Source organism: Neopsephotus bourkii, unplaced genomic scaffold (genome assembly GCF_033783945.1).
Source record: "Neopsephotus bourkii isolate Nb327-2 ecotype Australia unplaced genomic scaffold, CSIRO-AGI_Nbou_v1 NB_1388, whole genome shotgun sequence".
NCBI classification, from domain to species: Eukaryota; Metazoa; Chordata; class Aves; order Psittaciformes; family Psittacidae; genus Neopsephotus; species Neopsephotus bourkii.
In genome coordinates, this window is record NW_026901866.1 from 2,139,033 (window position 1) to 2,283,211 (window position 144,179).

Consider the following 144,179-nt stretch of genomic DNA (forward strand, 5'->3'; position numbering starts at 1 on the left):
CTTTGCCCAGGGGGGTTGTGGAGTCTCCCACATTGGAGATATTCAAGGCCCGCCTGGACAAGTTCCTGTGTGATGTACTCTAGGTTACCCTGCTCTTGCAGGGGGGTTGCACCAGATGATCTCTTGAGGTCCCTTCCAACCCTTGGGATTCTGTGATTCTTCAAACTACCACATATCTCATGTGATAAAGGTGGCTTCCAGAGTGATGGAGATATAAAACCCACAGAAGGTAGGTTTATGTAGTCACCTTCCCTGTGGAGTAGTGCTTATCTTCATCAGAGCATGGCTACAGTGAGGGAAGGCTGGCTAGCCAAAGCTTTTTTTCACTGGGCAGAAAAATATATCCCCTGTACTGCAACTGGACAGATGAATTCTAGGAGTAGGTACCTCTCCCTGTGAGTTACCAATTCAAACTGCACCTGAATTAACAGGGCCTATGGCTGACTAACAACCTATGGGAAGTGGATCGAGGTTCTACTTCTAGAGTGAATTCACATTGCAGCTGGAGCTCAGTAGCTTAGCTGTCAATAATCCCAGGAAAATGAAGCAAAGGAGATCCTCCTAGAGGACTGGAGCACACTTGCAAGGGTACCTGAAGAAAATATTATACCAGCAGTGTTTTACTTCATTCGCATATAGAAGTGAGGGTTTCTTATCAGTGCCAGCAAAACTGGCAATGCAACACTTAGCTTTGCTAATATACAAGCACTACACAAAAACTTGTGTGTTTGCCTGGGAAACATTTTGTGCCACAATCCATAATCTTTGGCTGATCTCTCTCATGTGGTTTTATGATCAGCTCTGATAGTCTTTGTTATGGACACATGGCAGAAAACATGAATGCATAAAAGGACAAACAGAAAAGTAGGAATACACCCATCATATGGGATTTATAGATGGGAGAAAATGTTGCTGTTATTCAATCTATTTCATATAGTATGTATTTGTAGTCTAGAAAAAGTATATAAACATAGTTATTTGCATTTGAAAGAGACAACTGTATGTTGATTTATGGTTTAAAAAGTCTTTTGAGAGGCATGTATCAAATTGAATGCTTCGATTCTCTTTCAATCAATTCAGTGCTATGCTTGCATTGTAATAAGCACCAGAGCAGAGCTCCTGAAGTCATTATACAAGGTGTTGCAATTATTCGACTTGTGAAGAGATGCGCTAAGAACCAAGCTTTGCTGTTGTAGCTGAATGTACAAACAGTCCGAGTTCATTTCATGGTGTAAATTAAACAACTCAGTTAAGTCCACCAGAAAAATTATTTGAGCTGACTTGTGTAATTTTACTCTCCAAATGAAGTAGGAGTAAATCCCTTTGTTATTTGTTAAAACTAATTTTTCAGTATAATTTCAAAACCTCTGAAGATGTCTATGTAGAGGGAAGATATTATGAATTTACTTGGGGGAGGGAGGAAAAAAGGGGGGAGGATGGTTTCAGTTACAGGAAACACTATTGAGAATTGTATTCTCATCAGATCATTACTACTAAGTCCAAATCAAAACACAGCAACTACAGAAAGAATCCAGAGCAATTCTTAAGGGAAGCTACAAGCCTCTTTGGCACTTAATTTTCATCCAGGTTAACTTTCATCCATTTATTTTCATAATACATGTGTAATACAATGATTTGGAGCAGTAAATACTAATTAAATTGCATGGCCATGCTGAGGTGCTACCAAGCAATTTTGTTTAAAAGCATTATGTGTACGATCTACCCCTTAGATTGCCAAAACCAGGAACGTGCATGTGCATAAGATGGGAAGGCTGAGGTAAGACTTGGGACTGATAGCTCTGAGGCTTATGGGGATTTTTCTGGTTTCACAGGATGAAGATTGCTCCTCCATTGCCAAACCAAGACAGCCAACCTCTGCAGTTACTAAAAGGAGGTGGGGTAAGTTCAGTGTAACATTTTAAAATGTAAAATTTGGTCCTGCTTGGTTTTCAGAAGGGGAAAAATATGGGCACATAAAGCTACAAAGTTTATAATGAGAATTTCAAACTACTTTATTTAAAAAAGTGCCTAATTCTGAGAAACAAAGGCACTCTCTTGATTATACCCAAAATAGCCATCTAAATATTCCAAAACCTTCAAATTTAAGTAAGAAAGTCAGCGAAGAACCTTTCAAACTATGAATTCTTCAAGTGATTGAGTGTATGCAACCATTTGCAAGATTTGTCTCTACTTCCTGAAAGACAGATGTGCCAGTTTTCCACAGGTGAAGGCCACAGTGCTCATTTTCTTCCTGAGAACAAGGACAGCAATTGAAACTCACTCAGCCTTGTGCTGCTTTTGCTTACCTGAAGGGGAAGGTAAAGCCCAATTAAGAACTGCCAGTCCTGAGGCATGGAAGCTGGCTTTGCCATTGGCACAGCCCTGTCAGCCAGCCCTGCCTGAGGTTTATTGACAGAGTAGGTACAAAAGTTCCAAAACTCCCTGGTCTGCCATGCAGCCACCTAAAATGTTTATTAGCAACATGAACACTGCATGGCTGGGGGTTGGAACTTAAGGTTCTTTCCAACCCAAACCATTCTGTGATTATATGATTCTACAGTATAATTTTATTTGAAAGACCCGCTGAGCCAGGCTTAATGAGCACAAGCCTGCAAGGAACCTCTGAGGATGTGAAGGGCATAGGGACCAGCTATAAATTGAGTAAGCATGCCAAAGAGCCAGTTCATTTTTAACAGTGTTTGCCTTTAGATCAATCATGGAGACTTCTTGTACAACCTTCTACATTCCTAATTCTCCAAGAGGTATTCAGGGGAAAGGGCCTTGTAACAAAAACCAGCATGCCATAACTTAGGTTGGGTCAGAAGGAAAGAAGGATGATGAGTACGCTGTTAGAGTGGTAAATGTGAGATTTTAATGGTAATGGAGAGCTTTAGGACTACAAATATGACAAAACCAGAAAGCTAGTTTAGAAAAGAGAAGAATGTTTGAAGTGCTAAAATTGTGTTTATTAGTTTAAGAAAAAAAAACCCAAACCTGAACTGACCAGTGCACGCTCACAAGATTCAGCTATAAAGCTGGGCAAAAATAAAACCTATCTCAGGGCCAGTGTAAAACCTCAAATTAAGTTTTTGATCACTGCCACCAAAGTAATTTCTGTTATCTTTACGAAGTTTACCAAAATAGCAGAATCTGCAAGCTGTGATTTAGGAATGCTCCTGGTTAAGATCTGGGCAAAAAGCTGTCAGCAGATTTTTCAGAAGCTGGCTGTCAGCTGCAAGGTTAAAACTCTTTGCACAGGAAGCACACTTTTCTTGGGGATGGATTATTTCAAGCTCCTTGAACACACTACCACAGGAAGCAATAAACACCTTAAATGTCATTTTTCTTTTCCAAATGCACTTTCACCTTGTTTTTACTAACAAATATATAGGGAATTAGCATAACAAAGTGCATTTGACACAATGAGTCCTTGCTGACTAAAGCATGGGAGAGTGCTCACATGCAACTATAATTAACACCACAATAAATGCATTTATTGACTTGGTAAGATTAGAAGCTTGTAGTAGTAGTGTGGAGTAGCTTACAATACTCAGCTGAAAAAATTAAAACACATTATTACTTTTTAATACCATGGACTAGATTATGCATATTTTTACGGTGATAATTTTACAGAATAGCTCAACTGCACCTCTTGTATAGGCATGCTGGGGAAAGAAGTATTGCCTTTAGAGCAAAATTAACATTCACCATTAAAGAACAGTGCAGAAAAAAACACTGCTGAAAAGTTTACAGTAAGCCAGTAATTCTCCCAGTTTGTTAATAAAATCACAAGTATGTCTTCTCACTTTCTCAGTATGTTAGGCTTCATTTTGCAGATGTATTATTGCTTCATCAATAGCAGTGCTGCTTCCAAAGAGGACATTTCTAGAGGCATATATCTACATCTGTAAAGATATTTAGTTCCCTTCTCCCAATTCCCATATGTGCTCTTCAGAGCTATTATTTTATCGTGAGATTTTTCAAACTATTTAACTGCTCCTACTTCATGCAGTTGTTAAAAACTGTATTTTAAATATGTGCTTATAATAAAGTTATGAGCTGTTGTGTGAGTATCACTTGGTTTCTTCCAAACTGTAACAGTCAAAGTAGTTACAATAAAAAGTGCAGAAAAAAATGGTTAAAAATTTAAAACTGTAAAGTTTTACAGTTGAAACAGATTTTGTAGGCAAGTAATTTTCTCTTAACCATAAAAGCTAAATTTTACTCTATCAATCAGAAACTTGTATGTCAAGTATATCTTTGGACCATCAAGAAATGACTGCACAAACCTACGTACAAGTATAATAGCTTTGGTAAAATAAAAGGGTAAGAACTTGTAGTAGTTCTCTTGCACTAAGGCTGTTTGTCTGTAGTCCTAAAAGGCGGTTTTGTCCTTTACAATTCTGTTAAAGAAAGATAGTCTGGCTTTCAAGAAGAAAACATCTCCTAAAGACAGACTTGACCTTTTCTTCAAGCTTTTGCTTTGTTTACTGTAACAGAAACTATAGATAAGAACTTGAAAACGCTGTGCTTTTCAGCCAGTTCTGTCATACACCATAGCTCACACTGCATTTAGAATGTAATAATGTGAAACCAACCCCCACCAAAAACATAGCAGGTTTTAAGGTTTATTTCGTAAATGTTGATATACACCATATTAATTACAGATATTTTTTAAAAGTTCTCATATTAATGAAATGGGGTTAAGTTTTAATATAATGACAAAATTATAGTTATGAAGATATCTGAACGTTGTAATAATTCTCTGTTGTCACTTCGCCATCCAGGTAAGGGTGTTTCAGTCTTATTTCTGGCCAAGTTGGGACAGCTAAACATGAAGAGACAGAAAACCATTAGGCTGCTAATCTTATTCTTTTAGTCAAACCAATACTCAGTTCATAGAGTAAGTACTTCTGTCCTATGAGCTTTATTTTTATTTGCCTCTTACAGCCAAAAGTATGCTGGTAATAGAATATTTAATGCATACCCTCACAGGAAAGGACCTAAGCTTCAAATACTAAGATTTTAATAAATCTGGGAAGTAAAGGTACAGTATACACAGTGAAGTCAACAAAAGAGTTAATTAAGCTGACTGAAGAGTTATAAGCTGGTAAGTACCATATTTCTCATTCAAGTGCAACAATAATTAATTTACTTTTTAACATGTAATTTTGATTATCAATTTATTCTTATCTTAGTAGGAAAACCACAGATGCTGACAGCTACTGAAGGGCTGCCATTTGCTGACCACTGTGCACAGTTTTTATTTTGCATTTGTATTGGAATAAGGCATAGAGACGTAATGGTGATTATATGTTCTTAAACAGAGGAATGATTTTTTAGTATAGGTATTGACAACATCAAGCTCCACTAGGTCAGTATTTATAAATAGCCAAATGTGGGATGAAGGTTTAAACACCACAGTTAAACGGCAGTTTTTGAGTTGTAAAAGTCTCTAGAACCGCCTGTAAAGCCACACTATTTGTGAAAATATCAAGAATGAGGTCATTTTTTAATTAATATTTACATACAATTAATTATTATGAACTTGTTTACCTTCATTACCCTAACTCACATTGACAATACAGGCCTTCAAAAGTTAATTGAAAATACTGACTCTAAACCGCCATTCCAATCAAATGAAAACAGATAACAAGAACATGTAATCTTTCCCAAATTAGTTTGTGTGGGTCTTACCTACATTTATTTATTTATTTATTTAAATCCATGGAGAAATCTAAATAGGTCAATGCACAGCTACAGAGGCAATAAATATTACAGAAGTTATCAAAGGTACCTACCTGTTTTATAAACTGTGTAGCATTAAAAAGTTCACTGCAGCCATACAGGATGTGTTTGCCTTGTTTACCCTAAAAAAAGACAAGACAAAGAAATCAAGTGTTTAACAGAGTAGCAGAAGTGACAAACTATTGGCATATCAAAAAAATCCCAAGCCCCATCTTGATGATGTTGAAGTCTTACACTTTTGGCTGAAAAATGAACAGTTGCTCCACCAGAGGAAAACAACTCTGTAGTTAAAGCGGAAAATGAGCAACTAGAGGCAGAAAGAAAGTGGGGAAAAATGGGGCATTTCGCACTTTTAAACTCACTAGAATGCCAAGTTCTCTGATGTATCTATGAATGACCTGGGTAAGCTAACATCCCTACCTGAGCAATCCCAACCCCTACAATAACTTGTCACTGTGCTAAGCATAATAATAACGACATATTTACTGATTTTGTTGTATTAGAACCTGAAAACTTCAATCTGTAATTGATTTCCATATGATGATGATGATGATAAAATCAGCACACTTTTTTGGTAAATGAATTCTGAAACAAAGTGTTGTGTTGATTTCAACTGGATGCATAACAAACCTAGTGTGCAGTTTAACAGTATTGACTTGATAGTAAGGTTACCAAAAGTCTATGTTAGCATTTTGGAAATGAAAGTTAGTTTAAGTAATACACAGTTTCAGACTAAGTTTATTTCCAGTGTTGGGCTAGTAATACCATGGTTCCTCAAAGTTCAAGCATAGGCTTAAGAAACCTGTTTCACTGTTAAATTATTTTGCATTTTCCCATATTTAGGTAAAAATTACTTAATAGTTTGCTTTTACTTATCTTATGAACTGTGCTGCTTCAGCAGAGTACCAGAAGCAGATTTGAACAGTCCTTAGCTGGCAGTCACACACTAACTGGGGAGATGGTAATCCTGGTTCAAGTCCTCATCTTTATTAATTTTAAGTCTTTTGTTGTAATAAGCTATTCTCATCTCTGAGCAGGATCTTGAGCTTGTGTCTTCCCACATTTCAAGCCAGCTTTTTCTTAATCTTGATGCCTGAATAGGTCTGGTTTTGATCTAAGCTGGTATTTTGACAGATTCCACTTTCAGTAGTATGACTGAATAGTATTTGTTTCTGCCTAGTACCAAGAAAAGAATTAAAGTATACAAATAAGCAGAGCACTGGAACAGGCTGATCAGGGGGGTCGTGGAGTCTCCCCCTTTGGAGACATTCAAAACCCACCTGGATGTGTTCCTGTGTAACCTGCTCTGTGTGGCAGAGGGGTTGGACTATGGTCTTCAGAGGCCCCTTCGTGCCCTAATGATTCTGTGAAATGGGACTGTTTTGTCTTCCAGGCAGCTCTAAAATATATTCCAGTCTGTTGTATATATTCTTCTAAAAGTGAGATTTTAAAATGTGTATGCTTTTATTTAAAGTTAATTTTTTAGTCCATTCAAACAAAGAGCTCAATCTCCAAATAACTATTGGAGCCAAGTCAAAAGTCCTCAACACCTAAAAAAAACTCCAAAACCCAGCTCAACACTCTTCAGTCCAGCATTTTTTCATCACCAAGAATCTATGCTGGATTTAAATTTCTTGTGATACAACATTTAGCACAGATTGGAACAGATTATCAAGCAGTACCCTTCCAACTACATACAAATGGACATTAAAGGACATGCTAAATTCTCCTGTACAAAACCATATACTGGTCTTCCCCTGAGGGTCCCTGTGGCTTTCAATTTTGATGATGCATTGTCAGCATGTTAATCCGAAATTGGCCAGTATCTTTAAGGCATGATCTGTCTTGCTGACATAAATATTTGCTTTCTGATGATGTGCAACAGTCTGTTGCAGCACAGAACTGTAAATAATTGGATTTGAGGGTTTCTCTTAATTCTCCTACAAAAACACCCAGCATGTCAAAGTTGAATGAATGTTGCTTCCTGTTTTAGAAAGATTTAAAATACCTTCTCTGTGCTTTCAGAGGCAAACTGGCAAAACAGATAGTGTTTAGAAAAATAAAGCAGTGAATAAAATCGTTGTGGTATCTGCTCGCAAGAAAAAAAAAAAGCTCTGTTCTTCCACTCAGACACCTTGCAAGATACCTTCTGATTTTTCCTTTTCATTCTGGAGGAAGACTGATTGAATATTAGAATAACTAGTAAGCCATGTCTGTTGAAACAACAGATGCTGGAAGTGTACCTCACAGAAAACTCAACTGTTACTGAATAAGCCTGTAAGAGTCACGTGGGAGAGGCAGACAAGTCTCTGGGGGGGGGGTGGGCAAGGTAGAATTAAGGCTTTTGATAACTTTTCTGTTTTTTTTTTCTCAAGAACAAATGGCTCAGTGGAATCAAGGTGGGGGATTCTTTCCCCCCTGGGTCATCTCTCACTGACCAAGTATGCACTCTAGTTGGAGAAACATACAGAACTCTTCAGCTGTGACAACAGATGATGAAGAAACCACTGTCCATGGGTTCCAGAAGAAGAAAAACCACATCCAGCTTCTGGCTCTGTAAGATCTAACATTACAATTCCTGTACTTTTTAGTTCCTTCTGTCCTCTCCATTTGTTTACCAAATAACCTCCTGTTTGCCCTCTTGTTCCTCAGAAACTTCAGCTTCCTGCCTCTTTGTATTAAGTTCCTCACTGAATGCTATAATTAGTTATCAGTAAGAGTGGTAAGTGCTAAGCTGAGCCTAGATTATTTCTTTAACTTACATTCTTCTTCATTCCTTTTTCCTATCCAGACCAGCTCTGGTCAAAACAGCTGCCTGTTAGAGGGAGTGAAACAACTTGGTACGCATGTTCTGACCTCCAAGTTCTTCAAGATTTACCTCGACACAAAAGTCTCCTGTGCTTGTTTTGTGGAAGAAGTGGTTTTCAGTGACTAATGCCCCATATTTATTTCATTATATATATGTTTTTAATCCTGGGAAGTACTCAAATTCCACCTCCAAGCTTCAAGAACTGTAATGATGTAGTTACTTTTGTCCATCCACTGACTAGGCTGCTAGGCTGGCCAGCTGGAACCAGAGACATTAAGTCTGTTATACTGGCATTATAGTTATGGTTTTTTTTCATTTTGCATATAACAACTCTTATGAATTCTGCAGAATCAAATGATGAAACTCTGAAAGGGGGATAAATAATAAATGCTTAGATATTAATGCCATTCTGATCTCTGCTTTGACAGACATCGTATTTGCATTATGTTGTCCTCAGAAACAACAGACATTATGTTCAAGTAAGACTATTGTAAAATAAGATACTGTAATCTGTAGGCTTTGTTTTGAACCGACTTCATACTGCTAAATAGCATATGAAAAAGCACTATCGTATCTCATTTGCAAGATTTAAGAAAACCAGAGAATTCTGTGTAGTTCCTTACTTTCAAGGCTGTGATACACTACAGCTGCTTTATTTAACAACAGCAAATGAAAACTAGTTAAACAGCACTCTCACACAATATGATCAGCCAAACTGACAGCATCTGATGCATCAGTACAGAAGACAGGTTAATTCAGACAGCTACATCTGTTACTTCAGTTAGCTACATCAGTTTTCAACCACATTAGTGCATATGAAGACAAAATAAAGCAGAATGCAGCTTTCAATTCAAAAGTGCAACATGAGCAAAAATACCGGAAACAGTAACTCTTTATTGATCTGAATTAAAGATCCACATTTTTCTACTGATTTCTTCTATGCTTTTTTCCCAGGCTCTGTATATATTAATGATGTTAAGGCTACTTTCATAGACTCAATCTTCTAAATACTAAATGTCAAAGAGAACCTGCTAAAACTGGTTTCTATCAGCAAGTTATAAACAACAAAAGTGCACATACCTTTATGTAGTCAATAAGATTTTGGTATTCAATATAGTTGCCTCCTCCGACTACAAACACTATCGCCTAAAAGGCAACACACACATTATCAGAGTTTGCATTCAAATTCTTAACATTTCAGTAGTAAAATACATACCAAATCATAACAGATACAATAAAAGTAATCCTAATAACACTGCAGTTTTGGGAGGATGCAGAATAGCAAGTTGAGAGCTTTTAGCATGTTACTATCTTCTACTAAGAGATATTTGAAGCCTATGCAGTTCCAACATGTTACTTTTTTTTGTGCGGAGCTGTCTCCAATGTCCATAGGAACAGTGGAAATGTTTCCATGGATGGGTAAGAATAATTTGGGACACAAATAAAATACTTCCACTGTAAAGAAATACATTATTTCCTTATTCCCTCCCCATTACTACTGGTAATAATCTACAACATTACAGGTAAAGGCCATCAGTATCTTCTGGGCTGTGTTTAGAAGGAAACAATCAATTAACAGAAAAAGGAGTTTTAATAATTTTTAATATTTTAATAATATCATTTTTGTTAACATTCACTGTCCAAAACTGTTTGATTACAGTATATGAATTTTATAGAGATTTTGCTACTATTGATGTTTTTGCTATGATCATCTGTTAGCCAATAGGTATGATACCACACAGTATTTCTTTTGTTCAGTATAATTAGGAGAAATCTAAGACATTCGTATATTGCCAAGGTAAGATTTTGCTTATGAAACTTGGCAGTAAGACCAGGTAAGTGAGATGTTTACTATTTGCAGATAATTATGTTGAAAAATATTGAAAGTTACTGGCATTTATATAAAATGACAAGATTTGCTGTTGTTCTGCTTTTTTCCTTTAATTGCAGAGACTCTTTAAAACACTCAAAGCAGTAGTCGACACTGCTGTTTAAGGCTGGACAAAGGATTAAATCTGAAGAGCATTGTAAAGATCTGGTATTTAAGTGAGGGGATTTGAACTGCTGAGTACCCAATTATTATTATTAGTCCAAAGGGGTTTTGCAAACAAGATCTCTTGTGTTTTCTTTTTAAAATTTTATTTTTTTATTTTGATCATCAAAAATTACTGGCACTTGAGAATTTTAGTATATTTTACACATGAACATTGAAAAATAATTTTTATGTGACTTACCTCCTGGAATGGATTTTTGTTTCTTGGAACTGTGCTATAAAAAGAAATACAAACAAACTGCACTTTATATTTTGTTAAGACATTACTATAAATATGCAAAATAAGTATCATGTAAACATATTTCTGAAGTACGATATGTAAAGATGTAAAACAGAACAATAACTGACCTACATTCATTCTCCAAGTATGTTACGAAAAATCATTCATTCTACAGGACTGAACACATGGGTAAATAGGAGTTCTACTGCATCAGTTTTAAGGTTGCTGTTTGAATCATAAGCTTCATGACAACACTTCAGACCTTAAAAACTCCAACTCTAGTGCTGCTAGCTAGGAGCAAATATAATGAATAAAAAATTTCAGCAGTGTTAGCACAGTTCCTGACACTTACAAATCCTGCCTACTGGAATCTTAACTAGGTGAGGCCAGTTAGTTTGCTGTGCCTGCGTATGTATACTTACTGTTGCAGGTACGTGTTCTCGTGTCACAGCAACATTAGGAATAAAAAGATTTAAGGAGGAAGAGGTAAGTTACAGTTTGGGTGGTATAGGCTCTTCCTCTCCATCTGAATGCAGTCTTAGACACAGGCACGTAGCAAGGCAAGGGGGAGAAACCTGTTTTCCTGCATCACCTTGAACCTTCAGGAGGAAGGGAAAAGGCAAAGAGAAAGCTCTGAAAGCTCTGAAGGGTCAGTCTGCTCTCCTGCCCGTTGCTCACACATTGCCACCACCTTCCTGTCCTGTACTTGCCTGCAGCCGCAGGTAGTCAAATATCATGCTATGTTCTAACACAGATTAAACGCAGTGCATTTTTTCCCTTCAGCTTACATTTTCCCTTATTTTAAGAAGTTTACTTTGAGTGATGAACAATAACTGCCTCAACGCAGACTTCAGTGTATCAGAAAAAGTTGGGTTTTTCTTTTTAAGAGGGAATAGTTATCTCTAACATGTTGTTTTGATCTGTCATGAATACTACAGACTGTGAATAAGCAGAACTGTTACCCCACTTCCCTTGTTGTTTAATACGATATGACAAATTCACATGTGCTTTGTGCCATCCTTTCCTTTCTGGGAGCAAGGGCTGTTTATACTTGACATAGGCTTTACACACACAGGATACAGACATAGTGTTTTGCTAAGATTGAATTACAGTAATACAGTTCCTACTCTATTTAAAAAATAATGGGTAGAAATACCAGTATTAAAACAGTAGGCTAGAAAAAAATAGTAGTTATTTTAAACTAGTAACATTCTGTCAAGCCAGCTAAACTATGTTTTTGTTTTATATCCAACTCTTGCTTCATATGCCCATGAATGGAAAATGTGCACATGCCTATCCAAGGGCAATTGAAGTCAATTCTTAATGATTTTTTAAATGTAATTAATAAACTATTATTATACTAAAATAATATATTCAAATAAAATTTTTATCTGTTTAAAAACCCACAAAATTTTGAAGAGTAGTACAACTATAAAGAATTCTAACATCTATTACTGCTAAATTTTAGCATACATTGCTGTGACTGAACTGATGTACATGTCAGCAGCATGGTCAGTCACTGGAACAATGGATTTTTTTTCTCTGCATTGTTATAATAGTTTATCTGGTTGCACCAAGTTCCTGTGGTGAACTACTTCAACACCAACTGTCTTGTCTCAGAATTAATGATTAACATTAATTACATGTAGTCAGCAAGGAAAATGAAAGCGGTACAAGGGTACAAGGAAAGAAGCAAAACTCATAATAAACTCACTTGTCACTGCCTCTCAGCATCTTGGGGTCAAAGTACCGGTAGTCATCTGTCTCCTATCAAAAAGTACATTTTTATCTCAAAAGACTGAAATTTTGGCTTATGACTTTCTGCTTCTACCTATTACACTGAGCACCATTCAAGCCAACGTCATTTTCCATTTAGCAGTCACATCATTAAAAAATTAATTGTCATGTCCACTAATATTCATAGCGCAGCATAAACAACAGGGAGAGAGATATGAAGCGTGCTATTAAGCTTTTTGTTTCTGGTCTATCTAAAACTGACTGTTACGTACTTTCCAAAAAACACATTGGTTTCATAATAAATCCCAACAGAAAGGCAGCATGCAGAAACTAAAATTAAGGTGTTACCAGCTTTAGAGGCACATCACATGGTTATAAATGCTAAAATTTTCCAGGTTACGGAGATCTGCTATTGATTTAATCTTCTAACACAAAACACTTCTATGGCAATGAATGCTAAATACAAGGCACACCAAAACCTGCTACTGTTACGTAAGTTACCCTTTTCATTTCATGATTTATGACTCCTATTAAACTAAAATTAAGCTCTTGAAGAAAAACGAGTTCCACAAGAATTTGAAAAGTCTATCTAAACTATATAAAAAAAAAATCTTCTTTACAGAAAACACTGAGGCACTTCCAATATTTTTATTGGCAACAAGCAGGATTTTTGCCAGTTATTATGGACGAAAAACAAAACTTCTTAGTAACTGCTTTTGACAACTACTTGGCTTTCTTTTATTTCTATACTACATTTTCATCCAGGTACTCTGAAGTTCAGTTTGTGGATAAACTGCATACAGGACTGCAGTTGATTTCATCTGCATGTTTACATGCACAATCTCTTGTGTTTTACTGATTCTATAGAGCAGAAATTATTCTCCTTGATTAGCAGACAGACCATCTGGGGAATTTATTAGAACTATATAAAGCATAACTATCTTTAATACTACAAAACAGTTTACACGTGGTATTTATATGCATAGAAAATAAATCTACTTGCTATTAACGCTATTTACAAAATTACATAAAATAAGTCTCTTATCCTGAAGTTTGGCTTTTAATAAAGTTTACATCTAATTACACACTGAATCTCTGTAAAATACTTTTGTATGCTCCAGTGGTAATGTCAACTGCATTTGTAAAGTCTGCCTGCATTCATGATTTTGGCATCCTTGTACATAAAGGTGGCATAGCAACTCTGAAGCAATGAGAAAGCTGGGACTGGATAAATATTGCTAGACTAAAATTGAGAGGTTTTTGAGGAACCTTCAACTCACTCAGATAAAGAGTTGCAGCTTCCTTGCTTGTCAAAATGAATTCAAATTAATGCCAGAACTAAAATCAGAGTTTTAAAAAACCCCACAGTATTACAAACATTTCCTCCTGAATGTATTACTGCTCTGTTTTTCTGTTGTGGGCTTGTGTAAGTAGACGTACTAAATATGGTAAAGTAATAGAAATGTGATAAGCTAGTTTTGGGGTTTTCCATCATTGTTTAAATACACCATTCCTGCTGAAATCATTTCTGCGGATGCAGGGAAAATAACCCTACTAGATTTTATATGATTTAAGAAGTAGTTAGTGTGCCAATAAAAACAACTGTATAGCAGTTTCCTTACAACTGAATTTGTGATTTCCCCAAGCAATTCAAGAATAAAATTCATGCTGTTGAAATGATAAACTTAATTTTTAAGATTTCAAATTAAAATGGTAAAAGACCCATGGAACTATCCTTTACTTTCAGCCTGTATCTGTTTTTCTGCAGAAGTTGACATGACTAGTTTCCATTAAGGAAATCCCCCTCTTCTAGACTTTTTCATTGTAATACATGAAAAGTAGTCAGTCATATAGTAAGCATCCTAAGCCTAAAAGATACCATAGTCATTGAAAAGGATGATATTAACCAAAATACAGTTCTATTCTTACATATCACAAATAAGATTTATCTACCTCTTAAAGTCAATAAAAATGCGTATACTGTATTGATGGAGGCTAAACCCCTTTTATAGCAAATTCCCAAAATATTATATGTTTTATTATCAAAACCTGTCCTTTCTCAAGAGTCAAACCATCTCACTTAGAAGAACCTCCATAATTCTACACCAAGTGGTGGTCAATGTCCTATCCATGGTTTAAAATTTATGTGTACTTGACAATATGATTGTTTCTGTGCTAGGAAGATTCAAGGTTTTAATCAATCTCTAGTGGTACCAAAACAAAGCAACTATGTTATTAGATTTATGTACAGAACATTCCTTTATGAAAATACAGTCCCCAAACAATTGCTTAAAAACCTGCTTCAAGTAACAGACATTACTACTAACACCTCCCTTCCCCTGCCTCCAAGTATACAGATTGCTTTAAGATCATCCATGAATGTTTTTAACCATTTCAAGAAGTGTAACTACAGTTAAACACTCTAGACAAATTAAAACAAAATTACAGGATGGTATTATTGCCCATGAGAACTCTTCTATCTGTTCCTGCTTCTGAAAAACTCAGACAACACAGGTGTAGACTCATTTTGTGGTAGCTGTCCTTGTGAGAGAAAAGAAGCAGCAGGGACAACTAACACAAAAAGTGACTGACAGACAACCCTACAGAGCATATAATTCTGAATAGATTTAATATTTCAACTGACAATAATATTTGTGAATGTTTGTGGTTCAAGTTGCACATTTGTTGCAACACACTTTGTTGCATTTTATATTTAGAAAAACTATTTACATTCACCATAACACTTCTTTGACTTCTCAATAATCTATTCTAATTTTGCTTTGCAACTTCTATCTGTACATAGGTTTCACACACTGTGGTCAGTAAGATTCAGTGAACTATAGAGGAAGTTTTTTTCTGTGTTGTAAAAAAGAAAAAAAAGAAAGTAAAATGTTAAGCTTTTTTTCCTTTATCTTTGTATTTTGCCTGCAAAGCAATAGTTTTTTATTGTGGGGAACAGAAAAGGATGGCAAACATCAGAAGATGAACAAAGGCCAAACTAGTGTATTATTTCTACACATTGACCTTTTCCAGATACAACTTCACTTCTGTTGATAGTACAGCAAATCTGAACATACTCCATAATGACTCTCTGGTTTGCTTCTGTTAGTGGAAACTTACTAAAAAAAGTTGCTGTTAGTTTTCCTGGAGGTTAGGAGAATCATTCTTTCAGGCTTGCCTGTTCTCTTACAAACTGAAAAGTAGGACTCCCTGTTTTGGAACATGAATTTCAATCTCAGACATGGCAATGCAATATGAAGCTGCTGTGTGACAGACTGGCTCAATCTCCACTTCTTCAAGTGAGAAGACCATTTTCTCCAAATTATCAAAGTGATCTTGGTTGGTTTGTACCTGACAATAGCAGGTGAGTAAAAAAACCCAACCAAACAACCCATATGACTTATAAACTTTTCCAAAACAAGTGTTAAATTTGTAGCCTGAGGAAGCTGGTGTTGATTTCGAGTTATTTTTCAACTACTTGTAAGTTATCTGTAATTTCAGCCTTCTGTATTAAGTGTTCTGAGTGACCTCTACTGGTTGATCATATAAAATTAACCTTGTACATCTTTTCCAATCTTGCAAATAAGGACAACATCCTGCTACCACTGAAAACAGTGTCAATTTCTTGGTTCATTAAAAGAAGGTAAATTTTCTGATAAAAATCTAAGATTTATTATCTGTGAATCACAGTTTAAGAAAAGACGGGATTACTTGCATGTTGAAAATTTTCATATTCATCTCTTTACATATACTTAAGAACTGAAGGTGAAAGTCGACTCAGAGGAATGTTTTAAATCTACTAACTAGTGTGACGTATTACTTTTGTATCCATCTAATGCTGATGTCACTAAACCAGGAAGACTGCGATGTGACAAACATATCAAAGCTTTCAAATTACTTTTAACAGGTGACTGTTTCAGAACAATTTTGTGCACAGGATGGTTGTATATAAGAGTTCTGAAGGAACAAAATAAACAGAAAGAAAAACCAAACTGCTTTGACTATCTATCCTGTATAAAAATATTTATTTTTAGCTATAAATACTAGTAAATGTCTTGATCACATAGCTAACACTTAAGTGCTTCAAAAGTTTGTAATTTATGTAAGTCTGAGTAAATTTTCATAGAAATAAGAGGAAAAGAGGACTTTTCTGACACAAAACTAACTCTGCCTGCAAACATAAAGCCTGAAATATTTTCCTCTAAATAGCAAAGCTTTAAAGATGTGTGAAATAGAACTGTCTCTGACTTACCTCTCTGTAACTAGCTTCCTTCTGAAATTACACTCTTAAAAAAAAAAAAAATCACCTTGATGCAACGAAAATTTCATCCCACAGTTTTAACTTCTAGAAATTTAGGAGCAACAGAAATTCAACACAAGTTTAATGGAAGCTCAAAACAGATGAAAACCTCAAAACCATTAGGTCCAATGAGACACAATAAATCGTCATTGTTTAAAAATTATTTTTATGCAAAAAATCCTATGAAATAGTTGTGAAAATGGTTCTATTCTTGAGATGCAGCATGACTAGGTTTAACTTCATTATCAGGGGAAAAAAACAGCCATGGCATATTACATGACAGCCTCAAGATTTCATTTGTTCCACCTCCTTCCATGTGAAGAGTTATACTCACAGGGTTTGATTTCATCTCCATAAGGTTGTCCAATATACGTGTGACTGGTAAATTCTGTAAAACATAGTGTGAGATTAATGGAACACTGAAATACTTACCAAGAATTATTCACAGGCAAATTATTATTTCTATTTACATTAGTTTACACAGCATTTGAAATACTACTTTAAACTGGTTTCCTTTTATTTTTGTAAAGGCTGAGCATTTTTATCATCACTTGAACTACCTTTCTGTACCGAAAGTGCAAACATCTGAGGAGCATCCAGCTAGGGGAGGAACAGAAAATGCAAAAGAAGTGTGAAGGTAGTTGTATTTAAGTATCGCTAATATATGAATTCTTAAAAAGTTTTTTGCAGTTTAAAAGGACTGTAAAGCTGAAGATGAGAATTAAGGGCGTGATTCTAAAAAAGAACGATGTCAGAGAAATGAGTAAAAGAAGCAATCCTGACAACAAATGTTTGGATGAACTGGAAAGGAATAAACTGAGCTGAGATTCAAGATGACTTTTCCTTATTTAAGATGGTTAATGTTAGCTTGGACAAAAGATCTAAAGTATTCAACAGTCAAACCACTTTAGTTAGAATAAACTGAGGAAGAGTTTACATAGCAACGGAACTGGAAATGTGTCTTGTTGACACAATATATCGAAAAGAACATTCCAAAGAATGATCTACAAATAATACTGAAAAACACTTCATAAAAAATCCAATGTAAATCCCCAAATGACTGAATAAGAAATAAGAAGATAACTTTAATAGAAATACCACAGTCCTACATCAGGCTTAAAAATATGAGGAAGAACAGCATTTTATTTGGCTACCCCAAAACACCTGGAGAAGGAATTAAAAGCCAGGAAAAAGATATCCTAAAAACATTGTCATTGTAGCTTCTTTCTCACTCAGAACCCAAAACGAAACCATTCTGTCAAGTATAATACTAACTTTCTTAAAACCACACATGCTAAAAGAAATAACAAAGTGTTTAATATAAGCAGAATAGGAGGTCTCATTTACAGTAGAAATATTATCTATTGCTACAAGTAACATTTTATGAACTAGAATTAATTTTTAGAATTAAACTTGGCTAGGGATATTAAGGATAACAGGAAGGGATTCTACAGGTACATAGCAAATAAAAACCAGACTAGGGAGAACGTAGGCCCCCTGAGAAAGCTCTCGGGTGAACTAACTACTATTTGGAGAAGGCTGAGGTTCTGAATGACTTCTTTGCCTCGGTCTTCACTGGCAAAGGCTCTGAACGCACCACCCAAGTCTTGGAAGGCAGACGCAGGGACTGTGAGAATGAAGACCTTGGGCCCACTGTAGGAGAGGAAGGGGTTCGAGACCATCTTAAAAATCTGAACGTGCACGAGTCCATGGAACCTGATGAAATCCATCCACGGGTCCTGATGAAATCCATCCGCAGGTCCTGAAGGAGCTGGCAAATGAAGTTGCTAAGCCACTGGCCATCATATTTGAAAAACCATGGCAGTCAGGTGAAGTTCCCAATGACTGGAAAAAGGGAAATATAACCCCCATTTTCAGGAAGGGGAAAATGGATGACCCAGGGAATTACAGACCAGTCAGTCTCACCTCTCTGCCTGGCAAAATCCTGAAGCAGATTCTCCTGGAATGCATGCTAAGGCACATGAAAAACAACAAGGTGCTTGGTGACAGCCAGCATGGCTTCACTAAAGGGAAATCCTGCCTGACCAATTTGGTGGCCTTCTATGATGGGGCTACAAAACTGATGGACAGCGGTAGAGCAGCTGATGTCATCTACCTGGACTTGTGCAAAGCGTTTGACACTGTCCCACACGATATCCTTGTCTCTGAATTGGAGAGACATCAATTTGATGAATGGACCACTTGGTGGATAAAGAACTGGCTGGATGGCCGCACACAGAGCTGTGGTCAATGGCTCAGTGTCCGGCTGGAGACCAGTAACGAGTGGTGTCCCTCAGGGATCGGTGTTGGGACCGGTCTTGTTTAACATCTTCGTCGCTGACATGGACAGTGGGATTGAGTGCGCCCTCAGCAAGTTTGCCGATGACACCAAGCTGTGTGGTTCGGTTGATACGCTGGAGGGAAGGAATGCCATCCAGAGGGACCTTGACACGCTTGTGAGGTGGGCTGATGCCAACCTCATGAAGTTTAACCATGCCAACTGGAAGGTCCTACACCTGGGTCAGAGCAATCCCAGGCACAGCTGCAGGCTGGGCACAGAAGAGATTCAGAGCAGCCCTGCAGAGAAGGACTTGGTGGTGCTGGTCGATGAGAAAATGAGCATGAGCCGGCAGTGTGAGCTTGCAGCCCAGAAAGCCAACCGTATCCTGGGCTGCATCAAAAGCAGCGTGACCAGCAGGTCGAAGGAGGTGATCCTGCCCCTCTACTCTGCTCTCATGAGACCTCACGTGGAATATTGTGTGCAGTTCTGGTGTCCTCAACATAAAAAAGACATGGATCTGTTGGAAGAAGTCCAGAGGAGGGCCACGAGGATTATCAGGGGACTGGAGCACCTCCCGTATGAAGATAGGCTGAGAAAGTTGGGGCTGTTCAGCCTAGAGAACGTGGAGACCTCGTAGCAGCCTTCCAGTATCTGAAGGGGGCATATAGGGATGCTGGGGAGGGACTCTTCATTAGGGACTGTAGTGATAGGACACGGGGTAACAGGTTCAAACTTAAACAGGGGAAGTTTAGATTGGATATAAGGAGGAAATTCTTTCCTGTTAGGATGGTGAAGCACTGGAATGGGTTGCCCAGGGAAGTTGTGAATGCTCCATCCCTGGCAGCACTCAAGACCAGCCTGGTTGAAGCCTTGGGTGATATGGTTTAGTGTGAGGTGTCCCTGCTCATGGCAGGGGGGTTGGAACTTGATGATCTTAAGCTCTTTTCCAACCTTAACTATTCTACAATTCTATGAACTAGCCTAGTTTGAATATTCACAGATGCTCTTTTTATGATGCTGAAATGAGTCTTAATCACACATACTGGAATCTAATTTCTTATGAATGGAGGTATTTAAAGAAAATCTGAACATTACTCATTACCTGTCTAAAAACTGGAAGCTACAAAGTGACAGATCTACCCACCAGCAGAGGTTTATGTTTGGTTTTCTCTTACTACCCAAATAGTATTATTAATATGACAGAGGCACTAAAAGTTGTTTTTCTAAATGTTCACAATGCTCATGTAATAGGCTTTCTTTTTTGTTTCAACTTACTTGTTGCTTCAGTACCAAGTTCTTCACTCCTTCCATTACAAACTGTGATCCTGTATTCATAACACGTGAAAGCAGACTGAAAAACAAAGGTTATGTGTAAGATCTTCTATTTTACATTTTCATTCTTAAGCTTTATGCTGACATCAAATTCCCTTTGAAGCTGATGGGACTGAAGGATCAACTAATTAATTTTGTCATGAAATATATTCTTTAAACCACATAGCAACCCAGCTTATGGGAATACACCTATAAACTAGCAGTTAGATCCTCACCTATCAACAGAAGTCTTGAGTTCTAGTCTTTAATCCATTGAGCAGTTTATTTTACAACTTCAGTAATGCAAGGATTTAAGTGCTCCTTTCAAGTGGGTATCCTAATCAATTAACAGAGATTCTCAGTGTCTCCAACCAACCAACCAGCATTTTTTACAAGCGAGACAGCACTGGAATTCTCTCTAAACATACTGCTCACAGTTTCTTTGTGACAGTGAAAAGGGCACTCCTGAAAGTGAAGTTGGTAATGAAGAACCAAATCCTCTCAAGGATGGGAAGACACTGACAAGTGCACTCCTGAAAGTAAAGTTGGTAATGAAGAACCAAATCCTCTCAAGAATTGAAAAACCTAACTCCCATATCCTGTATGGGGTATATGCACCCTTAACAGAGTTACTATCTTTTCATGTCTTGAAATACATAACTATACCTTTCAACAAACAGACACCCAGTCCAGGACATCCTAATGAAAAAGCAGTGTGTTCTTACACCCCTGACATTCTTCAAGCCCTGGAGAGAAACAGCTCTGAATACACAGGACTGTCCTTATCTTCTGCCACTGACTAAATAAGGCTCAAGATGACGGCTGTCATAGATCCATTTCCTGGTGCCAAATTCTTCTTCTATGAGAGGACATTTAATGTACAGGTGCAGATATCATTATATTAAGTTACTTTGTGGATTTAGTCACAGATACTTTTACTTTCCTGTGTGTAAGTCCTATGCACTGCTAAGGAGAGATGAGTAATTGTTTGTAACGTAAAACTTGTTACAAATAGTGAAACGTTTTATTCTGGGCCTTGTATAACAGTACTCACACTTTCAGTACTACTAAAGTAAGCTAAAAGAACCTAAAGGCTTACAGAAAATGAATCAAAAGCATACCCCAAAGGTTTAGGCGTAGTGTTTCCATAGCTGGTTGGAGCTGAAGCCATCTTAGTGAAAGCCCTGTGAAAACAAGGACAGAAATCAAATGCTTATGTCATACCACATACTGCTGTAGAATGCTCCACTCTGGTCATCCAGAAGTGAAAAAACTTCTACTTCTTAAACTCTTTCAGGAAGTAACTATTTATTACATGCATCTCTCTTGCCTAGAAATGCAACAGTTAAGGAACTGAAAAGAATTTGATTTTGTACTTAAAAGACAGAATGTTTATTTTGATACCACGTAAAACTAGAATAACTGATAGGCAGTAGGGCCCTTTGGTACGAACCAATAAGGTCTGGAGTCTGAACTAGCACAGCTTTTAACTTATTTCAGTAAGTTGTTTCTGTCTTGGATCCCTAAGTACACTACTATCTGTCATTTTAAAGACAGTTCTGGCATTACTGAAGTTTAGTTTCGAAATATGATTTGCATGTATTACCATAACAATGACAGCAAGAAATCATGCCAAAATTAACAGAATCATATAATAGTCAGGGTTGGGAAGGATATTAAGATCATCTAATTCCAACCCCCCTGCCATGGGCAGGGACACCTTGCACAAGCCATGTCACCCAAGTTAATATTTAAGGATAATTTAAGATGTATGAGAAGTAACAAATAATTCTTTGGTAACAACTATGAGTTCTGTGAAATATACCCAGTTATAGCCTCACATAGGAGAAAAAAGAAATGACTTACTTCCACTGTTTTATGTAGCTCAAAGGAGCAAGATTACAACCTGCATCCGTCAATGCTTTTTTATACTGCTCCAAATCAATCTGAAAGTATGAAGCGGAGAATTACAAGAGGCTGAAACTACTCTAAGCTCTCTTTATGTGGAAAGGCAAGATACCCTTACTAAATATTAAATAAGTAGCATAAAGTTATAGCATTAACCAAAGCTAGACAGTAACTATGAGTCTTACTCCCATATCCTACCAAGTAAGAAAACAAAACTTAAAATGCAATTTGCTATGAGCACCTCTCATTAACTTTACAGTATTTGTGCACTTTCAGATATGGGAAACTTTTTATCCACTACATAGTATCTCTACTGTATAATAAAAATCTTTCTTGAAATTAATCATCATAAGTTCAAAAGAAATATTAAGAAATTGTTTCCTGAATTACTCAGATACTGGCACAAGAAGCATTTCTCACTCATCTGCTAGTCAACTGACCCCATTATTCTTGAATATACAAGGGTAGAGTGAAATGAGTCATATTAACATTTTATCTACTTCTATTGAGCAGTGGAGCAGAATAATAGAAAGCATGCCAAGGTGTGCCTTGCAGTACCTCTGAACTAAACATTTAAAAAGATAATCTTCCATCCTACTAATCATCCATATCCTTTGAAACCGTGGCTAAAGCTTTGTGAGCAGATTCCCTGATAATACTGCAAGACTTATTTGAAGTTTTAGAATCTCCTGGGCATTTCATACTCTGCTTCCAGAAAAGGAGAAATACCTACTTATGCTGAAATGATACAAAAAAATCCTGCGTGGTAGAACTTGGTGCTGGAAGCTGTAAAGAACACACATACCTCTGAAGGTGCCTGAGCTGAGCTTATGTAATAGATCAAAAATAATCGCATTTTGTCTTCTGGAGTTCCAGCTGCAATGAAAAAGAGATAAATGTAAAAAAAGCTACAGTTGTAACTAAGCTGCTGTGTCAGATGCTCTTCAGCAATGACATATAGGCACAGTCAGACTTTTAGTTATGATAGTAATTGCTGTCTATAAACATGCCTTTGTTCAGTGTCTTAAAGTGGCAGAAAGGCATTTAGCAATTTTACTGTAAAACGGGTTAGACCGGCTCCCTGTTCCTGAAAGTCTACTTGAACTTCCCCATTTGCTTGTGGCAAATATTATCCTTCAAATAACATACTAAGTTATGTAGTGGGCATTATGTCTTACTTATGCAGGGACTGCAAGCATTAGCAGGAAGCAGATCCATGACAGAGAAGACTAAAGAAAAATCATAGAAGTAAAAGCCGCAGCACACTATTTTTTAACTCTACAATTTGTTTATGCAGCTCTGTGGTCGACTGTACTGAAACACATCAGGCCTGCAAAAGCACTTATGTGAACTTCTGGTCAGGAAAAAATGTCTGACCATCCAGCCTGCCTTTAGCAGGGTTTTCACTGCCTCAATTTTCTTTTGCACACTACTCATTACAGAAGAACACCGCTACAAATTCTTGGGAAGCATTATCAATAGCAGTCAAACTTCTTCTCTGCCAGATCAAAATGCTGATGTGACCATCCCTGTATTACTTAACTCTAACCTACTAACAGCAGATTTTGAACACCATCCACTTTTTTCTAGGCAAGAATCACTATTAATAAAGAATCACTATTAGTGATTTCACATGAAGTACAACTTCTCAAAACAACATTTCAAATTTGTAATTCAATTCTTCATTAAAAAAGCTTGATAACTTTAAACATAATATTTTATGAAAATTAACTTGCTTGTACTTGTGGGCAAGAAAAGATTTTATTATTTTTTTTCCGCTTTTTGCTTTGTCCCTGTTGTCCTGTGTCCCATCTGTCCATCGTCGCCCCCCCACCCTCCCCACGAATGTGGATCATGTCAGCAGGGGTTCATCTAATCTAATCTGCAACTTTTGTTTCTATGTGAGCATGTATTTAGTTTGGCAGAAGTTAACAGCAAGTGCTGTCAAAATGATCATTTTATGACTCGGTACATTTCTTTCCTTGGAAATGATTTTTATTAACATTTACGAAATACCAGGAAGCCAGAAGATCAAGAACTGAAAAAACAGCTAATTGCTTGTTTCAGTACTTCGATGATCACTAAATTTCAGTTTCAATTGGAATACCCTGGACCTATTTACCCGATCTACAAAACTAGCAGATTTGTGCTCACAGGAGTGTAAGTGATACTTTGTCTTACTAGAAGATCACAAATTAAAAAAAAAAAAAAAACACAAAAAAATCTGTGATTGTATTGTGTACACTTTACTAAAACTAAGGAAAACCACTTTGTTTGGCAAAAGTACTTTACTCTTGACATACTACTGATACAAATTATAGCTGTGATAAGACCCAGGTCAGTTGCCTGTAAAATGTTCACTGTTTCTTTTCTAGGCTATGGTCTGTGACAGCATAGAGAAGGGGGAGTGCTGAATGTTCCGAAGAAAACTCAGCTTGGTAAACGTAGAACAGAACAATCTTATTTTCCACTCAAAAAACCAGTAGGCATCCTTTAGGGCTACTAGAGCAAAGTAAAACCACTGCCTCCCATTTTATCACTACTCCAGGATATAATAATATCCACTGAACTGGGAAGCAGCTAATAGCCCTAAGCAGTAGATTAGTATGACATAATAAGAAATGGGACACTGAAGCCTGAAGCTCTTAAGTGGTCAAGTCTAAGTGCTTTTGAGAAGACCTCTACAGATATCATTGTCCACAAGACAAGTATTCCCACAGATAATGCAAACAAGTAGTTTGCCACTGAAAGCATTGGAAGACTTGGCCTGTTACACTTTCATAATGTTTTCAGCTGCTATTTCTCAGTGATTCACACAACAGGAAGCTGGCCAGTTTTACAAGACCGCATGTCCAGAAATAACCTCTGTGATTTACCCTAAATCCTTGCTATATAAACTTACCTGACATCTAGACAATGCTTATGAAATGCTAATGTGAAACTGTGAACACTTGAATACTTAGCTTCTGAAGGAAAACTTTAGCTTGGAAATCTAATCTTTCTCTTATGTAAAACCCAGGAACTTTGCTAACAGGAATGTCGATGTGATACATGAGGCTTGAAAAACAATTTGCTTTACGTTCTGATCTAAAAACACACAGAAAATGAGGATTCAGGTAAAAAGTAATTGATCCAGTACGAAATGCTAGCAAGCATAATAATTCATATCTAAGTTAATGCAATTATAAAAGCTGAAATGGAAAACAGTAAATGAATGGTTGATTCTGAACATGCAAAAGTACTAGTCTGTACTGATGCTTAATGAAGTACATATTAGTTTCATATTAACAATGAATGTCTGCACTCAATTACAGACTGATGCCTGACATTAGATTTCCTGACAGTCTGTTAGTTCCTAAACTTGATCCAATATAAGATCTGTAAGAATTTAGCTTAGGCTTCTGTTAACCATGTACTTCTACTGCCTTTTGATTCTGTAGCACAGACACTAGTAAAACATTTTTTTTAAAGTCGTATTTTTTCCATAAATATGAATCATTGTACAAACTCCAAGCAGACATTATGTCCAGTATGTAGCTGCAAGACTACAAACACAAGCATGCAGTAAAAAAAAATCTTCTTAAAAGAGTATACTAGAAAAAGAGCAGGAACCCTGGGACTCTCGATGCTTGATGTTTGCCAGTACATTTACCAGTATGCAGACAGGCCAGTGGTCATAACTTAAGTTTTACAATCTTACTCTGCAGATTATTTTGTTTCAACCAACTTGTATCGGATCATACTGAAATCCATTAGAGGGTTGTGAAAGGCTGAGATGATAGTTGATGCTATGATACTATGAAAAGCTGAAAACCCATTCTGGTCTCAGCCTTTTACAGAGAGACCCCTAGTAACTCCTGCTGACAGAGAACCTGAGTATCTATCACCCAGCGTGCAAAACCTTGTTATGTATAAGCTCTATATGGAACAGAAGCCTGGATGCATTGCTCTTAAACAGTGGAAACAGATAAGACACAGCTAGGTCAATGCATGCAAAACTTGTGTCTCTCAGTAAACTGGCCAATGTATGTCTTGCTTCCCTTCTCTGCACCTTCTCCCATCCATTGTTTTGCTCACAGAAACAAGCACTACCTACATTTACAACCCCTTGATCCAACCAATTGTATGAAATACCCTGTTTTCATTCTGTTTATGAGGTATGTATGCATTATAAAACGTGCAGCATGATTTTAAAGAATCAGTATTGTTTGGACCACACAATTCCATGCTATACTGATAAATACTAGAGAAGCACAAAAGTAAAAAATATTTTGGCCTTCAGAAATAAAGAGTTAAGAAGGGATTTTAGAGGAGCTGCACAAGTGGCCAGTATTTTGGTTATTGCTTGATTGTAATACTAAACTCTCTAGACTGTTACTATTATCAGCAAAAGCCATTTTCTTTACAAGTCTTGCACAGGTTGCACATAAGCTCTTTACCAATCCTGAAGTCCCAGCAGGGATAGAGATTATGGTGTATCTTTACAAATTTTATATCAAGTTCAGGTTTAAAGTACTCACCATCTGGGTCAGAAATGATGTCCAGAAGAGATTTATCCAGAGTGGATTTGCTCATTATCTTTTCCTCATATTCAAAATACACATCCAGCTTTCGACTCTGTTCAAGAGTAAATGTTAGGGTTAACAGAGTAACGCTGTGAAAGAATATTTATTTCCTCTTTAAAAAGTTTTAGTTATTAAGCTGTTTTTCAAAATCACTTTTAAAATAAATTATCAGTAAAAGTGCATTATAATATGCTTTTATTACCTCTCAGAAAATTGATGCTTATATAATTTTCACGTTAAAAGTGAAAATGGAAGTTAAGCAAGGTAATTCTGACATGTAAAATTTAAACTGGAAGAGGAGCTTTGTTTTCAACTATGATTTTGCCATGGCTGAAAACTACATGCCATCATACATAGTGTTATGCTGTAAAAGGAAAAAATAATGGCCAAGTGAATATATTATATCACATATTGTGCTGAACATTAAGTCTCTCAGTCAACAAAGCAATTACTCAATGCAGTTAAATGTAGAAAATTCCTAATTACATTAAGGCATCATCCCAGAGAACAGTTGGCAGCTTGGCCTGGTACCGAAGTAACTACTTCAGATCAAATTCATTATTTTGATAATACTGGAAAAGCAGTTTCTCATTCTACAATGACATATATAGATCAAGTTGAGAAAACCTTATTTTAGGGAGGATGGCACAGGGACTGCACAAAATTAATGAGGCAAAAGCTTTACAGAAGACATCACATGGCCATGCAACTAATGACTGCATTGCAATGTATCTGCGCAAACAGCCCAGCTTGGCACTTCTCAACCATTGTATCATGCAGTTACAATCTAAAGATAGAAAAATGCATTCCAAAACTTAATCCATTACATCACACATCATTATGAGCATTTGAACATCAAAATGTAGCATCTTTTAAAACCTTCATATCCAGTAATTAACTAAATTCTGGTGTTTGGACACATTCATCTATGTATTGGCTCAAAGAGACCAGCAGAGTGGATCTCCATCTCATTGCCTTGTTAGTATTTCAGATCCACATGCTCTTTGGGAGATTAAAATGATATTGCCAGAGTGAGGCAAGAGTCACTGGTGCTTTTCTTGGGTTAAGAGATTCAAGGCACCTAACCCACTGCAGTGGTTGTTGTAATGTCAGCACCACCAAAACTTCAGAAGTCTGTTTTTCACATGGTTTTGAATTCTACTGAAACTATTCTTGAGATCACAAATAAAGAAATGGAATTTTAAAAAACAGTATTTCACCACCCCCTAAAAAAGGGAAAAACCAAAGAAGAAAAGACAGAAAGGTACTTCTCTAGTCTAAGAATTTTAGGGTATTTCACCTTCTGCGTACTGTAAGTTCATAAAAAAAGAGCTGGAGATGAGAATACAAAACAACAGGAGGTAAGTCACAAAAATATTTTAATATTGAAAGCCTCTGGCAATCAGCTTATGGTGCAGATAGCTATGTAACACTCCTCTATTTCTCATTCACCACCTACTGAACTAATTAAGAAAAGCAGTTAGTTGCAGAAGAGCAATTTGATTTAAGGTTTTTCTGGAAGCTTGTCATTACAACTTATAAAATTAATTACCACGAAGAGTTATCAAAAAATGACCACTCACTAAAAACAGAGCTAGAGCTTCTTTCAAGCTGCATTTACCTTGAGCTCATGTTAGAGCAGTCGTCACGGTCAAATTTTGATAGTTATGCTACTGTAAAACCTTGGATTACTCCTGTATTTAGCCAAAGTTAAAGTGATTATCAGAGGCTATGTTACACTAATTTAACATTTTACTAGATCTGAAGTACCGGCCTTTTTCCAAGTCTGTACGTCAGATGCAGTTTGGCATCCGGCACATCAGATGTGTTCTGTGACTTCAATTCTACATCATCTTGGAGACATGGAGATGTGCATTATAGTTTCCTTAACTCTCTCTAAAGCGATAAAATAATTGCAAAAAAAACTACTACAGGTTTTCTAGCCTTTCCATTACATTCACTTGCTTTTTGTATTTTAACTACATTTGTATCTCCATACATGAAGATAAGTTCCATGCTTTTAAGTTTGAAGTATTTTTCCCAGACAAAAGGCATCCAACAACCAAAGGACTCTCTTGAATTGTGGAAACTCAATCCTATTAAAATAAATATATTATTGTTGAATTTGGCAGTGCCAATATTATCTTAGCTGGTGATCTGTGTAAGACAAATTTATTCAGAAGGCACGTAAAAACACAGAACACAAAAATTTTCATTAATTCACTATATTTATTTACAGATCGACTTTGAAATAAAACTATGTAATTCAAACATGAAGTACTTTTAATTGTAAGAACAGATTTACAATTGCTGACTTACTTGGAGCAGAAACTAGGTAAAATTCTTCTCAACCATGTGCAGTTTTATGACTGTTTGATCATGACTGCTGAACAAAACGGACCAACTGCAGCAAAGAAAACTCACTGGTTGCATGTATTTGCTATACTTTGAGCCTAAACTGTAACATTAATGGTACATGTACACTTACTCTCTTAAAAAATATTGGACAACTACTTTTGAAATGTGAATCAGTACTCTTTGGAGGGGACCAAACTGAAAATCCTAAAACTTCAGGTCCTTTATTTCTATCCACAAGAGGTACATCAGAGGTAAGCAGCAACATAAAAATCTCAAGACTCTCTTTTCAATGCGACAAAAGCATGAACAAAAGAGATGGATCAATATGGTGAGTCCATTCAGCTGCTTCGTTGTGAGATAACCAACAAAGGTTACTATCAAAGATATTAAGTAATTTTTCTTATACTAGCTTCCTAGTATTATATGGCCATCTAATCAAATTTCATACAGATTACTGAATAGCCACATCAATGAGACAGTTACTTCCTGAAGAGCCAACTTGTCTAAGAAGCGCTGATAAGAAGCAGATGATCCATTTAATTTAAGTAAGTGCAATGGCAAACTCAAAAGACATGCCAAGAGGAAAAGCTCGCGAATAGGAGCTAAACAATCATGTAGATTCAATTATAAAAAAGACAGCAAAGAAGAGTTTCTTATGGATGCCAAACTGACAAGCAAGGTGAAGAAAAATAGTAATAAAACCCAGTAATAAAACCAAGATGCATTCACATTTACGGATATTCCCTTTCTGCGTCCTGCTCTTAATTTTCTACCATGACACCTTGCTCCACACCAACTTCATTCAGGAGATCTTTCTGCCAATTTAGAGACTGGACCTGTACTGCAGCTAAAGTGCTACACTTCAGCTTGCTTTGTCTTTTTTAGTTTGGGTTTTGTTTGTTTGGGTTTTTTTTAAATACATTTGACAAAGCTTTCCACTAAGCATCTTTAGAAACAGGCTATTCATAAGCCAAAATTTATTTTAGGGAAAATTACTGAAGCGCATGGGAATCTCTACCTGTCACTGTAGTCCAAAATGAATACAAAATTCCTTCTTTTTTAAGCAGAGAATTGGAAGCAGGACCCATTGAAATCTCTTGGAGGGTCATTTTTGTAAGGACTTCCAGGAGGCTCTCCTGTCCTCTTTACAGTACCAAATTCTTCCTTTTGGAGAGAGAGAGAGAACATGAAGAAGAAAAGAAATTTTCTAAGAAATTACTGGAATTTCTCAAAAAATACTGACAGAAAACAACCAGAACTAACAGCCCCCAGAATGAGTGAGGCTGGTCAGGTAATTACAGTGTGCTTCTAGCAAGAGGAAGAGAAACCCTGGGAGAAGACTGGAAGTGGCAGCTATAGACAGTTCCCTTCAACTGAACTGCACAGAGTAATGCCAGAAGGGTCCTGTAACAGAACTCAGAAAAAACTGTTGTTTACTGTAAAGTTACTCAATTATCAGTTCTGAACTACAGAAAACCAGCCTGGACCACTGTGACATACATATTTCACAAACACACACTGTTTCTGTTTACATGGTAAGACAAAAATGTAAGCTCAAATTTTAAACAGAGTAGTTACAATGGTAGAATTCATTTACAAAATATGAACTTGATAATTTGAAAGTCTCCTGGCAGTGATAGTAATGGAGTCAAAGTATCAGGCCTTGAGATCAAGGAAATGCAGATATACATGATAAGAAAATTATGTAAGAATAAAAAAACCCAAACAAATGTAAGTTAGAGGTCGCGATTTAACATATTTCAGTAACCCTTGTATTCATACTAGAATGACATGCAAGGATAAGCATTACTGAAACTCCAGAGCAGCTAGAAAGATGCCTGCATTTCTAGTGCTCAATCTGTTAGCTGTTGGATACAGTCCTTCAGTCACCATCTTCTCCAGAGAAAAAAAAAAAAAAAAATCAATGCAAAACAAGGATGCATTTGTTCTAAGCACTGACAATAAATACTTGATGGTTCACTTTGTGAAAAAAGTGATGCATTCTTTCCACTATTTCACTAAACAGTAAGATATGCCAGAAAACTGCCAGGACTCTTAAGTATGTGATTAAGTTCTATTTTCCTCTTGCTGTGTCTTAGAAAATGATCCAACAGAATGTGGAAAGCAGCTGTAAGCTGAACACGAAAATATGACAAGAGAAAATAAATTCCGCTAATATACCTAAAGCAGGTCTCATAGTATTCTTTGCACTTTTTCATATATATGTAGGGAAGAAAAACGCTCAAATACTTGACGTAGTAAAAAAACCACAATGGACAATGCGAACAGCCTATTTTAAAGTATATGTGCTTCCAGATTATTTTAAAAGTGAAAATACAGTAACTTGAAAAAGAGAATTGTGCCTCACTAGCTCCTCATAAGCTGGACACTTGCCAAAAGAATTCTCTCTTATCATAACCTGGTTTAATTATTGAACTGTATATAAATCCTACCAACCACAGCCTCAAGGTGACATCATAATTTCTGTAAAAAGTACCAGCTAAGAAACTGAACTTTTTGAGAGTACTTTTGAGGAATCCATGAGGTAGCATTATCATCCTGCATGTTAAAATTCCACAGCTTGAGATAGAAAGATACTTTTTGTAACACTGGAGAGTGAAAAGAGGGGAGAAAACAGACAAGACATAGCAGTTGCAATAAAATTTTTATCATCACTATACTGAATAAACTGCATGCCTATTTGTTCATAATGTTCTTTGACAAGTTAGACAATAAGAAGGTAAAGAGCCTGAGCACTCTGCAGTACCAGAATTAAAAATCATGTATGCAGAAATGGATCACCACTCTGGGAACTCTCCAGAGGCTCCCTGTCAGAGGAGAAAGCCTAAGGGCTAGTACAGAGCTATAGTAGAGGCAAGCAGTGTAATTCCTTCAACCTCCAGGTAACAGAAGAGTGTGGCGCTGTCACTTAACAGGGAATGACCAAGTGCATATGGCTCCAGTCCACTGTTAAGAGGACACTGGCGATTAAAACTGGTATTACTGCCATTCCACATCTTATTCTGACACCTGGCTTCTATCCAAAAAGTAATATATAAAATACTACTGGTGTAGGCCTATCATTAGTGTCTCAGTAGCTTCCTTAGAAAAGTGAATTTACAGACAAGGCATCAAAATATCAACAGTGTCAACTTAGTTTTTTTTTTTAATGGTACTGATGTACTGCTTTTAAATTGCCAGATACGAAAACTGACATGCTTAATATTGCAAAAGCACATTAACTACGCCCTGCAGTATTGAGCCAAACATAGACACACTTATATCTCCTTCCCAATTTTATAGATATGTAAAACTAATTTATTAAAATTCAGAATGAATCCTTTTTTCACTTACAGTAGTTAGCTTAAAAAAAATCAGTAGCAGTAATAACTGAGGACACATCTTAGCCACTTCACAAATGGTAAAGTTAGCTTTGAAACACATCATCTTCCATGAGTTATAGAAAGCTTGGGGTAAAATTTTCTAACTTGATTTTCAATGAGTCCTGGCACTTTTATTGTTTTCAGAAACAGAATTCCAGTGTTTCTGAAAGTCTCATCTGTAATTTCTGTTCTCATAATGTTTGAAAACAGATCCATCTTCCAAGTTATCCTAGTAGTAACCATGGTCTTTACTTGATAGTGAAACCGTCTGCAAGTTCTCTGATACAAGAGCAGCAGACTTAAATAGAGGACAAGCATCCTTCTGAAGTGCTTAAACTATGCACAAGACATCTAACAGACCCTGCTGCAAAGATCAGTTTAGTAACTTGCACCATTATTGCCACACCTGTGGGTATCATTTTCATTGGTGAACAGGAAACAGTACTCTTCTGATAAACACATACAGAACAGAAAATTGCTTAGACTGAAGTTGTAACTTGCCATGACACATCTCTAAAGTAAACAAAACACTTCCATCAAACTTATTTTAGGAAGACTTTAACCCACAATAAAGTTGTGGCCATCATAAAAAATGAGAGTATACTAGTAAATTCTGGTAATAAAAAAATTCATATGTTTATTTCACTTTCCATATTGAGGCATTCAAAATTCATTCCCCCTCAGCCTTTAACACTAGGTAATGTTATACAGTGATTTCTGCAAAAAGTAGCACAACTGAGAAGGCTCACCTTCTTATCTTAATTTACCTGCTCAAATATATTTCTCCAGGTAAGGAGCACTACTGACAGAAAACTGAAGTTGGAGAGCAATCATACCTTTATATGCTCCAGAACGGCTGTTGCAACATTTGTATGAAGATCAATGAGCCTCTTCTTTTCCAGAAGTTCTGGAAGAGAGCTGAAGAGATTAAATACAAACTAACCTGCTGAGTTGCACAGTTAGCTGAACTGTGTATTGTATAGCTGGCACAAAAGAATTTATAGCTGCACAGAACAGTTTGGGTTGGAAGGGATCTTTAAAGATTATTAAAATATAAAATTACAGAATACAGCAGGATTTGAACTAAAAAAATTACAAAGTATAGATATAATAATTCTCGTAACAGAAGGACATTATCCACATGTAATGTAGTAAAGCAGGTTATCTTGACTAGCAATTTAATACACCTTGACTAATAATTTAATACTCCTATTGAAAGCTTGTGATCAACAACAGATACACACCCTGCTTACCTAAACAAATAATCTACTAGAATTATGGTTTATATAAGCAACATTTAGTTCACATCTGACACACCTGCCAAATAGCAGTAATACACTTTTCTGAAGGGAGCCAAGATTTTCCTTAATAATGCCAGATTACAGAAAACACGCAGACAGGGGATAACTGAACTGGGAAACATCCCAATGAAGTTTTAGTCATACAAAGAAAGCTTTTCATGCTTGTCACTTTCATATCCTGCTGCCTTAACCTGAAAACCAGCATCCTGAGAAGTACAAAACTTTAAAAACTATAGGGGGAGCTTACAAATACCTGCTTGCTTTTTTGAAATTCATCCATCACACATCCTCTTGAATTCCAATCAAATTCTAACTATGGCATAGCATACAAAACAACTTTTGAAACTCACAAAGATAAAACTAATGCAGACACATAATGGATTTCACAGGACACTGGGCATATCACCCCATCTATCCTCAGAATAAGAATCATTCCTTCTGATTACGGTCTTTATGAAACGCAGCAAATTGAACATCTCCCTTCTCCAAGGCATCAGTGGAATGAAAAACAGATTTACAATGAGGAACGAGTCTAAATCTCAGACTTTCAGTGTCATTCATGGTGGCTAGGTCCCAAAGGAAGGGAGTAAACTTCCCATGCAGAGTTCTTAATGACTATAATATTCCCAACAGATGTTACAGTAACTACATTAGTCTAAATGTAACTGATTACACACTGTGCACAGCAAGCAGATGCTTCAGGAAGTGGGTTTCACTAACAATTTATTTAAGGAAGGAATGCAGAGGTAGGCAGTTGGATTTATCTGGTGGAAAAGTGTTAGCACATCTATGGTGCGTTTAGAATATTCAGCTTTGCTGAGGAAACACTCCGTGTGTAGAGAGCTCACGCACACATGATGTGGAAGTTACATGTGCAAGTACTTGTCAAGGACTTTGCATTAATCTTTACCAGGATTACAAAGCACTTAAACTCTAAGCTGAATAGCCTACTTTAAAATTTATTTATTTTGAAGGATATCAAAAGTGAAAGGACAGAAAGAATTAGAAATGGTTCCAAATTAATTAGACAATAAGGCATTATTGATTACTTACCTGACAGCTGAAGTCAGCTTAGCTGTATTATCAGAAAGCATACTTATTGCTCCTTCATCCTCCCCTTCTATACCCTGGATTTGGGGATGGGTTTGGAAAGAGGAGCAAAAATAGTCACAATAAAATAAAGATCTCACATGCAAATACAGTCTGTACATTTAGAATCTATTTTCGTATAATTGTATTAATGTCTGGATTGTGTTTTTTATAGTTAGCATGGAAGTTATACAAATGTAAATCAAATACATGCATGAAATTGAACCTTCTCATGAAATCTGGTACTTCTAGTCCTACTTTTAAGACTATATTAAGCCTAAAATTTGGCAGGTGGTGATAATTTTCAGGAAAAGGGGATGACAGGGTAGGCTAAGCATTTCAGCAAGTCCTATTGTGACTTACATAAAGCACATATAGCTAATAAAACTTACCATGATACTTTTAAGCCTCTTGACTTCATCTTCCTGGGCTCTGTAGGATTCCAGTTCTTGCTGAACTGACTCAGCTACCTCTGGAAAAGGACTAATGCAATACTCTGCATTAGGCTCAGTTAAATCAACAAACTGAAACATCAGAGCCAGATAGGCTGCATGATCAAGACGATAATGGAAATGTCTTCAGAAATATCAATATGCAAACCATGCAGCAGTGTCAAATCAGTGAAAATAACATCTTACTGTAGGTTTACTTAAACTTTCTAAGATATATTCACTGCTTTCAATACTTCTATGGAATTTTGATAAGAATTATTTCGCTCTCTGTAACAAAAAGCTAATATACAATTAACATGGATGATGATCATTCCTTATGTGGTGGGTTGACCCTGACTGGCCATCAGGTGCCCATCAAGCCACTCTATCACTCTCCTCAGCAGTATGGGTAGGGAGAAAATAAGATGGAAAAACTCCTCAAAACTCATGGGTGAAAATAAAGGCAGTTTAATAGAGAAAAAGCAATGGTTGCATGAGAAAGCAAAGCAAAACAAAAGACTTTCTTCTCTACTTCCCATTTGTAGGTGATGCCTGGCCACTTCCCAGGAAGCAGCTGCTCTGGAAGACAAATGTCATAAAAAAAAAAAAAAAGTCCTCTCTTTCTCCTCTTTTAGCTTTTATTGCTGAGCCATATAGTATGGAACATCCTTTGGTCAGTCTGGGTCTGCTGTCCTGGCTATGTCCTTTCCCAAGATCTTGCCCCACTTTGTGAGGGGAGAATGTTGGGAGAGACAACCTTGGTGAAGTGCCAGCACTTCTCAGTGGTAGCCAAAACACTGGTGAGTTATCAACACCTTTCTAGGTACCTATACAAAGCACAACACTATGAGGCTGCTAAGGGGAATACTAACTCCATCTCTGCCATACCCAATATACCTTAAAAAAAACAAAGTCAAAACATTTTCAAAGAAGCTTAAAAATAGAACTACCATAATATGAAGAATACTTAGAATTTATATTAACTATATTAATGCAAATTTTGCACCTATACAGCTTACCTGCCCTTATGTTTTTGCCAGAATTTATCAGACATAGTTAAATCATAGGACTTCTTATTTTTTTTCTTAGGTCTAGCACCTGCTGGAGAACTTTCTGTTCCTGTTGATTCTTCCAAGTTAACTCTATTCAAATGGAAATCCTAAAAAAAAAAAAGAAAAAAAATTTATGTAAATATTTGATAGATTTTAATTATTTAATCAGTCTTTTATAGTCAACCTTCTAGAATATTTTCTAAAAAATACCAACACAGCTATTAGAACTTCGTAACACTGTAGCACACAGTTTACTAACTAGACAGTAACAACAGCAATGTAAGAACTCCAAAATTACTCACACTCACTGACAAAACACCAGAAAAGCAACAAATATTAACCAAAGACATCTGATTGTCTCACATGCAACCAGTCTGTGACACTAGACTCTGAACACTGCTCTCTGTACAGGAGAACATTCATTTAGCAATAAATGAGCTCTAACAACTGGCCAAAATTTTAAACTATAAAAAGTTCCTGGTTGCAGACATAGAATGTTTTAAGGGCTGAATTTCACTTACACAACTACAGCAAATGTATCAAAACTGCAAAGAAGCTCGTGACATCAGCAACAGGAACATCTGCTCCCAGGACTATTTAGTTACACCTTCATAATTCTTTTCCAATTATTTTAAACACTAGTGAAATACTGAATGTATGATAATGAAACAGTTTGCAACAAAGTTGCCGTTTCGCTATACAGCTTTTCTTCGACAATGCATGAACTTAGAAACTACACCTTTTTTGGTAGATGCCACAGTTCTGCTCACGCAATGTGTTACCACATCGCTTCCTGCATGTCTTCAGGTTCTTTAGCCTATTACGTTTGCAAGGACAGTTCTGTGTTTTCCGGCAGCATACACATTCCCTCTGCTGACTTCATGTTAAACCCTTTTCAAGAACAGTAGAAGTCTGAAGGTGATCTATGCTTGGCAAATTACTATAAGGAGAGTCAAAACAACCACACAGAACCTGCCATGGCTCTTTTAGAATAGATGTATTTTTTTTCAGAAATAAAACTCCACCATGACATTGTCCTTACAGTGAACAGAAGTAGATCACTCTAAACCGTCAACAGTTTAAAGTGGTTTTAATTATCCCTTGGCAGAGTTCACACTTCAAATGAAATACCATAAATGAACCACACCAGAATAGGAACCAAACTAAGTAGCTACTCAAACAAAGTATATGCAGTGAATGAGTACAAACCTCATCTTACAAGGCATGTTTAATGTTTCAGCAAAAAAGTATTTCTTTAAGAATGTATGTTTAACAAAATCTTAAAAAAAACCCAAACTAATTAAATTGCCAAGTAAGGTGTGATGTTAAATTGGTTCACCAGTGGTTAAATTAACTCACCAATGACCTGAGTTTCCAAGTTAGTTTTGGCATGTATAAATTTTACCAAAATAATTCTCATTAAGTGTTCCTCCTTTCACTACCCCATTTTGTCTTTATAAGGCTTTCTATCCATGCCTCCCATTTTTCCATACCCACTTGTGAAATGTTGTTTATTCAGAAAGGGGAATCTCTTCATACAAGCCTGTTTATATGTAGAAACACAATTATAATCTAAATGGATGCAGCATACAACTTTGTGCCTGGGTTAGCATTTAGTTCACCATCCCACAGAATTCCTGGACTGTTGCAATTGAGAGCTTAAATAAAAAATGATTTATTTGAAGATGCATTTTACATAATTATCACCTCAGTTAACACTTCCACAGTTCAATTTATGGCCTTTTCAAAGGCTGCTTGTGGTTATTTAATGAAATACTATGCTCAGTACACGAAGAACCTGGCATGCTGACCTTTAAAGTGAGTAACTTGACTGATCTGGAAATGAAACTTCTGCCCTTGACATGGAATCACAGGCCACTTGGTTACAATTTCACAATACAATCCTGTCAACTCAATAAAAATTAGATGCAACATATGTCATTTTCCAAGTTGTTCCAGAGAAACTACTGAAATCTGATGCAGCACAGACAACTATCCCATGATTCTCAAATCATTTATCTAGTGTTATTCTAATACCCCTCTATATTTGTAGCAGTAGTTGTCCTAAGCTTCCACTACATCTTTGATCCCTCTGCATCTTGATGCATCAAACTCGTACCAGAGGGCATACCTAAGGCCACCCAACACTACCTTCTTTACCTGGCAGCTGAGTAGTAGGCAAGTATGTGGAGCTCTGCATGGATTTACTATCTAGTAAATGAGCATTTGCAGATTAAATGGTTGGCATGTGGCAAACTGAGATAAGTGTAGACCTTGTGCAATAGTGTTTACACTGGTAAAAATTCTAATTCAGGTTTCTATCCCCTATTCACCCCCCTTTTTTCACTGATTTTCAAAAGCGATGTGTAGAAATTCAGTACTTTTGTTTGCAAGTCTCTAGGCAGTTCAGTAGTCATTGGAGAAAATAATTGTGACTATACAATTCACAACCAACTCTGTATATGAACACATACGTATATATGCATATTCTACATATTCTTCTAGGAGTCTCAATAAGAAAAACCAAAATATGTCTCAAAGATATTTAAATGATTTGCATGACTAATTCTGGAGTATAAAGAAGCCTCCAGATTGTAATTACTTTTGTGTATCTGTCATTATTTAATTCGTAAGTATATATGAAACACATGAATATTAGGTAAACAGCATCTGCTTTCATTCAAGAACATTTCTTCTACTGCTACTACTGGTTTTACAAAATAAACTTGAGGAAATAGAACTGATCTAAGGCTACCTGAATTTCCAAAAAATTATTAAAAATACACTTGTTATCTCTATACTGGACACTTACACCACCTTGTGGGGAAAACCAGAAACAGGTATTTTCAGAAATTCAAACATATTAAAATCAGTTATAAAATCTCATTAAAAGCATTTATTTTTCAAAACTGAACTGCAGTGAATGGAGTCTGGAGTTTACATAACAGAAAAGATCATGAACTACTGAAGAAAAACACAGGATTGCTGAACAGTCTATCTTTTGATAATATCAAGATTGCAAGTTTTTAACCATTTTAGAAGTTACTGCTAAATAACCTTTCTAGATAAAATTTTCTAAGTTGTTTTTTACTAAACAATTTCCAAATTAAATAGACAGGGCAGATTTTGCATTATGAGAGCATCTGGTATTAAGTTTAATAACAAACTGAGTGAAAAAATAGTTTTGGTAACAAAATCAGATTTATTCTTACCAGAACATCATGCACTAAAGCTTGGTATGTCCATGTGTGATGTAGAGGAGTTGCTAAATCTATGTTTCTGTCAACAAGGACTAACAGGGGTCTCTGGAAGCTGAAAAGATGACACGGTATTAGTATTTCTTTAAACATGTTTAGAACACCTCAGTAACATCCTCAGTAATTTCAGCAACCTTCTGCACCATGTACTTCAAGCTAAAAGCCAGATTGCTTACTGCAGAGTTCCTCCAGCCTTTCCCAAAGCATCTGGAGCTGACGCTGCCAGAAATTACACAAATCACTGTCTTAGTAATGATAAAAACATTATTTCTTTTTGTACTAAGTAAAATTACCAATACATAAATATTAACCAGAAGGCGAACAGTAACTAGCCTTTTAGGTTATTAACTAAGATCTCTTCATGTGGATACACATTTGCGTGCCAAGCAACTGTTTGAGTGGCTAATATTCCACTTTAATTCCCACTATAAACCTCAAATATAAAAATATCTCTTTCAAGGGCTTTGAACTATGAACTTCATAGATGCATTGCGGTAATTCCATCAATACTCAATTTTATGGAAAAAGAATGTAGAAATGCCTAGATATCTTCAATTATGGCTGCATGAAAAAGTTATTGTGAAAATAAGAAGGCTGTGAATTGTCAGAGCATTATTGGAACCATTTCCCTTAAGCACATTAACCATACAGTAAATGTGATGGCTAAATTACAGTGTATTTAAACAAAGTAAAAGCATATTAATTTCATGCTCTGGATTTCCTTGCGGTAAGTATTTTTATCTCTAGAGCCTTAGTCACTCAATTCTGAAAACCGGAATAAAAATCTGAAGCTATTTAACTGGTTAAAAGTTCTTATGTTTCCATGTTTCCCTTTCCTGGCATTTTGATTTTCTGAAAAGGGAAAACTGGTTACAATTCAATTCCAATGAAAATGGGGGAAGTGGTATTTCACAGCTATTCTCTCTCCTAATACTTTTCAATCTCATTTATTTTTGCCATGTTTTGTGTCTTTTATCCAAGTTCTGCTCTTAATTTGAGATAGAAAGTGTGATGACTATTTTATATCCAGTTAGGAGATCATGACCATCCCCTTCAGCTACAGTCTTTCCAACATGCCTCCTCACCTTTTCATGTACAGTGTAAATGCCTGTAATAAGCTTTACTAAAGCAGCCTGTGGAGCATTCAGCTACCTGGGGGATACACAGGAGGCTGCTAAAAACACATTCTCAGTTGCATGCAAACATCCACAATGTCTTTTGTCACCTCTCTAAGGATTCAAATGGTCATGACTTAACAGTCATTAACTATCTGTTTATCCAAGTGGTAATCCTCAAGCCGTCCTGCTCTGGTACAAACAGGAATCAGCTGATAAACACTTCTTTTTGCATAACAACAGTGCTCACAAGTGAGAATATGGGCATTTCTTTCTTTTTAATGGACTAAAGATTGTTAACAGCTATGTTCAGACATCCAGCTGGATTATCCTGGTCCTGTAAAATTGGTGTATTTGCAGGAGCTTGGTTCTTGATGGATTTGAGGGTGAACAAAATTACTTCATTTGTTAAATAATTCTTCTCTCACTGTCCTAGGACTGCACACTTACTAGCTATAAAAGTGTCCTGGATTTAGCAGTAGCAGTCATTTTTCTCTTTCTTGGTATCTGGTGCAGTGCTGTGTTTTGACTTCCGGGCTGGGAACAGAGCTGATAAAAATGATGTTTTGGTTTGGCAAAGGACTTGGTGAGCCTCACGCTCTGCCAGGGAGGAGGGGAAGCCGGGAGGAAGCAGAGACAGGACACCTGACCCAAAGTGACCAAAGAAGTATCCCATACCACAGCACATCATGCCCAGGATGTAACTGAGAGTTATCCAGAAGGGTAAGTGGACTGCAGGGTTGGAGGAGGTATCGATCAGTGCTTGGTCAGGCTGGGGGGGGCGAGTTAGGTGTCGCCTGGTGATGAGGTGTTGTATTCTCTTCCCTTGTTATTTCCTTTATCATTATTATCTTTTGTGGTAGCAGTAGTGATCTGTATTATACCTTAGTTACTAAACTGCTCTTATCTCAACCTGTGGTAGTTGCATTCTTTATGATTCACCTCTCCGTCCCTTCGGGAATAGGGGGAGGGCAGGAAGGAGGGGGAGTGAGTGAAAAGCTGTCTGGCTGGGGTTAAATCACGACAAAAAGTTTTCAAACTGGTTATGCCAAGAGATTGGAAAACTCCCTTAACAATATGTAAAATCTTTTAATATAGAACTTGAACTGAATTTCTGTAAATTCAGTTTTCAGAACAGTGGTGACTTATCCTAATGAGATATTTCAGACAACTGAAATACAAAAAAAAATACATACTTATTACCAACATCATACCTGAACTGGCCAGCTCCAAGTGTGTCACCCGTAAAAAGACTGTTTCTGGCATCTCTTAGATTCTCTCTGAGCTTCTTATCTAATTTCTGAGGTGGGGGGAAAAACAAAATAGCTTTTAATAAACCAATGGTTTCCTAACATCTTTATATGGTTAACATTCACAGATTTATTGTTCTGGTTTTGTAGTTTATAAAAGTCTTAGCTGCAGGAAGCCTAAGTCTGCTACACACAGGAAAGAAAACCCTTCCATTTTCTCCCTCCAGCATTTTTATCTACATCCAGGACTACACAGAATATATTTCCTTTATGTCCACTAATCTCCCAACACAGTAAGTACCCTCTTCATAAATGTGTGAATAGAAAATACCAGTAAGAGGCACCAAGACATTGCCACACTGTTTCATAAAAATGAGGTTACCTCAGTATGAATACATGCACACTGAGTGCTTAGGTTTAATCAGTATTAAGGTTTCACAGACAAAGACAGACGTCAGGAAGACAATAAAAATGAAGAACAGTGACCCCCTAAGGAAGACAGTGCTGCACAGACTTTTAATTGTGATTTAGTTTGGTAATTTCATCCCTAAATGCTGCTCAAGTTCAGTCAGTTTAGTTTGACATAGTAAAAATGTCTTGTACTTACGGGGTTTCCCAGTAATATAGATAAAAATTTCTAAGACACAGAAAAACCCAGGCCAGACAGCCATGTCTACAAGCTCTGTAGATATACCTTAATGGTTGTAATTATAATGCCTGTCAAAAAATCTTTATAAACTCTAGATTAGGAATGATTATTCATGTTTCATTTTCTCATCAGCTGATTCCATAATATTACAATTTCCACAGATGAGTTCCATGGAACTAAAATCAGAAAGGAAAACTGGTATACCTACTTTCCAGTTTTATTTCCTTCATAAGGAAAAGGATACAATGACACTAGATGTCTGCCACATACTGAGAAAAGTAAACGAGATGTTAGGAGAGTTTTAAAAACAGTTTCTTACCACTGCCACCATTTCAGCTGCAGTTCCTCTTGAGCATCTGATTATAGGAATAGCTCCTAATAAAAGATACATTGACTTCTACATGTATCATAATTTTCAGATTTTAAGTTAGTGTACTTTCACATTTTTTGTGACATTCTGAGATTAAATTTTTCAAGTGGATAATACAAACTTACACTAAATTTGCCTCTTGCAGTCTTTATGAAATAAAAAAATACCGTATAGAAATATTAAATAAAGTTTTACAAAAGTAAATAATACCTCATGTAAGAATTTATGAGAGGTACAGTGTGCACTAGAAAGATAGCTAATATTCTGTAGAGCAGACAAACTATTTCATATAGAAGCATTTAGTTTCAAAAGGTTGAAAGTCCCATTAAAATTATAATAATTCCGATAACACATCACAATAGGTCAGTTACAACTCACTGCAGGGTGAGGTTATTTTCACAAGCACGTTTTTCATTGGCTTTCAAGTTTCAAAATTGTTAACTACCATTTCTCACACTCATATATAAATGTGAAAATTCTAATACCATAGAGTTTAAGTGACTGAGTAAAAGAGATTTAATCTGTATCATCCTAACACTTGAAAGAACTCACCAGGTCCAAGGGAATCTCCCTTGAACAGTCTGCCCTATAGTGATCCCCAGCTCCCCTTGTAGGAATGCTGTCTCAGACTGACTGGTTTCAGTGAGAACTTGTATTAAATGTCATCACTGTGAAAAACGTATGAGCTAAGTATCAAGGAAACTCACAATAAAAATAAATAAAAAAGCAAATTTAATGCATCTTCCTATTCCTTCAGTTATTTCACTTAGACCTTTGCAGGGTTTACTTATGTAAGCCTTTGTTTTGTGTTATTTGTTGTTTGGTTGGCTTTTGTTTTTTGAGAGCTACAAACCTAAATTCAAACTTAAAGCACTATTAATCTTTACTGCAAACTACGATTTTGTTAGAACAGTGAATCCAAACCTTTGCATTTCAGTATTCTTTTCCTATTGATACTGAAGATTGACTCGACTCCTATATAGGATAGACTTTATTGTCTCTTGCGGTGATGTATAGTAAGGTCATTAACCTACCCCATGAACTATTGAGAATTCTGTCACAGATCTAATTCTGCTTTTCATTTACTATAGGAAATCACTAAACTTCAAGGTATCTCATTGAATATGGATCTTTTCTAAAAGGAAAGCATATGGAAAACATGCTAAAATTTGAAAACTTACCAAGTGTAACAAAAAAGCAGAAGAGGCTATCAACAATAGTGTCCATGATAGTTTCCATTTCTGTGTCTGTTATATCTGGTCGATTAATGGCTAAAATAGTGTGGAAAAGTTAAGAATAGGGTTAAACAAGTTTATGCCACTTTAATATGAGAAAACAATCCTCTTCTTACATAATGGCTGTTAATAGCCAACAGCTTTTATTGCAGAGATCAAATCGTGAAATGCCCCTCTTAGCACATCCATTTAAGAAAAAAAATTGGGAGAACCTAAATTGCTGCTCCCTGTATAAGGTCAAACACTACACAATCTTTTCCAACTATCTCTGACAATGCATACTGTAACTTCTGGACTGCGTCAGTATTGCATTGTTGAAAACCTGGAAAACAACATTATGGAGCAGAAATGGCCATCTACTTGGAAACCAATCATCAGATACAGCATCCTCAAGAATTACCTGTATAATTTAAAGAGAATTATAATATGCAGTTATCTACACTTAAAGATTCTAAATGCCACCACTTGTAACAGAGATTCCTCTCCCCCCTTTTTTTAGTAAATTCACAATCTCCAAGTTAGGGATAATTCCCAACTTTTAAAACATTTCACACTACAAATGGAATGACTTCCCTCACACATTTAAGTCAAAAAAATATAACATGTAGCAACATTTCTATTAAATAATTAACACTGACAGGCATATAACAGCCAACAGGACACACCAAACCTAATCTTATCAGAGGTCTCAAGTCAAGCACTATTTCTGAAGTCATGCCACAAATTCCATCCTTGTTTGTTTTACTTCAAAATTTTCTCGCATAACTACCTGTCCTATACTCCTTCTTCAAAAATTAAATTCAAAGCTCTAAACATCAAGCCTTCCATCCCAAATTTATGTATGGCCAGCTACAATCATTCTCTAACTTTAAAGGTGCTTTCCCCCCCCTGCTTTGTCCTCTAAGAACTTTAGACAGATGAATTGTATTAGCAATTTCTATCAGCAGCTATTCTCAGGAAGTCAAACTTCTTATTATGCTGCTGGGATGCAGCAATAGACATGCCCCTGATGGTGTTTTTGGTTTTTGTTTGCATTCCAAGTTCAAGTTGCTGAAATATCAGCACCTAGAAAGGCAGACTCTTCCCAGGATCCGTATTTGCCTATAATTCTTAAAGCTCTGAAACAACTGGGCTATCATTCTGTAGTTATCTCCAACTAACGGTCTCGCAGTTTATAGGCAGAAATAATCTTCATTTTAGTCCCTTTTCTTTCTCATTTTTTTAAATTTAATTCTCTCATTATGTTTAATATACTCATTTATGATGTAGCAGTAATCTGTGTACTGTTGGTGACTTCTAATTTTGTGTAACATGCACATTTTATGAGCACATTCCTGTTTTTTTTGTACCGCAGCAATCAACACAAATATTCAGTATTACTGCTGAATATGTCAACCTTTGAGAAAATCCATTAATAACCCTTCAGTAAAATGTTCTGTTGTGTTTTCTATATATTCATATCTCTCTACTGTAATAAGCTTATGGCAACGCATCTACTGCAGGAAAGTAAGCTTAGATCTACATTTTCTTGTTCTTTTACAAAATCGATCTGTCTTTGGTAAAGAAGTATTCACAAAGCATCAACCAGGATGCCAAAAACTGTATTTCTTTGCCCCTGCACTCCTACTGCCTCACACGGTGAGATGCATTGGATCAGTGCTCTTACAGAAAACTGATCATTCTGTATGGGAGATTAGGTTTCTGTTTGATCAGCTTTTGGAAACAGCCCACTTCTAGACTGGTTTAAGTATAGCGTGAAACCATCTGGTGAGTGGCAAATTTCAGTGGCCCAAGAGTGGAAAACAAACCGCAGAGAAACACACAAAACATTTTCAGTCATTTAAATTCAAATTCCTTGCAGCTAGCAGGTATCTTATGAGAGCTGCTCAAGTACCTTTACATCCACACAAACACAACACAAAACAGTTATTACCAAAACTCTTTAACAGCAGGTTTTAGTGAAAAAAAAGTCTGCTTTTCAAACAAAAATGCCCTTCAGAAGAGGCTTTTTTCCTCTTCTGTGAAACAGAACTCAGTATTACAGATCCAGTTTTAAAGGAAGGTACCAACTCTGGGAATCTGGAAAGGAGAAAGATCTTACCACTAAATGTTAGGCATATGGAGAATTCTCATCTCTACCTGATCACTAGTGAGTATTCTGTGCATCTAAATAAATCAGGAATTAACTGTGTAACACTGTGTGTAGACACTGTAACTACACTAAAGTAATGAGGAGCAGCTGCTAAAAAAGGGCTGACTTGCCTCTGTCTAACACAGTTCCGCTTCTTCCCTTGCACTGGATTTGCAGATCACAAAAATGAGCTGTTATTTTATAAGAAACGAGGCAACTGAACAAACACTGCAGCTCCAACACTACTAGTTCCGATGTAAAAGTAGGAGAAGATGTGAGAAACTACACCAGGTGCAGCAAGACAACCCACCCTGTAATAGCTAGCCATTTGAGTTAGAGGGGCAGGAGAGGTAGTGTGGTAGTTCTCTGTTGATTTAGCATATTGAATGGGTCAGAGGAACACAAAAATCAGATAAAAGGGAGGAAAATCACGTGGACAGTTATGCCAACTAGTATATGTGTTGACTTGAGCTGCCATAGCACCATAGATGTAGAGGTAACTGACCTAAAGCAGCCACTTGGTTTCCCTGATATGTTCCAAAAGAGGTCCAACAGAAATCCCAGGAAGAGGAAAAAAAAGGCTTCCATACAGCTGACTTCACTTACAACTCAGAGACTTATGAAAAAGCTGACATTTGGCTCACATGCATGCAGAAGCAATCAGCATCTCTTATTTTCTAGAAAGTCCTTTCCCAGATTCTTCCCTGTGCTAATCTGGCCCTTGATCCTAACATCTCCCTTCGCACACCACCACGTTTTCATGTGTCAAGAAAAGGAGACACTGACTGGCTGCTGTCTAAACGACAGAAGAAGTTCTGTCAGTTAAAGTCATCTTTCTTGCTTTGTATTCCTTACAGTAACTTTCCAACTGACCATTCACACAGAAACAAAACACTAATTCCTTAAGAACTGCAGAAGGGACGATGACTAGTAGTGCCTAAAACAGCAGGCACCTGCAGTGCCTGTCTATATGTGTAAACAATGCAGTATTTTTCCTATATTATTTCATGTGTGTCCTGGGTTCAGAAGTAGCAGTCATTTTTCTCCTTCTTAGTAGCTGGTGCAGTGCTGTGTTTTTGACTTTTGGCCTGGGAACAGTGCTGATAACACTGATGTTTTTAGTTGCTGCTTAGTAATGTTTAGTCTGACCAATGATTTTCTGAGTCTCATGCTCTGGGAGGGAGGAGGGGAAGCCGGAAGGAAGAAGAGACAGGACACCTGACCCAAACTAACCAAAGAGGTATTCCATGCCACAGCACGTCATGGCCACTGTATAAACTGAGAGCAGTTACCTGGAAGGGTTAGATCACTGCTCAGTTGGGCTGGGCATCGATCGGCTGGTGGTGAGTGGTTGTATTCTCTTCCCTTGTTATTTCCCTTATCATTATTATCATTGGTGGTAGCAGTACTGGTTTGTGTTATACCTTAGTTACTGGACTGTTCTTATCTCAACCCATGGGAGTTACATTCTTTCAATTCGCCTCCCCATCCCTCCAGGAGCCGGGGGGAGAAAGTGGGAGGAGTGAGCGAGCAGCTGCGTGGTTCTGAGTTACTGACTGGGCTTAAACCACGACAGTGTATAGAAAGGCCTGCTACTCGTTTTATACCTATACTGCAGTTTTGCTTGACTAAATTTGTTATTTAAAGATACATCAGTATTTTTCAGTATTACAACAGCTGTGTTGTAAAGATGCTAAAATTAATACCCAAGAACTGCTTCCTTCATGACTTTAAACTACGTCTAGCAGATAAACCTGAATTCTGAGCAGATCAAAATAAAATCATTGCTTAGAATTAACTATCACTTCAAGAGTAAATTTCAGTATCAGACATTTTGGTATAATTTTTTATACAAACTTTACTTACCACGATAGGAAACAAGTTCTTTGTTTTGGTTACACAATACAAACATGTCATCTTCTAAAGTAATAAAATTAAGATACTGATCAAACACCTAGAAATCAAGGAAAAATGGTCAGAACAGCACAGAGTGAAGCATTAAAAAATCTCTTTGGTTTATTGCTACTTCTTTTTGAACCTTTTACAGCACTACCCATTAAAATAAAGAAATTAAGATACCATGTATGAACTAAAAAGCCCATGCAAGGATGGACTGATAGCATAAAACACTAGAGCACTTGAAAAGTGCTAAAAGAAAACAGTACAAATATTTCTGTGGACAAATTTTTAGGAGCCAACCATCACTGAAAAAACTGCATATTGAGAACATTATAAAATTACAGGTTTATTTTTTATTAATATGAAGGACTACAACATAAACAGGGCTGAGCTCTTAGGCAGGATCAAAGAAAAAGGGCAATATCTAGACAATGAGATTACAGCCCACAAATTCTAATTTTCCTGTAACGTAAATGTACATTCAGGGAAAAAATTAGACTTTTCTGTAACATGGGACTTCACAACCATAAAAAACATTTAAGAGGGTTAGTTCACGGTGCTACACCAATTCACTCCTACTGGAGATCTCAAGTTTAAATAAGACTAGTAGTTGTCATTTCATTTCACAAGAGTTTCCTTTTCTCATGCCGGTAGTACTTCCTAACAGGATTGAGAACAGGTGAATGTATTTAAGTATATATGAAAGCAATAGTTAATAATTTACTGGTTTTGGTACAGACACTTAACAAAAGTAAGAGGGTAAATACCTGATACCTGCCTTTAAATCATAAGGGTGCAGGAGTGTACTGAGTAACAGTGTGTATGTATGAAACATCCACCTCTACAGTACACTGCCTATTAAAAGTGACAACTGCATTAATACTGCACTTTTAGTGTATTTAGGAGCTAAAAACTCCATCCTATTATATATGCACTAGATGCACTCATTGAGCTGATGAGATTGGGAATACTCTGAAACCACTGTATTTCCCCTCATCATTAAGCATAAAGGTCTTGCAGCACTTGAACTTCTGACTAAGCTGAAGCATGGTACCAAGCTGCATTATACTGAGATGACCGTAGATAAGCTTTTTAACCGAGCAAATCTATGCCTAACACCGAATCTAGCTAAACATTTATTTTGTTCATGATTCAGTCAGAAAAGCTGCGTATGGCACTGAAGTGGCCATGTAAAAAGGACATGGAACTGTTGGAACAAGTCCAGAGGAGGGCCATGGGGATGATCAGGGGACTGAAGCACCTCCCATATGAAGACAGGCTGAGAAAGTTGCAGCTGTACAGCCTGGAGAAGAGAAGGCTGTGTGGAGACCTCATAGCAGCCTTCCAGTATCTGAAGGGGGCCTATAGGGATGCTGGGGAGAGACTCTTCATTAGGGACTGTAGTGATAGGACAAGGGGTAACGGCTTCAAACTTCAGCAGGAGAAGTTTAGATTGGATATAAGGAAGAAATTCTTTCCTGTTAGGGTGGTGAGGCACTGAAATGGGTTGCCCAGTGAGGCTGTGAATGCTCCATCCCTGGCAGCGTTCAAGGCCAGGTTAGATGAAGCCTTGGGTGGCATGGTTTAGTGTGAGGTGTCCCTGCCCATGGCAGGGGGGTTGGAACTAGATGATCTTAAGGTCCTTTCCAATCCTAACTATTCTATGCAAGAATGCAAAAACACCTACAGTGGTAGCATCTTTAACATTACAGACCGGGAGATTTTCTTACCTTAGACACTTGAGTTACTGCATTAGCACCTATGGCAGCATTTGCAATATCTTCCAGTTTACTTCTTGAAATGGCAGAAATAAAGTTTAAATAATAAGATTCATAAAGCTGGTTTCGAAGATCCTAAAATGAAGGAAAACCACAAACTTTTTCCTGAATAAATACTAATATATGTCTGACTAATTAAAAAACATTCATACTTTTACTATGTGATGTTCCAATTAACCACAGTTCAATAAATTTTGGGAAGTGTTTATCTTTCTGTTGATACAGCCCCGTACATCATGTTTTCACTACATAACTAAACATAACCAACCTAACACAGAACTGCAAAAAAACCCCAGGAAATGAAATTTAAGCTGCCAGAGAGCAACTATTATTCCATAACTTATCACTGACCAAAAATTTCATTTCCTTTTTTCCCTTCCCAGTGAATGTGAAAAACGGAGGTTAGCCTTGTCCAACCCTCCTGCTCAAAGCAGAGTCAAATAAAGCAGGCGTTTCAGGATTGTGTAAAGTTTTGAACATCTCCATAGATGGAGACTCCACAAACTTTCTATAGACAACTTGTTCCAGCATTTGCCACCCTCATTAAAATAGCTTTTTCTTACGTTTAGATGGAGTTGCCTGTATTTCAATTTGCGCTTACTTTGACCTGTCTTTTCACCTGCAGAATACTCTCTCTGAAAGAGAAGACATACTTACCTTTCTACTTTCTGGGAAGTTGAAGTTTTGTGTGTAAAAATTATAGGTAATATTTTTTGACAAATATGTGCTAATATATAAAAAATGCAAGAAAAGGCATCCAGGTATGCATAAGGAGCAGATACAGAACAGTCACACTCCAGTGAGTGCAGGAGTATGCCACACACTGTTGTGCCCACTCATTTGAAACATTAAGAATGCAAGCTACCTGGCACATTCTGTCAATATTTTCTTCTGTTGGCATCACAAAATAAACAGCTGGAACATCTGGAATAGCATCCCGATCCGAATGCAAAAGCCTGAAAGGAAGAAGTACAGCTTTAATATGTTCCTCCTCTGATTTGTGTAAAATTATAAAAATTCAAAGAAATTATTTGTACAGACACATTTAATTTCCTACAATTTCTCCCTACATTTAGCTAGATTTTTTGTAAGAACACGACAAGAAAAAAATCGCAAAAATCATACTTGCATTTTTTTGGCTCAATAGATGTCACCAAAGTTTATTCAAAGCTTGAGGAAAGGCATAAATCTTCAAATATAGATTAATCCATTCAGAGGAAGGTAAAATACCACATCCACCAAGTTCATATACCAATTACAAACTGTTGACATAACAACAACACCCCTGCGTATCTCATAGCATTAAACTTGTCTTTCCTTCTTGTCACATTTTTCTCACATTTCTGCTGCTATGTCAACATGTTAAACTGTGTTTCCATTTCCAGCCTTCACTTAGGAAGGACAACAAACTAAATAAATGTAATCTGAAGAAAATTAAATGGGAAATCTTATAATAATACTTAAAGATTGCACCTGCTTGACAAGAGACAAACTCTGTGTAAAAAGAGAAGCAGAGAACATGCACAGTCCGATGAAACATTTTGTGCCAAAATGATTGTTACAGATTTGTAACAGACAGGAATTTCTATAGATTTAAAAAAAATACCTATTGGATAATTTTCTTTTTTTTTTAAGAGGGGCTTCCTGTACTTAGTAAGAAATCCTACTGACCAATGTATGGAATCATCTCTCCACTCCCTGATTCTGAATAATACCATCAAATTATAGGAACAAGTCAGGGTATAATTTTTATTTCAGTAGTTCTTCATTGAATGATTTGCAGTGTTCATGATTCTGCGGAATATTAAATCAAGTCGTTTCTAGGAAAAAAAAACAACAACCAAATTTTTAAAAGTACTTACAGATGCAAAGTGATCCCCATATCTCTCAGCTCTTTCACTGACAGCAAAGGTGAGATTATATCTTGGCCAAATCTGTCATAAATGAGAACCTGAAAAAGATACGCATCTATTTATGAAGTGCCGTAAAAATGGATACTGCAGAATACAGGGTACAGTGGATACAGGAATTCCAGTTTAAGAAAGTACTAGTCTAACCTGAGAAGTGCTAAACATTTACCAATTTATAATTAATCATTAATTTGTCATGGACTTACATGTATGCTTATTAATAAATAAATAAAAATTGAAGAAAAACTCTGATAAAGGGGAAAAAATAATAATTTCCATCTCCTGAAAAGTGTCAGTCAAACAGGAATATGCTGTCAGAAATTTATTACTCTAAATGCAGAACTTTGCTGAATTTGGAAGAAACAAAGGAAGAAACAGAGAGGGAAAAAAGGAAGTAGTGATAAAAGGCAACAGAACAGATGAAGAGACAGAATATATACTTTGTAGTAGCAAAAACTTCTCACACATTACAAGTTAGCTACTTTTTTAAAACTAACAAACAGCTTGAGCTGAGGTTGTTCTACATTTAAGGAACTAAGCTTATTTCTGACTCTGTGAGTTCACCTGTAAGGTATCATGCAATGAGAAACACACCTAAGTATATTTCAAAAATATCTTTCTCAGTTACTCATTGTAATCTTGCCTACATAGTCAGACACTGTGTCTTCAAGCAGCCAGTATCTCAAATAAGTATTTTTCTAATCAATTCTGATACTCAATTCTGTATATTCATATCACATGAAAAATTATTTTGTAAAAGTTCATAACATAAAGAAGATGCTTTAGTTAGGTAAAATTTGAAAAACTGAACTTTTTTTTGAACAGCATAAAATTCTCCTACTCCTACTCAAATAGTTCTTACCTTCCATACTGGTTCTCCTGTGCTGTTTTTAACAGGAGGAACATTGAAATTCAGCATACGTTTCAAAGCCACTGGAAAACAAAGCAGAATAATGCTTTATTATCCTTACACTTCAATAACAGAGATCAAACACACTAGCAAGGTTTTATTATACATATCATTTGAGAGGAAAACCACCATAAAACATAAATGCAAAAGTCACATTTCATTATTTTTCTCCTTCATGTGATGAGAAAATTTTCTAAGAGGACTCACTCCATATTTGACTGCAAAGTGACACAGAAGCCTCAGAGAATTTCTTGGTGAAGACAGGCCAAGAAAGCATTGGGTACCCCAGCCTCATCTGCATCCATCACCACTAAATGACCAGCTCCATTAAGCAATGATACAACATTCTTCCTTACTCATATTTTCGCTACTAATGTCACAACAGAAGCTCTTCACATTGCTCTTGACATATGCTGCAGGTCTTAACTTTAGTTGAACTTCGTCTTTCCTACCACCACCCATCATAGAATCATAGAATAGTTGGGGTTGGAAAGGACCTTATGATCATCTAGTTCCAACCCGCCTGCCATGGGCAGGGACACCTCACACTAAACCATCTCACCCAAGGCTCTCTCCAACCTGGCCATGAACACCACCAGGGATGGAGCATTCACAACTTCCCTGGAATGGGTTGCCCAGGGAAGTTGTGAATGCTCCATCCCTGGCGGCGTTCAAGGCCACCCATGCCCAGGCAATGTTTCTTAAGTCCTCCTTCACAGTCTGACCCTGCTTCCTCCTCCATTGCACTGCCTTTTCCAATCACATTACCAGCAGCGAAACTTCCTTTCACATTTAAGTTGAATGCTTTCTGGGGCAAGGATCAGGTTTTTACCATGCTTGCACGATGATATGCTTTGACTAGTTATGAACCAGGGTAAAGGTCACAACAAATAATGCACATATGTGGTAATACAAACACCAAATGATAGTAAGTCCTTCCCAGAGTACCTTTTAGTTGTTCAATCTACCTCCTTGCAAAATGACCTCCCCAATGGGAGAGACAACAGGGTTCAGCGGTACAGCTTGACTGAAATAATCAAGAAACAAGGTGAAGAATGGAAAAGAATAAACCTGTATGGAGTAAGAGCTCAAAGACAGCAGGCTTTATCAGAAAAGCAGCAGAGTGAAGAAAAGTAAAGAACTGTAAAGGAACTTTAAAAAACGCTGTACTACTAAATGGCCACAGGAATGAGACTACAGAAAGTAGACTTCTGGTACAAAAAGAATACTACTAGTAAATATTTAGAAGTCTACACAGAAATGAAGACTGAGATTGTCTGGCACATGATTTTAGGCATTTCATGTTAAATAAATGCACCCCAAACCCTCTGTATCACCAGAAAGACACTGCAGTTGTCAAGGAGAAGGTGACAAGGTTACAGCTCAAACTACTGACCAAAACCTTGGAGAGTAAGAGAAGTAGAGTACTATGGAGTCGACAGGCTCTATGCTTCAGTAGTATGTTCAAATACATGGCTTAAGACTCCATAAAGCAGCATCAAGACAGAGAAGCAAGAGTCACTTTTGGGCTCGGAGCAGTATGTAAGGAGTGCCAGAACCCTTTAACCACAGAAAACCTCCTGTGTAATCTCGCGCTCTCAGCTTCCTGTCAGTACAGACTCCGACAGCCCTATATAATCTCAGGAGGAGCATCGCAACTGCAACTTTGGTTTTGCACCATTAAACCGTCTTTCCCATTGATCCCTGCAAGGAGCAGAAAGGCAGCCGAAACGAGGGAGGACACAACCCGCCGCTTGCGGCCTCAGAAGGGCTCCGCACACGTCCCGGGGCCGCGGGAGCCCCTCCCCGGGCCATTTCCACGCCGCGGCGGCACCTCGGCCACGTCCCCGGGGCCGCACCTGCAGCCGCGGCCCTGAGCCCCTCAGCGGGGCTGAGCGCACTAGGCAAGAGCTGCTCCCAGAGTCCCCCGGAGCCCCAGGCCCGCGCTGTACAGGCAGCTGAGCGGCACCCCAGCGGCTGCCGGAGGAGAAGAAGCAGAAGGAGGGAAAGTGCCTCCGTCCTGTTGCCGGGAAAGCCAAACCGGGCGCGAAACCCCCGACAGAGGCGAGGCGTCGCGGAGACACCCCCATCCCGCGCCGCGGCCCCGCCGGGGACAGGGAGGGGGGAGGTAGGTGAGAGCCCGAGCTACAGAGCGGGCCCGACCTTGAGCGTTCCCGCCCCGCGATAGGCGACTGCCCCAGTCCCCGCGACGCGGCGCGGCAGCAGCTCACCTGTCTGCTTCTCGCGGATGCCGGCCGCCATCTTCCTGCCCCGCCAGCGGCACCGCGCCCCGCCCACCGCCGCGCACGCAGCCGCCGGACGACGTGGCGGTCCGTACGGTGACGAGGGGCGGGACTCGGTCGACCCTGCTTAGCGCCGGCTCCGGAGGCGCGACAAGACAGCTGTGTTCAGCGGTGGCGCCCGGAGCCTGGAGTCCGTCGCGGGCTTGAGGGAGCTGCATCCTGTGGTTTAAATTTGGGCCTGTGCTTTGCCGCAGCTGAGAACATAAAACCAGGCTGAGGTCTTTCAGACTACGTGCTGGGGCTCTTTTTCACCTTTGTTTTCCTCTTCACCCCCCCCCCCCCCCGCCTTCCCTTCCACACGCCAAAGCAAAAAGCGGCAGTAAGTTTTTGCTCTTCCTCGGACTGAATTTACAATAAACACCTGAAATGCTCCCTTAAATGGATCCAGGGAAAAGGACTATTTTTATTCTTTTTTTCATGTTTTTGAAACGTAAAAGCTTTTCCGCAAAAACGGAAAACAGTTTAAGGTTACTTGCCTTTGCCTTAGCGCATATCAGCACACAGCCTTCCTTTGGCTGATCACATTTTTGCTCATCATTGCACCCTTACACAAGTCCTGTATTGTAGTCTCTCGAACTGGAGACTCCCTCCAAGTCAGTTCTGGATACAAAGGTATTCGGTAAACATGGGTGTATGCAGGTCCCCAAATGGAACTACAGACAACAGCAATAACATTTCTAAAGCTAAAACCCATTAAATCACCAAAATAATACCAGTGAAGTTACATATTTATTCCAAAAGAAATTAAACTTTTTATTGCACTTTGAATATATACATGACAGTTATTTCCCACAGTTACCAATTACTTCAACACTGATGCTATACTTGCCAAGTACAGCGTTGCTTGAAGATGCAACAGCAACAGTTCAGGCACTGATCCTGCAGTTAGAGCTAAAACTATTTACAAAATTATACTTTCTGTAATATTCCAATTACTGTAAGTTTTAAAAAGAGCATTGCTTATGCAATACAAAATCAGAGGTTTTTCTAGTAAGCATCTTTTGCATTAACAAAATCAAGTCACAGAAATTTCTCACCCCTTCATTTTTCAAACATATCTAATACTTGAGGTTTGGTTTTGTTCTTCAGATCATTAATACTAATCTATTATTGTTTACTAGAAAATGATCGCTCTAGAAAATAAATAGCTTATTTGATGTGCTAATTCCAGATGGAAGCTTAGGGTTTGATGCAGAAGCTGTGGGGTGAAGTTCTTTGGCAAAACACAAAGGACTGCAGTAGTCCTCTTGTGGCCTTGACATGTCTTGTGAAAGCTGTAACTTCTACAAAAATGTATTTAATACACAATGCTAATGCAGATAACAGTCAATCTCCATGTGTTACAGAAATACTGAAAGCAAGCAACTTCTCTAAACTATTTTCCAGACATGCCTCAGGTTGCAGTTTATGTAAAATGGAAACTAACTGATAATATTGCACTTCAGTGACCTGCTATAGCAACTGAAAACCTGATGGTCATTATAGCTACAGAAATTGCTTTTATGTTTTCCAGTCAAGAGGCCTTTCTGTGTTTTAATGGATTGGAAGTCAACTTATTCAATGGAATTTTAGTGATCAGTTAAAAGTAATTTTAAGATTGGTCTATATAAACGTTGAAAAGGAGCAGAAAAGAAAGTTCCTCTCCACAGTAGCATTTAGGAATACAATTTGAATATATCAAAAATTATATTAGAATGTATAGATTGCGCTGATCAAAGTAACAAGAAAGGCAACTTGTCTTGAATGTGTACATATCAGTATTAGGCAAGAAGTCTTCTCAAGCAGTATTGAAGACTTTGTGGATTTCATGTTTTGATACAGCACTCTATAGCAGAGTTTTAAAGTTAACGTACAAATGACATTAAGTTCTACCTTTACATAAAACTGCTAAATTCAAAACTAATAAGCAGTAAAACATGTGAACCCTATTTTTATCTCAGGTACTTTTTGAAGCCTTATAATCACGTTACCTTTCTTCACTGAAGGTTTTAAAATACAGTTCATTAATTCCAAGTTCTAAACCATTTCCCTTGCAACTGCTAGTACCAAAAGTCCAAGAACTGTCCTTTAAAATTACATGCTCTTGTTGCAAGTTCTGTACTTCCCATACAGAAAAATAACACAGTATTACAGAAGACATTTATCTCTGACTAGGCAAGAAAAAGGAAGACTCCGTTGGGTACACCACTCATTTTTTAAAGTATAATTACCTATCTGCAGGAGTCACACTGCTATGTTTTAAGAATATGAACATACAGTGAATCATTATACAAATGAATTTGCGACAGAGCATTCTGAAGGGTAAGAATATAAAGAAGTTATTGGCAGTATGACATTTAAAAATTATGCAAAGACAATAAACATGGAATATTATTGGAGAAAAAAGTAAATCAGAATGGAATAAGAAAAAACTTTGTTTATAAACAGTCAACTGACATTCTCCAAGATCTCACTGATACATATTTTAAAGGGAACTTTAATACGCTTTTGGCTCAGAACCAGAAAACCCTTCCCCGGATCAAGAAAGAAAGAAGCTTTAGCAGTTTACAAAAATATTTCAAAATACCTGCATATTGTTTAATGAACAATACCCATTTGCCTCTTTGTCTTTAACCCTTTACAGCATGGTCTCAATTTTGTGAATCTTGACTGCCACTTCCAAAGTTCTGGAGTTGCAGTACAGTGCTATGTAATTAGCATTTAGTAATACAATTTATTAAGAGGAGGAATACTTGTAATGAACCTGAAACCAGATTAGCCTGGTTCTGGTGGTGGGTTTTTTTTCTGAAACACCTATCCATTTATAATTTATTGTGGATGTACCTCTTGCCAAGGCATCCAAAGTAAGGCAATTCCACTTGTATTTACAATTAAACCCAAGCTATATTAATTAAAAAGTATACAGTTATTCTTCAGCTTTTTGAAGAATGTGTAAATATATATATATATATATACACCAATACATATCTATCTTTCATAGAATCATAGAATGATAGAATGGTTGGGGTTGGAAAGGACCTTAAGATCATGAAGTTCCAACCCCCCTGCCATGGGCAGGGACACCTCACTCTAAACCACATCACCCAAGGCGTCGTCCAACCTGGCCTTGATCTTTATAGATCTATAGCAAAACCTACGTTTGGGACATAGTATAAGGTGGTCAAACTGACACGGAAGGAAATAATAATTAGAAAAAAAAAAAAAAGACACCTACTTACATTTAAAAATTGTACTTAAATGTCCTTTTAGTTTGATAGTTCTAGTATTAGTAACATTAAAGTGTTATTATGTCGGTATCTTTTATGGCTTACTATTTATATAAATACTGTAGAACTGAAATATATTTCATTCAGCTGACGCTGCTCAGACTACACCTACATTTGAACAGAAAAAGTTTAGGCTAAATGCTAGAAATATGTCAGGCAGTGACAAGCTTGATGGTAGACTGCCTTTAATTCAACAAATAGTTTTAGTGTATATACCTATGAAAATACTGGCTTCCATGGAAGACAAAGTAACATGTTCTGAGCAACAAATTCTTACACTGAACAACATTAAGTCTAACTCTAAAATTTCGTTTTGAAAGACCACTTATTGTTGCATATTCGAGACTTGATTCCAAGTTTTACTATTTTGTCTACATGTATAATTAAAGGCTAATGTATAACAGTAGAATGCAGAAACATATGCAAATACCAAAGATTTTGTCTAACAGAAACTCAAGTTCAACCAGATTTTGTTCTTGCCCCTAATTATTTTGCCTAGGTTTTCTCCAGATCTTAATTGTATTTTAATGCACTAACCAAAATGACCTTTCATAGGTTTGTATGAATCGTCACCCGTTCCCCCCCAATCATCAATATAAAAAAAAACACTGAAAAAAACTATACATGGAACAACTGAAGAACTGCATCACAGTTTTACTTGAGACAAAGCTCTACAGCAGTGATCTACAAAATGTACCCGATTTGACTTTGATAAATAAGCTAATTAAGTATGTAAATCAATAATCATACTTATCCATGGGAAATAGCTAGAATATTACATAATTTGACAACACTTCATGCTTGTCTACAGCAAAAGTAGACATTTAAAGTACTTCTCCAAGAGACTGCTGACTCTTAAAGCCAACTTCAAAAAGAAAGATGTTTCAACAGGTAAAGAGCATTTTCATCTGAGAGTTGTTTTCCATCTTACAAAATTACTACTTTTAGCATATGCCTGGGGAAAGAGGCCGAGAGTACGCTGTCCCAAAATACAGTAGCGATTTGCAAGCAGACATTCCTCAAGAGATTCTGAAGTTTTCAACATCCAGTTTAGTAGCAAAAATTTTATTCTCTTTCAACTCTTAGTGTGTTTCTGATGGTGAACTCCATTTTATTCTTAAACTGCTCATATGTCTTTGTTATTGGGAGCTCTAAGCAATTATGAAGTCTGTTTCCAACAGGATACCTTATATGCGAAAACTTAACAGTAGGTTCAGGATCAAACCCATTGGGGGGTATAGAAAAAGAGCCTGTTACAAAGAACAGAATATCCTCCAACGTCACTACAGACTCACCACCTAAAAAAAGAAAAAAAAGTAGGATTAGGTTGTATCATTTATTCCCTATTACCAATAAACCATTACCCTGAATGTTAAGTGTTAGATGGAAAAAACCCCTGAAATTAGGAAACCCAGATGAATACCCTGAATTAATACGCATTTATATGGGCAAATAAAATTCTCAGGATGAAAAACCCACTTGGGTTAGTTTTGAAAAACTTTAAGTAAATAGGGAAGAAAACCTCATCTGCAACAAGAGACCACTAGCTTTCATCTTGAGACACAAGCTATCTAATAAGCTAACAGCAAAGCTAAAGATAGAGGAATAAAGGATTTTTCTGTACTACTCAGGGTGGTGGAGAGTGCCTTTAAACCCCCTGCCCCAAACAAAGAAACAAACCCCCCCAAACCAACTGTCATTTTTCATATATTTACCCCTCTCAAGTTTCATTAGACTTTTCAGAATTATAATTAGTAAGAGGGGAAGAAAGAACAATGAGGAACTGACAGTGTCCTCAAAACCTTTATTTACCATACTGAACTCTAAAATCCAAACCCTGTTCACATACCAGCAGCTAAATACCCTGAATGGAGAAGGGGGGTGTCCTGGGTTCAGCAGTTGCAGTCATTTCTCCTTCTTAGTACCTGGTGTAGTGCTGTGTTTCTGACTTTCAGCCTGGGAACAGCGCTGGTAACACCTATGTTTTTAGTTGCTGCTTAGTAATGTTTAGTCTGATAAAGGACTTTCCTCCCAAACTAAACAAAGAGGTATTCCATATCACAGCACATCATGCCCACTATACAAACTGGGGCTAGATCACTGCTCAGTCAGGCTGGGTATCAGTCAGGAGGTGGCGAGCGGTTGTATTCTCTTCCCTTGTTATTTCCCTTATTATTATTATTGGTGGAAGCAATTGGTGGTGTTATACCATAGTTACTGGACTGTTCTTATTTCAATCTGTGGGAGTTACATTCTTTTAATTCTCCTCCCCCTCTCTCCAAGAGCTGGGGGGGGGGGGGGTGGGGGATGAAGGGGGCAAGTGAGAGAGCAACTAAGTGGTTCTGAGTGGACTTAAACCATGACAGTGGGAAAAGAAAAAAAACAACTTACTTTTCACATCTTGCAAATAAGCCATCCAAAAATCAGCACCTTCCACTTCATCTACATCTGACGAGGAATGGATTGTAAAGAGATCACAGAGAGTTTCTACTGAAAGTCCCTCAGGTTTGTGGCACAATATACTAGAGAATGCATCCGGATGCTTTTGCATTTTCTCTAGCACACCAAGAGTTCTCAAACCTTGCCTAAAACTAGAAGTGGGGAGAGGGGGAAAGAAGAGCAAGTACGGATCAAAAAAGTAGTAACTAACTAATTGTACTTTGCGTTAACTATAAGACTACATATAATGAAGTTTTCCCATCTGCAGTCTCCAAGTCTGGTCAGTTAGAGGTACCTGGTAGTCCCACTTTATCTTACTTTGGACAATGCACTGAATTCTCATTTTAACAGTCTGTTCCTGTGGAGCATTTGGGGCAGATGAAAGAAATACCAGTGATAAACAGAAACTAAATTTACTAATACTTGACTATACAGCCATGGTTTACTTTTAATTTTTATGTGAGAATATACTGAACTTTTTTCTTACAAATACCCCTTTAGAAACTTTTTCATCCCTAGACAAAATTAGGTGTCTGAAAAGATACCCTTCACTTGGCTTCTCCAGTCTGCATGCGTTTACCTATTATTATTTCTCCCCATGACAAATACAGATAACGGTATCCTGGGCTGCATAAGAAATTGTGGTGCCATGGGCCGGGGTTAAGGGAGGTGATCCCTTCCCAGCAATGATAAAGCCACACTTGGTGTGCTGTGTCCAGTGCTGGGCTCTGTGACTGAGGCATAACCCTTTGAGGAAAGGCTGAAAGAGCTGGGACTGTTCAGCCTGCAGAAAAGAAGGCTGAGGTGGAGTCTCAGTGCGTGGAAGTATCTGCATGCAGTATGCAAAGAATGCAGAGCCAGGCTTTTTTCAGTGGTGTCCAGTGACAGGACCAGAGGCAATATGCACAAACTGAAACACAGGAGGTTCCAGCTGAACATCAGCAAATACTTTTCTACTCTGAGGGTGACCAAGCACTGGCATGGGTTGCCCAGAAAGTCTCCATCTGTGGAGATATTCAAAAGCTGTCTGGACACAGTCCTGGGCAACTGGTTCTAGGTGGCCCTGCTTGAGCGGGGTGGGAGTGAAGAAGGTGACTTCCAGAAGTTCCTTCTCACCTACACACCAATTTGTTTCTGTGATTTAATTTTTTTTTTTTTTTTAAGAAAATCAAAGCTCTGTAGGCTGAAACGCCCCTACTAGTTAAGTGTACTGGGTAAGAATAATAGAAGCAACCGGCTTTACAATTTAACCACCATGTTAAACCAGAATTAAAATTTCACTTTAGTTGTTTACTCATCATCTTTTAGATATCAAGAGGCTAAATCAGTAAAATTCAGAATAAAGATGCTGAATGTGTACAGTCAGTGGTGTAAAACATTAACAGATAAAGTGACTCTTACTATCAGTCCCTGACAAGAACATTCACGCTGTACTCCCTTTTGTACATTTTAAGAACATCTCCAGAAATGCACAAACCAGCATTTTCCCATAAACAGTCTACTTACTACTTTTTGCTTTTAACTGGCTACTTTTAAAATATGATAATAGATTGGTCAAATATGCCATCTGAAGAGGGTCTTCACTGAAAGATTGATTATTCTCAACTTTATTAAAAAAATCATCACAATCAAAATTAGTTTTGTAGCTCCTGCAGATTCAGTTGACTCAAATTTGTCAAGGATAAGACCCTAAATGTATTAAGTATAAACCAAACTACACTTGTTGGATGAATTAGCATCTGTCTTTTTACTGAGCAGTTGAAGAATGTAACATGGAAGTAAGGTGATAAGCCAATCAAAAAACAGTCAACAGCTGCAACTTTCCCAGCTATTTGAAGTCATCACTACCTCATAGAAAAAACAATGCACCAATTTTAAGTAGGCCAAGTTACACCTGTTCACATTACTGCCCTCCTAATGGCACACAAACTCCCTACTTAGAACTCTAGACAACTCATTTAAATTCTAAACATATCTTTAATACTTCTGAAGTTTAAAGATTTTAAATTCAAGCAATTCTGAATTAAAAATTAACATAAGCTGGAGCAATTCAGTAGCGCAGGCTTTTCATGCTGCTGCACAGCAAGACTGGAATTTGCCATGGTGATAACAAGTGGCTAGATTAACATCACTTAGAACAACAAGACTTTGTAAAAGCAATGCATTCCTTACTACCTTAACCTTGGAAGTGCTAAAGACTGATAAAAAAACATCTGCACCAGAAAGTGCCAAAGAGAAAACAAGCACTAGAAAAACAAGTAGTTAACAAGAAATGGCAGTAGCTGGGTGAGAAGGTGGTAGGGAGAGATCGTGACCACTGACTCAATTCAAGACCGAAAAGGCTCCTCTCCCCTTTCCCCCCATCCTTCATGGAGCATGTGTGTTAATTTACATGGCAAGCAAGAACAATTTACCCAGAAGACAAGAGTACTAATTAATCATGTATTTGGTAACTCTTGACCAATGTAAAACAATTTCTTTTTTCTCTGAAATGTATATTATTTGAAGTACACCGAACTAAGTTCTGTTCGCTTTGCAGAGCTTCCGCCCAGCACCCTATTTTGCAATACAGCTGACAATAAAATACCTTGACTCTGTGTGTGTATTGGCTTTTTGCACACTGGGTAACAATCCCACTTTTGGGACAGCAATATTGTTTAAAACTATGCCCTCTTCAGAAGGTTTTAAAAGGAATGTGACCAAGGGGCAGCGGAATGGAGTGGATATGTAGGGAAATAATTTTATTCTTTCAGTTTAACTAACTAGTTACAGTTGCTACTTAATCCACTGAAAGTTACAGTACATTGGTCGAAATGGAGAATAAGTGAGAACATGTCAAAGTTAGTTTTAGAAATGTATTATTTAGTATTTTGGTGAGGAGAATATCCAGGGATTTTGAAAATTCAAGCAAACCTTTCTAAAGGCGAAATGATTCTCTTGATCACATGGTGGATCAGTAGGTCATTCACCAGCACATCCTTATCACACAAAGCTGTTATAGGTCTTAAACATCCAGCAGCACCAAGGAACTCATAACAGTTGTTTATTGTAGACTGTAGGCTGGACAGACTGTTTGCATGTTTTATCTGTATCGGAAGATAGAAAGCAAGGAATTTATTACAAGCATGAGTATATATATATATGTATAGGTCCCTTCCAATCTCTAACATACTGTGATATGAAAAATAGGCTTTTTAATATGAACAAAAGTTATATTTAGTAAGCCCTTATATATCTCCAAATATAGTCACGAACAACTTGCCAATAAGTTTACTTTTATTACCATTTTTATGGTTTCTGCGACATCTGCATCAGCAACGTCTTCCAAAGCTGGTTTCACATTCTCTGGACCATAGACAAGACAACTGAACAGTGTTTGGGAAAAGAAACCAGGAGATGCACCACCATGAACCAGAGAAACTGCAATCATTTTACCAGCTTCAAAATAAAGATTCTCCTTTACAGCTGCAAATGAAAAAGAGTATTTACTATATATGCACAGAATTATTATTTTTATTTTAACAGGAAATCTTATCATGCAATTCCTTTTTTCTTTGGGAGATTTAACAGATGAGGATTGCCATCTCCTGCTAGTTGAAACAATAAGACTGGTATTTTTTACATAGAAATACCACATTGGTTTTATTCCAACCCTTCAGCCACTATCAATGTTTGGGAGGAGATGTAACATCCTTCCACTTTGCACCCAATACAGATTTAATTCTGAAGTGTAAGAACTCAAAGAAACCAAGTGTGGGTCTTCAGACATCATGCTATCAGAGATAATGTTCTACAAATCTGAGGAAAGAAAAATACGTAACAGAGAAAGCAAGTCAGGAAGTTCACTTGTAGAGAACAAATAAACCGATTTAAAAGTTCCAAGTCTAATTATATGCTGTATTTTTTCCTTGGTTGTCATCAACGTTTCCAACTAAACCATTTTTTTTTAAATTACCAATCCACACCCCACCCCCCTTAAGAACTGAAAAGCAAAAAGATTCAAGAAAACTCAATTTCTTTCCATCAGGACTATAATTGTGAACTGACAGTCATACTGGCTGAAGATTAAAAAAAACCCCAAACCTTTCAAGTTACACAGTTCTTAATGTATTCTTGAACAAAGCATTTAATTACCTTGAAAATCAAGGGACAAGTTCTTTGCAGAAGAGCCCTCAAACAATGATGAATTCTGAAGGTGAAGCATTAATAACTGGAAGAAACGGCGTTTTTTTGCAGCAGGAGTATCTGTCTTTGATCTGCTTTTGCAGTTTGTGAACTTTATTTCAATGGCATTTGTAGGACTGAAGTTGCGCTGTCTAAATCCTTTTAAAGCACTATTCCAGATATTTTCAGCATCGATGTTAAGCCTTGTAGTTTTTGCATTAACTTGCAGCCTTAACTCCTTCAGTATATTAGAAACTTCCCTTCTTTCCTTTCTTAAACGCCTACAAGAAAGTAGCATATATTTTCATATTAAATCTATGGTTCATAATTAGCAACAGTTATACAAGAAACCCTCTAAAATCTACTAAGAAAAACACCCCTTTAAATATTTTGGTACATTTAGGTATTGCCTACATTTTATCTGCAAAATATTTGTGTAGATTATTCAAATTCTAACTCTGGTGGCAAATTTTGAAGTACCTGTAAGAGCTAGAAAAGAAAGGAGGTAACAATAATTACCTTGGCATAAAATGGTTATTTCCTTAATTCAGTTACACCAACACAGTGCCAATCAATTCTCAAACTTACTCTACAGGTGAATAATATGAAACAAGTGAGAAATTGAAGAGCCTTCCATGTTTGTGTTAGACATGTTTTGCAATCAAATTGGGATGTACTGTCAACTATTCACTAATATTTAATCTTTGTCACTATAATCAAAAATACATTTGAATAGGAAGAAATGTTGCAGTTCTCATTTATAAAAGACACCACTCTAAATAAGACCTTTTCTTTGCTTTCTAACTTGCAACAAAACTATTTCAACTCTACCTACTGGAACTAATCACCTCATCAGTATTTTTAGCATATATTACAGGTAGAATTCATAAACTAAGTACTCACAACAAAACAAAGAATTTTGCATCCCTAAACTGAATATTCCGTATTAAACCATGTTACTTTACCACTGATTTTAGCATAATCACAAACTAATCCTAATGCACAAATGCCAAACCATTGAAAATTCAGGACATGTCTAATCTGAAGAATGTAATTAGGATTTATTCACCCTTTTCTAAAGAACAGCTATTGTTCACAAGGAAAAATACGCATTTCTGGGTTTTGATTCCCTCACTATCAAACATAAAATTCTCAAAAGATATTACTCCTTTCTCCTCACCCCCTGAATTTAGAAACAGCAGAAGCTTTCATTAAATTACAACTCTTCAGTGTAGTCATTCCATTTTTTCAGTGACTACATACACACATACAAACACATATAGCTACCATATACACACACACACACCGTGTTCTGTAGGAAATACAGCATAAAGTGATGTGCTAGATTACACTTCAACATAGGAAAAATAGAAAAAAAAATAAAAATACTTTTTCCTCGGGGACCAGTTCCTGTTTGACATCAGTGGAGATAAGGACATCCTCACTCTGTTGGATCCTGGAAGTTCTAAGTGTGAGCAGGTTGATAAGTTGTTCTGGCACATAATCTTTGGTGAGCTATAATCCAAAACAGTATTTTGAAAAGAGATACAACAGAAGAACGCATTAAACACTTTTTATTTGAAGATAGCAACATAGTTTTCCCCGGTTTCAGAACCAAATCTCATTTGTATGTTCGTCTACATGAAGTCTACCAGTACCTGAAGAACTACATTTTTAAAAAGAATAATTCAGTATTTAATTATGTGGTGGTCTTAAGATCAGTTTTTAGTTGATCCCATACATGAGATGGAAATCCTGACACATCAAGTAAAACCGAAAAATACTAGTTTCTACAGACTTGAAAAGTTGTCATTACAGCAGAGGAAAACATTATTCAAAGAAATACCTCTGTAACCTAGATTTCTAGCATGCCATTCATGTGGAAAAAATACTTATGAACAATCTTAGCTTTAAGTTTTGCCATTTGTACACTCAACTCTAAATTGTCAAGACTGCTTTTACAAGGATTCAATTTTATTGACTTAAAAGTGGGTTTATGTGCCACTGAAGGCAAATAACAATAGCACAGTACAGAGTCAGGGCTTAGTAAACTTCATTCACTAAACTTTACTCCAATTTTATTCAGTTTGCAATTTATTGCAGAAAGTTTCTCTTATGGAATAAGCCATCACCTCTCCTCATGTTTAAATACTATTTTATGTTATAATCAGTTTCTGCTTGAAAACAGAAAGTTACACACTGAAGAATATTGCGCTGAGATCCAGGTGACTGCCGAGGGCACTTTGGAGATGGTTCTTCCAGCAAACAAGTTGTCCCATCTGTCTTTTCAGAGGTAGCCAAAGAACGCTTTGTCTGTTTCCTGTAGTTCCCTGTTGGTTACATTATATTATGTTAGTAAATTTGCTAGCTGTAAAACACACAGTGTTAAAATTTATCATTATAAGAAGTCCATAATTTTACCTGATTTTACCAAGATATTTCTACATTCCACGCACTCCCAGTTTTGCTCCCATGACTTCAAAGATGAACAGGCCAAATGAGTTCCACGGGAACCACAACACTGACAACGCTTTATTTCCCATTTACTAGAATTACAAATTTATGTATTTAGAATTAGATAGAACAGTGGCGCTAGTTAAAACAAAGCACACTCAACCGTAACTGTAATCCAGACACCAAACTAACAAAGCATGGTTTTATCAATGTGGTAGCACTGTATACAATCAAGGGGAAATTTCTTCAGACAAGATATACTCACAATTCCTGTATTATTATACGTAAAAACCCACAAACAAAGCCAATCCAACAAAAAAAAAAAAAGCTACCCATGTTCCAGCACCATGTATTGAAAGAGGCTGTGAGTTAGTGTGCTCCCCTGCCTTGAAGACAATAGTTGCAACCAGTATTTTCTCCTCAAGTTGTTAGCCAGCAACATCCTTTATTTTATGGGTAGTTCCATAGTTCCAAATAGTAATTTTTTTCAGGTAGCGTATCTTATTAGTCTTACACATTCTGAGTAAGATTCTTCATTAATAACAGTGTTTAAGTATCTGTTAAGATTTTTGTTTAGATTTCTTCAATTCTGCTTAAACATACAATGAAAAGTGTGACTGATACTAGTTCAAATGCTGGATATTAGTTCAAATGCTGGAAGCCTGACTCTTAAAAGGCAAAGTAAATACTGAGGTGCACACATGCCATGAAAGAACCAAAAAACATTTGGTCAAATCTGTACAACACCAAGTTAGTGTCTACAGGGAGTAATCTACCACAGTATAGAGATAACTTAAAAGTAGAGGATCTGACAGCTTTGAGTATGCTCATGCCAATGGGAGACACTCATTTCAGAAACACACAAACATGAAATAATGCAGAAAATGAACTTGTTAATAAAAAATTAAGCAAGTGGTAGAGAAGGATAGCCTTTTTCCATGACCACTCAAGCCTCCCATTAAGCTATCAGCAACATTCTAGCTGCCATTTGCATGCAGAGGTATAGGTTGCAGCTGCAGCGATTTTAGATTTATTTTACACAGCTAGTTGGTTTTCAGCCAAGTCTAGTGCTTTAGAATACTGTTAGAATTCTTTAATGAAATAAATTCATTAAAGTATTCTAACAGTTAAATTGCTGAATTATCTCTGAATGAAAAATAAACAAAATAGGCACGTGCTAGTCTACTTGTTATGTTATATGGATATACATATTCTACTTCAGCTCTGTATCAAATGGGAACCAGGACAAGGTAACTGGTTTGGTTTTCTTGGCTTTTATAATAGAATTAAAATATGATTATAGACAGTAAACCAAACATTTTATTTGGACCTGGTGCTGAAAAGTATTAAAGCAGTTAAATTAAAAAGCAAACCACCAAAACAAAAAAATAAACCCCAAACTAAAACCCAAACACCACCACACCACCAAAGAACAATTCCGTCCTAGGTTACACCTTCCTGCAAGAGTCATACCTATCAGGTTTACTGTAGTCTCTTCCTTTCCTGCACAGACATCTTCTAGTATCACAATGCTGATAACAGTGCAGTAGATCTTCATATGCATTCTCTTCAAGTTCCCAAGATGCATCCCTATAAACAAGGCAGAAGATTTGTTATTACATCTGTATTTCTGACTGTTTAAACGGGTTACTCTGTCTTTATAAAAGATACATATAATAACCACAGGAAGATATCTCAATCACATTCTAGGCAGAACTCAGAGGGGAAAGAAAAAGATCTAGGAACAAAAATACTACTATAAAATACACAGACAGCCTTTTTCTTGTGTCAACTTACTGTGACTGAAATATTTATTATTTTCACATGACCTCAGTGCATGTTTGTCTCTTTCATATTATTCCACTTTGCCTCCCAAAGGGTCATGATGATTTGTTTTGGCAGTCTACTTAAGTTACCACTGAAAATGGTCTCACGAAAAGTAATGCAGAATTTTCCAGGCCAGTATGGCAAAGTTCAGCTAGTATTTTGACTCTTCTTCCTTCCCGGAATCTTGAGATTCTGTCTTTGTGTCTTATTTTGAGCTCCATCTAATGGTGGAAACTTATGAAAAACAACTCAGAATTTCAGAGTGATAGGAAGAGCCGACATCGAAGGATCAAAAAGTGATGTTGCTATGAACGCTTGGCCGCCACAAGCCAGTTATCCCTGTGGTAACTTTTCTGACACCTCCTGCTTAAAACCCAAAAAGCCAGAAGGATCGTGAGGCCCTGCTTTCACGGTCTGTATTTGTACTGAAAATCAAGATCAGGCGAGCTTTTGCCCTTCTGCTCTGCGGGAGGTTTCCGTCCTCCCTGAGCTCGCCTTTGGACACCTGTGTTACACTTTGACAGGTGTACCGCCCCAGTCAAATTCCCCACCTGCCGCTGTCCCCAGAGTGGGTCGCACAGTTGTTATACTAAACATATGCTTAGCAATCCCTAAAATGGGACTGGGAGAAGATGGAAGCTGGATGGCTGAGTGATCAGTCTGTCTGGACGAAAATTCAGCTAATGTAAAAATTTGGGGACAGAAAATACAATCCTATGTTCATGTGAAATTTTTGTTTTAAGAAGTGTTTTGATCTTTTAAACAGGTCCCTGGTTGAATCATGGCACAAGTGAATTTTCAGAGCTTTGTGCTTTATGTTCAAGATGCCTAATTTGGATTTTGACAATTTTATGCATAACTAAAAGGAAGCAGGCTAATCCTTACCAAACCAAACAATTCTATCACTGAAGGCAGAACTGAAGTTTCACATATTAACAGATGCAGTTCGTTGAATATATTAAGAATGGGTTTAACACCATATCAAAGTTGGTATAGAAGGGCAATTATCAGTAAAATTACTTACCTTTCTGGAATGTATATGCCCATTCTCAACATTTCTTTCTGAAATTTGTCCTTGTTATTACATACTGTGCACCTAAAGAAAAATATCCCAGCACTCAAAGCTTGATACTGGGTCAAGAAAAAAAACAAACAAACAAAACACAACAAAAAAAACAAACCAATTATTGAATTACTATTGTCCTCAGGATGCTAACAAATAATTCCTTAATATCTATAACCATTACATTCATGGATATTGTCCTGACATGGATGTTAAAGATGACATCAATCACGATGTCATTTCACACTGAAGCAAATGGTAAGCCTTTTCTCTTCTTTTAAAGGACAAAAGCTCACATGCTGGAATCAGATTCATAAACAAAACCACAATCCTTTTTCGTCAACCTCTTCAGACCTAGAATGAGTTTATGAAAAGAACCTCGTAACTTTTTCCAGCTCTGGACTTAGGCAAAGAGAACTGATAAGGCATAAACAACATATTTAGCATTAAGATTCTGTATGTAATGACTTGCAAGAAGGCAACTACTTAGGTTGGAATTTAATTCCTAAAAATAAAAAAAGGCATGAAGTGCATCACACATACAGAAATATGGAGGGGTGGAATTCTTATAATACTCTTGTCTCCAAAACACAATTATCCTTCTGAACACACTACATTTCCATACCTACTGCCTACATTAAACCTAGGGAATTTTGCACAATTTTGAGCTAATGCTTCATTATTTTTAAACACTATAGAAACGTAATCTCTGGGAGAAGAGAAAAAGAAATGGAGAACCTATGTTACCTGCAAGCATTCTCGATGAAACCAAGCATTTTTACAGCAAGGACTTTTCAATACAGTGTATATTGGAAGTTGTTCAACCAAATCCAGGCATATCGTACACTGTGAAGTTCCTCCAGATTCTTTAACTGGAAACTTTTGGACTGGTTTATGTTCCCAACAGTAAGACCTAAAAATAACAACATACGGTTACCAATCAAAACAACATTTGAAAAACCATCCTCATAAAATTTGACGATAGCAAAATTAACTCCCTGTTGTATGTTTTTCATGAATAAATGCTGTATGACAAGCTAAAAAGGCAAATACATACTAGTTTTGGCTGAGATAAGAGTTATTTTCCTTCACAGTACTTTGTATGGGACTGTGTTTTAGATTTGTGCTGAAAACGATGTTGATAATTCAGGGATGTTTCAGTTATTGCTGAGCAGCGCTTACACAGACACAAGGCCTTTTCTGTTCATCACCCTGCCCTGCCAGCAGTAGACTGGGGATGTACAAGTTGGGAGGGACACAGCAGGGACAGCTGACTGCAACTGACCAAAGGGGTACTCCATAATGTATGGTGTCAAGCTCAGCAATAAAACTGAGGGAAATGAGGAGAGACATTTGGGGTTATGACATTTGTCTTCCCAAGTAACTGTACACATGGTGAAGCCCTGCTTTCCTGGAAAGAGCTGAACATCTGCTTGCTGATGGGAAGCAGTAGGTTAATTCCTTTTTTTGCTCTGCTTCCACATATAGCTGTTGCTTCCCCTATCAAACTGTCTTTATCTCAACCCACAAGTTTTCTCACTTTTGCCCTTCCAGTTCTTCCCCCATCCTGCTGAGGATAGTGAGTGAGTGGCTGTGGGATGTCTGCTGCCTATCAGGGTTAAACCACAACACATTTAAACAACTTACATATCTAACGGAGGAAGTCAATATAAGCATGCTGGCAACTGACACTCTTCAATATACAGAGATCATACACCTTTTGGTCCACATAATGCGTTTCCTATCCTCAGAACCTCAAATTCTTCCTAATTTCAATGCTACTAAGATATTAAAAGAGCAGTTTTGAATTTGCATATTGATGCTGCAAAGCCTAAGCAGCATGACAAATTTTGTAATTTAGCTTATTTTTGAAAATCTAAGACAGCCAAGAAATGCAGCTCTAGAGGAAAGCTTTCTGGAAATGTATCATTTTTACATGTGCTCAGCTTACTAGAAGTCGCTTATATAACAAGTTAAAGTGCCTGCCAGACTTCAAACCACCCACCCTACAAACTATGCTTACAGTAGAAAAAAGCCATTATCAGATGCCCTCAAGAGTACTTTGATTACAGCAAGATTCTAGACAGATAACAGCAAAATAAAATAAAATGTTTTCTTAGACATCTGATATTAAACAGATTTCTCCTGTGGTCCATCTCTAACAACCAGATCTAGAAGTCTTGTGCTTCGAAACATGATGGAATAGCATACAGTGTGTTCTGACTGTTGAGAGATAGGCAGCCAGAGCGCTGCCATTTCAACAAAGGCACAGCAAAGGAGGTAGGCAAACCAAAAACCCAAACCCAACCATTGTGCAGTTTATTTCAAGAGTTCAGGACTTAATGCTCAATTTCATAAACAATATAACGATTTGTAGAAGGACTAAATTATATCCTTAAGAGTGCTGAGAATTTAGTTTATAGATACGAGGTATGTAATACAACTGCTTGGCCTTCATGTTTTTCCACTAATCAGGTATTTTTTCCTTAAATAAACTGGGTGTCATTTATAATTAATAGCTAATCCAATGAGAACCCATTAAGAAACAATCACCCCCTGTATAAATACAATGAACTGAAAATGAAAAAGCAACAAAATGCCAGAACTTACCTGAAGTCTTCCATGAACTGGAAAATACATTCCTTTTGTGTCCCACAAGGAAAATGGTAACTTCGTTTGCATTTGGGGGCTACACATCCAATTGAAGCACCCTTTTTCCTACAGATGTTACATTTCTAGGAATAATTTTTTTTACATGTTAATATTCTGTTATTTCTAGTTCTGGTGTCCTCAACATAAAAAGGACATGGAACTGTTGGAACAAGTCCAGAGGAGGGCCACGAGTATGATCAGGGGACTAGAGCACCTCCGGTATGAATGCAGGCTGAGAAAGTTGGGACTGTTCAGCCTGGAGAAGACTGCATGGAGACCTCATAGCAGCCTTCCAGTATCTGAAGGGGGCATATAGGGATGCTGGGGAGGGACTCTTCATTAGGGACTGTAGTGATAGGACAAGGGGTAATGGGTTAAAACTTAAGCAGGAGAAGTTTAGATTGGATACAAGGAGGAAATCCTTTCCTGTTAGGGTGGTGAGGCAGTGGAATAGGTTGCCCAGGGAGGTTGTGAATGCTCCATCCGTGGCAGTGTTCAAGGCTCTAGGTTGGATGAGGCCTTGGGTGATATGGTTTTGAGTGAGGTGTCCCTGCCCATGGCACAGGGGTTGGAACTTGATCTTAAGGTCCTTTCCAACCCTAACTATTCTATGATTCTATGAAATCAAAGTAAAATTCCAAGAATTAAACCAACAGAAATATTACAACGTGTGTAAGAAAGAATATCGGCCAATAGATTCTGGAACAAGACTATTGTGTTTTAGCTCTATTTCAAGGAGTAAAGATATATAAAGATATATACTTATTGTTTTATATGCATATTTACTTGTGATACGTAAGCCAAAATACATGTTATTTTATCAGTACCTATAGCTTAAATGCACCTATAAAATTACATAACGTCAGCTTGAGGCTCAGCATAATGTCATGAGGTATTATGCATGTGTAATTTAGCCTTATTTGTCTGCAACATACCCAGAAAATAAAAATATTAATAAACTTTTGCAGGCTTTATTAGCCTTTGTGGCTTCCAAGAACCCAATATACTTGTTACTTAAATGTAAAATTCAGATGCTTGAATAGGCTCAGCACACTGCCCATTGTCAAGAAAACAAAATAAACCCCACAGGTTTTAAGTGAACTGAAAAGTTACTTTCTCCCCCCCATAAAGGCCAAAGACTTCATTATTACCAGTTTTGAAGCTCTATTCACTTCTTTTCTAATATCCGCGATTAAGAATCCATCTACACCTTCATCTTCTTCCCCTCTCTGCCAAATGCCACTTGACATCAACTATGAAAACAAATTAAGTATTTTAAAACATTTACCTACCTAATTTACAATTACTTACATTGTATTTGTCAAGTAAGAGAAGTTTAGTCTAACAAAGCTTGTGTGCAAACATTTTAATGATGAAAAATTTTGAAACTCATCCAAAACATCTATACATTTTATCTGGTATGACACAGTAGGGATTAGTAACATGAAAATAAATATTTCATAACATCAAAGTCTTAGGTAATACAGTAGAACCCAAGATGGCGTATTCTACCTTCCTCTGAAAGTATACAGACTATTCAGGTAATTGTCAATTACTTTCAGAGGAAGCAAAATTAAATTAGGTTAGTTAATGTGAATGACAATTGTGCTGTGGAGATAATGAAGCACAGTAGGAAGTATCTCTACTGAAGTGCAACCTAAGAGGAAGAGTAATTCACTTTAGAAAAATGAAATAAAACAGAATCCAGTAGCTAGGCAAGTCATAAAAGCCTAATAATAATTTAACTTACTAAGCAAGGCATTTACATCATAAAATTCAAGTAACTAGTTTTACAACTTGATGCCTCCTATATTCTTTACAATCTCACTTTATATTTATTTTATAATTTTAACACAACATCATTTTCTAACTAAAAACTTTTATCAATATTTTAGTCACAGAAATATAAAATTTTAGACCAGACCAAATTAAGAATGTATTTTTTTTTCCCCCAAATGCGAGACATTTAGCAAAGAAAAATCAAACTGCACCACTAACTGGACTCTTCTCAGAAGAACTCTTTCATTATATAATATTCATTGTAGTTAAGTAAAATCACAAGTTTTTGTTTTTAAGAAGCATCAGGGATCAAAACTAAAAGATGACTGCAGGAAGCTCATCACAGTAAAATATAAGTCATAAGGCTCAGTGTTGGAAGCATGGCCTTTTCTAGCTGTTTTGCTCCACCAGGAAAGGCCTTCTTCCTATCATTTCATATGGCCTATACACAAGGCAAAATCATCATGAACACACCTAAATTTCCTTCCAGCTGCTTAAAATTTATTCAAGGGAAAAAAAAAATCTTTATGTAAATTCAGAAAACCTCCACTCTGCCTAGGCTTTGAAGGATTCAATATACAACTTAGTAAACCATCTGCAGTCAACACAATTTTTAAAGACTGGCTGAGTTAAAAAAAAAAACAAAACCCCACAAAGAACCAAAACACTCAAATTGCTCCTGATATTCTTTAGACTTTTTTTTTTTAAACCTGGGGGGAAAAAAAATTCAAACTGTGTTTATTAACAAAAAAAACCCTTTTTTTTTGAAGTAGTTATATTATTTTAAACGTCTGCAAAAATTTAGAGTTTAAAAGGTAGTTTAAGTATACCTTTAAGAATATGAATCTTGTAAATTGTCAAGTGATAACAAAAGACACTCAATTGTAGTTTATATTCATAGCTCTGTTCAAATTACAAGCTTTTTCTAAATAGTGACACTACTATTTAGCTCTACATGATCAGTAGGGTGCATACTACTAAGCTGAATAGTAGGACTATTTCTTCAGTGTTACAATGCCTATGTAATGTCGTAGAATAACTCACAGCCGAGCAAGAACTAATGAGAAACAAGAAAAAACGGGGACAACTTTTCTTTACTTTTTTTTGACAAGGGGTGGAATTTTCACACTCCAAATTTCAAAACTCTTAATTCCCTTACATAAGCGAATATGCATGTGCATCTTTTCCCTTTATCTTAATACGAACCTTCATTGCTATAACAGGTTGGAAGAACTACGTAAATTAATTTAAATGGATCATGAACAGAATTTAGTTTTGGATAAGTCTTTTGGGGATTTATTTTATCTGCTGCATGACAGGTTTCAAGGCTACAATTTCCACTTAAGCGTTCAGGCTTTACAACAAAAAAACCTGTTATAACAACTGTTTGGACAGGTTATTACTATTTAGTATGTTTTATTTATTTATTTCTCTGTTAAAACAGACAAGCTCCAAGATCAATTCCACATACTTACCAAACAGTAATAATGAACAGTGAGACTGTATTCCACATAGGTCTTTTTTTCTCCATACTTTTCAGGGCAGTCATCTGTACGTCCACAGAGAACACAAGCTAAAATAGAGAATCATGTCTATAATCACATAATGAATGTATGAATTACTATGAATCAGTTGTAGAGAAGTAATCTTTATGTCTCTTAATCACACGCATCTTGAAGTAGATTACTGGATAAAGGACAGTAGGCACGCCTCTCTGCTTAATGTTGAATTCTACAGTAAATACAGAATAGGGTACTACTTGCTCCTTTTGTAGTTACTAAAAAGAAAATACCTCGCCAGTTCCACCTGCCTTCTGATTCAGGAAAGGACTACTACCTAAGCTAAATTCATATCTCGACTGCACTCCCAACTGAAATGTTCTTTCCAAAACACCTAAAGGTAATTATCAAATGGCTAGCAATGTCCAAATGTGTGCAAAATATAATTGGTTTTAGTATTCTACATAAAGACATCACTATATTAGAACCCGTGAAGCAACTTAACTGTTTCTTTGTATGCCTTTGTGATAACTTTTGTGCAAAGCATGTGAATGGTATCCTGACTGCATGTGTCAAGTCAGATGCTACCAGTGCTTTTAAAACGTGCTAGTTTCAAAACATTCAAGGATTTGAGACAACACTGAAGTCAACTAAAACTTTTAGATTTTCCCCATTTCTGTAGTTCGTATTTCACTAAAACACTTCCACTGAGATTTAATATTTTCCTTTCAATTCTCAATAGATGCAAGATAAATTTTCAATATTCTATCAAGGCCATAGTCATGATGAGACTAGAAGTACTGATTCAGCCTAAAAGTCTTGAATGATACAGCTCAAAAACAGCTGTGTGTGATTAGGAGGTTAATTCCCAAGGTTACTTTCTTAGAATATCTGCAGAAAAGACTATTTTAAATTATTCAAGCAAATTCAAAATTTCAAGTAAGCAAATCCAAGGACGTTTACCAGTTACTTCTTTTTCATTCCCTGACACAAGCGGTTCAAACATAATTTGAGTATTGATAATCTACCTGTTCTTTGAGCCCAAATAAAGCAAGTTATTACTGTTACTATATATGCAGATTAAAGTTTTCTATAACTGTTAAATAAAAACCTTACTTACATGAACTTTGAATGTGTAAATCATTGTTTTCACTCATCCTGAGTTTTTCTGGCTGTCATGAAAAAGTGGTGAGGTGTTAAATACATCTCATGCATTAACAATGACCAATATATACCACTTTTACATTTATTTTAAATTGAAGAAAAACAAACAAAACTCCACCCAAACTCAGCAAACTAAAAATGGGATCAAGAACAAAATTCAGCTGTTATTGTGAGAGATAGGGGCTCAGAAAGCAGGCTGCAGATGTTTGTAAAACATGTTCTCAGACCATTGAAACGTAGTAACTTTTAACTATTTCCCTGAACTACCAAACAGGGTACTCTATTTTCTCTTTGAAAGTAAAGTTCAGTGCATCAGCTAATTCCATATAGACTTATTTGTACAGTAGAGTTTGTAGTTATCTTAAACATAAAAAATAATGAGCCAAGGAGGTGGCAGTGAGTCCACTGGAATTAAAAATTAACTGGATAGGATAGCGATGTAACCATGCAGAGAGTCGCCACTGTTGGGAGGAAATGAAGGATCCTGTCGTAGTTGAAGAAATCCTGATCCAAGATGAAAAACAAAACAAAACAAAAAAACAGTGAGGGGACAGGGACATGCATAAAGATGAATTTACACTACTTAGAACTACGTACTTTACATTCTAGACTGGGAAATAATTTATTTGGAAACACCGACCTAGCCCGCATTTCTTTCAAACATCACATGCACCTAAAAATGAGATCCCCGAGATATATTAATGTGGATATAGGGGGAGCTGGCCTTTACTGCGTGCCACACCACACGACCTAGGCCACCTTGGGAAAAAAAAAATAAAAATACTTGTTTCTTCACGGTAGCACGATTACTCTTTCTCTAGTGTAAAGTAGAACCCTTTTCAGAGCATATATATATATATATATATCTTTGAATTGCCTTTTTCTTAGGAAGCTGAAGAAAGGATTACATAAACTTTGCAAAACAAAGAATCACGGGTGACTGCCTCCAGCTCCTCACAGGCAGCCAGCCAAGTTCCTTCACATACGCAAAAGTGAGCAGGGAGGCAGCCGGTAACAAACCCAGCGTCCAAAACAGAAGCCTGACAGACTCTGAGCTACCGCAGTTTTGATATTTATAGTTTTCATGACGCCAGGTACAGGCTTCGGGAACAAACCTCAGGCTAATCCGATCTACTGCAAAGTACTGCAGCTCATTCACTGGAGTTTTTGGAAGAGTTCCATTGAGAAAGGAAAAACAAATACGAAAAAGGGAGGCAGAAGTCTCAAGACATAAGGCAACTGCACCACTGCACTTTGTTAGAGAACCGGAGTAGCTCTACACAAAAGACCTTCGTCTAAAAGGAAAAGAATCTAAAAAATAAACAGTGCCACAACGGAATTAGGTCAAGAGGCTCCCAAGAACACACTGCACCGAGAGCACAGTGAAATAACTGACTACAGTTTTCCCAGAAACACACTTCCCTTTTTCCAAGTTACAAAAACCAAACTCGATCAGGTACAGGAGCAGCGAAAGAGCAGCACGAAGCTCACATGTTCCCTTTTCTTCGGCATTTCCCAATGGTCACCACCAGTTTCACCGTCCTGAACCTACCACAGCGACAACAAATAGCCTCTATATACGACACAAGATCAGATTTTTCACCTCGGTGGGTTGTAAAAAGCCCTGCGGGTGGAAAACGCACATACGTGCCTGGAAACAAGAAATGCACCTTCCCCTACACGCCCTTCCTTGGCTCCAACAGAACAGGGGGAAAAAATCGCTACATTCCCCCCTCCCAAATTCCTTCTATTTGGTTCAGTCTTTCAGGGAAATGAACCCGGAGCTCAAATTTGCAAGTTAAAAGGATATGCGAAATCAACCATTGAGGCTCCGGGCACAAGGCCTACGGGGCTTTCCACAGGAATAAAGCAGGGCAGCATCAGTCTATTTGCAAGACACACGTTACCACGCAGTGTTTATGAAAACCCAAGTGTAAATAGAATGCGTTTACTTTGCCTAAACAGGCTAAAAAAAATATCCTCAAAGCGGATATTTAGGTTTTGCCGAGTTATCTCTTTACTGCTCCAGAACAGAAAGTGCTTTATGGAGTTTCGGAACTAGAATATGGGAAAAGAAGCAAACGCAACCCCCGAGGCCACACTGCAGGTACACGTTTTCTCTGGCATACGGACAAAGAACCCTCCCGGATTCCGCCCGTCCGTGCTGTAAGTCCTACCTGTACACGCTCCCCTCGCGGTGCCTGCAAGGAGCCCATCCCCCGGCACATACCACGCTTCCAGGAAGCCCAACTCACTGAAGTGCGCGCGACCACTTACTGTCCGAGTCGCACACAGGTCTCACCACTAAACCTGGCCGACGCCTTTTTCAACAGGCAGAACGGCCGTGGCACTATCTGTGGGAAGAGCCGCCCAGCGAGGCTCCGTCCCGTCTCCCTCCTTCCTTCCCTCCGTCCCGCGGGCTCACTGGGTGACTCGCTCCCACGACTGCTCACGCTGCCCCTTCCGCGGCTCACCGCCCCAGTATGCCTCCCTTCGCCCCCTGCAGGGTAGCCTCCCACCTTACCTCAGGCTCAGGCCGCCCCAAGGACACAAGGCAAGGCCTCAGCCTCTCAAAGCGTTACTCACCAGCAGCGGCCTAGCTAACTGACAGACAATTCAAACTCCAACATCCGCCGCTGTGCCGGAAGCGGGGAGCCAGCCTCCCGCCGAGGCCCGCCCACCATCCGCTGCATCGGTGCTCGCCCGCCTTGGCCGGGAATGGCGGATCGGCGGGCGGGGGTGTGGCAGCCTGGAGATCGGTACTTGACTGGAGAGCACGGCGGGCAGCGCTGAGTGCCTGAGCCGGGCGGCAGGAACCGGCACTCCTTGGCTACTGTGTCCGCTGCCGCGCTGAGCAAACCCCCTACAAATGGCCGTGGCAAGGCGGTGGCGTGTCGGCAGCCTCGCCTGTCTTAGTCAGTAACCGCTGTTTTGACGAGGCGCAGGTCACAGAGTTGCAGGGGACCTTAAGGTCATCTAGTTACAACCCACTTGCCTGCCATGGGCAGGGACACCTTCCACTGGGCCAGATTGTCCCGTCTAACGTTGCCTGTCTCTATAAACTTCACCCTTAGCCTAGCATCTCGGGTAGTCTCTTCCTTTGTTGTTGGAGTACTTCCCTAAGGAACCCAGAAGTTGTTTTTCGGATTGGGTTAATTTTTTATTAGGTTTTTTGTTTGTTTTTTCTTGCTTGCTTGTTTGGTTTTTTTTTTTTTTCTTTTTCTCCTGAGCGATGCACTTTGTTGCTAAAATACTGTCTTTTGCAGCTTGATCTCAAGGGGCCTAACCTACCCCATGTTAAGGCCAGTTGCAGTGCTGACCTGTTTTCCCTTTTTTTGGGCACAATGGCGTTGCTACAGTAAAATGAAGTTTCTCAGTGAAAGCTGTGTATTTGATACTTATGCTGATATTTTGCCATCTGAATGCTGCTGTAATGGCAGACGGTGTCAAAAAGAAGCTGTGGTATATGCCATTATTTCTTTGCTGTAGGCTGGTAATTTCCAAATACAGAATATTCCATTCAGGTCAGCTCATATGTTCTGTTGGATTATTTATATATATATATGTAACATATATATATATTAGCATATATATATATATGTTAGTAATTACTATCAATCAGAAAAAGGCTGGACATTTTTGTTTTATTTCAGTGTTTTTTCAGTCATTCAGGTAGTCCTGTAAAGAATGGAGAGAAAACTCGAAAAGAAGAATTAGCATTTTAATGTATCTGTGTGTTCTGCTGGTTCAAATGGCTTTGTTATTTTATTTATTAATGAGACAGCCTCAAACATTTTTCCATATTTATGTAAAACTCTTGAGAAGCAATAGCATCCTCCTCTAAACATCTGAAGTATGCTAGGCTGTCTAGAACTCCAAATCACATCTGGAGATGCTCAGTTGTGTCATCACTTGTTAAGTTTTTAGGACATAACCACAATGGCAGCATTTTATACTCCACTTGGATGTCATTATATATTAATAAAATTCAAAAAATAACTAATCGGGTTGTTATTCTTTCATTGGTTTTAGGAGGGCGGTGGAGAGCTTACCTTTATTTTCTTATTTTTTTTTAAATCATGGACTCTCTTGGTTCCTTTGTTTTCATTTAACCCTTTGAAAAGTACTGATGCGTGGATTGACTCCACAACTCGTTAAAAGTTGTAATGTCCTGGGTTTAGCAGTAGCAGTCATTTTTCTCTTTCTTGGTATCTGGTGCAGTGCTGTGTTTTGACTTTCGGGCTGGGAACAAAGCTGATAAAAATGATGTTTTGGTTTGGCCAAGGACTTGGTGAGACTCATGCTCTGCCAGGGAGGAGGGGAGGCCGGGAGGAAGCAGAGACAGGACACCTGACCCAAACTGACCAAAGAGGTATTCCATACCACAGCACATCATGCGCAGGGGGCAACTGGGAGTTACCCGGGAGGACAGGGGTTCTGCCGGGTCGGACTCGTTGTTCGGCGGGTGGTATTGTACTCTTTTCCCTTGCTATTATCTCTTATCATTGTTGTTAGTGGTGGTAGTGGTGGTGATTTGTGTTGTACACTGGTTGCTGGACTGTTCTTATCTCAGCCTGTGGGAGTTGCATTCTTTCGATTCTCCTCCCCATCCCTCTGGGAGCAGGGAAGGGGGGGAAGCCCCTGGGGAGGCGCGGGGGACGCGGGCCTCGATTGCTTCCAGCTTGGCACCACTCACTGGGAGTGAGTGCACAAGCTGTCTGGATGGGGTTAAACCACGACAAGTAGGTATGCTTTTTATTCAGCGCTGAGATGCACGGGGATAATTCCTCAAAGTCATGCGTACCTCAGTGTTGTTTCCCTCTACATTTATAAGGTTGCACCATACACCTATACATACTCATGTCGCAGTGCCCCCTCTGGCCATGGGCAGGGATCTCAAGATGAAGTAAATGAGTCTTCCTCCTGTGGGTAGGGGTCTTCAAGATGAAGTCAATGAGTCTTCCTCTTCTTGAACTTTTAACCTTTTAGTCTTCACGTATGGCCTTAGGGTTTGGTCCCAGCCCCCTTAACAGTAGATTCAAGCGCTGATTTTCCTTATCAATAGCTGCTTATCAGTAGAATCAGGCATCTGCTTTTCCTTGTCAGTAGAACCAGGTGTCTGCTTTTCCTTATCAATAGTTAGTGCCTTTGTTCTGCTTAGTAGGCATGATAGGTACAGACAATACCTTTGCTTAACCAAGCGAATTCCTCTAACCCCCTTGTACAACCCCCCCTGTACATTGCTCAACCCTCTGCATCAGTACTAGCTCTCTATTTACCAGAAATCATAAAATGGTTTGGGTTGGAAGGCACCTTAAAGATCACCTAGTTCCAACTTTCCTGCCATGGGAAGGGGCACCTTCTACAGGTTGCTCAAAGACTCATTCAACCTGGTCTTGAACACTTCCAGGGATGAAGCATCCACAAGTTTTCTGGGCAGCCTGATCCGGTGCCTCACCATCATCACAGGGAAGAATTTTTTCCTAATATTTAAGCTAACACTACCCTCTTTCAGCTTAAAGCCATTTCTCCTTGTTTTATCACTACATGCCCTTGTTAAAAAGTCCCTCTCCAGAGTTCTTGTAGGCCCCCTTTAGGTACTGGAAAACTGTTAGAAAATGCATTATCTTTTCTGGTCCTTGTTTGAATATTTTGATCTGAAATCACTTCTTACTGTGATGTCTTTTGAACTCAAACATGCCACGTTGGCAGCAGGAATTTCCTCACAAAACAGCAGTTTCAGATGTCCTGGTACCAGGTTGCTCAGATAATAAGCAGGTATGTGAGCAACAGTAGTTAAGCATGCTATTTCCCTCCTGTGAGTCAGTGTGGCTTCAACCCAAGGAGCTCCTTTGCTGCATTCACTGCAGTGTTCATTCTGGGTCAGGAGCTTAATGTGTCTATATAAATGTAATACCACTTTGTTCTACTCTTTGGCCTTTCAGACAGGACATAAGCTAAATTACTTATAATTTTTTCCTTCCTGAGCTAAAAGTTTAAATGGTGCTTCTCTTTTGCTGTGTTTGAACACTGTGATTCACAATCAGCACTCTGTTACAAGCAAAGCTACCGCATTTCGTAGATGGACCGTGGGGGAACAACCACGATATTGAGGTGAAGGTGATTACATATATGTTAGCCTTCCTGAACCTGAGAAAGCACTTAAAATTACCTTTCTACATTTGATGACCAGTTGTAGTTTATGTTTCTGTGGGGTTTTACTCACTTGCTTATTGAGATTTTTAGGTTCATTAAAAATTTTATAAAGTTTTTTCTTTTTTTCATGTTGTAAATGAGAGGCAGGAATCCTTGCACTTATCTCCCAATCCAAACAAATGAACTCTAGCCTGTAGGTGTAAATATGCTGCTTTGCTTGAATGTTTTGTTTTATGTTTGAAAGTTATATTTAAATGTTTGTTAATACTTGCCTTGCTGAAAGCATTTTTGTAGAGTCATTAATTGCAGGTTGTGGGTGATGCTGATGATACTTTGTGAAGTCTTTGATTGAGATGCAAACAGGCAGCCATAATATCTTTTCAGAGTAAGATAACATCCTGTTTTTTAAAGCACTGGAGAACACTGTTAGGTCTTGAAGAGAAATGGTTTTATATAGCTTCTTCAGCATTCTGAATTTGTTTGTGTAGAAAGAAATATCTTTGGTAGACTTATGAAATATTTCAAAGGAAAATTGCATCTTTTTTCCATAGAGTAAACAGCTTTAAGGAAAAGAGGTAGTTCGGGAAATGTTTTGATATTCTACTGCCACTTAGTTCTTTGAAGGCTGAAGTCTTTCAGTATTACTTAAATCTTAAAAAGAGGATAAGGTTTTTTGAGATGTTTGTTTCAATGTACAAATATTTTACATAATTTGGGAGAGAGGTAGCCTTGCTTATGAAATTCCTAACACACCTCAAGCAAGAATCTGATCTACAAAGGTGTCGTGGTTTAAACCCAGTCAGCCACACAGTTTCTACTGCCCCCCGCCTCTTTCTTTCCTTCCACCACCACCCCCACTCCCCCCCTCCTCGGAGAGATGTGGAGGAGAATTGAAAGAATATAACTCCCATGAGTTGAGATAAGAACAGTCCAGTAACTAAGGTATAACACAAACCACTGCTGCTACCACCAATAATAATAATGATAAAGGAAATAACAAGGGAAGAGAATACGATACCAGCCACCAAAATGAGCCCGACGGAGAAGAGAGTGCCCTTCCGGGTAACTCCCAGTTACCTCCCAGCCATGAAGTGCTGTGGTATGGAATACATCTTTGGCTAGTTTGGGTCAGGTATCCTGTCTCTGCTTCCTCCCGCCTTTCCTTCCTCCCTGGAAGAGCATGAGACTCACAAAATCCTATGGCCAGTCTAAACATTTGAGCAGTAACTAAAAGCATCGGTGTTATCAGCGCTGTTCCCAGGCCGAAAGTCAAAACCACAGCACTGCACCACCTACTAAGAAGGAGAAAAAAATGTCTGCTACTGCTAAACCCAGGACAGTATCCACCCCTTATTCCATGCCATTCACGTCATGCTCAGATCCCACATTTTCAATATACCATTGCTCTTACATATATACATCCACATGCACACAGAGGGAAAGAGATCATTTCTTAGTGCATGGACCAATCCCTATAATGCTGCTGAGTCCATTTGGTCCATGATGTCAGGTTCTATCTCTTGTAACAGTCTTTCAAGGCAGGAAAGGCTGTGTGCAGTGTTGAATCATTGCTTGCTGAAGCTGATCATTCCTTTACCGCAGAACTTGTCTGGTTCTACCAAAGTTCATTCTCTGTTGGGATGATGGTTGGAGGGAAATCAGGGCCAGTCACTGGCGACCTGCAGACATCTAGTTGATGGCCTATAAAAATATTACATAGCAGGCAACAACATACAATTAAGTTCATTGGCTGTTTTCCCCTAAAATCAAATCCCCTTGAGGTATACATCGGGCTTCCCTATCTTCCTGCATTACCCACCAAGTATATCCGGGTCCCTGAGCAAAAGCAGTCCCACGAGTGGGTTTGCCTTTATCTGAAGCAGGAATAACCCAGACTGTCTTCCCCAGCAAATTCTTCATGTGCACCACAGGAACTTTGTCCCTGTCTACAGGATGTAAAAGTTCTGACTGTGCTGGGCCAGCCCTGTTGGCACATCCTCTGGTGTTGACCAACCAGGTGGCCTTTGGTAAGTGTGTATCCCAATGCTTGAAAGTTCCCCCACCCATTGCTCTCAGTGTAGTTTTTAACAGCCCATTGTACTGTTCGATTTTCCCAGAGGCTGGTGCATGGTAGGGGATGTGATATACCCACTCATTGCCATGCTCTTTGGCACAAGTGTCTATAAGGTTATTCCGGAAATGAGTCCTACTGTCTGACTCAATTCTCTCTGGGGTGCTATGTATCCACAAAATGTGTTTCTCAAGGCCCAGGATAGTGTTCCGGGCAGTGGTGTCTTACACAGCATATATTTCCAGCCATTCGGTGGTTGCTTCCACCATGGTAAGCACATGGCGCTTACCTTGGCGGGTTGGTGGCAGTGTGATATAATCAATCTGCCAGGCCTCCCCATATTTATACTTCAGCCATCGTCCTCCATACCAAAGAGGCTTTAACTGTTTGATTTGTTTAATTGCAGCACATGTTTCACACTCATGAATAACCTGGGCAATAGTGTCCATTGTTAAGTCCACCCCTCGATCATGGGCCCATCTGTATGTTGCATCTCTGCCCTGATGGCCTGAAGTGTCATGGGCCCACTGGGCCGAAAAATAATTCACCTTTATGTTGCCAATCTAAGTCCATCTGAGCCACTTCAGTCCTAGCAGCTTTATCCACTTGTTGGTTGTTCTGGTGTTCCTCAGTGGCCCAGCTCTTGGGTACATGAGCATCTAAATGGCGTACCTTCACCACCAGGTTCTGCGCCCTGGCAGCAATATCTTGCCACAGTGCAGCAGTCCAGATGGGTTTACCTCTGTGTTGCCAGTTGCTCTGCTTCCATTGCTGCAACCACCCCCACAGGGCATTTGCCACCATCCATGAGTCAGTATAGACATAAAGTCCTGGCCACTTTTCTCATTCGGCAATGTCCATCTGGATGGCTTTCACCTCGGCAAACTGACTCGATTCACCCTCTCCTTCAATAGTTTCTGCACCTTGTCATTGAGGACTCCCTACAGCTGCCTTCCATCTCTGATGCTTTCCCACAATACGGCAGGACCCATCAGCAAACAAGGCATACTGCTTTTCACTTTCTGACAGCTGATTATATGGTGGGGCCTCTTCGGTACGCATCACCTCCTCCTCTGGTGACATTCCAAAATCTTTGCCCTCTGGCCAGTCCATGATGACTTCTAGAATGCCTGGATGACTGAGTGGGATTTCCTATTCGAGCTCGTTGTGTAATTAGTGCAGCCCATTTACTCCATGTAGCATCAGTTGCATGATGTGTAGAGGAGACCCTGCCTTTGAACATCCAGCCCAGCACAGGCAACCGGGGTGCCAGGAGGAGCTGTGCTTCGGTGCCAATCACTTCCGAAGCAGCTCGAACCCCTTCATAGGCTGCCAGTATCTCTTTCTCAGTTGGGGTATAGCTGGCCTCAGATCCTCTGTATCCCTGGCTCCACAAGCTGAGGGGTCAACCTTGTTTCTCCCCTGGAGCTTTCTGCCAGAGGCTCCAGGTGGGACCATTCTCCCCAGCTGCAGTGTAGAGCACATTTTTTACACCTGCCCCATTCCGGACTGGTCCAAAGGCTACTGCATGAACTATCTCACGTTTAATTTCTCAAAGGCTTGTTGTTGTTCAGGGCCCCATTTAAAATCATTCTTCTTATGGGTCACAAGAAAGAGAGGACTCAATCAAACTGTAATTTGGGATGTGCAGTCTCCAGAACCCCACTGCACCCAAGAAAGCTTGTGTTTCTTTCTTATTGGTGGAGACATTGCTGTTATCTTGTTGATTACATCCGTGGGGATCTGGCGACATCCATCTTGCCATTTTATTCCCCAAAACTGAGTCTCCTGTGCAAGTCCCTTGACCTTACTTCGTTTTATGGCAAAACCGTCTTTCAGCAGGATTTGGATTATTTTCCTGCCTTTCTCAAAGACTTCTTCCGCTGTATCACCCCACACAATAATGTCATCAATGTATTGCAGGTGTTCTGGGGCTTGCCCCTGTTCCAGTGCAGTCTGGATCAGTCCATGGCAAATGGTAGGGCTGTGTTTCCACCCCTGGGGCAGTCGGTTCCAAGTGAAAGCACTTACCCCTCCAAGTAAAAGCAAACTGTGGCCTGCACTCTGTTGCCAAAGGAATTGGGAAAAATGCATTGGCAATATCAATTGTGGCATACCACTTGGCTGCCTTTGACTCTAATTCACACTGAAGTTCTAGCATGTCCGGTACAGCAGCAGTCAATGGTGGTGTGACTTCATTCAGGCCACGATGGTCTATTGTTAGTCTCCACTCTCTGTTAGACTTTCACACTGGCCATATGGGGCTATTAAAGGGCGAGCGGGTCTGCTGTTCACTCCCTGACTCTCCAGTCTATGGATCAGCTGATGGATAGGAATCAGGGAGTCTCGGTTGGTGCGATATTGCCACTGGTGCATTGTTGTGGTTGCAATTGGCACTTGTTGTTCTTTGACCTCAGCAGCCCCACAACAGAAGGATCCTCTGAGAGACCAGGCAAGGTGGACAGCTGCTCAATTTCCTCAGTCTCCAAAGCAGCAATACCAAAAGCCCATCGGTACCCTTCTGGGTCTTTGAAGTACCCTCTCCTGAGGTAGTCTATGCTGAGGATGCATGGAGCCTCTGGACCAGTCACAATAGGGTGCTTTTGCCATTCCCTCCCAGTCAGGCTGATTTCAGCCTCTAGTACAGTCAACTCTTGGGATCCTCCTGTCACTTCAGAAATATAGATGGGTTCCACCCCTTGACAGCTTGATGGCATCAGGGTGCACTGTGCACCGGTATCTACTAGAGCCTTATACTTCTGTGGGACTGATGTGCCAGGCCATGTGATCCACACAGTCCAGTAAATCTGATTGTCCCCTACCTCCACCTGGCTGGAGGCAGGGCCCCTCTAATAGTGATCACAACATTGGACACTTGTGTTGAAAGGGATTATTCTTCATTATCACAGGAACTGGAGTAAAATGAGCTCTTCCACTCCATCTGGGAACCTGCTTACCAGAGACTGAAGCCACAGCTCTCATGGGAGGGTCAGTCTTGGCCTTTGCTCCCCTCTTCAATTCATCCACCTGTTTCTCCAAAGCTGAAGTAGGTTTTCCATCCCACTTCGTTGTGTCTTCTCTGTGATCCCGCAGGTAAAACCATAGGGTGGCCCATGGCATATACCTTCTATATCTTCTCTCTCGAACAGTGGGACGCCTTTTGTTAATAGCTGAGACGTGTGTTGGTACACATGAAGAGCTGGATAAATCAGATAGATCGTCCCTCAATTGTTTGAGATCCTGGGACAGTTTTTCCACAGCTGAGATGATGGAAGGGGTGAGATTGTCTTCAAACTCTCGGAGTTTATTAATCATTTTATCCACTGTTAGTGGTACTATGTCATTCCAGGTTACTGTTACAATAAATGGCATATGATGACGGTGCATTCAGTGTAAGTTTTTGCCACATGGGTAGTGAACGTCTGACTTCATCTGGGTCATGAGCATTTAAATAAAATACTTATTTTAAAGGTGGGCAGGGTTGTTCCTTTAAGGACTGGTATTTTCTGTTTAGTTTACTATGGAAATCTTCAAGTTTTTTTAAATGAGCAGGAGTAAGCAAACTTAGCTGAAACCTGTTCAACAGAAGTACTTCAGTCAGATAGACTATAGTCAGATTACTTATCGAGTAATAACTAAACAAGTCCATGTCAGTGCAGAGGGATAGAGCTTACCTTAAGCCATCCCAGAAGACTAAGATAAGGGAGCAGTCAGTGGATGCAGAAGCAGAAATTTCTGAAGCATCAACCAAAAATGTACATTGTATGATGGCTTTCTTATTTGGAGGTTTCTGTCTGTTTCCTCCTCAGTGTGTTACTTTTGCTAAAAGCTCATGGAGAATCCTACTGGAGAGGTCATGAATACTAATTTTTCTGTCTTAATAAAATATGACATGCTGTTGTTTTGCTTATCTTTAATGAGGAGCCTCAGATTTTGGAAAGCATCACTGAATTATCATTGAGGGCTGACCATCATTTAGAACTGACTTTAAATTCCCTTCATGTAATATTCTGTCAGTCTTACTTTCTTTTCCTTTGACACTGATGTTCTGCACATCATTCACAATAACACGGATAAGGACCATATAATTTTTACAGGGACAAAGCCTCACAGCCAAAAAAAAAAAAGCTGCCCTCACAAGAATAAGTTTTTTTTTTCTTTTAAAACATGTATTATTTAAATACCTTTGGCATTGTGACAATCAAGATGCTAATTTTGACTTCTCAGACAATGGTAGATCATCCTTCAATGGACCCTGTAACCCCTTCATCAGCCCGGACAAAACAGAAACACAGGTCCGCTGAAACTGGTCGTGTACCCTGAGGGAGGACATAGTTGCCATGTACTGCACAATGCCTTTGAATAATATATAAATGAAGATCTCAGCTCCAAGATCCAGACTGTGTGTTACAATTTCATTGTTGGTTTGTAATATTTCATCACTTTTCAAAAGATTGAGATGCTAATATAGGAATTTTACCATGAAAGATTAGTTCTGGAGTCTGACAAAAGCAGAAGAAAAATGGTGGTGGCATCAGTGACCTCTCTGCAGATGTGCTTCACTTAAGTAAAAAGTATGAAGGTATCAGGGGATTGCGATAGATACCTGAATTTTGTTTGCTGCCGTAGAGTATGGAAGGGAAGGGCCTATGCAGTGCAGTTCATGAATAGATGTAAGGAAAATGCCAGATAAGGTAACACTAGCCAAGGAAGCGTTATTCACTGGTGACAAATGAATCTTGTTTTTTTTGTATTTGTTACCAATGATTTCTTTTGTATTTACAGAGAAAGGAAATTTGATCTTAAACCTCTTCTCAAGCGCTGAGATTAAATTCTCAGTTCTGAAATAGACAACCTGAAATCTTGGTTGTTTTAGTGATTATGATGTACCCTGGGCCTGAATTCAGCTGTGGTACCCTTACGTAAGTATTCTGGTTTAAATTAAAACCTACTAATACTAAATTAAGTATCTTCCCATTCTACTGAGAAAGACCTTTGAAGAACGCAAATAAGGTTGGCTGAGATGTTGTCTCATAAGTATTATATCATTGCAGAAATTTAGAGCTGAAACTCACTACCACAATCCATGATTATCCAGATTTCTCACATTCTGCATATTGCCCAAGATCTGAAAATTGGCTAGACAAAAGGTTAAAAATAGCAGGAGAAGTTCCATGAATACATTCTTTTATTGGATCACTGTCAAGGGAGCACAGCCTTTATTCTTTTCAAGTATGCAAATAAGTACAAATAAAGAATTTTATTATAAAATTGATAGTTTTTAAACCAGAAGCATGGAAAATTATTCTATTAAAAGGTGTGTTCTTCTGTTCAGCCATTTTACCTTTCTTGAAGGTATGAGTTTATTAGGAAGAGAACATTCTAATATACGGCTATAAGACTACAGTATTGAAACTGTGCACTGGGGCCAGCTCTGGGATATAATTTAAAAGGCAAATAGAAAAGTGCTGGTACCTGGCATTGGACTTTTAGTATGTTAATGAAGCTGTGTTTCTTGCAACTCCATTTGCTGCATGAGAAATATACTACTCTATTTGTTTCAAGTTCTGCATTTATTCTGTTGATCTACATCTTGTTTATGGGCAATCAGAAGAGAACTCTTACTCATATAAAACTATTCATATCAAATTATTAGTTAGATGCTGTAGAGGATGTAATATACCCTAAATGACTGATCTGTTGCAAAGCTGGAGTTGTCTCATACATGAAGACCTGAAATCACCCTGGGTGAATTGAAAATTGGAAAAGAAAAAAAATCCTCTTAATTTTTGTTTTGATAATCATGTCAGAGCAATAAGTACCCTATAAAATTCTATCATTTTTTAGCTACTTAGCTATCAAGTCACTCTCAGTTGTCTAGAGAATTATTTAAAAATGCCCCATTCATCCACAGGTGTTGACAAGCACAGCGTGTAGAATGCTACTTTGTCCTAGAAGTGGTGTACTGAACACATGTAATAACTTGGGAGAATGAGTGCTAGTAGCTAAGAATTCCTTCAATCCAGTGAATTTTCATTAGTACCCTTGTCAAAGGAATATAGGTTTGAGTGGGAGAGGGCTTAGCTGTACAAATTCTGTGGATCAACTGTGGTTGATTAAAACCAGCAGAGCATAAATGAGCTTCTTTATTGACATGTACTATTTATACCAATTTTAGGAGAGCACTCCATTTGCCAAGTTTACTCAGAATAATCTGTGGATATATATAAACTGTGAAGTGAATGCTTTCAACATTCAAATTTTAGCTCTGAAAGCACAGTTCACTATAGTGCTAATCCTTTGCTCAGTGTCCTAGATGATACTGCTGTGCAGACTGTGACTGTCAAGGTAGTGATAGTCAGATCAAGCTAGAGTTGAACCCTGATCATCCTGCCTATGGAATGGTTTATTTGTATCAGTAATTGCTATTTTATGAGAGCTGTGGACCAATTCACAATTTATTCCTAGCTTTCCAAATTATTGATTGGGTGGTGTTATGTATGTGACTTTACATAGAGCAGAACAGTATTTGGGACATTTTTGTTGCCTTGTCATGGAAACTCTGGAGATGAATAGTGGGCCTCCTTCATGAGGTCCAACAGAAATCAAAACTAACCTTGTTTGATGTCCACATGCCCCCAAGGAGAATGGTCTTAATTTTAGTCTCTAGTTCCTTTTATTATGATCACTATGGACTCAATTTTCCTTTCAGTGACCCTGAATAAACATGGGGCAGCCTAGGGTTTGGTGCTTTCCAAGTCTCTCAAACTTCAGTATTAAATTTACATTTTTAATTGTTATATAAACAAGAGGATCCAGAATTTTCTGCTGAGGAAAATTCAAATGAAGAAAGAGTCTTATAGAAAGTGGAAACAAGGACAGGCGGCCTGGTAAGAATACAGGGATGTTGTCTGGGAAGCTAGGGACCAGGTTAGGAAAGCTAAGGCCCAGTTAGAATTAAACTTGGCTAGGGATATTAAGGATAACAGGAAGGGATTCTACAGGTACATAGCAAATAAAAAACAGACTAGGGACAAAGTAGGCCCTCTCAGAAAGCTCTCGGGTGAACTAACTACACAGGATTTGGAGAAGGCTGAGGTTCTGAATGACTTCTTTGCCTCGGTCTTCACTGGCAAAGGCTCTGAACGCACCACCCAAGTCTTGGAAGGCAGATGCAGGGACTGTGAGAATGAAGACCTTGGGCCCACTGTAGGAGAGGAAGGGGTTCGAGACCATCTTAAAAATCTGAACGTGCACAAGTCCATGGAACCTGATGAAATCCATCCACAGGTCCTGAAGGAGCTGGCGAATGAAGTTGCTAAGCCACTGGCCATCATATTTGAAAAATCATGGTAGTCAGGTGAAGTTCCTGACAACTGGAAAAAAGGAAATATAACCACCATTTCCAAGAAGGGGAAAATGGATGACCCAGGGAATTACAGACCAGTCAGTCTCACCTCTGTGCCTGGCAAAATCTTGGAGCAGATTCTCCTGGAAGGCATGCTAAGGCACATGAAAAACAACAAGGTGCTTGGTGACAGCCAGCATGGCTTCACTAAAGGGAAATCCTGCCTGACCAATTTGGTGGCCTTCTATGATGGGGCTAGAGAACTGATGGACAGGGGTAGAACAGTTGATGTCACCTACCTGGACTTGTGCAAAGCGTTCGACATTGTCCCAGACGGCATCCTAGTCTCTAAATTGGAGAGACATCAATTTGATGAATGGACCACTTGGTGGATAAAGACCTGGCTGAATGGCCGCACACGAAGAGTTGTGGTCAACGGCTCAGTGTCCAGCTGGAGACCAGTAATGAGTGGTGTCCCTCAGGGATCGGTGTTGGGACCGGTCTTGTTTAACATCTTGGTCGCTGACATGGACAGTGGAATTGAGTGCGCCCTCAGCAAGTTTGCTGATGACACGAAGCTGTGTGGTTCGGTTGATACGCTGGAGGGAAGGAATGCCATCCAGAGGGACCTTGACACGCTTGTGAGGTGGGCTGATGCCAGCCTGTAACCATGCCAAGTGCAAGGTCCTACACCTGGGTTGGAGCAATCCCAGGCACAGCTACAGGCTGGGCAGCGAAGAGATTCAGAGCAGCCCTGAGGAGAAGGACTTGGGGGTGCTGGTCAATGAGAAAATGAACATGAGCCAGCAGTGTGCGCTTGCAGCTCAGAAAGCCAACCGTATCCTGGGCTGCATCAAAAGGAGTGCGAGCAGCAGGTCGAAGGAGGTGATCCTGCCCCTTTACTCTGCTCTTGTGAGACCTCACTTGGAGTATTGTGTGCAGTTCTGGTGTCCTCAACATAAAAAGGACATGGATCTGTTGGAACAAGTCCAGAGGAGGGCCACAAGGATGATCAGGGGACTGGAGCACTTCCCATAGGTGATAGATAGGCTGAGAAAGTTGTGGCTGTTCAGCCTGGAGAAGAGAAGGCTGCGTGGAGACCTCATAGCAGCCTTCCAGTATTTGAAGGGCGCCTATAGGGATGCTGGGGAGGGACTCTTCATTAGGGGCTGTAGTGATAGGACAAGGGGTAATGGGTTAAAACTTAAACAGGAGAAGTTTAGATTGGATAAAAGGATGAAATTCTTTCCTGTTAGGGTGGTAAGGCAGTGGAATAGGTTGTCCAGGGAGGTTGTGAATGCTCCATCCCTGGCAGTACTCAAAGCTAGGTTGGACAAGGCCTTGGGTGATATGGTTTAGTGTGAGGTGTCCCTGCCCATGGCAGAGGGGTTGGAACTTGATGATCTTAAGGCCCTTTCCAACCGTAACAATTCTATGATTCTATGATTACTTCATCTGCATTTAATACTTCTGAAAAATGGCAGTTATTGCCCTTGGGGACTTAACCTGTTTTTTGGTTTGTTTGTTTGTTTGTTTTCTATGAAATAAATTAGATCATTGGGGAGTGGCAGTGTAAATTTCTTCATGCCGTTTAATTGTACACTCATGGGGCCTGAGTAAGCATATCATGTTCTGAGGTCTGAGTCTTTATATCTCAGCAGACTGCAGACTTGGTTACTTGTCATAGCCAATGTGGTGGCTTCTGTGGCATGGGTCCCTCCTCTAAGTTATAAAAAGAAAATAGAGCATTTCATTTCATATGTTATTACAGAGTACCAGTCACCACTAGTCTGTGATCTGAGCCAAAGACATACAAGGAGAAAGACTTTGCCTCCCTCATCCTGGTTCTCTGGAGGACATGGGTGAGCCAAGTGGCTGGTGAGGCTGAGGTTCTTTTCCACATTCTGGCACTGGCCAAAATGGTCTCATTTCCCCCTGTGTCAGCTTTCCAAGCTGGAGTGTGTGAAAAATTATGTTGACTTTCTTTGCAAGACATTTTCAGCACTGCTCTTGGAAGAGATAAGGGCATTACTACCAACTGATTTTCCTAAGATTAAAATTTATACACTTAAGCATAGGTTCTGAAACTGATTTACTTGAATAGTATAAGAAGTCTAAAAGTGTTTCGTATGTCAGTCAGCTGGCTTGCTGTTGTCATCTGTTGTTGTTTCTTGAAGTGTAACAAATTAAAATTAAAGCTTGGTATAAAGTTCCCTACCAAAGCAAGAGTTGCAAATGAAAATTACAAAAAATCACCACTAGATGGAGTCAATGATTTTCTAAATTATTCTTCATTGCTTAATATAATAGAGTTGCAAAATGATTATGATCACTGAGTTAAGTGGAATATGATAATTTAAGTAGCTCACCTGTATCTTGTTATAATTGCATTATCTGTTCTTTAAGCTTTACAATTCTATGATTTTTCACCTCATTTAAAATATTTTTTACAATTTGGTGCTGAATAACAATATTTTAATAGAATTCTGTATCAGACTTACAACATCCTGTATTAATGCTCTCATTCACTAACTATTCAGGTGTCTAAGTTGTTCTTATGATTCTCATCAATCCTGTCATTTCAAAGGGTAAGTTCAGTTCTAGTGGTTTCATCCTTTTTAGTAATTATAAATTGATAAATAGGGTGAATTACCATACTTGTAATTTTTAGTTCATGTTTAAATAAAAATATTGTTATGCACTGTTCTGAAAAGCAACGTGGAGATCAACAATCATGAAATCCCAGTTGTTAGAAGCAAGCTGTACTAAATTTGCAAGCAGAAAGATCCTTCTGTCAGGATCTGCAAACTTAACCTCAGACCAGGAGTTATTTTCAAGTGTCATCCAAGTGAAACTAGTAATTTTTTCATGTTGCATTACTTACCATACTTCAGCTTCCTTATCTGAAGATAGCCAGCCAGCCAAAAAGTTCATTCATTTTTATTCCATAAAAGATAACTTGTTTGCACCAAAAAGTTGGCCAGATGTGGCGGCTTCCTTCCCATGGGCCACTACTAACATGTCACTTCTGAAGTGCAGAGTATGCAACCATTGTCAATGTCTTCATTTTCTGAGATATCTTGGCTTGCAGGCAGACCCATTGTGGTTGTTTTTTGTACAAAACAAAAGAAGGAGAAAAGGTTTCCCTTCAACAACATTGCTCTTCTTGGACTACAAGCACCAGGCAGAATTTTAGTAATTTGTTGAAGAAAACCACTTCATTTGTGGCAAAACAGGCACGTGGCACGTACTTAAAAGGATCCTTTCACTGTTTAGTAAATATAATCACTAGTTCAAAACTCTTTTACCAGTGCTGTATCTCTTCTAACACAGCTTTTACCTTACTTTGTTTCTTCTGTTAATACAAGAAAAAAATTATGAAAAGAAAAATCTCATCTTACCCTTACTGTTTCTGTTGCTAGGCAAATTAGTTAATGCATTCAGTATATTACTTTTACCCAGCTTCTTAGAATATTCATTTATACTAATAAAGGAATTTTGGAAAGTGGAACAATTTTCGATCATATACTACGTAGTGAAAAAACCACACAAAGATGTTTATTATTCGAATACTATAGGAAAAACAATGAGAAAAAGTAGAACTTTAAAATCTGTAGTTGGCTGTAACTATACAAAACTATATTTAAAGACAGCAGATGACTTGCATCTTATTTTTAATTACCCTTATCAAAAAGTGGTAATGAAAAAAAGCATAAGCGATTGATGTAAATCCCTTACTCGTCTGCTTTTTGTCATCTTGTATTTGGTGAAAAACATAAACAAAGCTGCTGAAGAAGGAAAGAAAACCAGACTTTTTTGAGCCCCAAAGCTGAGCTTTGTTATATATCTAAATTCCGTGCCCTATTATTCTTGTGTATTATTACTGTAGAACTCAAAACAGTCATTATTCAAGCCTATCTGTAGGTAGCTTTTTCTGTTCAAGTTGCTGAGAGTCAGATCGAGAAGCTGTGTAAATTTGGCTCATTATTTTTGGCCAAATATTGTCCAAAGCACAATTATTTTGCAGACTATATTCCTGTTCTTTTAATCAACTACTGTTGCAGGGCCATAGGTTTAAAAACACACATTACAATTACTTTCATACATAATGAAGTAGCTAAGACTCTAATAGTTTGTGGTGTCTTTTCACATCTAAAAAAGTAAATGGGTTTATGCAACTGTGTTGAGTAAAGGTCACACTCTAACAAATGAAATGAAACACATTAGAATAAGCAATTTATATATAAGCTTAATTTTGTAAAGTTTACAAAGATTATTTTTAAAACATGTAGGCTCGGAGTCAGTTATATTGTGTATCTGATGATATAGTCATCCTTCAGAATAGTTTGTTTCATTATCCAGTTAATTTCAGAATTATACTTCATAGATTTGACGTGTTTGCTTTATGCATTCATAGCTGTTGTCAAGAGCTTTAATGGCTTACTAACCCCCACCTATGAATAAAGCTTTTTCCTTTGTAAAACTGGAAGGATGTGGCAGAATAGAAGCAAGAAGAGTTTTTACACCTCCTCTTGTCAGTCTAAATGATTCAGTAGTCATGGTAGGCTGTATGCTCTATATCAATACAATTAAATAATCAGTACCTGTAAGTTAAATCACTTCTCACACCCACTAGTAAAAATATGACAATATAGCTATTCCCATTATAGTTTTCTTTTTTCATTGAAAGCAATTACGTACAGTTTAGAGACTACAGCTACAAGATATTAAAAAAAGATATCTAAAACTTCTTCTTTGTAGATAATAAACGGAAGAAAAGATACATTTCTGTAGAAGTACAGTATGTGATTTTTACAGGACAAGACATTGAGAGATGGCAAATTACCTTTTGTTTATTTAATTGTAGGCCCTGTAAATGTCATTAGGATCCTAGACAAAGAGTAGTTTTGACTTGAGAATTAACTGCATGATGCAGTAGTTACAAAATAAACATATAAAACTTTTCTTTTTCCTTAAAAAGTGAAACATTGTTTTAACAGTTAAACTCATGCAGTGGGAAGAATGTGCTTATTGTTACTATTGATTGCATGGCTAAATCTTCTGATAACCTGCATTGGGTCTTGTCAGCTGAAAAGCTCTGCTAATTCTGTGTAAAATCTGTGGGCCCTATGTTAGATTTCCTTTGGAAACACAGGTGGCAACAAAAGTTTTTTGCTACCTGTTCACAGGGGTTTCTATTGAGAATGAAGTTGTTATCAATGTGGTCACTATAGTGTAAAAAATAACATTGTGATTAATAAGAATTAGTATCTCTGAACTTGTGGCTTTCTTAATCTACTCTGAACTGTATCAGGAACCATGAAAAGTCCAACTTGCTGTCCTTTTAATTTGATTTTAACAATGCCTTAAAGAAATAGTGAGAAAATGATAAGGTTACTCTCTATAGGTTTCATGTTCTGCAATATTTCCTGCTGTAGAGGTGGACAGCCCAACCTGGGGCTCCTTGCATTTTAGAAATTCAAAACAAGTTAACTCTTAAGGTTACCTTTAAAGTTAAAAGTTACCTTTTGTTGAGTAATAAGTACCTAAATAACAAATAACAGCTAAACTCTTTTAGCCACCATCAGCATCAGCTTACAAAACAAAGCATTTCAGGGAAATTCTAGGTAAGAAATTTAGATGTTCAGTCTAAACAGTACAGTCAAGTATTAATATTTTGAGGTTCCATGCAGTATTCAGCATGAATGAGAGGAGATTATAGATTATATATTATACAGTGTCTTTTGGTAACTTAGGTGGACCATTTTTTGGGGAAGGATAATGAAAACTTCAAAGTGATGCAACTGGTCATCAATGAAAGGCTAGAAGAGAAAGCATCTCAAATAGTTTTTTTGCAGTAAGGTTTTGTTTTGCCTTGTAAACTCTTGTATACCTCTGTCACCCTGGAGCTCTACTTATTACTATGAGAAAAGATTTTAAGTCTTCTTTAGGGAAAAAATTAGATTTTTGCCTTTTATACTTTCGGTCTTTTTGCCAGATGCAGAATGAGCATAAATGCCTAACTAAACGGCAGATGAGTTTCTGTCTCAATGAGAATTCATATTGAAGTTTCTCAAGCAGGGAAGTTATTATGCAAACAAGTTACAGGGCAGAGCAGGAACTTTTGTGGAATACATTTTGACAGACTCATTTTGTTGGCTTGCAGTGAAATGGAGTGCAGGCTTAATGTACTGAAGTCTGAAAATAAACTTAATTTGGCATTTATCTACAAAGCTTAAGCAAGTTATCTTTGTTTTATAGTGTAATGCAATACCATTTTAGGATGCACAACATGTCTTCACTACTGACAAAAGTTGTAGGAAGGGGGAAGGCCACACTGAAGGCTTTTGGGACAGAAAGCATTATTAGTACTGGTACATTATGTAAGATGTACTTGGACTGTAGGAAGCAGGACTGGATATAACAGCAAAAGTTAGTGCTGATATAAAATAGGAACTTTTATTAGAGTGCTAATCTTAAATGAATAAGTGAAATTAACATATCTGTTAGATTTCTTGTCTAGGATGCCTGCATGCTAGCTACATAGTGCAGCAGTGGTTGCTCCAGCACTGCAGAGTGCTTCCCCACCTTCCTGCCTCTTCACACTTTCTGATGCACAGTTCTGTTGTGTCTTTTAGAAAAGTATACAAGCCAACTAGTCTGCATCCATAATGCTTTCTGAGATTCTTTTAGGGGCCAAGCCATTCATATTCTCACTGAAGGCTTTCAACATGAACCCTTCCTAAGCCCTTAAAGTCCTGTGACATACCATGCAAATATAGGTGTGCTGAAGTGGCCTTTGTTGTATGCCTAGTGTTCTGTAGCAGAGATCAGTGCAGAAAGGAACATAAAGAAGGAGAACGCTAAGATTTTTTGTTCTTGTTGATCCCAAAAGATACCTGGTGCTGTTTAAGAGTTCTCTCTGCTGAGTTTCTCACCTGTGCTTCCAGGCCGGTAGTGAGGTTCACAGGAGTTTCATGTCATCTGCTGTGCACTGAGCATGCTCATTGTGATAAAAGGTCTTGTGATGAGCAGACTCATGAGAAAGTGAGGGGTTCTGTTTTCCTTTTCCTTTTTTCTTTCCCTTTTCCTTTTTTCCTTTTCCCCTTCCCTTCCCCTTTCCCTTCCCAATTTCCTTTCTTTCCTTTCCTTCTTTCCTTTTCTTCTTTTCTATGGCTAGGCTACCGTTTGACACAGGGTGGGAGAAAGCAGGGAAAATACATCTGCTCAGTTTGTCGGCTGTTACCTTGCAGAGTAGCTTAGCAGGTACAAATCATACTTGAAACATGCAGTTAACCCTTACTAATAAAGTCTATTGTGATTGGGTAGGAGTGCTAGATATGAGAGGTTGTTAAAATAGGTTCTGTAGACATGCTGGCAGGATTTGCTGGAGCAGAGGCTCGGGGCAGGGTGCATGCTGCCTTTGGAAGCCACAGGCTGGAGGAGGGTATGAGTTGTAGCTGTGGTTATCCATTCAGGTCATGCAAATTAAAGTCTGGCAGGCCCACTTCCAGGTCTGAGCGTACACTGTCCTTCATTTGTGACAGCACTGCATTCTGCATTGATCCTGTACATCCTCCCAGCAGGTGTGTTGCAAACCTTGGCAGCACCAGTAGTTCTAAAAACACAAACCAGGCAAGATTCTGCACTGCGAGGGTGCTGAGGCCCTGGCACAGGTTGCCCAGAGAAGCTGTGGCTGCCCCATCCCTGTCAGTGTTCAAGGCCAGGCTGGATGGGGCTTTGGGCAACCTGGTCTGCTGTGAGGTGTCCCTGCCCATGGCACGGGGTTGGAACTGGATGACCTTAAGGTTCTTTCCAACCCAAACCAGTCGATGATTCTATGATAATGGGCTGTCATTAGTGAGATTTGTAAATGCAGTGTTACAAGCTGGGCAAATGGCAGCAGGTATCTGTTTCCTTTATGTGGCAAATCTCTGTAATGTCCTGTTTCCTGGACTGGCTTGAATTGAACTTTGGACAGCTTTTTAAAATTTGTTGTGATTTTCCAGTATTAGGTGTGAGCTGCATTTACATCAGTACCTGACTCATATCAATAATTGGATCCTTACTCACGCAGCTTAGTGAGCATTCTGCTTATAATATTTAAGACAACTATTTCGTTTTTGAGGCAGAAAAAGTACTGTGAATAATTCTGCTATGCAATTTGTGATTTTGTTGTGTAGGTCTTTGAAGTGATTCTTCTTTTATATAAATATCAGGTATTTCTCCTGATGCTTGCCAAAACTCAAGGTATGTCTTTATATTTTTGAGACATATTTTGTATGCATCTCTTTGCCTTTTGTTTATTCAACAGTTAATATAAGCAGAAGGATACAGATTAAGTTTTTATCCAGAGCACTGACTGATTAGTTTTCCAAGAGAAAGACATCAATGGCATTATATGTGTTTTTAAGGTATACTTCACTGGTGACTTTTATGAACACATAGTAGGTGTGCATAAATGAGTATGCTTGCTTGCATTTAAAGTGGCATTTTATTGAAGAATCTGAGGTGGGTTGTCATGGAGATTAAAAGCTTTGAAATGCTATTCGTTGGTATTAGTTGTGTTTGCTGGGCATAAGGATACTTGTTCTCCTGCTTTGAAACTTTCATTGTAAAAACAGTGACACTTTTACCTGTATTGCAAAGGCTATTCTAGCAGGCTAAGTGAATAAAGACCTGATGAGCACATTCAGCTTGAGGAAAATAAAGTGTGATCTAGATTTGATCAACATTACAAATTTAGTTTCTAAGCGGCTAAGATGCTTGTCTTTTGACTGTGTAGTTTTTAAGGCTATTTAGAAAGTGGCAGAAAATTGTCAACTCTTCCAGACCTTCCTACCCCCAACCAAGAAATGATAAAGTTCTGGTCACTGGTAAATGAAAAGATTTTCTTTAGATGGAAATGATAGGGAAATGTCAAGTATGTTTTGGTAGCATTTGCTTTTACAGTGTTATATAATTTTTCAGCTTTTCTATATAAAAAGCTCAGACTGTTCCTCAAGTAATTAGAATAAAAACTTGTAGACAAGTGTACCTCTGAAAAGCATTGTTTTCTTCGTGAGATCATTGATGTGTTACAGTTAGTATGGTTGTTTTTTTAGCCAATAAATCAATGAAAAAGCTGCAACAAATGCTGCATACATACACAACATCACACACACTCTGCATGACTAATACAGTTTTCATAACAGACTTGAAGTGATGATTATTAACTAGAATTATATATATTTATATTTAAACTGACACTACAGAGTTCTTTTGAGTCTTGACAGATATGTGGAATATTTAAATGGAGTAATTGTAGTTACCAGACCTCCTGGGATTAACCTGCTGGAAAGAAAGTGACATTTTGCAAGGAGAAAAATGAATTTATAATGTGGAAGAAAGCTAAAAATGAGGTTATGATGTGCCTGTTTATAACCATTCAGGAGGAAAATATGTTTACATGGAGTCACTAATACACTGTAGGAATATACTTCCCTTACACTTAATTATAGAGGGGCTTTGAATGTAATTTATTGGGTTCTATGTTTCCTGGAATAGAATAAGCAACACTGAGAGGAAACTTATCAGTTATTTTATTTTTGTTGCATTCGTGTTTAGGAGTTGATTCTGTGCTATTTATATTTTCATCAGGCATAACTCTATTAAATTCAATATGTTCTATGCCAATATTGAAAAAAAATACATCCCAAAGAGAAAAATGCCAGCCACTCCCTCTGTGGCACAAACTACTGTTGGGTAAATCACACCCTTTCACTTGTAACTGGGACCTATTCTGCCAGGAATACTCAGATTTTCAATTAGTTTAGTTTCTTCAATAAATCACAAACTCTGCCTGCTGAGCTCTCCTGAACTGAAGTTGAATAGAATCACAGAATCACCATGTAATTTAGCTTGGAAGAGACGTTTTGAGGTCATCTGGCCCCTTGCTTTCCCCCTACAAAGCCAGACCAACTTAAATGGGTTACTCAGTGCCTTGCCCTATTGAGTGCTGAGTGGTGGTGATGCCACAACTTCTCTGCGAAACCTGTTCTACTGTTTGGCTATGGTGAAAATATTTTTCCTAGTGTATAATTGTAATTTTCCATATTGCAATTTGTGTCCACCGCCTCGCACCCTATTGTTGAGTGCTCTAGAAGGATTTAGGCTTCCATACGCTTCTAAGTAGGTACTTGGAAGACAGCAATAAGAGCACTAAGTTCTCCCCTTTGCTTATTCTTCTTAAGATTGAATGAACCCACTTCTTTCAGCCTCCTGTTGTACACTAAGAGGTCTGGTGGCTGATTGCTAAGAGCAGAACTAGAAAAATTCAGGAGTCAGTGAAAAGGGGTTGTTTCAGAAGAGGGAAGTGATTAAGTAGGGAAGAGATCAAGTGTTCCTTTAGGGACTTGTGAGGACCCTAATGTCAAGTGTGTGTCTTGTGCAACAGATCATGCCATCCGTGAGCTGGCAGGGAAAACTAAGCCACAGAAACCAATTAAACTACAAATTTAAGAGAAACATTACATTCTTGGGTACTGAAGTGACCTTCACTCATGATCTACCTGTGTGCTATGATATTATCTACAGCATAACTGAAAGTGTGGCATGGTGTATTACAACTACATCTTCGTACATTTTTGAATTTTCATTTTATCACAACTTTTACATTATATACAATAAATATGATGTCTTTTTTATTAATTTAACATATTTATCATATTTTCTCACTATACTTCAGTCAGTCATGACACCATAAGTAATTTTCTTCTCCTAAGTGCTCCAGGTTAATAAACTGATAATGCATGACTAACATGAGGTGAAACTTACACATGACCCTCCTTCTCTTCCTGTTGCATGCCATTTAGCAGCTAAAACCCAATTACTGCCATTGCTTTTCCTGTAACTGTGGTTGTTAGCTAACCTCAACTGCTATTACTAGCAAAAAAAAAAAAAAGCTGTCACTAGCCTCTTTTTAACAGCAAAAACTTACCCTTTTATCCCACAGCACAATCGTTCAGCCTTTACTGAAACCTACACTTGCCCAGAAACAGTACCTGCTGCTATGCTCTTTGGTCTCTTTCTCCCCTTGCCCAGGCAGCAGATAAAGTTTCAAAAGATGTATCTACACTATAAACTGCTGCTGTGAACCATGCAACTTGTTAATTAAATACAAGCATTTCTTGGCAAAACATTTGGCCATGGATTTCTTGCAGGTAATCCCACGGAATTCTACTTACAGTGTGATTACTCCTTTTCTGAGAATTAACCCTGCTAAAAAATGAGTAAATGAAAGAAAAAAACAACCCAAGAACCAAACAAAACCAAACATGCAAATTTCCCTTTAAAATATTTCATCCTATTCTTACACCATCTTCTATTTTCATCAGGGTAGTGCCAGCACCTTGTAGTTGTGCATTAAGCTAAATGTATAATGGGTAGTTCATTCTCTTTCCTAGCTTCTCCTCAGGGGAAGAATTAAATGTGCATTCTTACATCCTGTTTTGGTGGAGTTTTATTTTTTAATTTTTTAGAAGATTTATGCAGAAGATGCCTTAACTGCAGAAAGTTGTCAGAATGAAGGACTCGGGGGACAGAGAATTAGAGAGCAGAATATTGTTACGTATCCTAGTAACTATTCTTTTAATCCTGTCTCAGCCTATATGACTACAAACGGGCAGAAGGAGTAATAAAGGCCCATTTCCCTTGTTTGCCGAAACTGCGTGTGATTCTGCAAGGCCAGGCAACCACTGAAATGCTTAACTACTGGGAGCTCTGCTGGACAGTGGGATCTTCTCCAGTTCGTGGATAAAGGTAGGTAGTGTCATCCCACTTGCAAGCTGTCCTAGGGGGTTTCTTTTCAGGAGCTTCATACAGTAGAGCCAAGCCATCTTGGAAGAGGGTCTTCAGCATAGGTCTTGGCTGTTCAAGAAGAATGTACTGCCTACTGAACAAGAGGTGATAGGTGTGTTTCTGAGTTCCTCTTGTTTGAGGCAGATACTGGCTCTTCACTGAAGGCAAGAGATGCTGGGCAGGTACAGGATTCAAAGTGTTGAAGGCTGCATATAGCTCTGCAAAGTGTCTGACTGCCCAGCACCTGTGTATTAAAGAAGTTTTAATAAGATTGCTGTCTTTTTCTGTATTCTGTCTTTGTCTGTATTTTCATCTTTTGGATTGTCACTGTGAAGGAAAAGTAACATTGTAGTGAAACTAAGTAAAATCTTTAGATATAGCTTAATAGATGTCTCCTTTTCTTCACTTTATTCTTTCATGTTTTGCTGAATATTGGGAGACTAAAAAGACAAGAAAGAGAGGGAAATATTTGCCTAATATGAAAGAGAAAATTACAAAATGAGCATTCAACTTGAAGAGAATGTCAGGGAACAACAGTACCTTATACTGCACTCTGAAAAATTGTAAAAAGTACAAAGGTTCATAACATATTGTAAAGAAAATTCTTTAGAAATTGCTCTGTTATTTTGGAGGTAACAGACACACCATATGCTGTGTCTGGCAGTTGCTATGGCAACTACTTTTAAAATTTAAGCATGGGGAAACTATTGCCTAAAATCTCCGTGACTTGGGGCCAAATCTTGCATGATGCTGAGCACCAAGGCAGAGTAAAAAAAGACATAAAGGAAATCTTAAAATACCTTTCCTGTTAGCTGTTGAAATTTTATCTTGAAATATTTATTTCTGGAGATTGCAAGCCCTGGACTCCCAAGAACATTTAAAAAGGGAAGAATGGGATGATTGCAATATCTTATATTTAACACCGTGCAAACTATTTGCAGTGAAATATAGGGAAAACCTATTTGTTCATAGAGGCGCTTCAACAAAAATTGTGATATTTATCTGAATGCCACCTTTTTGTCCCTGTTTTATGTACTTGGCAGTTCTTGTCTTAAGTCAAAGAAGAGTAAAATTCTTAAAGGAAATAGATGGGAAAGTAATACATCTTAATAATCTGTCAGTACTTACTAAAAATCAGCATATACAGATTTGTTTCTGTGGTGAAGTAGTTTCAATAATGTTTGCACTATCCCATCAGTGGCCTGCATAATTCACTGCTGAGGCAAAGCAGGCTTAAAATAACAAGGATGTTTCTAAGAAAAATCAGTGCAAATAAAATTAAGAAAATTTTGTTCATCTTCACCCAAAAAGGTCTGTTAGACCATGGTACAATGAATGCTGTTATAAACTTCAGTAACTGGATTTCTGGGATCAAGCTGCATCATAAATTCGACCTTGCCTGCATGCGTTCTCCTAGAGGAGTCTGCAAAGGAGGGACATAATCTAGCCGAAATACAACAGCAGTGTACTGTAGCTCTTAACAAAACTACCCATACAAATTGCACAATGTAGCCTGGAGTCATTCAGTAACGGTCACAGTAACTGTTACATCACAGTAACGGTAAATCAGTGTTACTCTTTCTGTAGATGTCCCCAGGCTTTGTTTGAGGTACTGCCTCTACTCCTACCCTTATATTGACACGTATCCGATAAATCATTACCAAAAATGTCTCACGTTTTGAGCACACATCATGTAGTGCTGGCTTTTTGAAAAGTAAATGATTATTTTGTTTAAATCTATTAAAAAATCTTAGATTATATGTGATGCCTTAAAGAAAGTTTAATTGGTCTCAAGGGTACTTATCTCATGCTGTTAGGTCACACTGGGGTAAAAACTTTCTGTGAGCTTCCCCTCCAAATTAATGTATCTTGAGAGTTATTATCCATCCTGATTCTAGCTCTTGTAAGCTGCTACAAATTTGCCAGTGCTGTTATTCACCAAAGAAAGGGTTTCAACTTCGAACCTACTGTAGGCACCAGTCCACTCAGGACTCTTGAAATGAGTTATTTACATTGTAAAGAAAATTTTATGTTTTAAATGCACTGCACTGGTCATTTTTCTGTCTTCCTTACTTTGCTTGCTACTCACTAGTGAAGGCACCTTAATTTAACTTACTGAAAAATTCTTGATGGACAGCAGCAATTGAAAAGGTTAAACTGTCTTCCAACTAATGTGGTATTCACTAGATTATGAAAATGGCAAGTACATTCCTTATCTGAATTTAGGGATCCGAAATATGTAGCAGAGGTTGGAAGAAAGTGAGGAAAAGGTTTTCTTTTTTGACTGCCAATCCCATTTAAGTTTTGGGCAGGCAATGGCAAAGGGATCAGGACAGTACTGAATGAGATTGGATTTAGTCTGGCAGAACCAGATGTTAAAATCACAGCTGGTTTCTGGACCTACTAATAGAAAGGAGTTTAGCATGTTTTCTTCTCTGCTGCTAATTCGTCTCTGGGTAAATGGTGACCAGGTCCTTCTGCTTTGTTCCCTCTCCACCCAGGCTGAGGCCTGAATGTTACTGCCATGTCTGTGAGAAAGACAGTCCTAGCTGACTTCTTGTTCCTGTCCCTGTTCTCTGGCTTTATCATGGTACTTTCTGGCCTTCTAGGAATGTCTAATATTTGCTTGGCAGCCCATCTCTGAAGGGGTATACTTAGTTTTGCTGCAGAGCTGACAATTCTAGATGCCACATTAAGGTATTTGCTTGAAAAGCTGACCTGCTGCTGAGTAGACATTAAGGCATTGATGTTCACAGTATAGCTGATAGCTGGTGGAAATGAAATAATCTGTATTGACACATTTGGAAGTTTCACATCTTTTTCCACTTAACATGCTAACGTGATAATTGCTAGACTGATGATTTTTCCAGTGACACGTCTCCTTTTGTCAATATTTAGACCTGTGTATAGAAAGCTTATCTATCACACCTGGCTAATTTTCACTTAATTTAAAAATAAATGGAACATGTTTAGTTTGCAGGGTTAGCAGAACAAAAAGAGGTTTTTATAAACATTTTTCTTGAAACATTCTTTGAAGGATAGGAAAAGATAATACAAAAAGAACACAGAATCTGGCTCAAATGAAGTTAGATTCAATGAAACAGTCTATTTTAATGCTTAAATTAATTGAAGTTGCGACTTGTTTGCTTACCGTTCACTGCAAATGAAAACGTAATGCCAAATAAAAATAGCAACAAATACCCAATAAAATCACTTAGTAGCACACTCTGTGAGACAGACAAATTTTTAGCTAAAGTGATTCTATCTCTGGACATTTGTTCATAGGGTTTAAATACTGAATCCCAGGAGATTATTACCCCAAAAACCTGATTCAGCTGGGCTTCTATCGTAGCATTTGTTTGTTGTGTGCAATGACTTTCACTATTAGTGATCAAGTAAGAATTTGTCAGTGGTGGAACTTAGGAACATTTTGAGTATCCTGAAAGAACTGGGAAAATGTATGAGCATGTTTTCTTTAGCTTGGGTGCTTCTTCCAGGACTGACACTCAGGAATGAGTGTAACTGGAGTGATCTGCAAAAATAGCTATTGTGACCATGGAATGAATCACTTAACCATTACTTTGAAAGGTTGAAGTCACATTTCTTCTACATGCAATTGTCTTAATTCTTGCCTTAATTCTACTTTCACACCAGTGTCTTGTAACTGTGTCCTACCTATTGGGCTGGAAGGTTTATTCTCATCTTTAATAGCAGCACTTATGTTGACAATTATTGTGTTCACCTACTTAAACCTCTTATTCTATAACACTTTTGAAATAGTTTTGCTTTATTGTGGTAAACACTGATATTCTAGTCATTGATGGAGAATTCAGTTGTGGTCAGCTTTTACTTAGCTGGAATGTTGATGAGATCTTACATGTAATAAAATGTTTTACACAGTTTTCAGTGTTATACCTATGATATATCATAACTTTTGGATATTAGTAAGTTAGTTAAGGTTTGTGGGTTTTTTTCTCACCTTTTTATTTGCTAATGAGAACCCACCTTAGGGTTTTGCATTTGGAAACTTTTGTGTCGCAATGTGAAGTTGCCACTGTGAATTTGCAACGTGCACCTACATATGAAATGGCATAATTAATATTTTTTTCCACCAAGTTATAGTTCCTAATCCTTCTCTAATGCTAATTTGTTCCCAATATCACAAATATGTCATCTGAAAGAAAGTTTTGTCTTGTACATTTTTATGAGATCCAAGAAAAAAATCTTTTCCTGCATGACTGCCACCATCAGAACAGCTTTGTCTTCTAGTTATAAGCTTATTGATATACTTCTGCTTTTCTTTGCATTGTGTGGTGCAACTCATGCTGAAATGTGGAGACCAACTGCTTTCACTGTGTCTCTGACACAGTGCTTCTTTACTGAAAATCTCTGAAATTGTTTCCACATGTCTTAGGAACAAATCTGGTCTTTGCCATTTGGCTGTATTAATATTCTGGTTTAATGCCCATGTATTAATTTTTATTTAACAGACATTATTTCATGTGTTATCTCTCAGTGAAGGTTTTTAATTTATCATTCAAGTAGCTGCAGTTGCTTATGAAATCTCTCAAATAGTTTGTATTTAATCAGATATCAGGGATTCTGTATGAAGCTTTTATGGGTTTTTCAGCTCCCTCTGCTTCACCATTACTGTGCGGGCCCTTAAAATCAGAAATGTGGTTAAGTGGAAAGAAAACCTGCTTTTACAATCAACAGTCTTGTTTGAAATATTCTGAATTGTTCTGTCTTGCAAGCCTTGCAAAGGGCTTTGCAAGTCTCTCTCATTCTGCTGAAAGATTATGTATAGCTGTCTATAACCTGCAGGCACAGCTGAATATTCGATTTCCTGAGTGGTAGTGCTTTTTTCCCACAAAAATCTGAAAACCTTGCCCTCATTTCTTTCAGCTCTCAGGTTTCTATCCTGACTAAGAGATTCAGATGGTTTATTTTTTTCTCTAGAAAAAAAAACCCCAAACTTGACCCAATCCCATAGATTACTCATGTCAGAACATCTGCAGGTTGCAAGTTACTTGAAAAGGTCAGGATTACAATAGGTTTGTACCCTTTCACAGGACAATACCTGTAAATGTCTTTCTGTAAAACTGAACTGCAGCCTGTACATCCAGCATTTTCATCTTTCAGTTTTTAACACGGTCTTGTGATACGTAGTGCATTTCTGTATGTTGCAGCTGCTAAAATTATTTGGATAGAGGGGAAGCTGAGGATTTGTTTTAATAAAAATATAAGTTCCTAGACTTTCTCAAATAAAATTTAACGTGTGATTTAGATTTTCGTAAGAATTTTAAAAATGGAAGTAAATACAATTCTGAAGTGTATTAGCAAATGCATATTTTAAAACTATTATATTTTTGGTCCCAAAGCAAACGACAGGGAGTATTTTATGATGTTTGAAAGCTTGTGGTTGATAATATTGTGAACTAGGGCACTATTTTGCCAACTCCATACTGTTTTTGAAGCTATCAGTTTTCTGTGGGGGTTTGTCCTTCTGTAGGTATATTTAAACAGAAGGGGAACATTAGGACTGTAGTAGAGAAATACATAAAACCAGTGAAACCTGGTTTCGCCTGAAGACTAGACAGTGTTATAATCACCCTCCACAGCTTTAGGAAACAAGAGTCTTGGTTTTGCATTTAAATCTGTTTGGCAATATGCACAAAGTCTCCCAGCCACTTGGCTATCTGTAGAATTTGCTGTATTCAGAGGGTTTGAAATTCTTTAAAACAAATTGAGCTGAATGGGGATCTTAAACCATTTCCTGATTGGTGTGTCTTCTAGCCCCTAATGTGCCTTTCTGGGTCTTAGTTATTTCCTTTTCATAAAAAAATAATTGCTCTTAAAAATGTCTGGTTGGATTTCTTTTGTAAAGAGAACCGAACTGAGGAGCTCTAGGCAGATTAACTGGACTGCTTCACTTAGTAGGCTCTCTGAGCTTTGAAGAATGCTTCAAAAGTATGGAATAAAGCTCTTTTTCTTCCTATTTTTACATGGGCTGACAACTTCCCAGTCTTTTAATTTGCTGTCCTGTTGCATTAGAGTTCATTACCTTTGTGTTACAGTTTAGTAATTCTGTGTGAGTTTCTATCCTTTCTCTTCTGAGTCCCTGCTGAAAATGGCAATACAAGTAACACAGCAGAAGCTTGTATACAGACAGAAGATATAGTAAGAATAGCACTTCTCGTGAGAATTAAATGCTGCATCACGGGGTTTCATTTGCAAATATCTGCAATGGAAAGGCATGTTTAAGAGTGCATTCAGATTGACTGTTTGGAGTCTCTTCTCTTATGTCCTGTGCCTGCACTGTTCACATTATAAAACAGGGGATGCAGTTTACGGTTGGTTGGTTGGGGGTTAGATATGTAAATTTGGAGGAAACAAAGTCAGAACATGGTTTTAAGGTAAAGCCAAAAATGGCTTTAAACCTACAACAGAAACACAAAGCAATTTGCAAATATTGGTTGACAGTATCTTTACAAATGAGAATTTCAAAGAACAAAGACCTCAAATGACTTCTCTAGTGTTGTTTGGCCAGATGGTGGCAAAGTACAGGTGTTCAAATGGCAGTTCCCATGTCCTAAATCCTCAGGTCGATTATCACATTGGATTTGAACACACAGTTTACATTCTGAGTGGAAAACCTGACCAGTCTTGTTCCAGTCCAGAAGTATTTTACAAAATAGTCATAGAAGGCGGGCAGATCGGATATGGATAGTTCATAGATGGAACTGCTAATTCAGTGAAATGACTAGCTGTTGTCATAACTATATGTAGTTACAGTTACTAACTGGAAGAAAGGAGGCTATACTGTGTGGAAAAAAAAAAAAAGTAGTGGCTCTTGTATAAGATTTGTTCCCTTTGGCATTCAAAGGATCTTCCAGCAGCTCCTTTGTTTTTTAATACGAAACTTGGGAAAAGCTTAAAATGCCAATGGAGGTATTTTTTATTTTAATGACAAAGAATACAAAACTTCCAGAAAGGTAATCTTGACTTTCAGAAGATCCTGTCAGTTCTGTTGATGTCAGTATCAAAAGAAGTTAATAATTATCTGAAGAAAACACATTTCTCTTAGTTACTTTCTTTCTCATACAAAGTTTTTCAGGTTAATCACAGCAGCAGATTTGCAGGGGTATGTACTGTGCACCTTCACTCTGCAGCACATTGTCTAAATGCTATCAAGATTCATACAGGCAATTATAGCATTATATCTTCCCTGGCATGACTAAACTTATGTTTGATAGGCTGCAAAGAGAAAAACCTAGTAGTTATCTTAAACGTATATTTCTGGTAGAGTATAATTATACCAAAGGAGAGGGTTTCCTTTTTGCTATCTATAGGGCACGTGTTTGGCCATGTTGCACATCATTTAAAGGGGACTATAGCAGATGTTTAAGGGGAACAGGTAACTTCTGGAAATTTTTGAGGGAATTTCACTTCTGCATGATTGGTATTTATTTGAGACAAATAAACCTCAGCATAACTATTAAATGTTATGAGTACTTCAACCACAATGGGCTCTATTCTGTGGTTCTGATTTTGATCTGTATACCACTAGTGTTGACTTGTGAAGGCACTGGAGGGCTTCCCAGTGACAGTTTAATTTCTGTGTTGTCATCAAGATCAGTTCTGAAAATCATATAGATGATGAAAGAAATAAAAATACCTTACTGCAAATAAAGCTGTGATCATTCTTTCTTTTCTATAAGGAAAAGAAGAAATTCTAATACAGTAGTGCTCCTTGGGTTCTCTTTAAAATTTCCTTCAGAATGCAATAGGATAATCCTGTCTACAATTTCCTTTGGTTGGGATTGTGCAGGATGATTCAGACAATGACATCTTCAATTCTGTTCAACACGAATTATCAGCAGAATAATGCACAGCAATATTTGTTCATTTTTTTATTATGCTCCATTTTACAGATTTTTTAAATGTATAGCTTAAAAAGGCACAGGTTTTACCCATTCTGTTTCTTTCAAAGCTGCATCCCTGAAAAGTAAAAGGCACTTGGAAATGCTAGAAATTAAAAATTTCTCACATACTAATTTGCTGTCTTTTGGATTTTTCATAAAGACAGATCAGGCAGCACACTTCCGTGCCTTAGTTTCCTCAGCTGGAGAAGGAGGGGGGGAAAAAGAAGCTGTGTTAACTCCCACATGTATCGGGAGGATAAATGCATTTGATAGGCTTGAATGGAAAGCTTTACATGTGGATATTTACAATAACCGATGCTTTATTTTGCCTGGCCTCCCATCAAGAGAAACACAGGGTTAATTTTGGAAACTAATTCTCAGAGCTATGCTGTTGTATAAATCTAACCTTGGTATTATTCAGTGCTATGTTCTGAAAAACACCACACTTTTTTTTTCTCTCTCTTTTTCCTTACCCTCCTCTCTGCCCCCTCCCCCAAATAATACTGCACCATAATTACAATTGCTGTAGAAGCAGGAGCTAAGCAATTAAATTCCCCATAGGTGTCGCATGTAATTGTTCCTAGCGAATCAAAAGATTAAACATGGCAACAATGCACAGCACAAGATAGCCTAAACTCAGTTTTTCCTGCAGAACTGCAAATAGTAGCAAATCAAAAGACTGTTCTCCTTAATTACCACTGTATGAGGCTTCAAGCTAAAAGCAGGCTCACTCTGTAATGTTTTCTATGCAATTACAGTATGTACATACAATGCAAGCCTTTATGCACCACCTAATAGACAATATTATACACACAATTATTGCTAACTTTCATTTTGCAGGGAGAAATCACTGGTGAGCCTAGGACATTGGCCTCTCAGCTTCCCCAGCAAGCAATGTGTTGACTAAACTAAGGGAACAGTTTTACTTCCTGGAGCCAGTAGAGACTATTTATAAACACATTTTTTCACAACTTACAGCATGTTGTATTAGGTGAGAGTTTGTGAGCTGGATGGGCTGCAATCTCTGTGAGCTCTGCAAGCTGGAGCTTGTGGAGTGCTTTACCAAGTTTACACATTTTCTCTCTCTCTTGATTCTGAAATAAGCTACCCTGCTGGTCAGAAGTCCATCTGGGACTTGAACTTGAGTCATCAAGAGTCAAAGAGCTGAAATAATAAAAGCAATGTGGGGATTTGGGGAAGAAATTGTCATTCTTGTACATTAACATAACATGTAGCGGTCAAATCAATATTTTTTGTTGTTGTTCCGAGCCAAAAAAAAAGTACTGGGGCAAGCTGAAATATCTGTCATCATCCTCCCTAGCACTTTTGCCAGGATTTTATATCGTTTCACGTCATTATTTCTTTAATCAGCTTTTCAAGTGCTGTAAGGCAGCAAGCTATCCCAGTAATGAGTTTCTTCCTATTGCAGGTTAACTGCTTGTTGAGATTTCCATTCAGTTGGAGAAACCATCTTGCTCTCTGACATGTTTTTACTGATTATCAGGGTTACTGGATAGACTGTGCACTGAATTTTAATTGGCATCAAACTATATATTTTTAGTGAGAAAAATGGGAAGTGCTTTTCACAAAATCCTTGGGAATTCAAGAGCTGTCTTTGAGGAGAAACTGATTCATAAGATTTACTGATTCACACATCAGAAGCAGATTATAAATCAACCTTCCCATTTATGAAACGTTCACCTAAGGCATAAACAAAGGAAAGGAAATTGCAAAAATCTTATTTAGACATACAATTATTGATGTTGTTATAGCAAGTACTGTTTTAATTACTGTACAAGGTCACCAGCTGGCAAGTGAATTCTAACTTCCAGCGTATTAACCTGTTTTTATCTATGAATTGAAATAACTTAGTTGTACTAAAAGGTAACTGCTAACAGTTGCATTTATAAGGGTTTCTTTTAGCAATACTAGTCCACCAAATAACAGTTATCATTTTTTTTTTGCATTAATAAAATGCAATGTTGGAGAAACAGAAAGGGACAATACTAATTTCTTAGTAAATTGTCTGAAGGATGGAAAGTGAAATAATCATAGGTAAGCAGATTTGCGCTGTTTTCAATGCCAGTAACTAGAGATTCACGGTTTAACATTTTACAAGCGAGCCAGAAAGAAATACAGTTAAGTTGGAGTGCATCAAACATTTGTTAATTATGGCACAGTAGACAATCTCATCCTGCTAGGAAGCCTAGGTGCTACCTTTCCAGACTGTAGTTATGAAATCCATTACTTCATCTTCTTGAAATGACACAAAATATTGTCTATTCCCTCACATCCTCACAGTCTAGCCAGCTGGGGGGGGGGGGAATGAACTCTCTAAAGCAGCTTGTAATGCCACATATTTGCCACCAGTTAATTAAAAGGTAATGTCCGTAATCCATATTTACATTGGTAAAAAGCAGGTAAAAGGATAAAGAGAATCATTAAAGAAAAAAAGAATCATTAAGAAATACCGTAGCCAAGGTAACACCATGTTTTTGTGGAAATAAGACACACACCTTTTGAAACTATCATTAGTGATGATTATAAAAAAAAAAAAAATTACATTATGTATATTAGCAAAGAAGTTGCATCTATACTTATTCCTTTATAAATGTTTTAAACACTGCAGAATGAACCAGCCTAAAGATGAAATGCAATGTAGATTTTCTTCTGATTTGCATGAGGTGACAAGCCACTGTCAAGCTACAAATAATGGAAAGAGAGGAAGCGAAAAATATACTAATGAACATGTTGCAATGAAACTCTCCCAATGACTCTCTCAGAGCCTGAGTCTATTTTCCTTCAAACACGGCCTGATTTGCAGTTGTTTGCACAGTTATTAATAGTTTAATTTTATTAGTTCACTGCAGAAAAACCTGATTTACATCTTGTGCAATTAAGTGATGAGTCAGACTCAATCACATACTAATCTCGATTACTCGAATGCAAAATTGAAGGTGACCTAAATGTGTTCTTGACATTGAACTTACAAAAAGCGTTGAGAAAAACAAAATTTTGCATTGTGTCTCGAGAAAAGTAGATGCCAAAAGATGGAACTTCACTGCCTCTTTCAAAATAGGCTGACTAAATTCTGGTGCCAGTGACGCCATAACTAATGAACTTCTGGTTTTATGATATTGTAAATTTTAGAAATGTAGCCTGTAGCCATCTGGTGAGAAAGGTAATCTTGCAAATACAGAAAGAATATTTTAGGATGGGAAATAGTCTAACTTGTGTGCTGAATAGCTATGTGGGAATTTGCTGCAGTAATTACCCTCCTATCATTAGTGACAAGTAATTGCTATAGCAACCCCACTGCCACCTGTCTCACACACTCTTTCTCTCTTTCAAACACACACACACACACACACACACACAATCACACACTCGCACACGCTCTCACTACATATTCATAGTATTGAAACAAAAGCAGAAAAGCCAGTAGCTTAATGTCATTTATTGAATCACTGTTTTTTTCTAATCAACAAAATATAACCTCTTCCTCCCCTGCCAACTCCTCATAAATATTTATTAAAAATAAAATGTTTGTGTTGTAGAAAATAATGCTGTTCAACCAAAGTATCTCTATTCAACACTAATTCTCTGAGGGAGAGAAAAGGGAATTCTCACAGCTTGATTTCTTTTTTTACTTTATTGCATACACTGGGCCTGAGACTGATTTTGCAGATATGGATGTGAATTCTAACAAAGGCAACCATCTAACATATGTAAAACTGGTTTGATATTCACAACCAGGGCAGCTGAGATTCGTTCTCTTTCATTTAGGCACATCTAAGCCCACCATGTTTTCTGCAGCTCTCTGTCAGGTATTGCTTTATCACATATAAACGCTTGCAGTTTGTACACAGTATTTTTATCTTGTTGGCAGTTGGTGGAGACTGAGGAACAGGCTGGCTATCAAGGTTTCACTATGGCATCGGCTAACCCTGCTGCTAGTCTGCTATTTTGCTACCACTCAACAATATCCGTGGAACCTGACTTTGAAATCCTAAAAGCAATCTGCAAGAATACGTTTGTTCTTTTGTATTGAAAAGTATCGTCCGTTTGTATTGAAAAGTATCAGAATTTGCTGTCCCTTATCATCAGGCAGTGAAAGAAGAGGACTGTTGCTGAACCTTCTCCTCTATAGCTTGCGAAATGCCAAATGACAGCCTTGCGCCCACAGTTACAAGCATTCTTCAGAACGCAATGATCCCGACACATCAGCATAGGACATAAAATTGGCTAACAGCTTTGTCACCGCTAGATGTCATCAAAATACCAATAAATAGGTTCAGACGTGCAAATTTAAAAACAGTACATCTCACTAACCCTATCACTCAGCATGTTCTAATGTGAAGATGAAATAAACCAACATTTGAAATATGAAGGAAGAGTAAGGAAATGCAGGAACAGCACGCCTTGACATAAGCTATTTGTGTCCCGCATGCTTATTCCACTTCTTTTGATCAAAGGAGACCATTCATATTTATTTGTTAATATACGTATTTTTTCTTAAATAAGACACAGATTTTCTCACTCTGCTCTCTCTATCTAAAAATAACTCTGCCCTACAGTTCTTCATGCTGCTGAGGAAGAGAAGGGAGATGTCTGAGGTACAGTAGTATTCTGTTTTTTCTCATAAACAAATCATATGGAATATTATTCCAGATAAAAGCTTGGATGCAAAAAGTAAACTTGTGTAACATTTTCATGGGAATGAACCCTACTGTTTTAATTGTTTTGTTGAATAAGAAATAGATAAAATATTTCAGATCAACTGGGAGTACTTTTAATCTTAAAATGACCTTTTAGTAAGGACTCTGAAAGCTATGTGCCTCCTTAAATCCACAGAACAACTCACTGCATCTGCTAGCAATCTAAATGTTTTATTTATCTGGTGTAGAAACTAACAGGAAGAAACGTGCTTCTGATCTGCTCACCATTTAGTGTGCAATGGTGGCTGGTCATGGGAAGCACGGATAGACTTCAGCTTTCAAGAAGGAAATCCATGTACTGTCCCTTACACTATTTGTCTCATCTATTTCTGATTAAATTATTCATTCTTTTTCCAGTGTTCCATCTCAAGACAATATGGCCTGTCAAAATACAGGGTTTGCAAGCAGAAAGTAGTATTCATTTCCCAGACGTGTAGTCCTTCTGTGCTAAATCTTTAAGCAGTATACATTAATCCAAGGGATTTGTTGGTAAATTATGTTAGATATTTTGCCACCCATATGTGTTGAATTGATCCACATATTTGAAGACTAAAGGGTCATATATATTGTTAGTGGGAAAATTCTGCCTGTTAACAACTGGGAATAATTTAAAGACAAATTAACAACAAAAAAGAAAATTCTGCAAACATGTAAAACAGGAAATGCTGTCTCAAAACTTTATAGTAAGAGCTACCTGATGAAGAGGAGACAGGTTTTTTTTAATGTCCATCAGCAATAATACTGTGCTATAAATGAGCTGCAGGAGTTGCAGTGCTTTCTTCAAAAGTGTCAGGGTGCATTCAGTGAGTGCCCAATACCATGACTTACTAAGAGCTTCTTGCAACTCTGCTGTACTGTATGTTGAGACTGTTTAGTGTTTTACAGAAAATACCAGTCATATGGATTCAGGTCCCAGCTTTGAGTCCTTCAGAAAAAAAGAATTCCAGAGATTTCCCTGAAGCTTACTCTTAAAAATTAACAATTCACTCCTTTATTTCTGTCCTCAGTTCAGCTAACCAAATAAATTAAGTTTACCTTCTGCAAGGGAGAGACATTTGTACAATTTACCTGCTGAACACCAGTGCAAAACTAAAGACAAAAACTGTGATGGTGAGTATTAAGATCCAGTGACTGCTCAAACTCAAGTCTTTAATAGCACATGAGCTTCTTAGTTCTGCCCCTTAAACTTAAAAGAGCCTGATCTCTTCCTGATCGTACCAATGAAGGACTCCTCCTAGGGGAGAAGGCAGAGCTTCCTGGGGGCTGCTCTAGGAGGTTGTACTCTAATAACCTTCTTGATGCTTGCAAGAAACCCCATATTAGTGCCTTCATATTCGATGATGGAACTAGTATGTGCAGCTCTTAAGTGCTTGGGCAGCAAGGCTGGTTATTTCTCTAATGTAATGGAAATACAGAAGAAAATACCCAGTTCACACCTGACTACGGGTTCTGCAGACCTAAGGAGCATTCTATTAAAGTCAAAGCCCATTAGCAGTGTGTAAACAACATCTTAGACACTGACTGTTCATGTTGAATATATTTTTAAATGTTTTCAGTTCTCATTCAAGGCAGAAATGTCAACACTTTTGCCAGACAGTAAAGGGCAGACATTAAAGGGTGCTACAATCTTGAGGCTGCCATCTGGTATCCTTGAGTGCCAGTCCTGATGGAAAGGAGAGGTGATACTTAAGGATGACAACGGAGAGGCAGTGGGAGGGATTGGAGGGGGGGAGGCTTTGTCAGGAATTTATGTTGCTCTTTCACATTGACTTTTCACTAAAATCTCGCACATAAATGATTTTCTTTTTTTTTTTTTTTTCTCTGGAAATGAAAACTGCTGTCCTCTCAAAATCTGCTTGGTATCTTATGAAATCTCAGTGCCTTATACATGTGATTCAAATACGAGTAAAGGATTGATGGCATTTGTAACATCTTCTACAGAAGGCATATTGATGGGGATTCATGCGTCACAAACAAATTGCACATGTGAAAGCAAACTATATTGGAACACATTGCACTTCCATCCAGAGGCTGTTTAAGGAAGCTAAACGCTACAGCTTACTCATTATGGGAGAAATTGCATTTTAGATGGTAGCGGAGTACCTTCTCTGCACAAATGGAGAAGGAAAGTTCTTTTCCTTTTAATTTGTTGCCAAAAAGAGGGATAAGCACCATCATCCCAGTAAGATGGCAAATTTTTGAGGAACCAAGAGATTGTGTTATTTCCTCCCTACTGGACTTATGCTGAAAATGAATTCCCAAGTAATTCACAGATAAGTAGGGATGAAGAAGTCGGAATCTATTTTATGTTTTCTGCCAAAGAACAATGGTTTTATTTCTCTTTCTGACCAACTTCTATCCTTAATATTCCAAATTTATATTTACATCCGGAGGCTTTTGGTAAGATTCTAGATTTCTCGCTGTGATAACATATTTGGAATCACTCTGCCTGAAAATCAGTGTTTATTTTTCAGATAACTATACTAAATATTCATTCAGCTAATGAAGGTGGATGGTTACCAAAAGACTAATCACATTCTAGAAAGTCAGTGTGTATTTTGAACCTCTATTGTCCCTCATGATATGGTAAACCATAATTCAAAATAAATTGTACTTCTACAGACTCAGACAACTAGTATGTTTACACTGGTGGACCTGAAAGCAAAGACAGCAAATACAAGAAACATCAAACCAAGATGTCACTCAGATCAAAATTATGAGACTGGCTAGTGCTGCAAAATCAACCATTAAAGATCGAGGCTTCCATTTGGAAGCATAACTCACAATGTTAGTTATATCTTCCAAGATAGGTCATGTGGAAAATGATGCCAAAATAACTGGTAAGTCAGTGGCAATCTGCAGATTCTTTCTATCTCCTTGCAGAATGATCATATTTTTAAAGTGAAAAACTGGGGTGTTGTGTTCAGGGGTTCTCAGGGAAACATTCTGGCGCAGGGAAAAGGAAGCTGGCCAGAAACTCAGAAAAAAAAAAAAGGGCATTCTTCATCACACTTTCAGTGCTAAAATAGAAAACTGGGACACTCTGTAGTAAGGACAGGTTGGGATAAATTTTTTATCACTGTGTCACCTCTTCCCTGTCTCTCAATTTCATTCATTCAAATCTATTGTAGGTCTTGCCCTCTTATGTCAACATGCACACCACTAATTCTGTACATGAGATATTTTTTATGCCCTAAGTTTCAACAACGTGATTCAACCATTTTTAGCTGAGAATCTCGCATAATTTTCCAGTCATTAAGATCTAAAAGAACCTTGGCTCTCTTTTCAGAAATACTCCCTCGTTTCTTGTTACGATTTCCTTTTCCTCCTGTTTGACCATTTTGCACTCAGGACCAATACTTCAGCACTGTAACTTCATGACACTTTGAGGCTGAGGGTACTACTCCCTTTTTCTGCGTTCTCTTGCAAGATCAAACCTTTTCCTTTGTTTGAATACTCACCTTCCTTTATTATAAAATCCACAACTTACCATATCTCACATACATACACCCCGTCCAGCACTAGCTCTTACTGAATAGTCTGAGCTGTAAAGGCAATGATGAATTTTGTATGAATTTTTGATTATCTGTGTTGGTGACAAACAAACTTTGCAACCTCTTCATTCTCCCCAGTCCTCTGCTTAACTACTGCAATATCTTTTACAATATTTCATCAGGATCAATAATTCTCAGATTTACAGAAGAAGAACATACACTTTATTACCAAATTTCAATATGTTCTGGAGAAAGAGATAGTAAACACTAGTGAAAGAATTATCTTTCGTGAAACCTGCCTAGAGCAATAATGAAAGAGGAATGCCAAACAATTTTGCTGACAATAACTTGGAAAATATATTAGACTTTAGAAAGAAACTTGCAGCCCATCACAGTTAACAGCAATGCTATCAGCTTATATGTTGTCATACATTATAGTGTTCAAAAGTTCAATTTTCAGGAAGAGCAGACTTCAACAAAGCTGCAGAAAACTTTGAGTCTCAGACCAAAAGCACCAGTTCTACAATGGTGGAACAATCATTTACAACTTTAAAGCATGGAAAACTAATGCTTTGGAATTCAATGGAGATGAAATCCATTAAATTAAGTGTGCATTACATCTTTACAGGCTCAGTGCCCGAGTAGAAAATGCAGACTATACCATTTAAATCTGTACAGTGGATGAAAACCTGTAAAAACAGAGACTGAATTCAGTCAAAATTATTGTGACTTTCATTCTATATGGTTTTCATCTGCTTCTTATATTATTTGATAAGATTATCAAATTTGGAAAGTATTGTGTTTAACTTGCATTAAATTTGAGGAAGTAGTTGTCGTAGAAGTAGGTCAGAGTTTGATGAAAAATTATCTGTGCTATGTTATAATGGCGTAACCGCTCAGCAGTGAGGACTTTTAGGCAATAAATATAGCTAACTTGAATACAGGTGTGTTAGTATGGCGACATTTTGAAGTCTTCTTCTGTGCAGATAATACCTGACTGGACATGGTCCTGAGCAATCTGCTCTAGCTCATCCTGCCTGAGCAAGGGGTGGGACTAATGACCTTCCAACCTCAATCACTCTGTGATTCTAATTTTTTCCACTGGCTAGAAATCGCCAAGTTTTCTTACCAAAACTCTGTTTTTGCAAAGTAGGATATACAGGATATACCCTGCTCTATATGTATAATATTGTTACCACCTTTAAATAAACCATCAGTTAATTTAATTAATTAAAAAATAAAATAAAATCACATCTCAGATAAAAGCTAGCTTGGAAGAAGCCCAGAGGTCAGAAACTGAAATCTTTGGTGTATGCTTGATTATCTCAGTCTTCAACATATGTCCTTGCATGGTGTTGTCTGTAAGTTTCTGAAAATGATGAAGACACTCCACGTTTCCAGTGGGCACAGAAACAAAGAAAATAAGCAAGGAAATGACCTTCCTGGATAATGCAATGGAAATAGCATCTCTATGACCATCTGAAACTTCATTTAACCAGCTAAGGTTTACAGTCAGTCATTACAGTGCCAAATTTGTTCAGAGGCTAAATCAACTTGTTCCAAGTGAAAATACTGCAACCATTAATGTAATTTCTGAGTTTGACACTAGTCACAGAACCTTTGGTAGAATATAGGTCATTTGTATGCGGGCATTAAAGTCTTACCTATGCAAGCTACATCAAAACACTGAAAAATTCTGTATTAAAACCGTAAGACGATTAAAAACTCCAGAACTTGTAAAATAATTCTGCCAATACTGAGGAAATCTGTACCAGAAATTAGAATTTTGAAAAAATTAAAATTATCAAGTTTTCACGAATGTTTTGCTAATTTGAAAGAGTTTGGGCCTGATTTTGCAGATCATTTTAAATAACAAGCATAGATCCAACTCATTTCAGTCACAGCTGTGATCACTTGGCACTTCTGTGTATCTGCCAAGGATGACTCAAATAGGTACCCAGAAAATGTGGCCATTTTTAGCAGCCATTAGCAGCCATATGTGAAAATTTTGGTTTAAGTGTCTCGATTACCATCACATTAGAACTTTGTGGGAGATTTAGCTCTCACTGTTACAATTCAAATCCCTTATCTTTCACCTACCATTTCCAGACATACTCTGTTCCTAGAGACTTTCCTAGTTACATGATGGATGAGTCAGTTTTCTCTTGGTCATTATTCTCCCTCAGTTTATCCTCGATACATTTCCAGAACATAGTGTAGTCTATTCAATTAGGCAAAATTTGAAAAAATTCTTGCAAGAAGAGACAGATAAGGATTACAGCTTAAAACATAACGCGTGAGGGCTGAATTAACATTGCTGAATCAACCCTAATTCTTGCATTTCTTAAGTTTTGAGTTTCAAACTTAGAAAATTAACATTCTTGCACTGCAATATGTACGATTTCAGTTTCTTTGCCAGAAAACAAATAGCAAAAATTACCTGCATAGGAATCATGCTGCATCTTGTATATCACAGTATCACAGTATCACAGTAGGTTAGAGATTGGAAGGGACCTCAAAAGATCATCTAGTCCAATCCCCCTGCCGGAGCAGGAACACCTAGATAAGGTTACACAGGAACGTGTCCAGGCGGGTCTTGAATGTCTCCAAAGAAGGAGATTCCACAACCTCCCTGGGCAGCCTGTTCCAGTGTTCCGTCACCCTCACTGAGAAGAAGTTTCTTCTCAGGTTTAAGTGGAACCTCTTGTGCTCCAATTTGTATCCATTACCCCTTGTCCTTTCATTGTTTGCCACTGAGAAGAGCCTGGCTCCATCCTCGTGACACTCCCCCTTTATATATTTATATACACTAATAAGGTCACCCCTCAATCTCCTCTTCTCCAAACTGTAGAGACCCAGCTCCCTCAGTCTTTCCTCATAAGGGAGATGCTCCACTCCCTTAATCATCTTAGTTGCCCTGCGCTGGACTCTCTCCAGCAGGTCCCATGGAAGGAGCAACTTGGTATATAATCACCAACACAGAACTTCAGCAGTATATCTGGGAAAATAACTGATAAGTAGCAGGCTATTGTCTCTAAGGTGATGTTACAGCCATTTTCCCAGCATGCTTCACAGGTATTTTTCTCACAGCAAAAGAACTCTGGAGCAATTAAGCGGGAAACAGTATAGTTATGTTGGCAGATTGCTGCCGTGCAGCTAATGAGCCTGTGGTCTTAGTAGGTTTATTAAAATGTATGTGGTTTGATGCTGACATGCCTAAACCACTTTTAAATTTGACCTTGTCTCTTTCAATTGGAGTACGTTGGACTGTATGGGCCTGTCAGGTGCTGAATAGAGTTGGTGGATGCCTAATGCACATAGTGTCATATGATATTGAGTTAAGCATGCCTACTGTTCAGGAAATTATATTGCTCAATTTCAAAGGTTCTTCCTAAGACCTAGTATGTGATATTCCTTAGTATAACATTAACTATGCCACCTTAAAGTTCATAACTTGACTGTAATTGATGGACAAAATCAAAGTTTATGGCCCAAAGCATGCATGTGCTAAGAATTTTTTATGAAAGGCTTTTGAAGTGTTGGCAAACCTTCGAGAAATATTCACCATCCAACACCTGATATAAAAATTTCTGTCCAGAGTTTGAAAATTTAGCAGATTTAATGCAAGTAAAAACTAAATATTAAAATGCTAAAGTGCTAGACAACCTTAACTCTAGGCACTTTTTAAAATTACTGTCTTTCATGTGTAGGAGCATGTGTTAAAGTGATAATATAAAATTACTACCTACTACTCCTTATCTGGTTTCAAACAAATTAAAAACACTGTGCAGCTTCTATGAACCTAGATTATTTTCTCCCCTGTATCTTCAGATGTGTGTAAGTTATTTTTCATGAGTACTCTTCAGAAGGAAAATGAACTTTTTTTCCTGTTTTCTGTGGTGGCAAGTATGTGACTAAATATTGTCAAGGGTGTATAAATTGTAAAGGATGTATTACTTATACCTGTATGAGTAATTTCAAGAAGATGAAAGATAATGCAGATGTCTCTCAAACTTTCAGATGCAATAGATACATATTCTCCATCAGAAAAACAATCTTCTGTGTTAGTAACCTCATTATTGTGGCTTTCTCAAATGAGGAGTAAACCAGAGACTGGGGAAAAAGTTTGATATGGTTGTCTTTTATGATATTACTAATATTTTACAATATATGGCAGTGATGCATAACCTTTCATGTATGTTTACAAAGTAATGACATAATTGTTCATGCTTGCCTGATAATTAAATGTGTTGATGTTACAATTAGATGTAATAACATGAAGATGGTCTGAACATTTGCCAATGTATCCTCTATTGGGATCTTTAAAAAATAATATACAGTAGCAACTAATTAGGTGACTAATCTTTATGGCAATTTACAAATGGTCTGTATGATACACACACAAGCAGACACACATACATGCATTTACATTCTTACCTATCTAAACATAATTAGGTGAATAAAGTCAGTACATTTTCAGTATAAATGCCTTACTTCAGTCTAAGGCACGTTATCCTTACAGAACACCTGACTGGATTTAAATTGAAATACAATATATATGTAATTGTGAAGTATTTTATGATAAAGTTTACATTATCTGACATTATGAAAAGAATTTTTTCTTAGTGCTGTGATTTGTATATATATTTTAGATTAGTAGTGTGAATCAACAAACTCCTGTAGAGGAATGACCAAAAGGGCCATTGGTATGTCTGACATAGAATTTGCATAAGAATAAATGGGGTTTGTATTTTGATAACGTGTTTCTTCACTAAATCTGAAAACCTTGAGTGACTTTTTTGCAGTGACATTTTAAAGGACAAAACGCTGTAAGTATTGTTACTTCATAAAAATGTACAACACAATCTTTAACCATTGTGATTAACCACAATTTCCTTACAGGAAAGTGATAAATTAAGGGCTATTTAAATATCCACAAATGAATACTAATATATTTCTCTTTGTAAGAGTTCTTTAGGAAAGCTTGGCTTACCTTTTCCATTTTCAAGGAGTTCGGATTAATGTGGCCACTGTACATTTCTAAAGAAACAGTTTATTAAAACTGACCTGTAGGAAACTTAAACACAGTAGGAACTTAATAACCTTTGTTCATTGCAGCTTTACAGAACCTAGAAAAGGGGACAGTGCATAAGTACTGCTTAACACATTTGATATGTTACAGTTGTAAAACTGTAACCATGAGCAGCTAATCTAATTTAAAAAAATATCAGAAGTGATTATTAAGCTTCAAGGGAGCTGTGAACAAGTGTTAGTGATTGAAGAATATGTGGGACTTCCATTCAAACAGTCAAATTAAGCGATCAGCCCTGTTTAGGAGCCTTTTCAATATATTTTATACCCCAGGGAATCTAGATCCAACCAAGAGCCATGGCCTGTGGTTGTTCTGTCTACATTTGCAACAGCTTGAGGTATGCCATCTCACATGGCTTAGGGAAATTGCTGCCAGCATAAACCAATGGTCTCTGGTCCTCAAGAATAGCTGGAAAGTGTAATCTCTCATTATCAAACCTTCTGCTTTATTCTGTCCTGCTGTAGCTCAGTGTCACTGGCCTTGTTCACAGTCATCTCATCTTTGTCACAGATACATTTTTTTAATGTGATAGAACTGCATTTAGTAATCACTAGTTTGGCAGATATGTATCTGTAAAAGAAAAGATAGGGTACATTTGGAAAGTTGTTATCAGTTTAATGTAAAAATGCATACATTTTTGCCCATGCGGGTTCACACATTTCAACAGATAAAGCCTTGATAATAACATAACCCTATATATTCTTCATTTAAATAATGAAGGCATCCTACTTGAAGTTTTCTGTGTTCATTCTCTGCATTCCAATAATTCCTTAAATAATATTTATTTCAATACTTTAAAATTTAATTTCAAAAGTAAACCTTGAATTTTAGATTTGTCAGAAGCATGAATCTGTTTCTTATTTTTAAGTAGATAAGTCTATCACTGTAAAAAGATTTCACTAAAGCTAAATAAGTGAGTGCTCATTTGCCACTCTCATAAAACAGCCCAATAGTACAACCTCACCATTCATGCTCACATTCAATCTATTTCATGTTTTTGTAGCCCAAAACTTTCAGATATAATTACTTTACTTAAATTACTTCATCAGACTCTAATTAGCAACTGGGATACCCTGTCTCACAGCATCCAAGCATTCCAAAAGCATTAGGCTTCAGGTTTTTCTTGCTGTCATATAATCGTGTTATTCATCAGTTTGTTGATAAGAATCTGGGTTATTCCTCTGGATTCATTGCAGACCAAGTTAGAAGGTATCTTGTGGACTACATGCAAAATTTCTTGGAATGATAGGGGTAAATGGGGCTTGTGAAGATTCATGAGGCTGATACTAAGTAAAAAGGATAGACTGCTGAACTGAAAGCGTGAAGCTACTTGCCAGAATATCTGAGGAACTTCTGAGGGATGTTGTATATTTATAAATGTTAAGTAATCTGCCCAATTTATGGCTATCAGTACAGAATGAACTGGAAAGGCAAGTCTACAAACAACTGAAATCCTCATGATCTTTTTTTGACTGCAAAAGCTCTCAAGCAGATCATGTTCTCTTCTGGTAGGGCCATATGAGTGCAATCAGTAGAAACAGGATCTTGCTTTCTGCATAGTAGGGGAAAAGGCAGAGGACATGATCCAGCATCTTTAAAGAGACTCATTGGAAAGGACAGAACCAAAGCACTGTTACTAGAAAATCTGGAAAGAACATGGTGTTCAACAATCTATAGGAAATCAGAGTCAGAATCAGGACTGAAGTAAAACTCACCTATAGTATGTATAGCTGTTCTTTCTACAGGTCAATGGCCACCTTGCCTTACACCTCCTAGTTTTTGGAATAATATTCAATCTACTGAGTTGTAATTTTAAATGCAGTAAATTAATTTACTGGACTTATTCTACTCTTCACTAGTTTTACTGCTGTAAGATATTAAGGCATAGAAATAACTGTATGATTGTCTCACATTTATGTTGAGAATTCTTGAGAATACCAGCTAGATTCTTAGGAATTCATTGATCCACCACTATCAAAGTCCCATGTTCTCACTCTTCATTTTTTTTTTAATGGCATAGATGTAGACAGATATAAGGAACTGCCACCCATGTAGACAACATAACACACTGTGCCCAGTATTGCATTTGCCAAATATCAGATTAATTAGTGCTCTTCAGATCTTCCCTATTATGTCAGTAATTTCAAAGTTGCTCTTGGAAAAAGTTAGATATTTCATATTGAATGTCATTTGACCAACGTGTATAGTGACATTTCATCAAGAATAAACGTGGTTCAGTAATAGAAAAAAAGACTGATTGACAAAGAAGATCACACAAATTAGGCCTGCTTAAGCTGAAGTTTGCTGGTCCTTATAGCCTTTAACAATGCATATATCCCTGGGTGAAGAAACATATAATTCAGAAATAAAGTCTAAATTGTAAATTTATTTTGTTCCAAAGTTTTTGCTTTGCCAAGAGGAACTTGATTTCTATCCTGCAAAGAGGGCATAGTACTGTCTGTCCCCCTTATTTATTTGCACAGCTCTGTAGCCGATCTGCAGAGACTGTCAGACGTCAAATCTGGCTTAATATGTCACTATGACACTTCCAATATCATTACATGATGCAAGTTTTTGCTATGACACCTGCTGCGTCTCTCAGATGGCTGCATTTCTCTCAGAGAAATTTCAGGTCTATCATGAGCTAAATTTTGCAATGTGAGAATGTGATTTATGAACAACCACACTGTGGACAATTTGCATGGTGACTTTCAAATTCAGCCTTTATATCCAGTTCTTCTGCTTGGAGATATGTTTGATTTTATAATTTTTAACATTTTTTGGACTTAGAATTTTTGTGTGGGTCTTTGAATGCAGGTGTTTTACAGGAGAAGATGAAGCACTCAAAACCCCATTCAGTCTTGCTTTAGATTTAAAATATATTGAAATTAAATTAAATTGATGATTTTGTTAAAATGGTTCTTTCCCATTAACAACAATAAAATGATTTTAAACCCCCCAAAAATTCCCCTTGTGTCTTTTTCTTTCATTTTTTTCTTTGAACTATATTTAATGAGGAAGTGAGGTCAGCATTAAAAAAAAGGTTTTTTTTTTTTGTTTTTAACTTTGCCATCTAAGTAATTATTATAAGCACCTCATCAGCTGTTAAGAACTCTTGAGTATTTCCTTTTGGAGAAGTGTAGAAGGTAAATAATGTCTAGAAGCAAATAAAGGAAACTGTTCTTCAGTGTTTCAAGTGATTAGAATGGTATAAGCTAGGCCTTAGCTACAGAGGCCTGCTTGGTATTATGCAAAGGCGAGACATGAAATAAAAGATAACAGGCATAGAAAACTCATCAAGAAGGAATTCTGATGGGAAGGTCAGCCAGCTTTGTTACAATCAATGGTGGAAGCAGAAAAGAAGGAGGGACTCGTGCAAAAATGCTGAGAGGGATCTTTGAATGGTTAAAAATAGCAAGAAGTCATCTGACTCTGAAGCCCATTGGAATTAAGGGTAATTTGTCATATGAGAAAAACAGGTGGGAGCACAATGAGATGCTTCTCCCCTTGGAAAAAAAAATAGTGTTAACTGAGCACGCTGGTTATTCATTTAAAACCTAGGAATGGAGAATTCCTTTTTTCAATCACCCTTCCAGCTAATAATTAGAGTTTGGGATAGGGAACATGGGTCTGGGCCTTCCAACAATGGTGTTTCTCAGTTACTGAGATTGTAATGTCCTTATATGGAAATCAGACTAGATGCCAACTTTTCCTTGTTTTACGTTGTACCAGTCTTGTCACAGGTACTCGGGAAGTGATGGCTGTTGATTTCAGTGACTATTATAATGTACATTTTATCTTCTTATCCAGTTTTACTGCTATTTTTTAAACTGAGCAATATAGGCCTATCCCAGTTAGGTTTTGGTTTCCATAAAGACTACATTACAATTTGCTTTTTATTTAAACAGTTAGTAATGATGCTGTCCCAGGGAAATGATGAATAACTATTTTGGCTTGGTTCGTAAAAATGCAGTTTACATATTTCATAGTGAGCTGAACAGAGGAAATGGACTGAAACTGGTGTTTTCTGCAAACTCATTCTATACTCAGGGGAAAGTGTTATCCCAACAGCTATGATGTTACCAGATAATTTCATTCTGTTACCAGATTTCATGAAAGGCATATTTAAAAAGATCATACGTGTGTTCTATCTTTCTCTTTTGCTCTCAGATATGAACGTGGGCTAAATTTACATAGAACCACACGTACATTTCTGAGTCTTTGCTAAACTATTTTCTTCCTAAGCAAGTGACTTTGTTAACCTTTTCCCTACTGCTGTATAGCACTTACTGTTTTCCATTACTATTTTTCTCTCTTGCAGACTTGAATGACAGAAAGCTGAACCCACAATCACATGAGCTAAATATTCACTTACAGTGAAATATTTTCAAAGCAATGACCTTCCAGAGCAGGCTACAAATTTGATAGTAAAAGCTATTTTATTGATGCTTCTCCTTTCCTTTGTTCCTTTCTCCTAAGGAAAGTAGATTGGAAATACAGCAATTATTCTGCCCAGAAATTGAAAGGGATTTCTGAGCAACCTTACACAATTGAGCTGGCACATGTAAAAACTGTTTCTGACTCACTGAGCTGGCATATACTGCTAAATCAGCATTGGCAGGGCTCCAGACAGCCCGTCACCAACACTGGATATTGCAGTAAGTACCAGTTCTGAGCATTGTATCCAAATTCTTTTTATTGAATTGTTTCGTTCAGTGTTGGACGGTCTGGCCTAAGAAACTAAAGCCTTGGACTAAAAATAAAGAGACCACAGTGAGAACAAATGTATGCTAGCTGAGCTATGGTAACTGAGCATGCTATTAATAAAAAGACTTTGATTGAATTCCTTTCAGTGCCCATATTTTCTTACACAGACTTTTAAATCCTTATTAAGGTTTCTGTTTATCAATTATATTTATGAAATCGTTCAGAAAATAAAAAAAATACAAAGAGTGATTATAAAGTGCAATATCCAAGATTTTCTCAGTGATCTCTTTTTCTGGAAATGTTGAGTTTTTTGTTTCTTTTTAGATGAGGACGTAGAAGGGGATATATAAGGTACTGTTCTTTTTCATAGGTAACTAGGTATATGCTGGTCTTAATTTCTCATTTCAGTTTAAGCTAAGACATATTTTCTTTCTTTTTCTGCAGACTAGGGACATCCACAGAGACAGCAATCACATTTAAGCTAATCATGCAAATTTACTAATCTGTGATAATTCAGTTGCATATGGGCTGTATGCTTGGTATAAGAATTGACACCCACTTTGGCTAAGATTTGTCTCATTTGAATTTAGGCACATAATAAGGACCTTCTAATATACTTGATGGAGAAAATAGCTATGTCTCCAGTAAAGTTCATACATTAAATGTGGTTGACTTTAGAGAAAGAGAATATGGTAGAGGTAAAAATATCAGGGAAGTGGCACTTTATAATAATGGAGCCTGTGATTGTGTATCTTGGATGTCAGAAAGCCTGTATAGCTTTAAAAAGTCTGTGAGCTCTTCATTGCTCCTACGGTGTTAACTGGATTAAAGATAATCTCTGTCACCTAGCTATGCTTCAATACCTTCTTTGATTGCTCATTGAGTGAGGCTCATAGGCTTTTGGAAAATAGGGATGGAACATAAAAAATCGTCCAATCTGTTCTCTTGCAAAACGGAATGAACTGAATCTGAAGTACTCCTGGTGTATCTTACAAAATTTGGTCCTAAAAGGCTTTAGTAAATGGATTTAGAAATGGTCTGACACATTCCAAACAATTTGTTTGGTGACATATAAAAGCCTTTTAATTGTAGATGCTGAGATTATGAGCTCTCCAGTTAGAGCAGAGACAATGACAGTTTCCAATAATATGCTGGGAAATGCTAGAGTGCTTGATTGGTCCCCTCTGCAGGTTCAGCACATACTTCAAAATGAAGTAAAACTTTTGTTATAGAACAACTAAATTCATCTGTCTTAAGACAATGGTGAAATAAATGTATTAATTTAAAAGATTAAAACAAACAAAAGATAATACAGGTATTAAGACAACAGGTATGGAAATGACAAGATTACTGTACCTCTACCTAGTACTTAGTAAGTTCAAAAAGTACTTAGTAAGTTCCAAAAGTTTTTCTTGCCCTGTTTGTATCTAGCTGTAAAGCTGAAATATTCTTACTGTTTTGTGGCTGATGTACAACCCTGCATCTTCAAGTTGCATTAATGGAAAGGAATCTGTCAGGGGGGGGACTTATTAATTTTATAACAGATTATCTTTGAGAGCTATTTATATTCAAAATCCCCCTCCCTCCCACTCCTTCTGGTTTTCTTAATAACGACTCAGTGGTGAAAAGTTTTCTTTCATCATTTCATGGCCTTCTCTTCGCAGCTTTGAAAATGCCAAGGTCTTCTGGGCAGGTTTAGATGCCATTGTAACCTGCTGAAATACTTGGTGTTGCTCAAAAGTGAATCATTAACAAATCAAAAAGCAAAATGCTCTTTCCTACCTCCTAAAACAATGCTTACTCATTGGTAACTTCGTATTTCTTAAGATTAATTGTGCTTTACGTTTCATGTAAATGTGTAAATTGACAATCAAACTTCTGCAAATGGGATTAATGTTTTCGATTAAGATCTTGTCATTTTATTGTTCTTTTTTTTTTAATTAAGACTGGCTAATAAAAACTAAATTTGGGGTGATATTGAGTTTTGGGTGAACTAAGCCACCCAACCCGTCTTTAAAGTTCAAGTAGCTATTGGCAATTCTACAATCTGCTGAATCTACTTAAACCTGTATGTTATTATACATTCTATTTGCATGGTAGTTTGTAATGTCCAGTTTAAATTTTGTTTTCCTGAAATTTTAGTCTATTCTTTCTCATAATATCCAGCCTAGACCAGGTTAATAACATATTCCCTTCCTTCCTGCCTTCTCTTAGTCATTTTTAGCTACTTTCTTCCAACCTGCAATTGTACATCATGTTTTCCAGATCTTTGTCCGTTTTAGTTTCTCTTTTCAGTTCAGCTTTCTGGACTCTGTCCAGATGTGCACAACTTTTTTTAAGTATCATTCTCCAAGACCAGATAGAGTTCTCCAGATGATATCACGCATACCAAAAGGGTAATTCTCATGCCTTGAACAACAAGGAGACTTGCTATTTCAGACTCTGTTCTGCAGAACTCCCCCACCTGATAACTGTGTCTATGTAGCTGATCATTGATACCCTTATGTAGAACTTTGACATTTGTTCCTGTTGAGCAGCAGCCTCTTTTCATTCAGCATTACCATTTCAGTTTATGAAGAACTTTTTGAAAACAATTATGGTTTCCATTATACTTGTAACTTCTTCTAAGTAGTGTTGTCTTCAAATGTTATCCCTGTTTTCTATTCCATGATGAAAATCGGTAACAAAAATACTGAATCAAACATGGGACAGATGCTTGTGGAACCTGTAATGATGTATCATTCTAGCTAGATAATGTGGAAGGGTTTTTAGTTCACTTAGTCGTAACTCTGTCACTGTACCTTAATTTGCTCTTGAAGCTATGATGGACAGTGCTAAAAGCCTTATGAGGTCAATATAAACTACCCCTCTTAACTATATTTACTGATTTGGAGAAAACTCCAGGAACAAACTTGCCAACAAAGTTTTCACACTGGCAAGCAGGTATTCATTATTGTGGCACCGGGAGACACGGGGGATAGCTCCTCCTAACGTGTGTCTCTGTATTGCTACACAAACCATCCTTATATAGCCACTGGGCATACATACGTATTCATGAGTCTACGTATGGATTACATTATTTTCCAGAATGTTTTCCGCATGCGTACAAAATTGTGGTGGTGGTCTCTAAGGGTTGTTTACTTCTTCCAACAATCTTCATCACTTCTGGCAGCCTTTGAAGCACATGCAGTAGATACTTATACCAGCTTAAGTGGTTCGTCAACACCACAGACATAACAATCCTCCTGTCCTTCTACGTATCAGTTGGTTCAACTGCAGCCCATCCTGGACACCTGCCATTCCCAGATACCCCTTATCCTTGAGTCCTGTTCTTCTAGACTGTTTTTCTTACATTCATTTTGTACTAAGGTCATAGGGCCTAAAGCTACATCAGCTACAATGGTTTATCTTGTACAAGAATTCTCAGTATGTTCTCTAGCTGTACTCTACTTTTTTTTTTTCTCAATAATTTTCATTGCTACTGTTACAAAGCAATCAAACTTAACATTACTTGAAACTGATTCTAAAGGTCTATATATTCCATTTTGTAATTTTGTACCCCCCCTTGTCTCATTACATACAGACAAATTTACATATTCAACATTAGTGTGATTATATTAACTCAATATATTTTAACACACAAAAGTTACAGAATGTAAATGAATGCAACTATTTCAGATGAATGAGCATTATTTTAGTAGAAAAATACAGCTAAATTCATATATATTTGTCTATACTCAAAATGTACTCTTCTAGGGCCTGATCATGCAGCTTTTCTTGGAAATAAAAGGCTGTTCTGAAAAAAATGAACACGTGAAAATCTACACTGAAATCAACTTCAGTGCCTTAGCAGTCTATAGATAACCAAGGGAGTAAGCATCAAGGTTTTTGAAAGAAAAATGGCAGGTTTTCATCTGTAGTCAGCTGTCTTTCTCTATAGCATCAATATTTTTCACACCTTCAGCTTAAGAAGATGGGCATGCTGAAATCCTTTGAGTCAGTTGGTCTTTTTAGGACTGACTGACTTCAAGGAATTTGATTATCAGGGCAGCAACCTTTTTATCCCTGCTGTAAGGAATCAGCTTTGGTTGTCACTTTGACAAAAATGCTTTCTACCCTTGATGGTTGTGTAATATGTTGTGTAGTGTGATTCATTTTAAGAGCTTTGATAACTTATGATATTGTTAAATAATAATCAAACCTGAAATATTTGAATTGTTTTGAACAGATAGCTAAAGGACATCTTCCTATGTTTTTTAAAGAACACTAACGATGATCATATGTAACATACTAAATACCTTTGCAAACCACTCTGGCATGGATTAGCTTTTTTCGGGACACAGAATGTGACTTTACTTTGGAAATCTTTATAATTCCTATGACCTATGCAGCTGAGAAAAATCACCAACCCACAGCTATACTTTTCCAAAAGCAGAACAAAGAGAAGAAATAACATACCTTTCACAATGGACTTGGTATTATCTGAAACCCTATAATCCAAATCTCATTCTATTTCTTCAGTTGGCTGAGTGATTTCAGTAGGTGTGCCTGCGATCCAGTAAGTTTTAAAACAGCTGTAAAAATAGATTTCATTCACTGAAGGACATCCTACCCATGGATTAACATCAAAGTTAGTAAACATAAAAGGGACTGTGATGAATTGCAAATATCCCAGTAGCACCACAGAGCTTACTCCAACATTGTGATTTGTCAGTGATATTTAAGATAACTGCTCCTTTTGAACTCACCACTACTGCTGAGGAATAATATATATTAAAAAATCTTGCTTTATCTAGCAGCAGCGAGAGCTTTCTCTGCCAAGAAGATCTTGTGAAGCCCTATAATAACTAGTTAACACTCATCTGGAAGTTTTAAAATGGTGTTTACATAAATAAAATATCATAATAATTTTAGACATACAGAATATGTTATAGCTGAGATCAACTACAGTAGCCTTGCTAATACTTTGATCTTACGTGCACTTTCTTGAGAATAAAGGATGCTTTTGTTTAGAGCCAGCTCTTAGAATATGAAATACATCTCTGAGTGGTGACAGCAGTCATTCATAGTGGCTTACTAAGAATACTGTTTCTGGTGACAATAAATTACATTTCTTTAAAACGTGCTAGATATGGAAGAGTTGAGAGTGGGGAAGTCTAATATGAAGCACCCTAAGGGAAACATTGAAGTGTTTTTCAATGCATTTCCTCCTGTTTTTCAATAACAAGTTATTAGTATTACTCTGTGCATTACAATGAACTCACAGAAGGAACACTGAAACAGGAAAAAAAGCAGGAAAACTCAGCAAATTTCTTGCTTTCATGATTCCAAATGCAGAGGGATCAAAACAAGAAAGGATGCAATATATTGGTACAAAAATTGAGCTTGTGCTTAACCATATTTCAGGAGAATATTCTGATCTTTATTTAATAAAATACAGTCACACATATATCTTGTGAACCAGAAATTCTTTACACTTTCAGTCCACTTCCTCTATAAATTGGCAGACGCTTCCTGGGAAGTCACAAAGGGCTCCACAGTAAACATATCTGAAGTAATCTACGTGGAGAAAAGTACTTTTTCTTAACTGTCTATATGCTGATTTATGTGCACTAGCATTAAGGATTATATGACTTCCAAATCTGAAATTCATTAGGCATTGTTAGTATTGCATGGCAATGTGTTCCCTAGGTTGTACATCTACGACATGTATTATCTTCTTTCATCTTATTCTATGTATTTTACTCTTTCCCTCTTCATTCGATTGAAACTGCTGATCTTTCACATTACTCAAATTTGCCAAGCCATTTACGTTTCCTCACTAATGTTTTTTGAAACCCTTTTCTATTATTGATGTAACCTTTTTTGCGATAAGATGGTCAGGTCTGAAATCACTTTAATGGGAGAGCATACTACTAATTTGTATACCAGAAGTATTATTTCTGTCTTACTCTTTATTTACAATGATCTGTTTATTTTCATAGTTGACTTATATATGATGGAACTGCCCCCTCAACATGTGGTTCCATTTTAACCTGGATAGTGCAGACAATAATTTGATCTAGGATCTCTAAATTCTTCTTGTTTCCAGGTCATCTCGTTTTAACACCCTGTGCCAAATACTTGTTTCACTTATGCCAGCAGACATCTAACAACATTTTAATGTAATATCTGTGTTTTCTATTGACTTAATGTAACGATATTCAAATAATTCCCTGTCTAGCTATTGAAAGTTTAATATTTGTGGAAATTCAGAAGCCTACAGATTTTACTTTATCTCAGCAGCAGCAAATGTAAACTTTGAGAGACTAATAGTGAATTGCAATACTCTTTAGCTCAATGTTTAATGTTATATCCATTCAGATGTGTGTTCTCTTAAACAATATACAAGATTGATTTCTGAAATCCTTCCATACCTTTATAAAAGTAATTTAAATGAGTAATCCTGAGTCCTTTCTAACACCTGGTATGCTTTACATGTGAAAGGTGCCCTTCAGGAACACCATTGTCCTTGGTTGAGGGTTCTCTCCCACAATACTCTCTTGGATTCTTTCTTATAATGTATGGGTTAAGAATTTAATCTGAAAAGTTAATTTGCCATCATTCTGCTGCTGAAGATGACAAATGAGAGTCCTGCCTATTAATATAAACTCCAAAATGGTGCAAAAAATAAACAACAGAAGATTGCAAGAGTAAAAATTGCAGGAAACCATGTGAACATGATCAATAGATTTGAAAGGATAGTCGTAGAATTATCAGCAATGGCAATTCATAGTTTGGACACCTCTGTCCTAAATCCCCACTAGGTCTGGAAGGACTACACTCTAGCAGCTCAAACTCCACTGGAACTCAAGAAATTCCACTGGAACCACCATGCATTCTGTTTCCAACTCAGTTATGCTGCCTAACAGTCAACAAAACCTTTACTTTGCAAGCAAATTACCTAGGTCTGTAGTGTTCTCTCCTTTTTCCTTAGACTAAATATGCACTAAGAGTTTATCTCTTTTTACCTTGGGAGGTTTCTTCCAGTCACACTGCAGGAGCCAGCAGCCCATCAATGGCCCATCTCCACCTGATCAGAGGGGCACAGAAACACAAAAGCAGGTAAGATGCACAAATTAAGGCCTAAAAGGAATAGACATACTATCAGTGCCCTTTCAGGAAAGCCTGAGCCCCATTGTCCAGGTGTGAAACCCATCAAGATGAGTCAATGCTGGAGCATCCTTTGGACTGATGGGTGTTGCTGCCTTAAAATATGGAAACATGAGGATTTTCTAAGGGATGTTTAGGGGAGGAACTAAAGCCAAACAAAGGGAGGAATTTAGGTGATCTGGGGAGGAGCAAGTGTGGGAAGAATAAAGGAATAAAAAGGTTTATCACACATAAATAGTTTGCTAGAAGGTATGTTTGTGTGGCCATGCCTTGCTCCTGATCTGCGCAGTCTGTCCTCTCCCTATTAAATTTCTTCCCAACTCTGTTGCTCGAAGGACTTTCTATTCTGTGTGCATGTGTGTGTATATGGGTGTCAGACCATAGGTTGGAGGGTCCCTGTGTCTGTGGTGCCAGTCACTGCAGCATGTGCAGATGTGTGAGAAAGAATGTGAGTACCAGCAAAGATCAAACTGGACTAGCTAATAAGCAGATGAAGTGGACAGAGGGGTGGGGTATGACTGCATTGGAGAGGGGAGTGGAGAGGATTGGGGGTTTGTTACTGGGGACCTCAGTGCTCTCAGGCACATTCTTCCCCTGCAGGATGATCAAAGTTTTGTTGTGAACATCATCATTGATGGAGACTCCTCTAAAGTGTGCCACTGTGCCCTCCTCCGGTTCCCCTCCCTACCATAGACAATGAAAATGTCACTTGAAAGGTCACTTTATGTCTCTCCACTACAAAAAGCTGACAAAATATTGTTCCGCATTAGTATAATTTCAAATCCCAGGCTAATGTAGAAAAAGATACAGAATATGTGCCCAAGCATGCCTCTAACTCAGAAATGCAAATCTGCTGAAACGTAACATTTCGTAAATAAAAGGAATTTACAGACATACGTTATCAACTATATCTTATATACAATCTATAGTTAGTTCTTAATTCAGAGAATGCATTTTTATTCACAGCGGTTTCTGCAAAATTACAGTAGACTCAAGATCCACCGAACTGTCAGTAGAATGGCTGTTTCTTTGACAGACACTGAAGACCTTCACGCGCGAGAGTGATGATGGAAAAGCTAAACCTGTAGCCAATTACAGTATCACTTTTATATTTTATATATAGGCCGTCTGCAAACTAATAGCTTTCCCTTTATGCGCTCTGTGCATTTAGTCATTCCTAGAGTAAAGGTAATTACAGTGGTTAAGAAGTGGTTAAGAAGTCAGATCTTTTCAGATAATGTTCCAGTTACTTTAAAAGTTATTTATTCATTTATAATATTTTTTGTATGTAAATATCAAGGTGTGAGGTATACATTTGTATTAAGAGTTTTGGATTTCATCATTCAAGCTTTGAAATTACAGACCAGCAACACTAGTTCAAAGTATCAATGCTTTCCTGGCAATGCTGATATGAGAGAATTAATGTTATTTTAAGACTCTGCCTGTGAGTATAGCATACAGTTTACATTTAGAAATAAAATCCTACTGCGATTCCGTAAATCTGCAAAATGGTCAGACTTTCATGCTGTTAACGGTCCAATGAACAGCAACATTTCTTTCTGTGACTCAGGAATAAAATTGCTAGGTCAGCTTCATGTTAAAAAGCCAGAACTTTTATTTGAAATGTGGGTTTTTACTTTATTATGAATAAATTTTCAATTTTTTGTACTACTTATCGATTTATCCTCATTTATTCTTTATGCTAGTGACTTTAACACAAAAACAAAGGAAATTAAACCTGCTTTCCAAAGAAAATATTTCATCTTAGACATTCAGACTGTGGCAGCTGCTTTTTAAGATCTGTAGAAAAGTGAGCTTTTGTATGATTTAATGGTAAAGCACCAGTTGCTGGAACTTTAATATTAATATGTATTTTGTATCATGAAGTGATAGAAGAATTGATCATTCCAGCTGTAGAGAAATGCATAACTATGTTGCCACTTATCTCTGCAGTCAAGTAACATCTTCTGTGTTCTTTCTCAGTCAAAGGTTCACACTACTGGACATCATTTAAAAATATAATATGGTTAGTAAATGTTTAAATGGAGCTTATACTGAGACCCATTTCTAATTAGATCTTTCTCAAATCTGACCTACTTATGTTTGGCAGAAATGTTGCAGCAAAATTTTTTAACAAGCAATATAGATAGAGTGAGGACTCACATCACAGAATATGTTTCCAGGTTCTATACAAAACTACAACCTTATGGCTACAAGCTAAACCAGTATTAAAAGGTAACCAGCTGCGATCCTCTGGGTATCGAGCTATTCTGGCTCTCTTGTGAGTCTCAGAGACACATCTATACAGGCACATATATACATGCACAGAGCCAAACAGTAGAATCTTAACAATTTCACTTGAAAGGCATTTTGAACATTTGGGTAGCTTTTATTATTATTTGTACACTACAATACCAGCTTGCCCACCATGAAGGAATTCAGGTATATGCATAGTAAGTATGTGCAAACAATCTGCTTCTGCCATCTGGAAAGTGTAAAACTTGCATTTTTTCAGATGACCACACCAGCACTTTGTTCCTTTCCCGTATTCTTGAACAGATTCAGACACTTAAGAAAGCAGGAAAAGAGCTGCCTTGTACTTAGATAACATCTATTTTCCTTTTTGGAGTCTTCAAGTGTTAAATGAAACCATTTTCAAAGTAGGTATTTAATTCATTAATAGATGCATATATAATTTTTATTTATCTATTTATTTATGACTGTTATTCCTGGCTTCAGTTAGTAAAAGCATTTTAAAAAACTGCACCAGAATAGTCTGTATTCCTGAATTTGGTCCTCCTCACTTTCAAAAATGGGGTTTCTTTTGCACTTTAATTTTACTGACTGACTGAATTTCTGCATGTACAATACAAGCTGGGCTTTTCCAGTAGGCCACAGTTCTGAATGTGTTCTTTCATGTTTCATCATCTCACTTAGAAAGTTTACATGGTATCTGAGAGATGAATACGACTGATTTACAAAGTCTGCAAATTACACAAACCAATATCAGCATAAATACTATTTTCTGTATTAGAAATTTGCAGGGTTATGAGGAACCACAGTCAGTCCTGTAGCAGGGAGTTAAAGAGAAAATATATATATTTTTTCTTTTTTTTAAGGAATTGAAACTATATTACAACTTTAAAAAATTTCTTTCAGGATCCTGGCTGTAGGATCTGTATCTGGGTTTTGTTTTCATGTTTTTATTACAACAGGTATGCAAAAATTGTAAAGGCCATTCATGAAAGCTCAGTTTAGTTTAGACAAAGAGGAAATTAAGAAATTGAAAAAAAAAAAGGCAAAAAGCTGTATGGATAAATTAAGCACCAGGCTTGGCATAGTCTCACTTTTATGTAAAGCAACTTCCTCTGTCTTAAAACATTCTTAGCTATTGGATTCTAAATCATGAGAAGCAAAAAACCCCATACAGTTAGTAGAGTGTGCTTGAGTGTTTGTGCCAAAGCTTGCCTTAATTTAAATGTCTGAATTTATTTCTATATACATGGAGAGAGTTGGAGCATAAACAGTATGAATGAGGATGCTCATTTTGCCTTACCGTAGTTCAGTGACTATATGCTATGTTTATACAGAAAGTATCAAGACCCTGTGCCTGCTACATCTATATTGCCTGCTCTGACTTATATCTGTGATGATGTAGAGAATGCATCTACACTGCTACTACAGTGTCCTAGAAACATTACTGTATTATTTGCACTCACAGTCTTGATCTTATATGTTTAGTTCCAAATAGATACATTTAAGTGAGAGTGAGCACATTACATATAGGAAAACTGAAATGTCAGAGTAGTTAGTGTTTTACCTTAGTCTCGTTAAAGTACCAATTATCAACCTCTCCATTCAAGGGCCTGCAAAATTTTAATGACACAGAAGAAATGCATATTGAAAAGAAACTTCTATATTCTACAGAAATGAAAAACTAAGCCTAAACAAGGTTAAATGAAATGTAAACATTGTAGTCTTCAGATGTTTTATTCGTTCTAACAGTGGTCAAACTGTGATCACATTGTGCTCCAAAAGAAAAGGATCAGCAAGAGCAAGCTGTTCTGCCACCCAAGGGTGGCAGCAAGGCAGACGGAGCAATGCCATAATTGACAGGTGGCAGTTAGTTAACACATCAGCCAGCAGGCAAGTCCCTGAGCAGTAACAATAGCAATAGGTGCAAGGACAATCCAGGAAGTCCTTGGAAGCCAGGTCAGTCGGTTACATCCAGATCAGTGAGGTATGTGGCCAGGCCACCCCACATGGCTATGTAGCCCATGCAAGGACCAAGGGCAATTGCCAGCTGTAACACAGCTCCTGAGTGAAAGGGAAGAGCCTCAGCTAAGGCTTCTTACAGCTCTTTCTCAAACAGCTCTCTGATTCAAGGTAGCACAGCTTCACTGTCAGTGCTAGCCCTAAGCCTAGGCAGCCAGAACCCCAAGAGAGGACTCTGACACGATCTTCTTCTAGTTCATCTTTTTTCATATCCCTATGGCAGCTAGGAAGAGGGGAAAACAAGGATCTCACAAAGTGAGCACTGCTAAGGAGTGACTTGTCACCCCCACTAGAGTGAGGATTCATGCTGTGTCATCATTTGCATTTGTGATCCTACATATATATCAAATAGGATGTGACACTTCATGTGGACTGTACGTGTGTGTCACATAGAACATATTCTAAAGTGTCCTTATTATCTCTCTGGAAACCTGTGACTGTTGAACTAGTTTCCTGTAGATCAGAGAGTGAGCTTCATCTCAAATTAAGAGATTGCATGCAAAATTTGTGTTCATTTCCGTGTGTCCATTTCTTACCTAATGCTCATACAAACAAAAAAAAAATATATAAATATAAAGAAAATACTGTGGCCACTTATTTGCTTCTGTTTCTTGCCTTCCAGTGTTCAGAATTTTTTGAGAATCAAGTAGAGGTTTGGTCTATGCCATCTAAAAGCTTTAATTTTGAATGCAACATGCACATTCTTAACATGTTATGATGAATTTGTACATAACCTACTCTAGGTTAAAGTCAACCCTGTCTCTAAAATTTGGGTGGTTTTATCTTAATATTTTAGTGATTACAAAGGTACTACAACCTCTCTTTTCATTTCTGTACCAGATAATGAAACTCTGAAGTAACTATGATTTTATTGTCTGTGCTCTTTATTTAAGTAATTGCATTCCTCTCTGCAGTCTATTAATCAGTTTCCAGATTCTACAATGAGTATAACACTAAGAGCATTGTGGTCAAATTCACCTGAAAAAGGCAGATATAAGTATCACATAAATCCTTGCAATTCAAAGTGACACCCATAGCTCAGGGCATTAGCACTGGATTAGAGTTACTATACAATATAATTGTTTATGCTGTTTTGCAGTGTAATACAGACAAGAATACACAATCAAAGCTTTCAGAGACATAAACAGACATCACACACTGTAATTATATTTGTCTGTGAGATTATAATAATCAAAGATGGCAGGTATTATAAGGCAGGTTTTTTTTCTGGTTAACCCATTCAGTGTATTCATCTGCCTCCAAAAGCAATTTCCAATAAAAGGGTAAAAGCCTGTTTCTCTATATTTTTGTGATAGGAATTTTCTATAAAATAGATGCAAAACCAAAACATTAATTTACTTTACTTAGTGCCTTTTCACTTAGTGTTATAATGTGTATCATTTCCTTTTGACTCAAATCTTCTATTTCACTTTTGTCTGAGAACTTTTCAGGAGCTTAAAGCACAAGACAATAACAAGACTTCAGAAATGACCCTCACAAGGGAAGGTTTATATGTGGCATACACATTACAGTTAGCACAGTGTCATACTGTGTAAATCAACACATAAGTTTTTTCTTTTAAAGCTACCAAATGCACTTCTATTTTCAGAGAAAATATATCCTTTTTTATACCAAATGTAACAAAACCTCCTTTCTTGAACTTAGAGTGCAAAGGTACTGACATCAAGAAATGGATTAAACTGAGTCAATACATTTTATGAGATGTACAGAGTTTTGTCTTTT

General features: G+C 37.6%; 2 protein-coding genes across 5 annotated transcripts; both read right to left on the bottom strand.

Moving 5' to 3' along the window:
• Positions 1–4,612: 4,612 nt before the first annotated feature.
• On the bottom strand, positions 4,613–55,393 carry SCFD1 (sec1 family domain containing 1). Its single transcript, XM_061367648.1, has 25 exons — positions 55,282–55,393; positions 53,003–53,073; positions 52,093–52,181; positions 51,096–51,186; positions 50,183–50,305; positions 48,420–48,507; positions 44,369–44,458; positions 43,137–43,192; positions 42,133–42,218; positions 39,759–39,858; positions 36,514–36,653; positions 35,456–35,546; positions 35,028–35,101; positions 33,510–33,591; positions 26,888–26,984; positions 23,173–23,243; positions 22,326–22,405; positions 21,581–21,643; positions 20,424–20,499; positions 17,202–17,255; positions 12,545–12,597; positions 10,792–10,825; positions 9,638–9,703; positions 5,802–5,870; positions 4,613–4,828 (listed from the first exon to the last, which is right to left on the bottom strand). The coding sequence occupies exons 1-25, from the start codon at positions 55,310–55,312 to the stop codon at positions 4,805–4,807; spliced, it is 1,899 nt and encodes a 632-aa protein (XP_061223632.1). The 5' UTR covers positions 55,313–55,393; the 3' UTR covers positions 4,613–4,804.
• A 3,865-nt stretch (positions 55,394–59,258) lies between these two features.
• On the bottom strand, positions 59,259–80,321 carry G2E3 (G2/M-phase specific E3 ubiquitin protein ligase). Of its 4 annotated transcripts, none has more exons than XM_061367622.1 (16): positions 80,247–80,321; positions 77,617–77,668; positions 76,473–76,570; positions 74,370–74,471; positions 73,177–73,301; positions 71,314–71,479; positions 70,528–70,634; positions 69,150–69,266; positions 67,644–67,768; positions 67,423–67,552; positions 66,612–66,737; positions 65,193–65,503; positions 64,342–64,523; positions 63,972–64,144; positions 61,011–61,210; positions 59,259–59,917 (listed from the first exon to the last, which is right to left on the bottom strand). In XM_061367622.1, exons 2-16 carry the CDS (start codon positions 77,651–77,653, stop codon positions 59,685–59,687), a joined length of 2,232 nt encoding a protein of 743 aa, XP_061223606.1. In that variant the 5' UTR covers positions 77,654–77,668; positions 80,247–80,321; the 3' UTR covers positions 59,259–59,684. The 4 variants fall into 4 exon arrangements, with proteins under 4 accessions (XP_061223606.1, XP_061223607.1, XP_061223605.1 ...); XM_061367623.1 differs by lacking the exon at positions 80,247–80,321 and adding an exon at positions 77,993–78,023; XM_061367621.1 differs by lacking the exon at positions 80,247–80,321 and adding an exon at positions 77,993–78,014 and having other exon boundaries at positions 77,617–77,664.
• Between the last annotated feature and the right edge of the window lie 63,858 nt (positions 80,322–144,179).

Coding starts and splice junctions, on each gene's coding strand:
- SCFD1 (XM_061367648.1), bottom strand. CDS start 55,312: ATGGCGGCCGGCATCCGCGAGAAGCAGACAG. Junction 53,074..55,281: donor CATCCGCGAGAAGCAGACAG/GTGAGCTGCTGC, acceptor TTTGTTTTCCAG/TGGCTTTGAAACGTATGCTG. Junction 48,508..50,182: donor CAGTAACTCAAGTGTCTAAG/GTAAGAAAATCT, acceptor CTTGATTTCTAG/GTGTTTGATCAGTATCTTAA.
- G2E3 (XM_061367622.1), bottom strand. CDS start 77,653: ATGAGTGAAAACAATGATTTACACATTCAAAGTTCAT. Junction 76,571..77,616: donor TTTACACATTCAAAGTTCAT/GTAAGTAAGGTT, acceptor TCTCTATTTTAG/CTTGTGTTCTCTGTGGACGT. Junction 73,302..74,369: donor TGAATAGAGCTTCAAAACTG/GTAATAATGAAG, acceptor AATTATTCCTAG/AAATGTAACATCTGTAGGAA.